Source organism: Mirounga angustirostris, unplaced genomic scaffold, assembly GCF_029215605.1.
Source record: "Mirounga angustirostris isolate CCGP_5_RB_7025 unplaced genomic scaffold, mMirAng1.0.hap1 SCAF_5, whole genome shotgun sequence".
Lineage (NCBI taxonomy): Eukaryota > Metazoa > Chordata > Mammalia > Carnivora > Phocidae > Mirounga > Mirounga angustirostris.
The window spans coordinates 100,450,371-100,567,743 of NW_026991713.1; the positions used below are offsets into that span (position 1 = coordinate 100,450,371).

General features: G+C 38.5%; 1 protein-coding gene and 1 non-coding gene across 2 annotated transcripts; both read right to left on the minus strand.

The window, feature by feature from the left end:
* Nucleotides 1-20,606: 20,606 nt before the first annotated feature.
* On the minus strand, nt 20,607-116,600 carry KDM5A (lysine demethylase 5A). Its single transcript, XM_045874081.3, has 28 exons — nt 115,999-116,600; nt 113,407-113,484; nt 111,939-112,061; nt 103,195-103,365; nt 101,058-101,192; nt 95,578-95,683; nt 94,318-94,409; nt 93,559-93,717; nt 91,806-91,925; nt 90,952-91,110; nt 83,073-83,254; nt 81,439-81,601; nt 79,665-79,784; nt 75,925-76,119; nt 59,794-59,975; nt 59,309-59,433; nt 58,672-58,822; nt 57,281-57,395; nt 54,391-54,746; nt 49,601-49,739; nt 46,326-46,505; nt 45,580-45,741; nt 43,081-43,632; nt 42,569-42,712; nt 35,680-35,839; nt 34,353-34,573; nt 31,384-31,794; nt 20,607-25,138 (listed from the first exon to the last, which is right to left on the minus strand). Exons 1-28 carry the CDS (start codon nt 116,161-116,163, stop codon nt 24,932-24,934), a joined length of 5,073 nt encoding a protein of 1,690 aa, XP_045730037.1. The 5' UTR covers nt 116,164-116,600; the 3' UTR covers nt 20,607-24,931.
* Nucleotides 69,882-70,013, minus strand: LOC123845124 (small nucleolar RNA SNORA72). The gene has a single exon (XR_006790960.1). It is a non-coding gene; the product is annotated as a small nucleolar RNA SNORA72 (small nucleolar RNA).
* Nucleotides 116,601-117,373: the final 773 nt, after the last annotated feature.

Sequence of the window (117,373 nt, forward strand, 5' to 3'; positions counted from 1 at the left end):
ATTTATATACATACAGAAGGGGGCCGGGGGTGGGGCGGAATATATATATACATACAGAAAAGTCTGAAAACGTATTCACTAAACAATTAATACTAGTCCTATCTGGAAGGTAGGGTTGGGGCCCGGAAATGAAACATGAAGTAAGGGACATTTTTCACTTCTGCTTTTGAAGCTTCAGGATTTTTTGGATTGTTAAACAATGTGCTAGTTTGATTTTTTTTTTTTTTAATTTTTAAACCAATAAGGGGAAAAAATTGCCAAGCTTTAAAATAAAGCAAAGCCCTAAACTCATCCTAAGCAGAAGAGCTGGGTGGGAAGCGGAGGCGGCCGCCGGCCAGTCCTGGACATTGGGCACTTCGTGTGGGGGCAAGAGCAGAGCGGGGTGGCAGAGCCCCCAGGCCATGAGCTGGGGCAAACGCTGGGCCCGGACGTGCCCTGGGCGCCCAGGCCAGATGCTCCAGGGTGGAGTCCCGCCTCCATCACTTTCCCCTTTGTGGCCTTGTTGCTCCAAAACCTTGTTTTCGAGAAATCTATAAAAAGGGGTGCCGACTCCTTACCTTGCAGGGTTGAGTGAGGTTTCGGGAGATAATGAGCATTTGATAATTAGCAAGCCTTCGAATGGTAGCTGGTATTGGTCCTTAGGAAATCATTCACAGTGAGCAGGGAAGATTTCCTGAAGGGGATGAGATCGGGAGACCCCTGAGCAAAGATGGGCTCGGGCCAGACAGTAAGAAGCAGTCAGGGGGTGGGGGCAGGGGTGGGGGTGGATGACGGAATAGGATAAAACAAATGTGCCTGGGGGCGCCTGTGTGGCTCAGTCGGTTAAGCGTCTGCCTTCTGCTCAGGTCATGATCCCAGGGTCCTGGGATCGAGTCCCCTATCAGGTGTGTGTGGGGGGGGGGGGGGGTCTCTGCTCAGCGGGGAGTCTGCTTCCCCCTCTCCTCCCTTCTCCTGCCCTCTGTCTCTCTCTCTCAAATAAATAAAATCTTTAGGAAAAAAACTATGCCTGAACATACACAGAGGAGAAGCACATCATGATATTACGCAGGGAGGGGCGCCTGGGTGGCTCAGTTGGTTAAGGAGCCGACTCTGGATTTCTTTCAGCTCAGGTCAAGATCTCAGAGTCCCGCATCTGGCTGCCGGCTCAGCTCTCTCTCTCTCTCTCTCTCAAATAAATAAATCTTTAAAATAAAAAATGCACAGGGAGCCTCGCAGAGACTATTATTCCTGTGTTTCAGCTGCCCCTTCTAACCATCCCTCCATCTTATTTAACTGTTAAACAAGAGACCAAAAGTGTTTTCCGAGAGAGGTTGCAAACTCATACAAAAAAGTCCATCTTCAAAGGCAATGCTATTAACTTCTATTCTTACTTACCATCAAGTGGTACTTACTAATGACCTATTAAATGAGCTGCTAAGCATTAGAAACCTAGTATTTGTGCTCTAAAATGACCAGGTAACTGGAGTGTACTGAGGCCTCAGATGGGGATATATATATAGTATTCTAAGTTAGGACACCATACAACTTTTAGCAATGTTGCACAGCCCTCCTATGTCCTCTATGTGCAAAAATTGGGGTTCCCTGTTTCCAGGAAAGATTCTCGGTGACCAGGACATCATCAGGATCAGGCTGAGTTGCTTTAGACTTGTATTAGAGTTGTTTAGAGTTGCTGGTCTTGTACTAAGGAATGTTTGGCTTTGCTTGTTGAGCCTATTGTTTTTACATAACCACTTACATATTACCTTTTTTTAAAGATTTTATTTTTAAGTAATCTGTACATCCAACATGGGACTCGAACGTACAACCCCGAGATCAAGAGCCACACTCCGTTGACTGAGCCAGCCTGGTGCCCCTTACATATTATCTATGATTGCTATTTAATTCCTCTCCAAATCTTTGTTATCCCCAGTTTCTTTTTCTCCATAAAGTAGGAATTGATGCTATAAGTCTTTTGTCCTGTTTAGGTTGACCAAAGTTTTAAAACATTTGAGAACTACTGGTAAATGAGTGTTCCTGACAGTTCTTCACAACTCCCTGTCTGGGGTTTAGCACAAATCAGGCAGGACTAGCTTTGCTTCTACTTCACATCGCCATCATCCTTTGCCCTCTTGGGTCAAGAAACCTGGAAATAGGGAACACTAGAATCAGTCTTCAAGAGTTCTCACTCAAAAGGCTGCATTCGTTTTAAGCCTCACTGGAGACTGTTAGGATAACAGAAGGATGTGCTTCCCAAACAGGATGTATGATATAAAGTGAACCATGGAGAAAGTGGGCCTGGCAGGTCTTGGCTTCTATCCTGTAGACCCTGGGCATATTTCAATGCCAATATGCCATGATATACTCCCCCACGCAATTTTTTCTCTCTGCTAGGAGTGACACAAGGGCAAATAAATTTTCGAAGGAGCATGATTCATTTCGGAAAGAATATTTCTGAGCAACACCAGTTTCAACATTGGAATGGGTTGGTGAAGGAAGTGGTGGGATATCTTTAAATTAATAGGCATTGGGGCGCCTGCGTGGCTCAGTCGATTAAGCATCTGCCTTTGGCTCAGGTCATGAATCGAGCCCCGCATTGGGCTCCCTGCTCAATGGGGAGCCTGCTTCTCCCTCTTCCTCTTCCTGCCGCTTCCCCTGCTTGTGCTCTCTCCCTCTCTCTCTCTCTGACAAATAAAAATATAAAATCTTAAAAAAAAATAAATTAAATTAAATAAAAAATAAAAGTAGAAGGAAAGCAAGAAATAGAAACTCACCATTAGACAAACACCTCTGTAATAATTGTTGGAGACAAGATCCACCGATGACTGCTAAAATTAGTGGGTGAGAAGTTTACATAGTCTCAAAGCATCTCCCCCAAGATGTTTATTAACTACAAAGAGAGAGTCACTTCATGGCGGAGACGTCAGACAGAAACCACCAGAATCAAGTGGCCCAGGCCAACATCTCCAGCAAAAAGACATATCACTATCCATACCACGAACCGCAGGAGATGATGTACTAAGACAAGCACAACCACACTCTGCCAAAAACACAGCTCAGTCATGAGGAAACATAAGACAAAGCCAGAGTGGGGGACACTGGACAAAATAACTGACCAGTGCTCTTTAGAAGTGGCACAGTCATGAAAGACAAGGAGACAGGGACTATCTTAGGCCGCAGGAGACTGAGGGGAAGTAACACTCACATGTCCCCTGGGATAACTACCTCGGGTCCTAGACAGGATGCTAGAACAGAAAAGGGCCATTCGTATCAAAACTGGTGCCATTCAAAGAAGGCCTTTAGGTTGATGGTGGTCCGCACACGTCATGTTCCTGTTCCAACAACCATGCTACGGTCGGCTAAGATGTTAACTTTCGGGGTGTACGGAAACTGTACTATTTTTACAACATTTCCTTAAGTCTAAAATTAATTTAAAATAAAAAGGGTTTTTTCCAAAGATCCTGGTTTGCTCCCTGACTATTGCTGTCGAAGCACTAGACCCTGTTGGGAAAAGCGCTGGGACCGCAGGCGTACCAAAACGCTGGTGACTCTTCTCTTGTGCTCTGTTTGATTCCAGGTAGGATAGCCTAAACTCTATAAGCCCAAGGTCTCAAAGAAATAAAACTTATGACGAAGAATATTAATATCAGTCATCACCATTACTCTTTTTATTGGGTGCTTCCAATGTATCAGGCACTGTGCTGAGTGCTGGACTCGCACCATCTCATTTTACCCTCAGAATAAGCCTATAAAACAGATGTAGAGGTCGCTTTTGGGCAAGAGGCTTGAACGATGGAAGCCTGAGTGAGGTAGAAGGGCCCACGGTGCCCCCAACCCCCTGGCTGAATACAGACAGGCCCATCAGACGACCCAGCTCAAAGTATCTATAAGCTCTAGCTGACCGATAGGTTACTTACACCTGGACGCGGGTACCAAAAAAGGAGAATCCCATACGTTCCCATACCTCCTCACCCTCTCTGCTTGGTACAGCCTTCACCCACTGCCTCGTGCCACAGACTCTGCTCTGCGGTTCTGCTTTGCAGTCCTGCCCACAGCACCCTTCCCTGTCTTCAGTAAACCTCCATCTCCTTTGTTCTGCCTCCAGTGAATGCTTTTACCTCCTGCGCTTCTGGCTTCCACCCAAGTGGGTCCCCCCACATTTGGGGGCCCCCATCTGATCAGGAAAGACAAGAGAGATTGCTAGTATGACCTCTTAAAAAAGAGAAACCACCAGCGCCTGGGTGGCTCAGTCGTTAAGCGTCTGCCTTCGGCTCAGGTCATGATCCCAGGGTCCTGGGATCGAGCCCCTCATTGGGCTCCCTGCTCCGCGGGAAGCCTGCTTCTCCCTCTCCCACTCCCCCTTGCTTGTGTTCCCTCTCTCGCTGTGTCTCTCTCTGTCAAATAAATAAATAAAATCTTTAAAAAAGAGAGAGAGAGAAACCAGTAAATAAATAAATAAATAAATAAAATATAAAAATAAATAAAAACCCAGAAAGTAAATGACTTTCTTAAGGTCACGTAACTAGAAAATGGTTAGAGGCAGAATTTGAACTCAGGCTTGTAAGATTTCAAAGTCCACTAACTTACAGCTACCAGGCTACACTTTAACTCTGGCAGGAAAAAAAAGACAAGGGCTACCGAGCACAGCTCTGGCACTGTTTTTATTTGGGCTATTGCTGACCCATGGGCTTTCTTAGGAAAGAGGTCAGTAATGAAATGACAAGGAAAAAAATATTGCTTTCACTGAAAACTTCATCAGACTTGAAGAATATTTTAACAATCTAATTAGAGGCGTTCTCCTATCCAGATGTATGTACAATCCGCGCCCCTACTCTGCCTTCCCGAGCAAGGCAGGAAAAATCATAACTTTTCTCTTTAACTCCACAAAATTGTTATTTTCCAATTGTATCCAGTTTCTTCTGATCCCTGTTTCCCTGGTTTCTCATCTGATCCTCAGAATACAGAGAGAGGAGAGTTTGCAACATTGATGTAACTAGTCTCAGCAGGAAACTCTTGGCTGATTAACAGTTAGCGATAAGGAGCTCTGACTGGAGAAATTCTCAACATAGCTTTGACACCCGGACACCATAGCCCAGAGCCACGGTGAGAGGTTAGGGCAGAGGGACCACGCGTAAAAAGAACAATTTCAACCTTTGGACAGTCTTTTATGCTAAACATTTTTAAACAGCACCGCAGGAGTTTATTTGTGATAGGCAAGAACATACATCCATGCACTATCACTTCGCTGATGGATACGGAATTGGAGGTATGCCCATAATCTCATCTCTCACTGCTGATGACTCTTTTCTTCATCCAGAGCAGGAGAGGGAACCCAGAAGGGAGCACGACGATATAGCTCTCCTCTGTCTCTGTTCCGCCAAACTAGAAAAGAACAGGGCCCACTCACACTGTTGGGTCAATGTCCACCTGCCAAAGGCCCCAGGGACACCCCCAGAGTTAAATAGGTTAACTACTCACTGCAACGAGGGAGAAGCAGAGCACAGGAAGTGTGGGGCGTCTCAGCAAGAGGGGGTTAGGAAGGATTTGTCATAAAATGAATTTGTGTTAGGTGATTTTGTGAGGGTTCAGGAAGCAGCGCTTTGCTCCGGATTGGATGCTGTTAGGAAGCAGAGATCATTTTACGATCGGATCTCTTAATCAATTTTATCTGGAGAGCAGGATGAATGAAGTGAAGCTAGCCGTGGGGACTAGTGGGGAAGCAGCAGTCCTCCGTGTCAGCCAGCACAGGGAGATGTTCGGTCGTTTCTTGTGATCTGGACGCTGTTCATGTCTTTGTCTCTCGTTGGACGTGATCACAGAGCCGTCTTATTTCTGTCTTTACCCGTCATGATCACAACGTGGACTTGTCTGATGCTGATGTGTGAGCAGCTTTATGTTCCCCGGGAGAACACCGGGCCCAACCGTGACTGTCAAGGTCCAGCAACAGCAAGGTTTTGGCAGGTGCCGCTGCAAGTTTTAGCTGCCATGGGCCTCTTTTCTCCATCATAGCCACATGCTTTCATGGAACTGAGTGGGGGGAACTGACTGCAGACAGGAGGAAACCTAAGGTTCGCTCTCAGAGGCCTTGGCCCCAGCTTCTCACGTGCCCTTTCCCCTGTTCTCAAGCCTCTGAACAAAGCCCTACCCCGACCTTCTTCACTCTTGTTACATCTCACTCCAGGGAGCTCCACTAAGAAAAAAGAAAAGAGGGCGCCTGGGTGGCTCAGATGGTTGGGCGTCTGCCTTCGGCTCAGGTCATGATCCCAGGGTCCTGGGATCGAGTCCCGCACCGGGCTCCCTGCTCCTTGGGAGCCTGCTTCTCCCTCTGCCTCTCTCTCTGTGTCTCTCATGAATAAATAAATAAAATCTTTAAAAAAAAAAAAAAAAGGAAAAGATTTTCTAGAGTAGACTAACATCATTTGGCCATTTTCCTCTCGATTCTTCTAAGATTAATATGCAAAATCTTCTGAATCAGAAATCACAAAGCATTACCAGGGAGTCTGGAGGAAACCTTGCTTCCATGGGCTTTGTGTCAGCTAGGAAAGAAAGGATTAGGAGAGGATGACCTCCCTAAGGGGTTGCAAACCCTTCTTTGACATTAAGAACTCAACTGCTCCAGGAGGTTGCCAGCTTTGTTAGAAAGTTTACCACTGTGGCTGATGGCCTTGCACACGACAATTTGGCCCACGCACTCATGCCAACTTTGCTTCCCTCTCCTTTTTTTTTTTTTTTAAAGATTTTATTTATTTATTTGTCAGAGAGAGAGAGCACAAGCAGGGGGAGCAGCCGGCAGAGGGAGAAGCAGGCTACCCCACCGAGCAAGGAGCCCAATGCGAGGCTTGATTCCAGGACCCTGGGACCATGATCTGAGCCGAAGGCAGATGCCCAGCTGACTGAGCCACCCAGGCATCCTTCCCTCTCCTTTCAAACGTGGTCCTCCCCTCCTGTCAAATGCTTTTTCTCAAAGTCCCCAAAGATGTCCTACTCAGGCCCATCTCGCCTGGTCTACTCTCCCTCATTCACTCTTTCCAGATCCTACCTGCTCTTCAAGACCGGCTCAAATATCACACTTTTCATGAAGTGTTCTTCAGAACTGGACTTCTGTCGCAGTCTGTACCATTTAAAGATTTATTTATTTGAGAGCGAGGGAGTGCGGGAAATAGCGAGAAAGAGCACGAGTGAGAGGGGCAGAGGGAGAGAGAGGGCATCTCAAGCAGACTCCCCACTGAGCACAGAGCCTGATGTGGGGCTCGATCTCAGGATCCTGAGCTGAAACCAAGAGTCAGGCAGTTAACCGACTGCGCCGCCTAGGCACCCCCAGCAGTCTGTACTATTTAATTCAATAGTCTCTCATGTGTGTTTCCTAATCGGTTTCAATGCAAGAGTTTGTGAACTTCTTAAGAGGGAAGAAAAAACTTAGTTTTCTCTATTCTCAAAGAATACATAGTGTTAGACACACAGGAGGTTCTCGATGATATCTGCTGACTGATGGCTGCCAGGCTTCCACTTCAGGTAAGCATCTGTGGAAACTGGGAAAGGAGGCGGTGAACATAGATTTCTTCCCAGGTACACAGCCCAGGGTGTTTTTCAAGGCAAAGTTAATGCCGTCAAAATCTGCAATATCTTTCCCAGAGCAGGTGTTAGTGAGAGGTGCTGCTAAACTAGGAAATCAGGAGTATGTGATCCTTTCCTAGAAAGTGAATCCCAACACTGACTGTACATCAGAATCACCCATAGAGCTATATAAATGTTAAGATAGCTATATTTAACTACATAGATAGATAGATAGATATCAATCTAGCTAGCTATATATACATATTATATATAACATATATAAATTTATAGTCTGGGTCCCATCTAAGAGATTTTGATTCAGTCTTCTGGGGTGGGGTCCAGATAGCTCTCTATTTTTAAAGCTCTACAATGTGATCCTGATGCACACTGACCCTGATTCTAACAAAGATAAACTTGATGCACAACCAGGGTTGAGAACTCCTGCAACTGTAGAAGGCTACCACATCAAAACTTATCTCTAAGGGATATAGAGACAGACAGATAAACAGATAGATGTAGATATAGACAGATACCTGTATAGACGTATCTATCTATACCTATCTATCTACACCCCAAGAAGCTAAGGGTCTAAACCATTTCCAAATAGGAAGACGACACACTCCATTCAGAGTCCCCTCCCAAATCGCATCACTCTTAGCAGGTAAGGAGCTTTTATCTTCACTCTTAACCTTGTTTGCCCATTGGAATCACCTGGAAAACATTTTAAAAATTACTGACGCTTGGCTTCCAACCCTAAAGATTCTGATTTCATTGTTCTGAAGTGCAGCTTGGCCATTGACTATTTTTTTTTTAGATTTTATTTATTTGAAAGAGAGAGGGAGAACTCGAGTGCACACAAGCCGGGGCGGGGGGGGGCACAGAGGGAGAAGGAGAAGCAGGCAGATTCCCTGCTGAGCAGGAAGGCCAACACAGGGCTCAGTCTCAGGACCCCGAGATCACGACCTGAGCCAAAGTCAGAAGCTTAACCGACTGAGCCACCCAGGGGGCCCTGGGTCATTGACTTTTTTAAAAAAGCTCCCCGGATGATTCTAATGGGCAGCACAAGTTGAAAACCTCTGTAGCCAAAATCCTCCTGCTACAGTTACCTTATTTCTCGTTCCATCTTCAAGGAAGATGTGCTACAGCTGGCCTTATATGTGAAACTCTTTTTGAAAGCCTTTTCTTTTCCAAGATAAATAATCACAGATCCTTTTATCTTTTCTAAGAGTTCTCCTTCCTTACCCCACCCACTGCTTTCATTGCTGTCCTCTGGATGCTCTCCAGGCTCTTAATATCTCTGTCGAGCTGGAGTGCCCAAAACTGCCCCCTGACTCCCCCATGCCCTGTTGCTACTGACTGGTTTGGATTGCTGAAACAGTGGCTCTGCGCTGCTGACTTAATTCTTGGTTTCCACCAATCAAGAAATCCAGCAATCAAGGAATTCCACTTAGGCACTAGCAAACTAAGAAGCAGAAGCCTAAAGAAGTGACTGTTGGAATCAGGTGGTAAATCCTACCAGGGACCAATGGCAGGTGCACAGAGGAGGCAAAAAGAAAGGGCTTAAATGCAGAATGAGGGAAGAGCAAATCTCAGTGCGATGGGAAAAATGGGTAACCTGAAAGGCAGAAGTCCAAGATCTCTGCAAAGCAGAGAGGGTGCAGATATGACTCTGGAAAAACACAGCTTAACAGAGAAACCCCTTCAAACCTGGCAATTTCATGTGAACTCAGCACAGTATCTCCTTCTCCCTCCACCTGTCCAGTCATCATCTCCCATAGCCTCCACGCATCCCACAAACCAGACAAAGCTTTGCTTGGTAAACAAATAATTATTGTACAATGGTAGCTTAATTAGTAATATTAGAAAAAACAAGGTGGAACTAGGCTATTTATACATAATATTTCCCAGACATGTTTTTCATGCAAGCATTAGCCATGTTTTAGAAATGAGTTAGATGCTATTGTACTGGCAGCAGAAGCATGAAAAAGTTGACATTTGGATGCCTGGAAATGTTAGGGCTGTGTCATTCTAAGACATGATTTAGGACATATGTATATATATGCATATATACATAGAACTTAAAGCAGAATATTAAATATATCCCAGAAAAGACCTGCAAAACAAGACACAAAGCCGGCACTCACTCATGCCCTTGCTGAGGTATAAAAAGGTCTGTAGACAAGTAGATATATAGGAATCACCCATCAGTAGCAGAGATGGACATCTTACTACCTTCAGAAGAAATTACTATTAGTTTACAAACTTGGGATGAGAACCTTTAAAACTCCGAATTCTTCATCTAGTCCCTTGTCTCCTATCTTTTATTACCACATTTCAAGAAATCAGCTTACGAAACTCCCAACTAAACCATCCCTAGGAACAAAATAGAAACTCTCAAGATACACAGGAAAGATAAGAGTAATTTCAATGATGAGGGAATCCTCACATTTCCATATTTGTGAATGAAACTTAGGAATGGAAAGTACAACAATATTTGCTCACAGCATCCAAAAGCATGAGGCTACAGAAGACAAGAAAATGTATGGAGAGGAGGCAAATTTGCAAAGACTCTTAGCTATGCATACTGTGAATCTTATGAATTAAGAAATCCAAGGGGTGCCTGGGTGGCTCAGGCGTTAAGCGTCTGCCTTCGGCTCAGGTCATGATCCCAGGGTCCTGGGATCGAGCCCCATATTGGGCTCCCTGCTCAGCAGGAAGCCTGCTTCTCCCTCTCCCACTACCCCTGCTTGTGTTCCCTCTCTCGCTGTCTCTCTCTCTGTCAAATAAATAAATAAAATCTTTAAAAAAAAAAGAAATCCAAGAAGATTTGATTCCTTCCTCCAGAATTATAGCTTAAAGATTAAAAGAATGCTTTGCGCAGTCATTAAAAAGGATAGGAACCATTTGGAATGTGTTCAGAAGGGAACTACCAGGAGGGTCAAGGAACTCAGAACACATAGGAATAGACGTAATGAGATCTGGAAATTTCTATTTCTCTAAAAAGCAGATAAGATTTGTTCCGCTGAATGCAGGAGGGGATTGGCCAAAGGGCAATTATAATTACTCCAAATTGCAGCAGTCTGATAGAAGTTTAGCCCAAGTGAAAAAAGTTACTGCTTTTCTTTCTCATGAACATTAGAAAAACAAAGCCATTATACTTTTCTTTTTCAATCTAACTTGAATAGGAAAGTATGGGAATTGTCAATGTTGCGAAGCCTAAGGAAGTCACCTTTTTTCCTCAGGCACTTCAGTCTTAAGCTGATGCAACGTATTACTCACACTCACTGTGTGTGTATGGGACAGACAGACGTAAGGTGGCCCCCCGACAATCACTGCCCCTTGGTATCCCTCGGTGATCTTCTCCCCCTGAGCGTGAGCAGGACCTGTTACTTCTAAGAACAGAATACAGCAAAGGTGACAGGATATATGTGATTAGGTGTACATGATTATATAAGACTGTAACATCTGTGGGACGCCTGGGTGGCTCAGTCAGTTAAATGACTTCAGCTCGGGTCATGGTCCCAGGGTCCTGGGATCGAGCCCCGCATCAGGCTCCCTGCTCCGCGGGAGCCTGCTTCTCCCTCTGCCTGCCGCTTCCCTTGCTTGTGCTCTCTCTTCCTCTGATAAACAAACAAATAAATAAAATCTTAAAAAAGACTGTAACATCTGTCTTGCTAGTAAACTCTCTCCCTTGCTGGCTTTAAGGAAACAAGTGGCCAGGCTGGAAAAACTCATGTACCAAGGAACTGAGGATGGCTTCTGGGTAGCAGCCAATAAAAACAGAGGCCTTTAGTCTGACAACCCACATGAACTAAATGCCACAACAACCACATGAGCTTGGGAGGGATTCTTCCCCAGCCAAGCTTCACATGAGACCACAACCTCAAACACCCTTGATGACAGCCTTGTGAGACCCGGAAGCAGAAGAACAGCAACATTGTGCCCTGACTCTTGACGCACAGGAATTGTGAGGTGGTAAATGTGTGTTGTTCTAAACTGCTAAATCTGGGGTATTATCGATACACAGCAGTGGATAATGATTGCAGCCAGTATGTGGGATGTATCCACATGCGTAGTTATGTTTGCATATTAGAGGTTTGGGAATGACTGTGTTTCCATATGCATAGAAATGCAAGGCTCAAATACTTTGAAGAGTGAATGAGTTATGCTATAAGAAACTTAAGAAATGTAGTCAACAGAGGGATAATCTAAAGAAACTTGTCATTCCTCACACCAATTAATTCAGGATGGAACAAAAATTTAGTATAGAGAATACAACTAGAAATGTAGTAAGCAAAATCACAGAGGTATTTTTATTATCTTGTAGAAGTCATTCTAAGCATGTCAAGAAAACCAGGAATTATAAAATTAAAGACATTTACATCATAAAATAATAACTTTTATAAAGTAAAAAATAGAGTAAAAGACTAATAACAAAGTGGTCAAAAATTTGCAACCAAAGACAAAGAAATAATGTCCTCAATATACATAACTCTTAAAAATCATTAAGATTCCATTTAATGTAAAACTATACAGCCATTAAAAAGAATACTAATCTGTACTTTTGTCTTATACAAATGCTCTTATTATTAAATAAAAGAAGCAAGTTACAAAGCAGCAGAGTGTGACCTCATTTATGTAAAGGTGTACATATTTGTATACATGCCTACATAAATATGACAGCTGTCAGAAAGTAAATTTGGTTAAATTTTAACAGTGGTCATTTTTTGGTGGAGGGTCATTTTTCATTTATTCTTAGTATTTTTCTTAAACAAATGTGCATGTACTATTTTTTATTTTTTTTAATTTTTGTGAACATTTTATCTATCTATCTGTCTATCTATCTATCTATCTATCTATCTATCTATCTATCTATCTATCTATCTATCTATCTTTGGAGAGAGAGGAGTGGGGGAGGAGCAAAGGGAAAGGTACAAGGAGACTCCATGCTGAGCACAGAGCCTGATGCAGGGCTCGATCTCACAACCCTGAGATCATGACCTGAGCTGAAATCAAGAGTCAGACACTTTACAGACTGAGCCATCCAGGTGCCCCTGTACTATTAAAAAAACAACAAAAAAAAAGCGAAATATATTTTCCCCAAAATGTTTTGGAAATATTAGTGCAAAAATCTATATTTGGCAGAGAAGTTAAACAGAAAACATTCAGTGAAAAAATACCAATGTGAAAGATACTGAAAGGAAAACAACTTCATGGATGGGATCAATACCAGTATGTTGCAGTCATTTCTGGAGACTACATTATCTCAGGGAGAACACGCCTGAGATCACTTCTATCACTGGTGATTTACAAGCAAAAGGGATAAAAGCAGACTAGACATATATTTTTTTTTTAAAGATTTTTTTTTTATTTATTTGAGAGAAAGGATGAGAGGAGAGAGAGAGCACATGAGAGGGGGGAGGGTCAGAGGGAGAAGCAGACTCCCTGCCGAGCAGGGAGCCCGATGCGGGACTCGATTCCAGGACTCCAGGATCACGACCTGAGCCAAAGGCAGTCGCTTAACCAACTGAGCCACCCAGGCGCCCAGACTAGACATATTTTAAAATAGCTTGGGGAGAGCATGGGAGGCAATTTTTTTTTTAAGATTATTTATTTATTTATTTGCCAGAGAAAGGGGAGGGAGAGAGCATGCACAGGAGGAGGAAGGGCAGGCAGAGGGAGAGGGAGAAGCAGGCTCCCCACTGAGCAAGGAGCCCGGTGTGGGGCTCCATCCCAGGACCCTGGGATCATGACCTGAGCCGAAGGCAGACACTTAACCAACTGAGCTACCCAGGAGTCCCGGCAATTTTAATTATGACTCTAAGAGGTATAAAAGGAAAATAATAGAATGGTCTATTAAGTTCCATTCAAATTAAAGATCTCGTCATACTAGTGATGGGTGAATACACTGGCATAGGTGGGAGGCACACACGTAAAAATACTTATTATACACAGCTCTTAAAAATCATTAAGACTGGGGCGCCTGGGTGGCTCAGATGGTTAAGCGTCTGCCTTCGGCTCAGGTCATGATCCTGGAGTCCCGGGATCGAGTCCCACATCGGGCTCCCTGCTCCTTGGGAGCCTGCTTCTCCCTCTGCCTCTCTCTCTCTCTCTGTCTCTCATGAATAAATAAATAAAATCTTTAAAAAATAAATAAATAAATAAATAAATAAATAAATAAATAAATAAATAAATAAATAAAATCATTAAGACTGGGCGCCTGGGTGGCTCAGTCGGTTAAGCGACTGCCTTTGGCTCAGGTCATGATCCTGGAGTCCCGGGATCGAGTCCCGCATCGGGCTCCCTGCTCAGCAGGGGCTCTGCTTCTCCCTCTGACCCTCCCCCCCCCTTACTCTATCTCATTCTCTCTCTCTCTCTCAAATAAATAAATAAAATCTTTTAAAAAAATCATTAAGACTCCCTATAATGCATTTAGAACTGTGGTTCTCAACCTTTGGCTGCATTATTAAAATCACCTGGAAACTTTTTTTTTTTTTAATCCTAATGCTTGAGTTTAGAAAAGGCAAAGCTATAGAGACATAAGTAGACTCATGGCTGCCTGGAGTTGGGAGTGGAAATGGGATGACTTTGAAGAGGCATGAAGTCTCTTTTTGGGGTGATGGAAACATTCTAAAGTTAGACTGTGGTGATAGTTGCACAATTCTGTAAATTTATTAAGGAGCTATGACTCATAAAACAAGTGAATTTTATGGTATTATATCTCAAAAAAGCTGTTCAAAAAAATACTGGCACCTGGGCTCTACTCCGAGATACTCTGACTCAACTGGTTTGGGGTGGGAGTGGCAGGGATGGTTTTCTAAAGCTCTCCAGATGATTCCAATGTGCTATCAGGACTGAGAACCACCAATTCAGTTATAGGAGACCACTTTACAGAATTACACTCATGTTACCAAGGCCAGATTCTTTGAGATTGGGAATATAGAGAGCTTCGGACCACCTCTGGTTTCCAGTGTACATATCCAACTGTGCAAATGGAATGTTAGTCATATTCATCACGAACTTCACTGTGTTGGGGTGACACCATACATATAGTTCCACCTTTGGAATCGTAGCTTGAAAGCTGAAAGGATGCTCTGAATATGTATTTAAGATGGATATGAAGTTGGACTTTGTTCAGATAAATCCATTGAGTTTGAGTTTTAAGAGACTCAAAGTCATAGCACATGAGAAAGAATTAATATTAAGCCAGAAGATTGACAAGGGGTCGGGAGGTAGAAATAACAGTCATTGTCAAATACTGAAAGGCTGCCAAACAGAGCCAGTTTAACTAGTTTTCATATCCTCAAAAGAATCAGGATTGATGTATGAAGCTACAGGAAGATGGATTTTAGTTCTTTGTAAGGAAGATCTTTACAATAAACTTGTTCTAGGCATTGTGCTAGAAGTTGGAGATATAAATGCAGTGACTATGATACAATCTAGTGGTTCTCACATTTCCGCAAGCATCACAACAACCTGGAGGGCCTGTTAAGATGCAGGTTGTGGGTCCCACCCCTAGAGTTTCTGATTCAAGATGTCTGGGGTAAGGCCCAAGAATTTGCATTTCTAACACATTCCCAGGTGTTGCTGATACTGCTGATCCAGAAACTACACTTTGTGAACCACTGTATAATCTAAAATGCTATCAGTTCCATGAAAGGACATCTAAATCAGATTAGGAGGAAAGGATTAATCTGAAAGACTTCTCAAAAGTTTTGGGGATGAGCTGAATGTCGAAGAATGAGGACTTTTCAAAAGACAACCATAGGCCCAATATGGAGTCACTTATGTCAGGCCAAATCACCAAACTGGGGCATAATACCTAACCTAATTGCAGTTTCAGCCTCCCCCAGAAATGTAGTCATAATCAGTCAGTTGGGAATTTTCTGGTGAGCACCAATGAAGTAATCTGTTGCTTGGGCCCTATCTATCCCCCTCCCAAAAAAAGATATGGTAGTCAGCTTGAGATCTTCCCCCTAAGGGAAAGTGACTTAGTTTGAAACAATCCTTTCTTTTCTTTTGCTAATAACTTCATTGCCCCACCCTCCTTCCTATAAAAATTTTCCATTTTGTACAGGTCCTCAGAGCTCCCCTTTAACTTGCTAGATAGGATGCTGTCCTCATGAATCATTTAATAAAGCCAATTAGATCTTCAAATTTAATCAGTTAAATTTTTGTTCTTTAACAGGAGGCAATGTGGATGAGGGCATGGCAGCCCAAACATAGAGTACGATAAACTGAGAGATAATATATAGGGAGGAACAAAGGCACGAAACAACATTCATTCAAATCATTTATTGAATGCTTACCATATGCAGGGGATTCTTTTTTTTTTTTTTTTTTTTTTTAAGATTTTGTTTATTTGACAGCGAGATATAGTGAGAGAGGGAACACAAGCAGGGGGAGTGGGAGAGGGAGAAGCAGGCTTCCCGCGGAGCGGGGAGTCCAATGCAGGGCTCGATCCCAGGACTCTGGGATCATGACCTGAGCCGAAGGCAGATGCTTAACAACTGAGCCACCCAGGTGCCCCTGCAGAGGATTCTTCTAGTTGCTGGGTATAAAGAGATGAAGGAAACAAAGCTCCTGCCCTCATAGAACTCATAAACAAATACCTCACATGTTGCCAAGTCCCATAAGGGAGTAGAACAAGCTGTTGTGAGAGAACAAGGGGACTCTGAAGAGCTGGCATTTAAACTGGCATTTTGAGAATGAGAGAGCTAGAAGAGCATTCCAGAAAAAGCCTAGGAAACCATCATCCATGTCTGAAGCAGTGACTGAGGGTGTGTGTGGAAATAGGAGCTTAGAAAGGTAAATGGGGCAGACTCCCTAGGCCAATGTGGGTTGTTTTTTTGGTTTTGTTTTTTTTTTCATAGGATAATGTGTTGAACAGACTGGCTCTTCAGATAATTCATTGTAGTAACTTGCAAGATAAACTAGCTTGACCGGACTAAAGACTAGTGCAGAAATCCAGGTGAAAACTGAGGAGGGCGTGAGTTAATGCATCACAATGGGAACAGAGGATATAATTGCATACAGGAAGGGAGGGGTCAGAAAGAATATAGGAGGGTTCCTAGAATTTTGGCTTGGGCACCTAGCTATTCTTTTGGAGGTAATAAAGAAAGAGGAACTGGTTTGGGGTTGGGAAGAAAAGTTCGGTTTTTGACACAAATAGTTTAGAGTGAATAGAAACACTTAGCAGGCAGTTGATTAAGGAGCAAAGAAAGCAAGCACAGGCAGGTCATACTGATTTGCGAAACATCTGTATAAAAGTGGTAAGTGGTAACTGGAAGTGAACTCGGGAATCCAAAGAGGGTATATCAAGAAGAGTCTCTGATGAAACCACTTTAAGATGTTGATGGTATAGTTGACTAGGGAAACTCAGAGCTCTCCTGTTGGCTTCAATTTGCTCAAGTCGGTGTTAGGAGGGTAGGCCTCTGCTGAGGGAAGAGGTGGCAGGTGGGGATTTGACAACAGTGAAAGCTGGAAGTAGGCTTTACAAATGGAAGAGGTTGCTGGACCACTGGGGCTTTGAGAGCCCACCTACTTGTGGTGCTACCAATCAGGGATGTGTACTCAGTAGTATTCAGCAGCCCATGAGAGCAAACAAGTCAGATGGCTAAAACCCAGAAATCGGTTCTGCAGGGCCAGAGTGATGGGGAAACACCATGAGTGATAGGCCATGCAGTCTATGCTAAATGGAGAAGAAAGAGGGTGGAATATTCAATGTAGTCTATATTCCCTCATCAGAGTGAACTGAAGGTTGAAAGAAAACAGCGACTGGATGTTTCTCAAGGTCACAGAGTAAACATACCGAGAGGACGAGATCAAAGGACAAGATATTAAAAATCAGACTAGTATGAATAGGATTCTAGACATTAACATTTCAGAAATAAGGTTTTTTTTGTTTCTTTATTGGTTTTTTTTTTTCTTTTTTTTAGAGAGGGGGAGAGAGAAAGAGGGAAGGGGGTGGAGGGGAAGGAGGGGGAGAGGGAGACGAGAATCTTAAGCAGGGTCCACACCCAGCATGAGCCCAATGTAGGGCTCAGTCTCACAACCCTGAGATCATGACCTGAAGGGAAATCCGGAGTCAGATGCTTAACTGACTGAGCCACCCAGGCACCCCCCCAAAATAAGTTTTTGAGAGTCCAAGCTATGACCTTGGAACTGGTTTGCTAAATGGAGTGAAAATAATTATTGGAGGTGTAAGTCCAGAAACGGTAAAGTTATCCATGATCAATGATATTGCCCAAATAATGGTAGGGCTGGAGGCAGAGATGCCCTTGAACCATCAAAGTCCTCAATGAATGTAAAAGAATAACTAGAGATGACAGTAATGAGGATAGATGGTGGTACAGCTGAATATCAGAGGCCTCAATGTGTGGTGGTGGAAACCAGTAATAACATAAGCACAGCACCCTTATAATCTATCGGTTCACACCTGTAGTAGTGAGAAAATGAGCACCCTCAACTTGAAATAGCCCTAAGGTAAGTGTGGCTGAGAGCCAGGTTCCACTTAAATGAAAAAGTAGGGAAGTTCACAAAGGAATAGGGAAGCCAGAGTCTCTATAATGCATATTTACTTATTTAGATAATAATCTTTCCACCCATCCTGGGGTTTGAACTCACAACCCCAAGAGAACCACATACTCTACCAACTGAGCCAGCCAGGTGCCCCTCTATAATGCAAGAAATTGGAAGAAAGGGCAGCAATGAGACCATGAATTGGGGATAGTAGGTAACAGCAATGGAATACAAGAAGAGAGGATGGATGACTGGGTGGGCTATCATTTATTTTCTTTCTTCCTTTCTTTGCTTTTTCTTTTCTTTACTATAAGTAGGCTCCACACCCAACATGGGGCTTGAATTTACAACCCTGAGATCAATACTTGAGCTGAGATCAAGAGTCGGACACTTAACCGACTGAGCCACCCAGGCACCCCCCTGGACATCTATTTTAGATGGCAGCAATGAATTACCCGGATGGGAAGCCAAGTGTATTAAACCGGCCTTAATGTTCCAACTGGAACTCTGAAGTAATGTGTCTATGACAAAATAAATAGAAGCACTGAGCACTGACCAAGACTAGGTGTGCTTGAACTGTTGTTCTGGTTCCAAAGAGTATTAGTGATTATTCATTTTGTGTCTCAACAAAGCTTAGCCCCCAGCTCGAGAGGATGGCAAGGTTAGGCCAGAAAGAAGACTAAAGTAGCCTACTAAGACTAAAGATCAGTGAGTGACCTACTGGTTTCAGCACAGTGCAGCCTAGTGTGGAGAGGGAAGGAGCCTTTGCTTTGAATGGTGGGAAAATATTACTAAGGCCAAATACCAATTCAGGAGGAGGGAGTGGTACAGTTAGGTCCATCAAAATGTGTCTGATACTATCTACCTTACCTCCACAGAGTTGGGCACTGGATAGAATGGTGAGATGTCAGTCTTGGGGCATACATAAAAGCGCTTGATGAACTCTGCAAAATTCAGACCCAAGTGAAGACTATGGGTAAGCTCTAATATATGTGATTAATATTTAAATTTTCTAAAAATAGAATATTCACTATAGTCTGTATATTCCCTCATCAGAAGTACTGAATAGATCATTAAATAGTGATTTGGACTACCTGTCCAAAATCCCTCTATCTTCCTCTCGAAATTCTATAAAACTTTTAGTAGGAAACATCCTTAAAAATCATCATCTGTCTCACCTTCTCTCAAGAGGAGGGGCTATGACTTAATGTCTTTCTATCCACCTGAACTAACCCACACATGGTAGGAACTTGGTCTCAAAACTAATATAAGGTTATATGCAGAGCTAAAACCCATTATTTGATTCCTAAATCTATGTTCTTTACTTTATGTAATCCTAAAGTCCTCATCTTTTTGAAGTTTTTGTTCGTTTTTGTAAACTACAAACAATTCTGACTTCATCCCAATATTCCGGGGGAACTCATCAGGGTTCCTTAATACAAGGTTTACCAGCTGGATCCATTAAGCCATTTACTAGACTGTGTGGCGCCTTCTTTCCCATTAATAAGATACTCAACCTAGCTCCAAAGACAAGGTTAGGGAAAATCTTTGGTAAAGAAATTTCATGGAACTTTACTAGACGGAAATGTGAAGTAAATCTTTCTTCCTACTAAGAGTAGTGTAGAAATATACTTTAAAGAACAAGTAGATAAGAAGAATCAAGAAATTCCTAAATTATTCTGTTTATTCATATAATATAGTATTTTTTTGTGTTCGTTTTCTCTACTTGTATCACGTGTTGACTTCCCAATTAATGGCTAATGGCCAAGATTCTGGATCTTCAGTTTATTCATATCAACCACAATGGCAAGGCCCCATGAAATATTTGCTAAACTGGGAGGATCTCACGTAATTTTTAAACAAAATCTGTCACTGTATGGAATTTCAGGGGTCCTTTTTTGCTGCTAAGAAAAATATTTTCCAATTTAAGAAATAACTAGATTTTTTTTTCCCTCCTTCTTCCCACCAATTTTTCTCACCAGCACACATATATACGCAGTCACATACTTCATATTTGAGGCCAATTTCACTGAAAGCAGAAACTTAACATTTTCATAAATGACTGCAAGACCTGGTAATTTTGGCAATAAAAAATGCTATCTTTGAAGTAAGCTGCAGTTTGAATTAATTTAAGCATTAGGAGGCCAAAATTAAAGTTTTTTCTCGTTTTCCCTGCTATTACTGGTTTGCTGCAAGGAACAAATTGCTCAAGAATCAAAGGTGGGGAAATGTCTGCTGGTCATTGCTGGATTCTTGCTGAAAATAGAGGACAGGTGAAATCTTCGGGAATCACTTCTTCCACGTCACACTTTCTGAAAACACTATGCTCAGGAATAGGCTAAACACACCACTGAAAGAATTATTTGAGGCCAGTATTTTATTTTATAGAGAGCAATTGCAATATTAGAAACTGCTTTGGCACAGGTTAAAAGTGGCTCTCATATCACTTGCCAGTTTTCCCCAGGATCATCAATACTCATTACCAAAATTGACCTTTACGTGGTTACCATTTAGAGTTGCCACCAATGTAATGACAGAGTAGGGGGGAACCTGAGCACACACACAAAACTTTTATTTTTCAGATGTAATGCAAATAACCATATCTAATATTCTTTCAGAAAACAAATGAAAAACATGCTCAAAAAAAAAAAAACCAAGAAATCAAGTTATACTTTTCATAAGGCACCACAAAAACCCTGGTAAATTAGAGTCCATATTATATTTAAGTGTCTCACTAACAGGTAAATAAATATGTAAGAGAATAATCAATAGAGGGTCTTGAGGTTTACAAAAGACATTCCTGTTCAGACATCTTGGAGTATTGCAAAAATAAGAATAAGCAGGCTACATCTGAACCCGGCATCTCCTTTCCCAGTGCACATCATTCGTTGCATAGTGGTGACTGGATATGATCCAGGCCAAGAGAAGACTGCAATTCCAAAATATATTCACATTCCATTCTTTCCTTCTCATGTTGTGAATATCACTTGGCACCTCCATATCCAAAGAAGTAATGATATGCTTTAACTTTAAAAGGGGAGGGATTCAAAAGGTAAAAGACTAATCAGTTGCCTGCTTTTTAAAATTTATACTTAACAGACCTACTGCAAAAGCAACTTTCTACACACATATGAAGCTAGTTCCATATGTAAACCTTTATTGAACCTGGTTATATGTGGGACTTTAACAGCTTAAATTCTTCCACAATTTACAATTCTTAAATCCCACTCCAAATTGTCACTTTCTCCTTTAAAAAGTAGATAGTCCCACCATTTGAAAGAAGAGGTTTCTCAATTTCTCCTTTCATCCTCCTATTTTAAGTACTGGCTGATATTCACACAAATGTACTACAGAATTAAAATATTGACAAGCAGGGAGTTTCTTTTTCGTGCACTGAACTGCATCCAGAATCTTAAAATTAAGAAAAACAAATAAACTGACATTTTTTGGACACCAAAGACAAAAGCAGAGAAGAACAGAAGTGAAGCACAGGTAAAATTATTCTACTCTTATAGGTCTGCTAGCCTTTGCTAAGATTTTGATTATTAAGTAAGTACATGGTGGGCAATCACAGATTTAATGCTTATCTTTTCAATTATTCAAAGTATGACATATAGTAATTTGTAATTTTACTGAGGCACAAATTTGAATCATGCAGTGCAAAGGTGGTTTGCAGCAACTCAGGAAGGGAGTCTTAGCATCTAAATCTCAACATGGCTTTGTTGCAATAATTATCTGTACGTAAAATAAACATTTGTGGGAAGAAAATGTCCCCTCTTCTGCCAACAAGAAAGCAAACTACTAGTGCTATAGTTGTAAACTTGGGGATTTGCATAGTTCCAATGACCTACCCACTTTGAGAATATTAAAGACCTACATAGCATTTTTTCATTTTTCTTTCTATAACCTTCCCCAACATAGTTATAATGAAGGTAGTAAGAAATACCTTTGATAGAATTCACATAGAAATTAAAATACCAATGGTGAAAATTTGCAACTTTGGAGAGAAGTGTAAAGGAACATTTTAAATCAGGTTGTAATATGAAATGTAACAATGTTGAAGAACGGAATAAGTTGTAAGTAAGTAATTTCCTCTAACGGAAAACAATGTTTTATATTATATTAGGACACAGGCATGTCTTTAAATAGATCTTAGTTCATTATTTCCACAATTACAGACTTGTATATGTTCATTTTTCTCCCCCCCCTTTTTAAATTTTTTTAAACTAATTTCTCTTATCTGTTCTTCTCAGCCTTGGTCTAAATCTACACTCAAGAGTCAGACCAAATCCTCTGTGACTTTCAAATAAATACAGAAAAGCTCATAGTATCAACTAAATCATATATTTAAGTTTCAAAATACCAGAAGGTAAACAGAGAACTACTCATGGTTGGAGACTGCCTTGCATCTCTCTCTCATGTCTCCAGCAGGTAAATACCATATTAAGGACATAAATTATTCCCTAAACAGCCACCTATATCCATCCACCATATTCCAGGAAGCAGAGCACCTTAGTCATCTTTCTCAGCATCTTCATGCCCCTCCACTGATGGCTGAATAAGGTTAATAGGTGACTAGGAAGAAAAATGAAATATTTTTAAATGTATTCCACCCAGGCAGCCATCACTTAAAACTGCATTCAATTTTTTACTCACAAGTATTTGAAGATCTTTACAGAGAAGATGAAAAGGCAAAAAAATATTGTGCTTTCTTTTATAACATCAACCAGATGAAATTTTTTAACTAAGTAATATCTTTATATAGATTGGCAAAATGAAAACTTATGAAATTGGTTAATAGTTACCTTGCAATATCCACTGAAATCTTAAATCATATACACACTTAAGATCATGCACAGTGACACCTATGAACCTCTTAACAGGTCAAAACACTAAAAATATTATATAATATATTAAGGGAAGAATGACCAAAAATTAGGTAGTATGAACCACAGAGAATGCATTTACAGAAACTGGGTTTTACAGGAAAGCTTTTGCTTTTTTGGAGTAAGATGCCTTTTGAGTTAAATCTCATACCCACTCAAACTGTAACTGGACAGTACATTTCACTTCTAGTTACTAGAAGACATTTCTTTAAAAGAGATTGAGGCCAAAAGGGAAAAGCTGTTCTCTAGGCCCACCCTGCTCCTCCCTTTTAAAAAGAAAACTGATGAATTAAGTCAAACCACAGATTTTTAACCAAAATAAAGGGACACAGGATAGTGAAGACCAAACACTACTTTTAGGTTTTTTTGGTTGGTTGGTTGTTTTTTTTTTTTTTGTCCTTTAAAAAAAAAAAAAGAGTCCCCTTCTAATAAACGTTTCCATATAGCTTACCTAACACCTTAACAAGAATAGAGAACACAACAGGAGGAAAGAGGACACAGCACCACAGTTTCAAACATTCACATACAAAAACAAAACAGCCACCACAGATAGAAAGACCAAGTTTCCCAACAGACAGGGACAAGTTCCAACACACAAAGGAAATGTAATTATCTATTTGAACAAAAACAACATGGAAAATCTGGTCAGGCTAGGACGGAGAAGGAAGTGCTAACTCCTTGTACTACAAGGAAGGAATGGGGTTGATTAAAAAGCAAAAAAAAGAAAGCAAGCCCCCAAATGGATTTTTGATGCTGTAACTCTGTCATATGCTGCTGGTAACAGTAAATATATATATTTATATATTCATATATGTATATTAAAAAAGGAAAAATAATCTATTTATAGAACAGTCAGTAGTCAGAGACATTTAGAAAAAAGTAAAAACAAGTCCTTTTTTTCTTTTTTTAAAAATGGATTTACTAAAACAACTTTATCACCCAGAGGTGCTACAACCCCACATTCTCTGATGAAGCCATGGTGTTATTCAACAGCATCTGCTGTGGGCCACAATCAGAAATTGCCAGTGTTGGAAACAGCAGACATTGGGGTCAGGGCTGCAAGGCAAAAAGCTGTTATTTGCTGGTCTTGCTCATGGCCATGCCTGAAGCCTGGTGGTATCTGGTATACTTGTGAATGAAGGTTTCCCCGAAAAGCATGCATCACTGTGTCTCAGTAAAACATTCTGACTTGTCTTCTCTTCTTTTGCAGGAGGCTGGATCCATGTACCTGCTTGTCTCTAAAATGCAGACCCAAGACAGCAAGACTTCTCAAAGCCAAAAAAAGGCTCCTTGACTTGAAATAAGAAAAGCTCTTCTTCCCAGAATCCAATCTAGTCAGACTTCTGAACTAGAGGACATACTCCTCTCCTTAGGAAGATAAGGTGATCTGCCTCTCACTTGGGGCTTTCTTCTTGGTACAAACACACACAAGTAGCTGGGATCTAGACTCTGGCTACTATCCCATGACTAACAGGAGTAACTTTGGCCCTGTTGCTCCCATAGTTCTATCTGCAGGGCATTATATGCCAGGTAACAGCAGAAGGAGAGTGGTACTCTCACTCCTCTCCAACTGTCCTAAGGAGTGCCAAGTCATCAGCACCTCAAGATGGTGCTGCCCCTGGGCTGTACACCACTAACTAATATCAACTGGCCATAAGCCACAGCCTATATGCCCTGCTAGCATACCAATGTATTAATGCCAACCAGCATTCTAGAGCTCAATCACATGTCTGGCTGTAAAGTAACAAACCATACTCAGAGGAGACATAAATTGAAATACTGGCTGCTGTACCAAAGACACCCTCTGCATAGATGTGTTGAAGAGAATGTAGGTCACACAGTCCATGCAAAGAGGAAGTCAGCTAAGAGGACTTTCTCTGAAGGCCATTCGTCTTTGGAAGCAACATTCTGAGTGGATCTACACCACTCTACTTGATGACTAAGGTCTCAACGTGGTCCATTTCTCCCCATGTCCCAAACTAACCCAGCAACTGCTAACTGGTCTCCTTAAGATCCTCCATTGGTAGTTTGTAGCTCATTATGAAGGAAGGAGGTGGTGCTTGACCTGGGCTATCTGGCCCTTGCTTCTTTGCACAGTTTATACAGATGTAATCTTCATTTTCAGCCATTTCTGGAGATACACCCACACAAACTTGATGAAACCACTCATCACAGCCACCATCACATTGTACCCAGTCTACCTGTAGGAGACAAGATTGGGGAATGTTTAGGTTACATAAACATTAAGCCTAGAAAAAACAAAAAAAACAAACCAAAGAGCTTTCTTGGCTTAAATGATAGCAATAACTGGGATGTCCAGAGACAATGACTTCTTATGGGGCTACTTTTTAAAGACAGAAATTGGGAAGTTAATACCCCCAAATTCTATTTTACCATAATATGTCCACAAAATTGGGCCTCTTAGGTACTCCATTACCTCATAATTACCTGGGGCTCCTTTTGAGGCAGAAACATGTTTGAGAAAAACTTGACAAAAAAGGAACGTCTAATAGAGCAGCCAAGTAGTTTTAGCTAATATTAACAATTTCTAGGCTCTAAGACAATGCAATTATCTTAGATCAAGAAAGGAAGAGTACAACAATGTGAAGGCAATCCTGTGTATTAGCTTTATTTCAAAGAGATAAGCCAAAGTACTAAGAGCATTAAATACCTTTTTAGAAAAGCAGTCACATAGGCCACTTTTAAAACTAATATTTTTTATTCTTCTCTTCTTCCGTTACAAATACAACTCCCTATAAAAAGTTAGCAAATATCAGAGGTCAAATCTTACAAATTAACCAATTAAAACAGTCAAAGTCATAGGTCAATAGATCACCCTGGGGTTTCAAATTAAAGTCATTTGTAAAATAGGTCAGTGGCAGATACTAGGCAAACTTTGACCCTCCAGAGAATATTGTGATTATAGGAGGCTAGAAAGCGACTGTAGTTTGGTGACTTTAAGCCTTGGGCCTAGGGTTAACAATAAGGTGATCTGGGGCTTTGTATTTGGAGGGTGACTGTTGTAGTTTTTATTAGCTGACGTTACGGCAGATGAGAACCTTTAAGATTACAAGAGCTACTCTTCCTCTCCCCAGCACAAAGCGGATCTGGATCATCTCACTGGCAACTTACAAAGCCACTTATAACACTGAGCTCTGCCAGATTTCAGAGCCAAGAGGCATGAAAGGATCAAACAGGTACCTCAGTGCAGCTTAGGAGAAAGAACAGAGGAAGGAGGTTTTGGCTAGGCAAATGAGTTTCAGAGAAAGGGAGTAGTTTCCAAAATCAGTTTCCAAGTACTATAAGAATCATCAAAATGATGATACTCATGTTAGTGGTTTTATGGTTGTGATACAGTGTGGGAAAAATCATTTGTCAAAATCATCTTTCTATTCCAGAGTTCTAGATCTTAAGAGATGGTGCTGTGCAAAATGAAGATTACTGAATTCAGTCACAAGTTCTGAGTTCTGATACATATAATTTGAGGCCAATACTTAATCTCATTAAGGCTCAATTTCTTCATCTGTAAAATGGAGATAACATCTTGTTTACAGATTATTTAGAGGAACAAATGAAATAATGTATGGCAAAACAGTTAGTTCACTGCCTAGGATACTAGACGTGTTTTTTAAGATCACAGATTCATGGCTCTACTCATTATTCTATCTTACACGAAAATCATTTTGCACCTTGTAATAGCTGCTGCAGCACTGTTTCTCAAAATGTGTAGACCACTTACATAGAATTACCTATTGTGTTTGTTAAAAATGTAGCTGAGACCCATCCCAGACCTACAGCCTCAGAATATCTTGGGGATACAAACCAGAAGCCTGTATTTTCAGTCAGAGTCTAGGTAATTCTTATATATTCTAAATTTGATCATCCCTGGCACTCTGTGATACTGCTTGCTAGTAAATTCAGAGCCATTTTACAATTCATTCCTAAAACAAATTCTGTTTTTGTTCTGTAATTGTTTATGTAATATTTAGCTTCTGAAGTCTGTGTAGTGAAGAAAATTGATCAAAATGTTCCTACTGCAGCAAACTAGTACATGAAAGAAAGGGGCAGATAAATGACTTCTAGGCAACAAACTGAAAATATAGGTACCGCAGCTATGAAAATTTACTAAGTGCCAATCTGATGGTAAGTGCTTTGGCTATCTGGAGCTCGTTAAGAGAATTGGGAAGATGATCTGTTTCTTTGAGCTGCCCAAATCTGAGATATTATATTACCCTCTTTATGATGCCACCCTGAACCAAGAGACAACTCTACTCCTACCTCCAACCCTCTTAATCCAGTCCAGTCCTCAGTCATGCTAATCCACAGGATAAAAAGTTCCTAATTTATCAGTATTTGCTGCCAAGAAAAGTGGTTCCATGTTTCTTAAAATCTAATTCTGCACTATACTCACTGGCTTCCAGGTTTCCTCAAATTAAATCTATCAGTCTCTCTCAAGTAAGGAAGAAATGTTCTCTTCTGTGATTTTGGCTACAGGTCCATTCCTAAGCCTAGCTCTCCCCCACCATTCCAAAAAAGTATAAACTTTTCTTGAGATATTCATCAGTACACAGATTCTATCCCAGCCTACAGATTATAAAAAATTCACCCCAATCATCTAGCAGGGAAAAAAACAGTCCTTCCCTTACTACTATCTTTTTATCACATTCACGTACTAACAATCCAACTCCAGTGCTACTTTTGTTTGAAAAGGCCCACCGGATCATAAAGCAAACTAACGTTTGGAATGTCAACTCAATCCACTGATGATTTTGACACAGGGCAACAGACTATGTAGTGGCCTGAAGACTCAAGAAGACAGAATGTGGTTAACTGCATATTAAGTTCTAATAGTCACTTCCCCTTTCACTATCTTCGAGAGATCTACTTACCAAATCACAAAAATAATTATTAAAAAACTTCACAGCTATGAGCTGTTCAAATATTAATGGATAAGAGATTTAGAAGTATAGTACAAATAGGTTACCAGTTGGATTTGGGGAAATTTTAAGAGAAATATGTTAAATACAATATTAATTTGGTATTTCATGTTTTGCTATATGGTTTCATATTTACACTTAAAAATATTTGGCATATTTCATCTTGTTCACTTCACAGAGCGTATTACTGCAATGGGGGAAAAAGAAGGCCTGGAGATTTAGTGATATTCTTAGCTTAGTTCCCCCACGGAGCTTTTGTTATTTTGGCATTCAACCTCTACTGCACCAAGTTTCCTTGCAAAAACCAGATATAAAAAATTAAAACAATCTACTCAATGAAGTACAATTTAACAATGTTCAGAATCCTTGTGTGTATTTTTTGGTGCTCTCAACATTAAGTGACCAACCTTCCTAGCCAGCCCAAGATCGGTATTTCCCAAGACACAGGAATTTCAGTGCTAAAATTAGGAAAGTCCAGGCAAATTGGAAGAGTTGGTTAACCTATCTCCACATGGCTGAGACATCACCATGACAACCTTTTAAAATCAGAATAACTAACAAATAATAAATGTGAGAGACATAGGTTTATAAACTTAATCTCTACCATCCCAAACTTCTTATGGAAATAGTAATGGATAAGGAAAAGGCCCACAGGAAGAGGGGGAAAAAAAGTCTATTTTCCTAAATAAGATGATTATTTATTCTAATACAGGGGAAAGAAAATGTTACTTAAATGTTAGCTTGAAAGAATTTGCTCCTTCAAGTTAACTTGTTTTACTCTTGGTAACAGTATGATTGAATGAAAGGGACAGACCTCAGGGAGAAAAAGGTTCTGAACCTTAAAACTAGTTTTTTGAAAACAGTTCTTAATATTTTATCTTTTCTTCATTATTTTTTAAATTAATTTCACCTTGAAGTTAATTTGATAATGATGGAAGAGACAGTTTTTTTTTTTTAAGCCCCTTACAACATTATTCTGATAATATTTTTCTTTTCTCTTTCTAAAACATCCTGAAATTGAGCCTAGGTATGTTTAGGTAGCCCTTCAAAGTTTTCTCAATCTGCACGTTTTGGGGGAAAAGTAATAGTAAGTTAGAAAAATGGTAAATGTACATTTACCTAAATATGAATGAACCCTAGAAGTTATTTTTTGCTGCATGATATTTAAAGAACATAGACTTCTCTAAAAACATGCTTTTCTTATCATTATTTTGTTCTGAAGATGTGTGTCATGCATCAACTGGTTTTCTTAGAGAAACACTATACTTCAAATTGAGAAAGTTGTAAAATTCTTTTACAAAGCAGTTAAAGAAATATACCTTTTATTTAGTAAAACTAGTGCTGAGAACAAACTTGGAGAACCATAAATATTGCAAAACAGCAACGATGGGCAAAATGTTTACAATCTGAAATAATTTGTTTAAAATTAAACACATTATAGAAATACATTTACTAAGTTTCTTTTATGTAGGATGATGACAGGTTAAGGCATACCTTCCTCACTTTTGTATATGTTTTAACAGTTTGAAACAGACATTTTCTCTGAATGTTCAGCTAAGTCTCCCTTTGTTCTATTAAGACAATTTTGAAGGTTTTAAAAAAATACCTTTAATGTTAGGAGCAAATCTTAGGGCTCACTTAAAAATAACCATCACATTTTAACAATGCATTTTGTTATTAGCAAGTGCTTTCATATAGATTATCTCCTCTTATTCTCATAACCCCGAGAGTATGCAGGGTTATGTGTTAATTTAACAATTTTACAGCAGATGAGGGAAAAAAAAACTGCCTATAGTGTTTATATGCTACAGGAAGGTAATAGATGACCTGAGCGATATTTAAAAATGCTGAGCAGAGGAGAGGGGAAAGATTATTAAGTGAAAAGGTGAAAAAAGAGAAAGCAAAAGGTTCATGATGGATATAAACACTGTAGAGGAAGGATGATAGGAAAGCTTGAAAAAGAACCACTACTTCTTGCTGCCACTCTGAAACTACCATAAAATCAGTTAAAAGAGAAACAAAGGGAGAAGGTTCTGCCAACACTAAGCTGCCAATACTTCAGTACCCAAAGAGAAACAGTTAACCTTTCATCAACCTCTTTAATGAACAAATTTAGATGAGAATAAATTCAAAATGAAAAAATACATACACATATTTATAAGGTAGCTACTAAAATACTTTAAAATGTTTATAAAATAGAAACATATTTAATCAGTAAAGATACAAAAGTGAGTAGATAGTATGACATGATATAAAATTATATGGAAAAAGGACTAGAAGGAAACACACTAAAATATGTATAGGTATTGTCCTTGGAAGGTTAGACTATGGGGATATGTGTCTTACCAAAAAATATTCATTTTCCAAAAATGAGTGGAAAACATTCAATAAGTATAATTTAAATATAAGTGTCATTTAGTTTTGGAATGTGTTTTTGTACTTACATCTTAATTATAGGTGGGGTGGGGATATTAGTGGTGAAAACCTGGTCCGGGAGCCAGGAAACCATGGTTCTACTTTTGGCTTTGCACTACTTAGCACTGTGACTTTGGTCACATCATTTATCTTCACTGAGTCCTGGTTTCATCATTTGTAAAATGAAGAGCCTGGCCAAGGTGACCTCTTCAAGCTCTAACAAGTATCTGACTAAGGAGGAAGTAAGGGAATAATGATGCAGTATATTTATTCTGTTCATATATTCAAATTGAGGAGGTATTAAAATTTTAAATATCAAGTGGTATAATGAGCATAATAAAATTAAAACTATGAATTTACTAATAATCTTGATGGGAACCATAACAGACATCTCCAATCACTGAATGAATTGGGATTTTTCATAAAGTCTTTCCATCTTTCTCAGAAGTTCATACTACCTAAAGAATGGCCACTATATAATTACTATACTTAAAATTTAGGGCTGAAACTTTTAAAATAATATCTTTAAAGGTCCTAATTATTTTTTGCAAGGTATTTGAAAAAAATCTTACTCCATTTAGAAGAGTGCACACAGGCCTGAGTGTGGGTACAGCACAGACCAAAAGGGAAGATTTTTTAGGTCTTTAGAACAAAAATTGTAATGCAATTTGCCACAGCTCTTAAAATACTGGCTCAGAACATTCTGAGGCCACTGTGACTAACTAACTGACAAGGTATTTAGTTCTCTGAGTCACCGTACAGGGAAGGCAAAAGGACTAAAGGACTACACTGCACCCGGCTAGGCCAACCACACACGAAATGCACTGCTACCCAGGGTTATCACACAGCTTCTCTCTGCTCTGGTCTCGTTACGTTCACCAAGTCCATGATTTTGAAAGCACAACATTTCTTCCATTAAGCACACTGACCTAAGAGCCTCATAATTCAAAACAGTTTATAGAAACTGTAGAAAACATATTCTGCTGGAAGCCCAAATCCTGGAATCAAAACCAGATTCTCATGACATCAGGCCTCTGTCTCGCGCCCGCCGCTGCTTGGCCGCTCTCCCGGGGGTGTACACGGTTAGAGCTCACCTTGTCCTTGCAGGGCCGCTGGCAGTTCTGTGCGGCGCACACAGCGTTTTCGTCATCGGACTCCTCTGCTCCGGACCAGTCGTACTTTGAGGGGATGTCCAGCACCTTTTTCTCTCTCTTCTTCTCAGTAGTCTCTTTCACAAGGTCAGCTTTGGCTGCAGCAGCCTTCTCCTTCTTTTTCTTTCTCTCTTCTTCTTTTGCCAGTTTCTTAGCCAGTTTATTCAGCTCCTTTGATTTTTCTGCACTTAGTTTTAATTTCTTCTTTTTAGGTTTATCCATTTTCTTTAACTCCTTGGACTTCTGTTTTCCTTCTCCAAAAAGCTGTTCTACTTTTTCTAGCTTCCGTTTCCGTTTCTTCTCTGAAGAGTCTTTTCCTTTTATTTTTAATGGTTTCTCTTCCATGCTGTCATCCTTCAACAATATAAAAGTAGAAAGAATTTTAAAGCCAGACATTTAAAAAAAGTTTTATTCTCTTGCAGGAGGTACCTTGAATAGACAACTTCATAGAGACAGAAAGCAGAATAGTGGTTACTGGGGGCTGAGGGAAGGCGAAAATGGGACTTACTGTTTAATGAGTACAGAGGTTCTGTTTGGGATGATTGAAAAGTTCTGGAAATGGACAGTGGCAATACTTGTGTAACACTGTAAATGCCATTAATACAAGTGAACTGTATACTTAAAATGGATTAAGATGGTAAATTTTATGTTGGGTACATTATACCACAATAAATGTTCTAAAGATATTTTAAAGACATTTTAAGAAAGCAAATATAATATTCAATGAAAACAGAAAATAATGGCAAGCCTGTAGAAAACATCTGACTTGAGCTTACCGGGGAAAAAAGATCATTGTCAGCCTGTATTAGTATAGTGCTGTAGCACATCTAATTGAGATAAAACATACATATAAAGCTAAAGTACTAAACGTACACTGAATTATGTAATAACTTTCTTGGTCTTCATTTACCACGACTACAGTTCTTTATTAACTCACAATAAATTCCCGATGGCTAAGAAGTGATTAAAATTGTTGGTAAAACAAAAAAATTGTATCCATGATCTCATTACAAAAGACATGTAGTGACTTTGGCAAGGGCTAGAGAATAGCTGATGTGACAAAGCAAAAAAAAACCCTTATTTTTCAATTTTCTAATATTGTTCCAATTTCTACTATATGCCAATGTAATAAACATTAAAAAAATTTAATTTTTTGAAAGATTTTATTTATTTATTTGAGAGGGAGAGAGAGACAGAGGGAGCACATACGAATGGGGGAGGGGTAGAGAGACAGAATCCCAAGCAGACTCCCTGCTGAGCACGGAGCCCAGTGCAGTGCTGGATCCCACAACCCTGAGATCACAACCTGAGCTGAAAATAAGAGTCAGGATGCTTAACCTACTGAGACACCCAGGTGCCCCAGCATTAAAAATTTTTAATAGTGAAAGTATGTCTAGCAACAGGAAGAACAAGGAGGTAGAAAAAGAAATACTGAAAAACATAAGCTTGATAATTACTTAAGAAATACCACCTGAGAATTCATTTTGCGACATATTTGAGACTCAAAAATCTTTGACAGGAACCTAAGAAACTGCAGAATGCAGCAGAACACTGCATTATAAATGTCCTAAGTCTATCATATCTCAAACTATATATCTACCTTCTCAATAGTTTGTGTTTGCTTATGTGTAAAATAAAGAGGATCAGATGAGATAATGGATGTGAAGAAAACCCTTTGTATTTTGGAAAACACCATCTAAATCAGGCTACCTTTGATCTGAATTCCAAACCAAAAGCTAACTATCATCTGCCCAGTGTATCTGTATCAACTGTCAGTGACACTGTATCATTCCACTGCATGAAAATAAGTAATGCAAAAGAATAATGTAAAGAGGGGCGCCTGGGTGGCTCAGTTGGTTAAGCGACTGCCTTCGGCTCAGGTCATGATCCTGGAGTCCCGGGATCGAGCCCCGCATCGGGCTCCCTGCTCGGCGGGGAGTCTGCTTCTCCCTCTGACCCTCCCCCCTCTCATGCTCTCTCTCTCTCTCAAATAAATAAATAAATAAATAAAAAGAAGAATAATGTAAAGAATACTAGGAGTCAAAAGCCAGAGTTGGAATCCAGGTCTCTCTGTTTTTACCAAATGTCTGACCTAGGGAAGTTTCCACCTCTCTGACCCTTAATTTTTTCATATGTAGAAACAGGTCTATCCTTTCCTCTCTCCCATCCAGGATTATTTATGCTGAGCATTGAATGAGATCACAGATATAAAAACACTGTATAAACTGCAAACTGCTATTTAAGTATTAATATATGAACATAGTAGACTCTCCCACCCCAATCTGCTTTCTATTTAACGCTTCCCTCTTGTTGCCCCCCTCCTCCCCTACTTAACCCTTCCCTTACGGCTTTTTTTTTTAACCACTGTATTTTCTTGTGCCTTCTTTTTTTGGGCCTTTCAACGGTGGGAATATGGGCTAAGGAAGCTGTTCCTTCCTTAAGAGAAAAACTGGGAGTTTTCAGTACCCTCCTTTCTTTTTAGTGGAAATGGTGTTTGGTTTTTTTTCCCCAAAATATTACATAAAATCGCAGTAAGACCAGGGCGCCTGGGTGGCTCAGTTGGTTAAGCAACTGCCTTCGGCTCAGGTCATGATCTTGGAGTCCTGGGATTGAGTCCCGCATCGGGCTATTGGGCTCCCTGCTCAGCAGGGAGTCTGCTTCTCCTTCTGACCCTAACCCCTCTCATGTGCTCTCTCTCTCTCTCTCAAATAAATAAGTAAATAAAAAATCTTAAAAAAAAAAAAAAATCGCAATAAGACCATAAAGCAGAACTACATTTGGCTTAATGGAAAAGAAGGACAGCCACAGTACTACCCACTCAGCCATTCCCATCCTGGCATTTGTGGCACCTCCAAAGAACCAAGGCATTCTAAAATGTTAAAACCACTGTTTAAGTAAGCTTTTTATCTTGCCTCCATGATATGCAGAAATCTGTCTTCAGAGGGTAGATGTGTGGCCTGCAAAATCCGCCATATGTGTTGAGTCTCATCCAGAGATACTTCTAGGAGATCTCCAACCATCATAAGTTCTTCCAGCTGGGCTTTAGCTCCAGGTGACAACTCTAACACTGGAGGTTCCAAACTTCGGGGCACCAAAGGACTCTTCCGAGGTTGTTTCCTTGGGGTGCTAGAACCTTTCCAATAAAATATAAGACAAAAACAAAAAAATGAAAACTATGGAAAAAACATAATGTTTCCAAAGTAAATATTTAAGGGAATGGTCCCTCCTCCTCCAATACCTACTTTAGATACCTGAATTCACTATATCCATATGAAAGTGAAAAGGAAATCTTCAAAAAATACAGAACAAAAAGATCTAGAATTCTAATGCCCACTCTAAAAAATTGGTTAAGAGTAAAAACCTGGTTTCTTATTGATTCTTTATTCTGTGACTGAATAGTGGAAGGAGAATGGGAAAGAATCTCTTAATCTATTCTCTCTCCATTTTAGAGGGGACCAAAAGATTAAGCACATGAGCTGCCCATAATAAACCAACAGTAATTTGCTAGTCCATAAGATCGTGAATTTTACTATGAAAAGAGAAACACGCCTTACTTCCCAGACGTGTGATCTACCGCAGTGTGATGTATTTTCACTGGGGAAAAGCAAAGTAGACGTATGAGGGCAATTATCTACCAAGGGAAGAACTTCTAACACTTAAAACTTTCTAAAACAAGAATGAATATTCTCAAAAAGCAGCAAGTTCCTCGACAACTGGTAATGAACAAACAGAGGCTTATCAGATTTTATATAAAGAGAGATGGGACTAGAGGGCCTCTAAAGTTCTTACTAGGATTCAATAATTCCATGTAAGTTTTTTTTAGGTTACCACCTAGTAACATAAAATGCATATAGAGACTTAGCTTTTGTTAATCAAAATTGCATTTTTAGGTTTTACTATTATTTCATGGCCAGGATGTACATTTAAAGAGGGATTCATAGTCTGGGGCGCCTGGGTGGCACAGCTGGTTAAGCATCCGACTCTTGGTTTTGGCTCTGGTCATGATCTCAGGATCATGAGATCGAGCCCCGTGTCAGGCTCTGCCCTTGGCATGAGGTCTGCTTGAGATTCTCTCTCCCTCTCCCTCTGGCCCCTCCCGGTCTCTCTCTCTAAAATAAATAATCTTTAATAATAATAATAATAAATTTTAAAAAGAAGGATTCATAGCCTTGATTAATACAATGTTTTTCATCACTGGTTTCAGGTATATCTTCTTCACACTGTTTTAAAGGGTAATACCTTGAGTACAACTCTTAGAAGCAGAAGAATAAGCATGTTCTGCACAGAATGAAGGTGCTGTCCACATGTGAGTGACCACCTCTTCAGACTTGATGGGAATTTCTTCGTCACAAAAAAGATTGGGTTCCAAACTACTGGAGGACTTCACACTGGCTGTGTCCTGAGGAAGAAACCAAGAGGGGTATTCAGAATTAGAACCACTTCATTTACCCTATGACAAGGATCTAAATGCACGCTTTCAGGTTAAAGCCTGCAATATACTAAAAATATGACCTTAATGGAATACTATTCAGCCATCAAAAAAATTGAAATTTTGGGGGCGCCTGGGTGGCTCAGTCGGTTTAAGCGGCTGCCTTCGGGTCAGGTCATGATCCTGGGGTCCTGGGATCGAGTCCCGCATCGGGCTCCCTGCTTGGCGGGAAGCCTGCTTCTCCCTCTCCCTCTGCCTGCCACTCTGCCTACTTGTGCTATCTCTCTGTCAAATAAATAAATAAAATCTTAAAAAAAAAAACTGAAATTTTGCCATTTGCAACCACATGGATGGAACCAGAGGGTATTATGCTAAGCGAAATAAGTCAATCAGAGAAAGGCAATTATCATATGATATCACTCATATGTGGAATTTAAGAAACAAAACAGAGGATCATAGGGGAAGAGAAGAAAAAAATAAAACATGACAAAATCAGAAAGGGAGACAAACCATAAGAGACTCTTATTATAAGAAACAAACAGGGTAGCTGGAGGAGAGGAGGGTGGGGGGATGGGGTATGTGGGTGATGGGCATTGAGGGCATGTGATGTAATGAGCACTGGGTATTATGTAAGACTGATGAATCACTGAACTCCACCTCTGAAACCAGTAATATATTATATGTTAAGTAATTGAATTTAAATTAAAAAATAAAATTAAAAAATAAAAATATGACCTTAAAATTAAATGCACAGTATTAAATAAGACAGAAAATGCCCACAGTGGGGGGCGGGGGGGGTGGGGGGACAGGAATGACTACAGTTTTAAGCCAAAAGGGAAAGAGTAAATCTCAAAAACAATCCACAGAGATAACAAACCTAAAAGAAAATTACTATTAAATAATCTACCTTCTTCAGTCTACAGCTCATAAAAACTCCTATACCCAACAAGTTAGAGAACCTTGACACTTAAAATGGACTTAGGAAGGGAAGAAAGGTTTAGATATGACATCAAAAGGACACAAATCATTTAGTCCTCTCTAAAGGTTTTCAAACCTAGAAGCTTATCAATTGCTCTTACTTACCGATTGTTCTTACTTAATACAATGAAGAGCCTGACAATATTCAAATTATATACTTCTGACAGCTCTAATTAGTTCTAAGATGATTCTCCCCTGCAGCTAGTTTCCAGAGGCTCACATGTACAGCTTTAATGGTAGAATGCAATCAGGAAGGCAGAAATCACAGGCATTTCAACAAGGATAATTTAATGAAGTGAACTGGTTAGATGTATATTAAAGGCTTGAAAAGACAAAACAGAAACACCGAGCTAACACCAAGAAAGAGTTGTCAACCCTAGAGTTTAAGGTAACAAAGGAAAGAAGTGGGGTTATTAGAACCTACAAGCTCAGGGAAGGGGCCCTGCAGAGGTGGGAGCCAGACCTCTGAGAAAGAAGTGCTGGCCAGTTAGTTCTGCTCTCTCTAATGGAACGTGATGTGGTTGGTTTCGGGAATGTGAAAAAACAGCTACAAATTAGACCCAGTTCCCACTGCCCGAGTTAAAAAAAGCAAAAGGAAAAAAAAAAAAAAAACAAAGCATGCAGTTCAGATGATACACACAGAAAACAAAACAAGGAAAAGATCATGTCCCTTCTCACTGTTCAGGCCTTTTGATATTTCCTAATGTCCTCTATTGGCAGAAGGAAGGCAGCAGGCGGGAAACAAATGTGTAGAGCAGGAGTTTGTTGGCATACTGTGACCCAGTTGGCAGCTCGTTTTTTGTATGGAGTATGAGGTAAGAATAGTCTGTTTTTAAGGAGTTGTGGGGGAAAAAAGAATATGCACTAGGGACCATATGTGGCTTACAAAACCTAAAATATTTACTAAGCTTTATTGTGTGTGTGTGTGTGTCTGTGTGTGAATACACATGCACATACGTATACCCTATTAATATATATTATTGCATATTAATGTGTTCTGACATATATACATTACTTTACAGAAAAAGTTTACCAGCCCCTGGTGTAGAGCCCCAGTCCCAGTATCACAAAGCAGAGTACAGAAGTGTGAGTTAGGAGAGGAGCCAACAGCTTCATGACTAATGTGACACCTGATTCTCTCAGTGGGGTGCACGAGAAGATCTACTATTATCATGAGATAATCCTTAATTAAATAGGATACTTAAAAGGTTTTATTAAGAGGATTCTGGAAGACAATGCCACTCACTGAGAATTTAGGAATAGCAGTTCATAGTCTTCTTCCCTATTCAAGAATTTAAGTCCTAAAAAGCAGGAGATGGAAGAGTACTTTAGTTCTCTCCTACTTTCGTTCCCATGTGCTTTTTCTCATGGACTAGAATTGTCTTTTCTGACTTTGACTCTACTCATTTCATTGTTACTCACACAGGGAACTTTCTGTTAAACTTCCAAAACAGAAAGGACAGTGATCAAAAAATAATGACGGAAAATAATGATAGCTAAAAAGAGATTTGTTAAAAAAAAAAAAAAAAAATTACTTCCCCCAAGGTGAAGCATGAAAAGTGAACATGTACAATACTGACTTTGGTAAGTTAAAGACACATTGTTAATCCTGGAACAATCACTGAAAATACATAAACAAACAAAAAGAGGTATAAGGTAAGAAGTCAATAAAGGCAATAAAATCAAACATTAAAATTTTTTTTCAATTAACCCAAAGAAGGCAGGAAAAGAGCAACAAAGGAAACACAAGAGATTAAAAAATTAATAGCAAGATGATCAACTTAAACACAACCATGTCAACAACTACATTAAATGAAAATGGACTAAACACCCACAATTGAAAGACAGAGATCATAATACTACTTAAAAAATAAAACACAAAAAACAAAAGACTCAACAGCATTTTACAAATACATACAGACGCAGAATTACAGTCCAGAAAGGACCCTACTATATATGCTATCCTCAAGAGACACATTTTAAAGAAATAGATAGGCTGAAAGTAAAAGAATTGACAACAAGCTTAAACAAACTACTCTCCCTAAGGAGGAAAATTACAGTTCAGTCCCATTAATGGCAAATATACAGGAAAGGTAGAATGTCCTCTCTGTGAGAAATGTGTTTTATATACAGATCTGTCGCTCTACCTTATCTGGTATCATGCTGGACTAAACTCCCAGACAAAACTGACTCAATTTCCACCAAAGCTCAAGCCGTCCAAGCATTAAAAAGGGTGGAGAGGAAAACCTAAAAGAATCTAAGTGTTTTACTTGCCTTTCTCATTTTTAAAATAAGCAATTACTGGGCTGCAAAAAAGAACTTCCCGGAAGATAACAGCTACTACTGTTGTATATCCTCCTTTCTGATGTGCAATTCTGCACATACATGCATTTGCAAAATACAAACTGTGATATGGATAGACAGTTTCAGTAAAGGGAAACAATATGCCTTAAAAGGAAATGATCATGTGAGTATATGAAAGGTTATGCCAGGCACACAGGCAAAAGATCCATGACAGACTCTGCTTCATTAAGTAATGATTTTCCTGAATTGCTGCTCAGTGATTCAGTGCTGATTACAAGATATTACATGCAAATGAAGTAATCCAACAATGCACAGCACAAATTAAATGCTATGATAACTAAGATCAAATGACTGATTTTATTTTTCTATGTAATTACCTACTCTTCTTCCTAAACCGGTAAGGGGCTATCTCTCAAGCGAAGATACTAAATTCAAACTATTTTAAAGATGAATTCATGGTCACAATCAGGGAACATCATACAAAGGGAAAAATCACCAAACTAACTATAACTAAATCAACAAATAAAATTTTAATTATGCAGTTAAGTGCTTGCTCTATGGGAAAATACTCGATTAATTTTTTTAAATATTTTTAACCTACATCAAAGGTAAATGTGACCTTGAATTACCCTTTTTAAAAAAATTTAAATTCAATTAGCCAATATATAGTACATCATCAGTTCCAGATGCAGAGTTCAATAATTCATCAGCTGCCTATAACACCGAGTGCTCATCACATCATGGGCCCTCCTTAATTTAGCCCACCACTCAATTACCCCATTTCCCCACCCTCTTCCCCTCCAGCAACCCTCAGTTTGTTTCCTATAGTTAAGAGTCTCTCATGGTTTTTCTTCCTCTCTGATGACTTCTCATTCAGTTTTCTCTCCCTTCCCTATGATCCTCTGCGCTGTTTCTTATATTCTACTTATGAGTGAAACCATATGATAATTGTCTTTCTCTGACTGACTTATTTCACTCAGCTTAATACCCTCCAGTTCCATCCACACAGATGTAAATGCTAGTATTCATTCTTTCTGATGACCGAGTAATATTCCATTGTGTGTGTGTATATATATATATATCCATTTCTTTATCTTCTTTATCCATTCATCTGTCAATGGACATCTCAGCTCTTTCCACAGTTTGGCTATTGTGGACATTGCTGTTATAAACACTTTGGGTGGGGCGCCTGGGTGGCTCAGTTGGTTTAGCAACTACCTTCAGCTCAGGTCATGATCCTGGACTCCCCGGATCGAGTCCTGCATCGGGCTCCCTGCTCGGCAGGGAGTCTGCTTCTCCCTCTGACCCTCCCCCCTCTCATGTGCTCTCTCTCATTTTCTCTCTCTCAAATAAATAAATAAAATTTAAAAAAAAAACAAAAAACACTTTGGGTCACTACACTTATATCTTTGGGGTAAATACCTAGTATTGCAATTGCTGGGTTGTAGGGTAGCTCTATTTTTAACTTCTTGAGGAATGTCCATACAGTTTTCCAGAGTGGCTATACTAGCTTGCATTCCCACCAACAGTGTAAGAGGGTCCCCCTTTCTTCGCATCCTCACCAACATTTGTTGTTTCCTGACTTGTCAAGAATTACCCTAAGTCTTGCACCTATTCTTCTAAGCTGTCAAATATATTGCTAACACTATAAATTCCTAGTTTATATTATAAAGTCCCCCCTACCAAAGGAAAGCCCATAAGCTAACACCGCTATATAAATTTTATTAAAAAAAGACTACTCTATACAACCATATCAAACCAGCTTTGGTCCCTAGCCCTAAAATCATGTAATACTTGTGATATTTTGTTTTCATAGGTTTCCAAAATGCTTCCAAACAAAGTCCATCCCATTTACCAATTCTAGAGTACTGGCTGACACTTAATGTGCTAGAAAGAGAACAACCCAGGCAACCCAGGTATCAAAAGCCTCTAAACATAGTAAACCAGCAATTCTAGTATTAGCTAATTAACTTATATGTGGCATGGGCTGCATTCCCGTTCAGCTGCTCCTTCAGAACTTTACCTTGGTTTCAACTTTGCTCAAGTCTTTAATTCATAAAACTAAAAATTCCCTCATTAAAACATTCCCAAGATCAATTTTATCTTGAGAAAAATATTTTACAGCAGATAATTTATAAGCATCTATGATGGATGGTTTTAATTTTATATTTGTTGAGTTTTTTTTTTCTTCAAGATTTTATTTACTTATTTGACAGAGACACAGCGAGAGAAGGAACACAAGCAGGGGGAGTGGGAGATGGAGAAACGGGCTTCCCTGCGGAGCAGGGAGCCGGATGCGGGACTCGATCCCAGGACCCTGGGATCATGACCTGAGCCGAAGGCAGATGCTTAACCAACTGAGCCACCCAGGTGCCCCTAACCATTTTTTAATGCTGATGATATTCATGCTCTAAGAATGAGCTTACCTACCTGATTTGCACACTGAAAGGACAAAGGAAAGGTAGCTGAAGAGTAGGGGGAAAAAATGCACCCTCACTTTTTCACATATCAGAGTATAAACTCTCTGGTTACAGACACAAATTCTAAACAGTTCAACAAAGACTGATATAAAACAGATCAATGGAATAACTGTAACCTGGCAGAATTTCTGCCTAGATCACGTTATTACTAGGTAAAAGACAAAGGGCTTGGGCCTGACACAAAATAATAAAAGGCCAACAGGATCCAACACAAAACAAACTTGCCAAAACCAGTGCCGTGTCATTATCAAAAGAGCACATGGGGGGGGGGCATGCCTGGGTGGCTCAGTCGTTAAGTGTCTGCCCTCAGCTCAGGTCATGACCCCAGGGTCCTGGGATCAAGCCCCACATCGGGGCCTGCTTCTCCCTCTCCCACTCCCCCTGCTGGTGTTCCCTCTCTTACTGTGTCTCTCTCTGTCAAATAAATAAAATCTTAAAAAAAAAAAAAAAATCACATTGAGGGTAATTTGTTCTAGCTGCAGCTGTAACTCTGCAAATTCAAACCATGGGCCCAAGTATAACTCATCTCTGAATAGGACATTCTATCTAGCACCATCCAGATGAGAGATCAGAGCAAAAGAATCGAAACACAGCTAGAATGGGTTCTTAAAACATAACTATACAGATTTTAACAACTCAAAGGAAACAAAATACTGAAATAAGCCACGAAAGCTTTCAGTAATCTAAATGCCTTATTTTTCCAGTCCCTTTAGGTCATAAGGAGTTACAAGGTGAAGAAAATAAACACAGATTTTTTTAAAATTCCATCCTTTAAAAAAAATTGTTTTATCTATATTTTGGGGGGCTTAGAAAAAAATGTTATCACCATAAACCCAGGATAAATAGATTAGCTTTCTCTTCTACTTTCAGGCTTCAAACATCAGTGTTCAATAGTTTTAACAAGCCCAGTGATCAGGTATGCCTGTCCATTAATTACCTTCATGTCATAGCCATATGTCTCCCGGATATCCTCATCAGAATCTGTTTCTTCATCATCATAGTCCATCGTTTGTCGAGGGGAAGAAGATACACTGCTCACCACCCGGTTAAAAGCAGATTGCTGGAAACTAGGTAAGTGTCCCTAAACAACAAACAATTCCAAGATGAACAGAGGGACATACTAAATAAACAAGGGTAATGAATGTGCACTTCAGACCACCTAAATGTAATGAACTTGCAAAGTGGCCAACAGAATTCAATAGTTAGTACCGATCAAATTATTTGGTTATGATGCCAAGGTCCATCTCAATGATATTTCCAGGTAATGGTTCACTAAAATGACCTAGGTATATACCCAAAAAAATCCTATAGGTGTATCCAGAAAGATGTTATGGATAACATAGCTGCTGGCAACTTGCTGTTGTTTTCCTAATCACCTGGTAAGATATATTTGATTTACTATTTATACACATAATCCCATGAAATAAAAAAAGAAAACCCTAAACTTGCCTGTAAGTCTGGATTAGCAGCTGCTTTCTGGAGTTCTGCACTGATGATCTTCTCAGTCTTTTCTCGAGCTGCCTGCTCCACCATGCGCTGGCTCAACACAGACAGTTTGGCTAGGGCAGAGGACAGTTCATCTGTGGCTAGGGCCTGCCGTGCTCTATCTTGCCAACTCATAGCTCGTTCTGTCAAACACTGCAGGGCCTCTCCTTCAGGCAAACGTACAGGCAACTTCTGAAGGGATACCAGGAGTGAGAGAATAGTCTCTAACCTTGGCCTTCGAGACCGCATACAAAGAGGGCAAAGGAATTTTACTTCTTTAGCCTGCCAGCTAGACCCTTTTTTTTGGGAACCTGATTTAGGAAGGGGAACACAGCTGTTATGGAACCAGTCTTTGCAGAGCTCACACTGTAGCATAAACCCACTGGCTGTCTTGCGGCAAATGCAAAATTTTACTTCTTCTATGCGGTCCACCATTGTCATCTTGGCTAGGTTGGCTGCTCTGAGGGAATGCATGGCTTCAATCTCTTTTTGCTCCCGTTCTTTGAAAACCGCCACCTGTATACAACAAACATTTAATTAAAAAGAGTCACTGCAAAATATTCCAAAATGCCAAATCCTCAGAGCTGAGGGATCATCTCCACATTGTGCCCTCATTGTAACAAAGTATTTCCTTAAAAACAAACATTTATCAATCATTTCCTATAATTTGGGTGCAAACATTCCTCATCTGTGAAATGCGCAAAGTGCTACCATATTTGGACAATTTATATCAGTAGGGTACTTTGAACTCTTCTGTAGGGAGCAGTAGAAAGATAATATGCCTTGGAGTCAAGCAACCTGAGCAAAAAGCCTGGCACTTGTACTTATAAACGGTTGATCTGGCGCACAAGTTTTCTGAATCTGTTTTCTGAAAAATGAGGATACCAACCGACCTCGTTTTGTTGTTTTGAGGATTAAATAAGATAACACATGAAAGTGCCTAACTTGGTGCCTCACACAAGGTAAACACCCAATAAATATTACTTCCCTATCCCCTTATAATTCCTTCCCTGGGGGTGACTTCTATACAAATCAATTCTTATTTCTTTAAACAGCCTCTCCAACTCATGTAGAAGTAGAATAACAAAGTCTGATGGCCAATTATAACAAGGTTTTATGTAACTCATTTCAAAAAAAATAAAAGTAAACAATTTAATTATCAGGAACACTGTCAGTGTATTTTCTTTTTCAAACTGTGGTAACTCTGAAACAATTTTGAAATAATTTCCAGTTCTATTCATCTGGCAAGACTGACTTGTTAGGCTGGCTCGCTAATAAATCATTTCCACTGGCCTCAAAACAGGATCATTTGGGGGCGCCTGGGTGGCTAAGTCAGTTTAGCATCTGGCTCTTGGCTTCAGCTAAGGTTGTGGTCTTGGGGTCAGGGGATCAAACCCCGCATCAGGCTCCCCCCTATGTAGGGAGTCTGCTTCCCTCCACTCTCTCCCTCTATCCCTCCCCGCCCTGCTCATGCATTCGCATGCTGTCTCTCAAATAAATACATCTTAAAACAAAACAAAACAAAACAAAAAACCCCAGGATCATTTGTAGGCAAAAACATCTGTTATCAAGTGACTTAATGTATGTAATTCACTACTGTTACATATAGCCTAAACTCATTTTTTATTTCTCTTTACATCCTCAGGCTCCTAGTCATCTTCACACATTCCTCCTCCTCTCCAAAAATACCCATCATTCTAATAAGTTACAAGTATTTTCTTGGGCACTCACTATATTATGAATGAGACTAAGAGAAAGGAGATATTTTAAATAGCAGCTGGTATCATTAAACAGATATAATTCCTTTTAAAAGCACAGGATTAAATATCACAAAATGCTATTAAATTCTAACCCAGTAATCACATTCCTAAGAGCTAAGTATAGGAAAATAATTTGAAAAAAGGAAGACTTTATAAAGAAGTTCACTTTATATTATCCATAATAGCAAACATTAGTAATAATCCAAATATTTGATGTATCAGAAAAGTATTAAACTACGGACAAGGGCGCCTGGGTGGCTCAGATGGTTAAGCGACTGCCTTCGGCTCAGGTCATGATCCTGAAGTCCCAGGATCGAGTCCCATGTCGGGCTCCCTGCTCGGTGGGGAGTCTGCTTCTCCCTCTGACCCTTTCCCCTCTCATGTTCTCTCTCTCTCTCTCTCTCCAATAAATAAATAAAATCTTTAAAAAAAAAACAAAAACTACGGACAATTTGATGGAATATTAGACAACTATTAAAACAATAATAAAGAACAGAGATATGGAAAAGACAATTTTAGGGAGAGAGCAGACTAATAAACTTCTATTACAAATATAAAAAAATGAAATATTTTACTATAAAGCCAAAGATAAAGTATACACAAATAAAAATAGTTAAGAACATAAAACCAATGAATCTGCTAATATCTTCATAGAATTTTATATTCATGAAGCAGACTCAAAATGCATTACATAATTTCTTACCACCATAGCTGTATCTCTGGTTTCCTCTAATCCTTCCTCCAGATCACTCAGAGGCTCAAGGTCCAGATCCTTTTCTTTTTCTTTTTCTATTAGTTCTTTTACTTTTTTCCTTCTGTTCTTACCACTCCCGTATATACCAATGTCAGTCCGGGGACTTAGCACCTACAAAAATAAAACCAAACACTGAGTTCTAGTTTAAAAAAAAAAAATCTTAAAACTGAAAACAATAAAAAGGAACCATTTACTGACCACTCATCTTGTCCTAGGCACTTTCTTATGTACCTTCTACAACACACCTAACTCAATCCTTACAACAACCCTCTGTATAGTAGGTGTATCATCTGTATTTCACAAATCGGGGAAACTAAGGCTCAGAAAGAAAACAACTTACCCAAGCACACAGGCTTAGCAATTAGAGAGCCAGTGCTCAACATGAAAGTACCTTACTCCAAAGCCTATGCCCTTTAACTATTAGGATGTTCAACTGCTCAAGATGAAAAGGGTAACAAGTATAAAATATTTCAAGGACAGAATCCATTAGTAACAGAGATAAGATCCAGGCTGATTGCTTTATCTGGACACAGTACAAGATGAACCGGAGATAAGTCTGCCTAAGGATCCAGATTTCCAGTCAACATTTGATATCACTTAATAGGAATCACTTATATAACCATGACCAGATAAACTGAAAACCCTCACCAATAAAACCCCTACCTACAGGTATTAAATTACCAACTGTTCTTTACCTGCAACAAGGTATGGCTAGAATTCTTCTTAAGAAAGGTCCGCCCGGTCCGTTCTCTCCATGCCCGTGCAGCTGCTACTTGTGATTCTACCTGGGGCAACGCATCCAGGCGCACAGGGATAGGTCGCCCTTTAGCAGATAAGCTCTCCAGCTGCTCCAAGTAAGCATAGTTGCTGCCACTCTGAAAAACGAAAGTGCATTCTCACACAACTTGCACTTTCTTATGGAGTCTATCTAGTGATACTGGTCGGAAGATCTTACAAAGAGTTTAGTGTTAAGTTTTTTATTAAATGTTATTCTTTAAACCTAGAGCTTCCAATGTCCTTTTTAAAAATTCTGTAAATTCATACTGTCAGAGATTTTTATTAATTAATGAGGGAACCAGTTAAGATGTAAAAATCAGTTCAAAAGAATCTAAAGAACAGACATATAAGGGGCACCTGGTTGGCTCGGTCAGTTGAGCATCCGACTCTTGGTTTCAGCTCAGGTCATGATCTCCTGGTTAGGACATCAAGCCCAGCGTCCAGCTCCCTGCTCAGCGGGGAGCCTGCTTCCCTTCTCCTTCTCCCCTGCCCCTCCCCTGTTCACACACACACTCTCTCTAAAATGAATAAATAAATCTTTAAAAAAAAAAAAAAGGACAGACATATATAAATACAATCAGGAATGAGACAAGAAATTTGCTAATAGATGGAAACAGATATTTAATATCATATGGGACAATTCAATCATCTTTTCTACCATGGGGAAATAAATTGTTCTGTTATAGATAAATTTAATTTTCTATGGACATAATTCATTTGTATTACTATCATTTTTTAATAATTGACAGAGCTGTAAAATAGCCTGGTCAAAGAAAATCTACAGCACACACTCCTAGAATGAGATAATCCTGGAGAGTTGACTAGACAATATCCAGTACTCCACAAAAAGGACATCCGGTAATTTCTTTTGCCTATTTCAAAGTCTTTCAAACTCTTCCAACAACAATACTGAACCATTGTGACTTAGGCAAATATCCATTCTCATCTGTAGCAGTATTTTATTTCTGATAACCACCTCCATTTTATGCTTTATAAATACAGATGAGAACGGATATTTGCCTAAGTCACAATGGTTCAGTATTTCCATGTAATGAAGTCTTTAGAACTATTACTGCTGTAAATTTACTAAATAAATCATTATATGAGATGAGAGGGTTAGTAAGTAATCCATTCCAGGGATTTGGCAAGAACACCCGAAGTGGGTTGACAGCCAACAGGCAGTAATTCAGATACCTTAGATTGGATGAATCTCCAGGCGGACAGAACACATAACCATTCCTGTAAGAAACTGTATATATGTCCTTAACATTCACTGTTACTCAGAAGCCCTGAATGAGGGAAAGGCATAGTTACATGCTATACATAGACATTCCAATAAAAGGTTATTTCCTATGTTAACTGACTCATTTGCCTATAAATTCATTTTGAAAGTTACACTGAAACATGTGGAAAAATAAAGGCAAAAAACTTAAGTGATTTTTTTTTTAAAGTAGGCTCCACACCCAATGTGAGGCTTGAACTCACAACCCCGAGATCAAGGGTCACACACTCCACTAACTGAACCAACCAGGCACCCCAACTTAAGTGAATTTTTAATAATAATAATAATAATAATAATAATAATGATGGGAAGGTTCTAGCCCTAAGAGATATTATAATGGTATCATTAAATCACTGTGGTACTAGGATTAAAGAATAGTGAAATGGAAGAGAAAAGAAAACTCAAATAGATACAGCTGAGAAATACCAGGTTTACTGCTACTCCTTGTACCCAACTATAGCTGTTTGACTAGGAAAGACCTCCTGGCTAAGACTTGACTTAGCCTGCTCCCAAGCGCTGTATCTTAAAGAAGAGTCTGCCTGTCAACAGAAGTTGTCCACTTACTTAGAACTACGAGTCAGTCTCCCCATTGAAGGAAGGGCCTGGCAGAGGGCAAGTCCTTCAAAATTATAGAGGAAACACAAGACAGCCATCTCTACTTGTAGACTTGGTCTTGTGGTCATAAATTAACAGCCAACCAAGGGTTATCAAACATTTGAGGACAACCAACCTGCTGAAATAGGTTAAAGATGAAACAGAGGAGCTGTCCTGATGAAAACAGAGATTAATTTTTTTCTTCCAATATTTTATTTAAATTCAAGTTAGTTAACATATAGTGTAGTATTGGTTTCAGGAACACAATTTAGTGATTCATCACTTACAGAGAACACCCAGTGTTCATCACAACCCATGCCCTCCTTAATGCCCATCATCCATTTAGCCTATCCCCCCACCCACCCACCCCCCCTCCAGCAATCCTCAGTTTGGAAAATAGAGATAATTTTTATTTTTTTATTTTTTTATTTTTTTTTTAAAGATTTTATTTATTTGAGAGAGAGAATGAGATAGAGAGCATGAGAGGGGGGAGGGTCAGAGAGAGAAGCAGACTCCCTGCTGAGCAGGGAGCCCGACGTGGGACTCGATCCCGGGACTCCAGGATCATGACCTGAGCCGAAGGCAGTCGCTCAACCAACTGAGCCATCCAGGCGCCCGAGATAATTTTTAAAATAGCACAGAAAAATGCAGCTAAGAAGCTCCCAGAAAAAGTTAACTGGAAACAAACTAAAACAGAAGTCATTAGAACTTGACACCTAGAATATGTTCTTTCTTGGGACAGCAGAGAGTTGGTTTCATTTTCTTTGGATATAGGTTTACAATAAAGAGTATGTACATCCTCAATACTGAAAATGCTGCAAGGTTTTTATAATTCAGGAGGAATATTATATATTGTTTTAAATTAAAATATATAATACATGTCTTTCTGAGGGCCAAGGTACTGTCTTTATACCCTTCCCTCACATTTCTACTCCCAAATAACTAGAATAATACCTACCATGAGTGTTACGGTGTTCGGTAAATATTAATTTCATTTTCTTTTTTCTGCCTCTTATTTTAAAATTTATTTGCACACATGGCAAAGATTCAAAGAATACAGCAGGGAATAAACTCCCTATTGCTAAGAGTTAAATAAATAGCTAATTCTGTCATCTTTCATAGCAGGGAGTCAACAGAAACAAGTAACATTTAAATAGGTAATATTTATTTTGAATGACAAAATCAGATGGAAGAACAACTGAATTTTAAGTACTATTATTTTATTGTGGTTTTTCTATTCTAAAAATTAAAGGCTTACAGGATTCATCTGTAAGACAACATTACCCAAATGGTGGGATAATTCAAGAGGCTCCTTACCTGAATAGCTTCCACTTTAGCTGTCCATTCTCGAGCCTTTTGTAACGCTTCTTTCAGGGACAACACATTGGGTAGAAAGGCTGGAATGTTCTTGGCTTCATTCACTATGCTTTCTAAACTTGCCACACTGTGCCGTGGTCTTAAAAAAAGAAAAAACACAAAGATAGGGTAGATGCATGAGGAAAAGTCGAACTGCTACCAACATTTAAATAACATTTTAGAATGTGCAGAGAAATTTCATATACATGATTTCATTTAGTTCTTACCACATCCTATAAGGGAGGCAAAGCAGCTATTACCTTTATTCCCAATATACAAATAAGAAAACCTTAAAAATCAATTATTTTCCCCAAGTCATTTAATACAGTGAATGGCACAGCTGAAATACTGATTCAGAATGAGTCTCAGATCCCTTGCTCTTTTCACTACTAAACTGGATCTATTTTAGTTCTCCACAATATCTGAAACTGTCAGAGATGCTTATCAGCAGTGTGGAAAGCAACAGTCTAGAAGTCCAGTAATGTTGACCATGTACATTTAATTCAACTACATTCAATACCACCCAGTTAAAAGATGAATAAAATAGACCTATCCTCAACAAATCAGAATACAAGATAAGAATTAAACTTGTACTGGGGACGAAGAGCAAATCGCTACAGGCTTACCACTATGGGAAGTTGTGATTAATTCTGCTTAGAGGAGCTGAGATGGGCTTTGAGCTGAGGCTTAAAGAAGTGTGACTTTCTCAAGTGAAAGGTTAAGGAAAAAAACCCAGGAATATAATGAACAAAGACATGAAGAAACATTTAAAAATAAGTTAGAGGTCCCAGAGTACCCGGCTGGCTCAGTGGGTAGAGCATGTAGCTCTTGATTTCAAGGTCAAGAGTTCGAGCCCCATTTGGGGGTAGAGATTATATATATTCTTTTAATTTAAAAACTAAAATCTTAAAAAAAAATAAGTTAGTAGTCCAGTTTAAGATGGGAGCTGGTGTGAGGACGGGGGTGAGGCAGGAGTTAAGAGCAAGAAGTAGGGGAATTTGACAGGAAAGAAAGATGCAAAAAGATATAAGAGGGCTCAAGAGCCATGAATTTTGCCATGGAAGCAATAGGAAGCTAATAAGGGTGAGAACAGTTTCATTATCCATGAATCCTACTATGTGCTAGGCATTGTGCTAGGTCCTGGAGATTATTAACACACAGGAGTGATAGAGACCTTGCCTCATGAAACGTTTTAATCTTATGGTAGTAGAGGGGGATTATTCATAGCACGTAAGATGCTATCAAAATATACAGCAGGAGGACCATAAACTAACTCGGCAGGTGACGGAAGGATTCCCAGAAGTGACTTCTAAGCTTTCTTATCCTTTTTGAATAGGAGTGAGTCAGGAAAGCTGGGACCAGAGGCCGGGTAGTGGTACACCACAGGGGATGGGCAGAAGGGAAGACTGTTCCAGAGGAGAATAAAATGAGCACATGCGAAGGTCCAGAGACAAGAAAGAACACGGCATATCTGAGGAAAGCAGGGGGATCACTACGCTTGGAACATATAATGCAAAGAAGAATGGCAAGGGATGAGGCTAGATCCTTAAGCAAGGGGCTAGATTACAGATGCTCTTATGAATCAGATGAAGGACTCTAAATGTCATCCCCAGGGAAATGGGAAACAGTGAAGGGCTCTAACCAAGGGAATGAAAAAGCCACACCTGTATTTTAGGAAAATACTAGTTGCAGTGTAGAGAATGGGTGAGAACAGGGTGAGGTCACAGAGCCTATGATTTAGGCCAACTATGACAGCACCCCCAAAGAAGAATGAAAGTGATAAACATTGAGGAAATATAATCAACATGACCTGGTAGTTAACTGAAGTTGAAGGTATGTAAATGGAAAGGAAAAGTCAAAGTTAATTTCCAAAGCTTGTTTAAAGGAGGAAAAAAAAAAGGTGTAATTCAAAGAAAAAAGGAGGAAAGGAAGAGATGATGGGAAAGAGTTAATGAATCCAATTCTGGATATGGGGAATTTGAGGTACCAACAGGACATCCAATGGAACTACCTAACAGGCAGATGGTATCTATGAAAAATATCTATGTTATAGATGAGAATTTGGAGTTAATCAGTATAAAGATGGCCAATGGAGCCACAAAATGTATTAGATGAAATTTCCAGGGAGATGTACAGAGTGAAAAAAGAAGTGGTCTAGGCCAGAATCTTGAGGAAAGGCATTATTTGAGAGGCAGGGAGAGAAGGCCAAAAGCAAAGAAGGAGGATATTGAGAATATAGTGGTCAGGTGTTAACCAATGCTAAGAGGCCAAGAACATTGTAGATGTGTTTCAGAAAGCTAACTTTGACAGAAGTTAGAAAACAAAAGGTTCTACTTTCCACTATCCCCACCAAACCCTATCACCCCCTATATCTTTACTAATTATATTTTCTTCATGACAATTATCTGAAATTCATTCATCCATTCGTTCACTCACTTATTCACCTGTCTCTCCCCACTAGAATGTTGGCTCTATTTTACACCAGGAACATTGTGGGTCTTTTCCCCTACTATCTTTATTGCACTTAGAAATAGTGCCTGGCGGGCGCCTGGGTGGCTCAGTTGGTTAAGCGACTGCCTTTGGCTCAGGTCATGATCCTGGAGTCCCAGGATCGAGTCCCGCATCGGGCTCCCTGCTCTGCAGGGAGTCTGCTCCTCCCTCTGACCCTTCCCCCTCTCATGTGCTCTCTCTCTCATTCTCTCTCTCTCAAATAAATAAATAAAAAAAATCTTTAAAAAAAAAAAAAGAGATAGTGCCTGGCATGTAGTAGGTACTCCATAAATACTGAATTGCAAAGATTAAGTAAAATACAAGAGCACCATAACTAGGTCAGTGACAATGAAATCGAAAAAGACAGATACGAAAGACATTTTGGAGGCAAACTCATTAAAACTTAGTGATTGATTAAATGTGGAAAAATGAGAGAAAGTGAGTTTTCAAATATTACTACCAACAAAATCTCATTCTGTAGACTACAATAAGTTGCATCAGGTATATCAAATCATGGTTTTGCATTCCAAAGTTATTTATCCTTTCCCATTTAATATGCTCCTGGAACTGTCATGAATCTGAAGACACAGAGTAATTTGAAGGTTTCAAACAAAAAGCTATGGATACATTTTAGTACGTATTCTCCATGATAACTAGAGAGCAAAATATCCAGCAAAAATATATGCAGCCTTTTCTTGGTTAAACAGAACTGTGTTCACTGAATTATCTAAGGCTTCTCCTATCAACTGCAACCAAAATAAGTGGCTGGCAATTAAGTACATGAAGACTTTGGAATGAAGTGGTAAAGGCTTTAAATTTGAGCTGTGTTGGGGCACCTGGGTGGCTCAGTTGGTTAAGCATCTGCCTTCGGCTCAGGTCATGATCCCAGGGTTCTGGGATCGAGCCCCACATCGGGCTCCCTGCTCAGTGGGAAGCCAGCTTCTCCCTCTCCCACTCCCCCTGCTTGTGTTCCCTCTCTCGCTGTGTCTCTCTCTGTCAAATAAATAAAGTCTTAAAAAAAAGTTAGTTGTAAGACATCCAGAGACACTTATAAATAAATAAATAAATTGATCGATCAATCTGAGCTGTGTATTTAATAACTATGGACTCTAAGTATGCCAGGTTCCTCATCCTCACAAGAGAAATTATAGATCTTAATTTTAGCTAAAGAAATACTTTCATAAAGAACATTACAGTCTAATTAGTTGATATACAGTCAAGTATGGTGAATGCTTTACTGAAATCTCAAAAATCCAATGGGGGTGCCAATGCTAATGCAACTGCGTAATGTTCTCCTTTCTTGCTTCTTTCCCACTACTTTCCTACATAAATCCTCCACTCCAAGAAAGCCCATTTAACTTGTCACCTAACCCTATATATATATTCCTTAAACTCAGCTTGATCTTTCTCTCACGCCCCTTCCACTTCAATTTCACTCATGCTTCAAAGCTCTACCTAAAGTTCTTTTCTCTCAAGCTTCTCTTCTGACCACCACAGGTAACAATGACCTCCCCTCCTCTGAATTCCTATAGCATTTTTCTGTACCTATTAGTTAATAATAACATATTGCAGTGAGCTTTACATTTCTTAGCTCTGAACTATAGTATAGGTAATGGGAAGGTTCTTTTTTTTTTTATTTTTTTAAAGATTTTATTTATTCATTTGAGACACAGAGATAGAGAGAGAGAGAGAGAGAGAGCATGAGCAGGGAGAGAGGCAGAGGGAGAGGGAGAAGCAGGCTCCCCGCAGAGCAGGGAGCCCGATGCGGGACTCGATCCCAGGACGCTGGGATCATGACCTAAGCTGAAGGCAGACACTTAACCATCTGAGCCACCCAGGCGCCCCTTCTTTCTTTTTTTTTTAAAGATTGGTAATGGGAAGGTTCTAAACAAAATACTACTTTGTTTCACTTAAAGTACCTAGCAAAGTACTCTGCACTAGCATGCACACAGTATCTGAAACTATTTGCAGACCTATTTGATAATTTAGTGGCTGGTCAGGGAAGGCATAAAACATCTAATTAAATATTTAATGAAACATGGTAGGTATTGAGCAGGGCACATTCTGCATGGAGCACTGGGTGTTATGCACAAACAATGAATCATGGAACACTACATCTAAAACTAATGATGTAATGTATGGGGATTAACATAAGAATAAAAAATTTAAAAAAATATTTAATGAAACAGAGCCTTATGTTCCTCCTTCGGTTCTACCCTTAGTTATTAAAAGAGGCAACAGTCACCAATGTATGTGTTCACCTTGCCTGTAGGCAGACCTTAGCCTTTTCTTCCCATCGCTCAGAGACTGTAAGGAGCTCCTGTAGTTCAGCCATTGCCTTCTCCACAGCATGGTGGGGTGCCAAACCCACCCCAGAGTCTATCAGTTTCTTCATGACATCCAAAGTGACCTGTTGTGGATCTGACAGGGTCAGTCTTACTTCATCCAACCATCGAGCCTGCTGTAGCTCTTGCTTTAGTCGGGCCAGTTCAGGTAGCTCCACATAGAGACTAGAGCCCATGTCTATCAACATTTGGAGTTTGGAAGAATCTGGGGTTTCATCCATCATGGCCTCTTGAGCACGTTCATGAAACTCTTCCACATCATCCAGCAGATTCTGAAAAAGTCAAAAGAATAAAAATAAAAAACTAATTTAAAAGATACAGAATGAGTTTGGAATAGACACAGTTCAGGAAAACTATCAAATTCTAGACTATCTAATCATCTCACCATTATAGCACCAGATATGATAGTTAAGAACATAATTATGCTTCTCTGTAATACTTACACAAACTTACTTTTAAAACATGATTAATTCATTCAAACAATATTTAATGACTACAGACTTAGATGCAGCCACTGTTATAAGCACTAAAACATACAAAGTCCTTATCTTTAAGGAACGTATTTTATTTTTTTTAAGTTTTTTGTTTTGTTTTTTTGACAGAGACACAGCGAGAGAGGGAACACAAGCAGGGGGAGAGGGAGAGGGAGAAGCAGGCTTCCAGCCGAAGTAGGCTTCCTGCCGAGCAGGGAGCTCGATGTGAGACTCGATCCCAGGACCCTGAGATCATGACCTGAGCCAAAGGCAGACACTTAATGACTGAGCCACCCAGGCGCCCAAGGAATGTATTTTAATATAAATAGACACTGAATATATGAATAAAATGTTCCAGTTAGTTTTAAGTGCTGTGAAAATAAAACAGGGCAACACAATAGAGAATGACCAGAGGGGGTGGGCATATTACTTTGCAATGGTGGTCACAGAAAGCAGATGAACTGAAACTAAAACGAGGAGTTAGAGGTGGGAACTATATGAAGATCTGGAGGAAGAGCAGTTCAGGCAGAGCGGATAATAACTGCAAAAGCTTTTACAGAGAAATGTCTTGCTCTAAAGTGGATGATGGGGAGCGAAGTGGAGAAATGCAGTTAAAAAATAAGCAGAGGTCAGATTACGTAGTGCCACACAGATTAGAAGTTTAGATTTCATTCTAATGGCTTTGGGGAAGCACTGGAGAGTTTTAACCACAGAGAAGTGATATAATTTGATTTATAATTTACATGGTCACACTGGCTACCGAATAAAAATAAACTGTCAGGGACAAGAGAAGAAGAAGGGAGACGAGGTAAGAGGCTAGTACAGTGATCTCAGGGGCAGAATCTAGAGGCTCGGAGCCCAGTGTAAGCAATGCAGATGATGGCAAATGGTTCACTTTGGGAAACATTCTGAAGATAACGGTAGCACTTGTTTAGAGACTGGATATGGGGTATAAGGGAAATAAAGGAATCAAGGATTTTTGATTCATTAAAAGGCTTTTAAGATGCCTTTTAGTCTGCCACGGGATACACAGAGTATGCAATGGATGTAGAAGCTTGTAGGAGAGAGCAAAGGCATTGAGAGCTGATGATCTGGGGATCAACAGGATACAGGTGATACTTACTGTCACTAAACCAATAAGATGTCAGGACCTAAAGAAAGAGCTGAGACTCTTAATACACTCCAACACTTAGAAGTCAAGCCAAGGAGAAAACAAACAGCCAAGAACACCGAAGAAAAGGAACTGTGAATGAATGAAGAAAACTAGAGCATGTGATGTCACAGATGTTCAGAGAATAAAGTCTCTCAGGAAGAAAGAGCAGTCAACCACCAAAATGCTTCTACGACATGGGGTAACAGCAGAAACACAACCGACACTAGATTTCACAAGCTGATAACCTTTTTTTTTTTTCTTTAAGATTTATTTCTTTTGACAGAGAGAGTGAACGTACAAGCAGGGGGAGTGGCAGGCAGAAAGAAAGGGAGAAACAGGTTTCCCACTGAGTAGGGAGGCCGGGTGATGTGGGACTCAATCCCAGGATCCTGGGATCATGACCTGTGCCAAAGGCAGATGCTTAACCGACTGAGCCACCCAGCCACCTCAAGCTGATAACCTTGATAAAAACCATTTTAGATACCCTGCCCATGGCCAAATCACAAAACATACCACAAACTATGAGAGGATTAGAACTATGCTGATTAATACATTTGATAGACACTTTTTGAGACTGTGTATGAATTCAAGAAACCATCAGGGATCTAGTAATTTCAGAGCTCACATTTTTAAAAGCTCATGAACTAATAACTTCCTGATACATTCAGGTTCTTTTAACTATTTTCTTGCATTTCAATTACATCTATGCTAAATGGGGATTCTGATCTAAGATTAATGCAGAAAAAAATTCTTTTTTTTTTTTTTTAAGATTTTATTTATTTATTTGAGAGAGAGAGAATGAGAGAGAGCACATGAGAGGGGGTAGGGTCAGAGGGAGAAGCAGGTTCCCCGCCGAGCAGGGAGCCCGATGCGGGACTCGATCCAGGGACTCCGGGATCATGACCTGAGCCGAAGGCAGTCGCTTAACCAACTGAGCCACCCAGGCGCCCAATGCAGAAAAAAATTCTAAACTAACTACTCTTGGTTCCAGAATTTTAAAAGGAGAATTAAAGGCTAAGAATGAAACCAGGGGATTCTTACTGCTTACTGAAAAACTTCAAACAGCAGCACTTATGTGACAAACAAACAGAACAAAAAGCTAGTCTAGACACACTGTTTACCCAAAACAGAAACCCATACTACAAAGGATATTACCCAAGAAAAGAATGTAATACTCCACCTTTACTTGTCGAGCTTGGCTGATGACACATGGAAGACTAAAAAGTTGTTGGACAAAGGCCTTCAATTCTTCCACTGTCAGTTTGGTCCGAGTCCTCCCACTATCTGGGCTCTGCCTGATGTGAAATAATATTGAGATATAAGTAAGAAAAATCCATAGTCATCTGATATCAAAGGGGCTTCTAGTCTCTCTAGAATTCTAACCCAAGCAATCCCAGAATATGAGTGTTTGAGAGGTTCCACTGTAATGGTGATCACTTTCAAATTAGGTTTTTACCTCATTAGTTAATGACTCAAAGATTCAACTCTCCAAGTTATAGTTCCTCTAATCTTATAAGTATTGAGCATTTTAAACAGTCAATAAATTCCTCAGAGTAAAATAGTATGGTTGTTAATAAAACTAAATCTTCTACCTCAAAAAGCTTAAAATGTGGAACAAGGGCCTTTAACTTGGCTGGGGGCTAATAAACCCCTCTGAAACGGATTCAGAATTGTATATGTATGTGCATTTTTCTAAAAGTGTCCCTACGCTTTTGCCAGATTCTTCAAGGGGGTTAGTGACCCAATGACAGGTGAAAATTCCCTGATCAATGCTTCAAAGAAAGGTTCTCCAATCAAATGTACAAATAAAAAACGCACAAAGTAATTTAAAACCCAATGTGAAGGGCCATAGCAAAAGCCGTTCAGATACCAGGAAAGTGTTGGCATGAATACAAAACAATACCACAGAAAATTTAACACATGTGAATTCCATGAAATCAAGGGCACATACTTCTACACGTAATAACACAGCCTCTCCAGCATCCCTCAAGATTACTCTCTGCTGCCACCTGCCTTCAGCGTGTAGTATCATTTATTTATTTACAAGAAATAGAGCAACGAAAAAAGGATAAAAAATCTCCAACATTCTAGTCTAGCAGGTGTCTAGTGGGACTGGGAAAGAAAGGAGGAGATAATAAATAAATTAGTATGTCAGGAAGTGACAGGACTAGGAGAAAAACAAAGCAGGAAAGAAGAATAAAAAGGCTGCAATTTTATAAAGGGTTGTCAGAGAAGGCCTCTTCAAGAATGTGTCAGCTATCTGAAAAGACCTGAAAGAAGTGAGGGAACAAGCCATCTGGATATCAGGGAAGAGCGCTCAAAGAGCGAAGAAGTGAGAAGGCCCTAAGCAGAACCGTGCCTGCCGTGTACAAAAAGCACAAAGGGGAAGAGGACTGCAGAGTGGAGCAAGAAAGAAGGGACAGTAGTAGGAGAGAAGATCGGGACATGATTGGAGGGAGGGTGGGAGGGAAATGGCCAAGACAAGAGGTCAAAGATAATATAGGGAGGGGCCAGCAAATAAACAAAACCAAAAAACACAGGAAACCACTGGAGAACTCTTCTTAGTCTTACCTGTGCTTCTGCTTTTTGCTCAGAAGCAGCTGAGCGACAGAAGCGCAAGTCTCAGCTTCTTTCACAGCATCTCTGAGTTTTCTAAAGAGATCATTCTCTGGGTATTTCCTATCCTCAGCATCTTCCAGCATTACTCGTAATTCAATCAAATCTGTAAAAACAAAGCTATATACTATGACCACAGACATACAAAGTCATTTAAAAATACTCACCAACCTCTCTCAAGTTAGTCATCAATCTATTAGTGGAAACACTGCAGCTGTAAAAATCTCACCACTGCAATAAAAGCTTAAGAGCAGGTGCTCATTCCTAATCCTTATGGACAATTTCTCTCCAGGAAGGTAATTCCTCTTTCTTAATTAACCTTTAGTGGCAGTCCACTGGTAATAATGACTCCCCAAAATACGTATCTACTGCCAAGTTAGCTATCTGTCCCATTTTATATTAACTTTTTATGTAAAAGAGAATTCTCAAATAGAAAACTAAATCTATAGTCAGTCAACCAACCCATTAGTCGCAAATCGCATATGAAGCCTATAATTTTTCCTTAATGGAGGAAAAGCACATAAAACAAAACAAAGCCTCTTTCAATGTAACAATAATTTCAGTGTATGCATACAAAAGGAGGAAACTTAACCTTTCTTGTGGTTGAAGTTGGCAGATAATGCTTCTGTAACACGGCTGACCCACGTGTCATAGGATTGTGCCCTGACCTTCACACCATACAGCAGAGAAGGGAGGTCCTCTAACGGGTAACGGTATCTAAAAACAAACAAAAACAAACAAAAAACACAGAAATTTAAAACTTTGCAAAAAACCAACTTGAAAATAAATTTTAAGTACAATCAGCTTAATACAATGACCAAGAAAATGGGTGTCTTAAATCAAACCACCCACAGAGTTTTAATGCAGGGAGAGACAGGGAACATGTGAAATCAATTGATAAAAAAAAAAACTAACATTAGTTGTCAAGTTTAGGACCAACTTTAAAGGACTGGTCCTCAGCAGGGAGGCAGAGAGACAAGGAAAAGTTACCAGTGCACACATGGGGAAGAGGAATTACAAAGAACAGTGCATTTGGTTTTAAAAGAAGTAACAAGTTTACAAGAAACGTAAGGATACCTAAGACATTTCTTCTGCATGGGGCAGGGGCACAGATCAGTTGGATGGTAGAGACACACGAGGCGCTCAGGATTACAGGAACATGTGAGAGCAGAGAGAAAACACGTGGTTCTGCACGCTGAACACTGTCGCTCATCATCAGGAACAAGTTCAAATACTTCTTCTTCTGACATTAGAACACCCTGAAATACAATTCACATCACTACATCAACTCTTTCAAGGCTCTGAAGCATCAAAGAACTTAAAGTTACTAAATTTTTTTCTACAGGTAAATCTGACTTAAGATATATACATGGGAGGTAAAATAACACATCAAAACATTTTCTAAAATTAATCATTCTTAATTTTTTTAAAGTGGGAAAGACTAAACCTTGGTGTGGAAGAATACACATTTGACTGATACAACTATTTTTTAAATGTAAGGAACTGGGGCGCCTGGGTGGCTCAGTCGTTAAGCGTCTGCCTTTGGCTCAGGTCATGATCCCAGGGTCCTGGGATCGAGCCCCGCATCGGGCTCCCTGCTTGGCGGGAAGCCTGCTTCTCCCTCTCCCGCTCCCCCTGCTTGTGTTCCCTCTCTCGCTGTGTCTCTCTCTGTCAAATAAATAGAAAAATCTTAAAAAAAAAAAAGATTTAAACATTTAAAAATAAATAAATAAATAAATAAATAAATAAATAAATAAATAAATGTAAGGAACTTACTACTACAAATGTCAAAGCAGTCATTTTTGAGGGGGGAGGGAAATTGTAATTGGGAGGTACTTTTGGGGTGGCTAACAAAGTTCTATTTCTTGACCAGAATTGTGATGACAACAAAGGTTACTATATAACAATTCATGAAGCTATATATTTTGTCTTCTCCTTAAAATAAGAAAAAAATTGAATTTTTTTTTGTCCCAGGGATAATACATCCTTAAATCCTGAATACAGATATATTAGTTATCAATGATCCAAAAATAACACTAATAAATACAGATGCAAAGATAAAGTAGTAAAAATCAAACTATGCAAATCAAAATATAATCTACTTCAGCAAGACATCAAAAAGAAGCTTAATTAAATTCGATCTGCCAGCTTAGTAAGAGCATTTGAGTGCATTTTATAAAGACTTCCATTTAATACACAAGAAAGCAAACTCTTTACACTTACCCAAGGTAAACCCCGATAATTTATTCACTGGCAGACACAATTCAATTCTTGCAACACAGATTTTGTTTTTGATACTGGTTTTAATCTACATGTCTCTTAACTACTCTCATATCTTCCCATTTCTCATATTAGCATTTAATATTAGCTTTAAAAATTATTTCATGTAAAAATGGTTCCAAAATGCACTGCAGATATTTCTTAGCTTACAAGAATTTACACAGCGTCACAACAGTTGGCAAACAGGACATTAATACATCAAGAGAAGTGGAGCACCTGGATGGCTCAGCTGGTTAAATCGGCATGGGATTCTCCCTCTCTGCCCCTCCCCCCCCACACTCGCTTTCTCTTTCTTTCTCTCTCTCTCGGTCTCAAATAAATTTTACACCAAATCCTAAAGTATGCTCCAGGAACCCCTAGCCCTAGAAGATACTCTGCAAAAAACTTAGTCTATGGGGAAATGCTATGTATTACTATATCCCTCCCAATTTAAGAGATTATCAATGAACACCAGCATATCATAGAAGTTTTACAGTAAAGAATTACAGTAAAGTTTCACAGTTTTACAGTAAAGAATCATTTATTATTTCTTTATCCCCAATTGATTTTTTCTTAATCTACCATTTCCTAAGCTTTGCCATCACAGAACAATTTTTCCTTGTAATGCTTTCTAACATTACACAGCTCAGAAAATTATAAATTATTAGGAGAAAGTGGAGAGAAGAAAAAAGAGATACAAATTAAAAGGCTATTTGAAATAATCAAGGTGAGAAAATTAAGGAATGGAACCGAATGGTAGCAGTAAAGAAAAAAAAAGGGGAGGAGTAGAAGTGATGAGAGACATTGCAAAATAAAACTTCAAACCAGATAGCAGATGACTATCGAAGAGACAGATGAGTCAAGGATCACATTAAGTTTTTAAATAATGATCCTGATACTTACCAGCAATTAATAAAGTGGTTTGTGAAAGGGAAGATGGAGAGGAGATGATATTCTATCTCAGATGCTGAAAGTGAGATTATAAAAAGCTAAATAGAAATGTACAGTAATCCCAAGGAGACCCGGATTACATATGGGTGACGGGACATGACACGTCTTTCAGAGTGACAATAATTTGTGTTTGCACAAACTAGGAGGAAACATCAAGACCTGAGAAATGAAACCACAAGGTAATAGCTGAAAGAGAGGTAAAATCCTAAGAAAGGCTAAGAACTCCTTGAAAAGTAGCAAAAAAGAAAAACAATAAAACGTCAAAGGCTGCACCCTGCAAACACTGGCAATTGAGGAAGATGAGGAAAATGATTAAAAGTGACTGGCAAGGGGCACCTTGGTGGCTCACTTGGTTGAGAGGCCAACTCTTGGTTTCAACTCAGGTCATGATCTCAGGATCCTGGGATGGAGCCCCAAGTCAGGCTCCACGCTCAGCAGGGAGTCCACTTGTGGATTCCCTCTCTCCCTCTCCCTGTCCCTCCCCCAGCTCATTCGTTCTCTCTCTCTCTCTCTCTAAAATAAATAAATAAATATTTTATTAAAAAGTGACTGGCAAGTATTATCAGATGCTAAAGAAACAGCAGAGCAAGTGTTAGCAAAAGGAACAAGGAAGCAAAATATAGTGCAACAAAGAGGTCATGGGGATAAAAGACAAAGAACAACGAGACTTGGCAATAAAGTCACTAGCAAATTCTCAGTTTCAGAATGACAGTGACAATAAAGGGATAAAAAGGAAATAAGGGCAGTGACCACAGAAAAACCACTCAAGAAGTTTTTTGGAAGAAAAAATAAAAACTTTTTCAAGATAGGAAAGACAATATGCAAAGAAAGGGTAGAGATTAGTGTCTCAAGGGCACAAGAAGAAGATAAGTTTATAGGAAAAGAGTCCCTAGAGAAATGTGATCAAAGGATAAATAAAATGATCAAGAGATGTGATATTCAAATTATTGTACAAAAAGGAAAAACAATGCTCCATTAATAACACAAGTTAAACCTGAAATGAGACTATGCCACAAAAACTCACTTCATGAGTCTCTACCAATGTACAAGCAGACCTGGAGATATTGCAGGTTTGGTTCCACACCACAACAATAAAACGAGTACCATAATAAAACAAGTCCAATGAACTTTCTGGTTTCTCAGCACATATAAAAGTTCTATTTAGGGGCGCCTGGGTGGCTCAGTTGGTTAAGCGACTGCCTTCGGCTCAGGTCATGATCCCAGAGTCCTGGGATCGAGTCCCACATCGGGCTCCCGGCTCGGCGGGGAGCCTGCTTCTCCCTCTGACCCTATCCCCTCTCATGCTGTTTCTCTCTCTCTCTCTAATAAATAAATAAAATCTTTTAAAAAAAATAAAATAAATAAAAAGTTCTATTTACCCTATACTGTAGCCTATTAAATGTGCAATAGTATTATGTCTAAAAAAGCAATATATATACCTTAATTAAAAAATATTGCTAAAAAATGCTCAACATCATCTGACATTTTCACTGGTGGAGGGTCTTGTCTCCATGTTTATCATGCTGCTGACTGATCAGGGTGAAGGTTGCTGAAGGCTGGGGTGGCTGTGGCAATTTCTTACAATAAAACAATGGAGTCTGGGGCACCTGGGTGGCTCTGTTGGTAGAGCACACGACTCTTGATCTCAAGGTCATGAGTTCAAGCTCCACAGGGGGTGTGGAGCCTACTTAAAACAACAACAACAACAATAACAATAAGAACGGAGTCTGCCACATCAATTGTCTCTTTCTCTCACATGTGACTTCTCAAGCATGCAATGCCGTTTGATAGCATTTTACCCACAATTAGAACTTCTTTCAAAACTGGAGTCAATCCTCTCAAACCCTGCCACTGCTTTAGCCACTAAGTTTATGTAATATTCTAAATTCTTTGTCGTCGTTTAAATAATCTTCACAGCATCTTCACCAGCAGATTTCATCTCAAGAAACCACTTTCTTGGGGCACCTGGGTGGCTCAGTTGGTTAAGCATCTGCCTTCGGCTCAGGTCATGATCCCAGGGTCCTGGGATCTAGCCCCACATCAGGCTCACTGCTTGGCGGGAAGCCTGCTTCTCCCTCTCCCACTCCCCCTTGCTTGTGTTCCTGCTCTATCTCTGTCAAATAAATTTTAAAATCTTAAAAAAAAAAAGAAACCACTTTCTTTGCTTATCCATAAGAAGCAACTTTTCATCTGCTCAAATTTTATCATGAGATTGTAGCAATTCAGTCCCATCTTCAGGCTCCACTTCTAATTCTAGTTCTATTTCCACCCCATCTGCAGTTACTTCCTCCACTCAAGTCTTGAACACCTCAAAGTCATCCATGCCAAGATTGCAATCAACTTCTTCTAAACTCCCGTTCATGTTGATATTTGGATCTTGTTCCATCTATCACGGATTTTTTTTTTTTAAGATTTTATTTATTTGACAGAGAGAGACAGCGAGAGCAGGAACACAAGCAGGGGGAGTGGGAGAGGGAGAAGCAGGCCTCCCTCGGAGCTGGGAGCCCGATGTGGGGCTCGATCCCAGGACCCTGGGATCACGACTTGAGCCGAAGGCAGACGCCTAACCATCTGAGCCACCCAAGCACCCACCCCTATCACGGATGTTCTTAATGGAATCTAGAATAGTGAACCTTTTTTCCGGAAAGTTTTCAATTTACTCTGCCTAGACCCATCAGAAGAATCACTATCCATGGCAGCTATAGCCTTACAAAATATAGTTCTTAACTAGTAAGACTTGAAAGTCAAAGGACGCCTTGATCCGCGGGCTGTGGAACAAATGTTTTTTTTTTTTTAAAGATTTTATTTATTTACTTGACAGAGACACACAGCGAGAGAGGGAACACAAGCAGGGGGAGTGGGAGAGAAGCAGGCTTCCCGCGGAGCAGAGAGCCCGATGCAGGGGGTCGATCCCAGGACCCTGGGATCATGACCTGAGCCGAAAGCAGACGCTTAACGACTGAACCACCCAGGTGCCCCTGTGGAATAGATGTTGTTTGCCGCATGAAAACAACATTCATTTTGTTGGACATCTCCATCAGAGTTCTGAGGTGACCAGGTGCACTGCTAACAAGCAGTCATATTTTGAAAGGATCTTTTTCTCTGCAGAGTAGGTCCAAACCATTTGTAAACAGATGTGCTGTCAGCCAGGCTTTGTTGTTCCAGTTATAGAATATAGAGTAGATTTAGCGTAATTCTTAAGGACCCTGATTTCCAGAATGGTAAATGAGCATTGGCTTCAACTTAAAGTCATCAGCTGTATTAGCCCCTAACAAGAGAGTCAGCCTCTCCTTTGAAACTTTGAAGCAAGGCATTAACTTCTCTCTAACTACAAAAGTCCTAGATGGCATCTTCCTCCAACAGAAGACAGTTTCGTCTACAATGAAAATCTGTACTTAGTGTAGCTACCTTCACTGATGATTTTAGCTAGATCTTCTGGATAACCTGCTGCAGCTTCTACATCAGCACTTGCTGCTTCACCTTGAATTTTTGTAGTACGGAGATGACTTCTTTCCTTAAACCTCATGAACCAAGATCTGTTAGCTTCAAACCTCTCTCTGCAGCTTCCTTACCACTCTCAGCCTACATAAAACTGAGGAGTTAGGGCCTTGCTATGGATTAGGCCTTGGCATAAGAAAATGTTGTGGCTGGTTCCATCTTATATCACTAAAACTTTCACCATATCAGCAATAAGGCTCTTTTAGTTTCTTATTGTTCGTGCGTTCACTAGAGTAGTATTTTTAATTTCCTTCAAGAACTTTTCCTTTGCATTTGCAACCTGGCTAACTCTTTGGCACAAGAAGCCTAGCTTTTGACCCATCTAGTCTTTCCACATGCCTTCCTCACTAAGCTTAATCATTTCTAGTTTCTGATCTGAAGTAACAGACATGTGACTCTTCCTTCTGCTTGAACTTAAAAGGACATTGTACGGTTATTGATTGGCCTAATTTCAATATTGTTGTGTCTCAAAGAACAAAGAAGACTGACAATCAGACAAAGAGATACAAGGAAACAGCCAGTTGGTAGAACAGGCAGAATATACACAACATTTACCTACTAAGTTCACTGTTACATAAGCACAGGTTGTGGCACCCAAAAAAATGATAACGGTAACATCAAAGATCACTCATCAAAATGATCATAACAAATATAATAGTGAAAAAGTCTGATCCATTAAAAATTGGGCAGGGGTGCCTGGGTGGCTCAGTCGGTTAAGCATCTGACTCTTGATCTCAGCTCAGGTCTTGATCTCAGGGTCGTGAGTTCAAGTGTATTTAAAACAAAACAAAACAAAAACCAAAGGGCAGAAGACATAAACAGACATTTCTCCAAAGACATACAGACGGCAAAGAGACACATGAAAAGATGCTCAACATCATTCATCAGAGAAATGCAAATCAAAACCACAATGAGACATCATCCTACACCTATCAGAATGATTAAAATAACAAATGCAAGAAACAAGCGTTGACAAGGATGTGGAGAAAAAGGAACCCTCATGCACTGTTAGTGGGAAGGAAAACTGGTGCAGCCATTGTGGAAAACATATGGAGGTTCCTCAAAAAATTAAAGATAGAATCACCACATGATCTACTAATTGCACTACTGGGTATTTACCCAAAGAATACGAAAACACTAATTTGAAAAGATATACGCACCCCTATGTTTATTACAGCATTATTTACAACAGCCAAGTTATGGAAGCAACTCAAGTTGAATGGATAAAGATGTGATATATATACAGTGGAATATTACTCATCCATAAAAAAGAATGAAAACTTGCCATCTGCAACAATATGGATGGACCTAGAAGATAGAATGCTAAGTAATATAAATCAGTCAGAGAAAGACAAATACCATCTGATTTCACTCATATGTGGAATTTAAGAAACAAAACAAAGAAAAAACAAACAAACAAAAAAACCCCCAAGACTCTATTAGAGTATTCCACTTTCTTTTTCTAAGTAAGCTTTACACCCAACATGGGGCTCAAACTCATGACCCTGAGATGAAGCGTCACCGACTGAGCCAGCCAGATGCCCCAGATTCTATTAAATACAGAGAATAAACTGGTGGTTACCAGAAGGGAGGTTGGGGGGGGGGGAATGGGTGAAACAGGTGAAGGGGATTAAGAGTACACTTATTGTGATGAGCACTGAGTAATGTACAGAATTGCTGAATCACTATATTGTACACCTAAAACTAATATAACAGTGTGTATATATATATATATATATAATTTTTAAAGATTTTATTTATTTGTCAGAGAGAGAGACAGAGCAAGTACAGGCAGGGGGAGAGGAAGAGGGAGAAGCAGACTCCCCACTGAGCAGGGAGCCCGATGCGGGACTCGATCCCAGGACCCTGGGATCATGACCTGAGCAGAAGGCAGACGCTTAACCAACTGAGCCACCCAGGCATCCCTGTAACACTGTGTATTATATGACAATGAAAAATGAACAAAATAAATAAATGAAATAAAAAGTTTAAAATATTGTGAGAATTACCAAATGTGACACAGAGACACAAAGTGAGCAAATACTGTTGGAAAAATGGGGCTAATAAACCTGCTCAATGCAAGGTTGCCACAAACCTTCAATTTGTAAAAAACACAATATTTACGAAGCACAATAAAGCAAAGGCACATTAAAATGAAGTGTACCTATGCTTACATTACAAGCTTCAAAAGACAGACACCAAGTAATGGGAAAGGAATTCCTTTTTTTTATTTTATTTTATTTTTAAATAATCTCTACACCCAACATGGGGCTCGAATTCACAACCCCAAAATCAAGAGTCACATTCTACTGACTAAGGAATTCCATTTCAAATAAACATATATAAAATGAATAACCTAAGTTTCCACTTTAGGAAACTAGACAAAGAAGGCCAAATTAAATCCAAAGAAAGCAGAAGAGGGGCACAGTGCCTGGTGGCTCAGTTGGTTAAGCATCCAACTCCTGATACTGGCTCAGGTCATGATCTCAGGGTCATGAGATCAAGCCCTGCATTGGGCTCTGTGCTCAATGCATAGTCTGCTTGAGATTCTCTCTCTCCCTCTCCCTCTGCCCCTCCCTCCACTTGCTCACTCGCTCTCTCTAAAATAAATAAATAGGGCACCTGGGTGGCTCAGTCGGTTAAGCGTCTGCCTTTGGCTCAGGTCATGATCCTGGGGTCCTGGGATCAAGTCCCACATCGGGGTCCCTGCTCAGCGGGAAACCTGCTTCTCCCTCTGCCTCTGCCTCTCTCTGTCTCTCATGAATAAATAAATAAAATCTTAAAAAAAATAAATGAAATAAATACATAAAATCTTTTTTAAAAAAAGAGAGGGGCGCCTGGGTGGCTCAGTCGTTAAGCGTCTGCCTTTGGCTTGGGCCATGGTCCCAGGGTCCTGGGATCGAGCCCCCCATTGGGCTCTCTGCTGGGTGGGAAGCCTGCTTTTCCCTCTCCCACTCCCCTTGCTTGTGCTTGCTCTCTGTCAAATAAAAAAATAAAATCTTTTAAAAAATAAAAATTTTTTTAAAAAAAGGAATTAGAGGGGCGCCTGGGTGGCTCAGTTGTTAAGCGTCTGCCTTCGGCTCAGGTCATGATCCCAGGGGCCTGGGATCGAGCCCCGCATCGGGCTCCCTGCTCCGCGGGAAGCCTGTTTCTCCCTCTCCCTCTCCCCCTGCTTGTGATCCTGCTCTCACTGTGTCTCTCTCTTGTCAAATAAATAAATCTTAAAAAAAAAAATTAAAAAAAAAAGGAATTAGAGCAGAAATCAGTAAAATTAAAAAAAGGAAATCAATAGAGAAAAATCAATAAAACCAAAAGCTGGTCCTAAGAAAAGTTCAATGATATTGATAAGCCCCTAGCTGAGCTAACTAAAAAAAAAGAAAAAAAGACACAAATTACTAAAATCAGAAATGAAAAAAGAGGGCGCCTGGGTGGCTCAGTTGTTTAAGCAACTGCCTTTGGCTCAGGTCATGATCCTGGAGTCCCAGGATTGAGTCCCGCATCAGGCTCCCTGCTCAGCAGGGAGTCTGCTTCTCCCTCTGACCCTCCCCCACTTCGTGCTCTCTCTCTCAAATAAATAAATAAAATCTTTAAAAAAAAAAAAAAAGAAATGAAAAAGGAGACATCACTAAAGATCCCATGGATATTGAAAGTATAATGCAAGAATACTATAAACAACTCTATAAACAACTCTATGCCCACAACTTTCATGACCAGGTGAAATGGACCAATTCCTGAAAAGACAACCTGTCAAAATTCACACACACACACACACACACACACACAATCTGAATAGCTCTATACTTCTATTGAGGAAATCAAATCAATAATTAAGAACCTTCCAAAACAAAAAGCACCAGACCCAAATGGGTTCATTGGTGAATTCTACCAAACATTTATGGAAGAAATTATACCAATTCTCTATAATCTCTTTCAGAGGACAGAAGCACAAGAAACACTTAACTCATTCTATGAGGCCAACATTACCCTGCTACCAAAAACCACTACAGGCCAATATCTCTCATGAACATAGGTGCAAAAATCTTCAATAAAATTAGCAAGTTGAATCCAACAATATATAATAAGAATTACATGACAAAGTCAAGTGGAATTTATCCCAAGTATGCAACAATTAGAACTTCTTTCAAAATTGGAGTCAACCTCTCAAACCCTGCCAGATGATTCTATCAATAAATGCAGAAAAAGTATTTGACACCCATTCCTGACAAATTTTTCTACTACGATCAGGTAGGTACAAGACAACAATGTCCCCTCCCACCACTCCTTTTCTTTTTTCTTTTGTTAGTTTTACAATTCATTTAATCGCAACTGGTAATCATCAAATTAGCAATGGCTATCTTCAAAAGTTGTGACACTAGCTTTGCTGTCATTTCTCAAGGATAATCAGATACCAAGTCACAGGCATTTCCCATATATGATACATCATATAATCAGACTTGGTTTATCACCAGCATTGATAAAACCAGACCTAGGGAAAGCACTAGGTCTGGGGACACATGCATGGTCTTAATATAGCGAATGTTTAGCCTGCCCTGATTATTACAAAATCAGAACAGCGAGAATATTTGCGGCCACCACTCCTTTTCAACAGGAAGGCCTAGCTAATACAAGAAGACAAGAACAGGAAATAAAAAGGATACAGATTGGGAAGGAAGAAACCAAACCATCTTTGTTCATGGATCATAAGATCATCCATGAAGAAAATCTGAAAGAACTGACAAAAACACTCCTGGAACTAATAAGCAATAACAGCACAGGATACAAGGTTAGTATACAATTCAATTTCTTTTCTGTATGCCAGTAATAAACAAGTGGATTTTGAAATTAAAAACAAATTACTATTTATATTAGCACCCTCCAAAAATGAAATACTTAGGTTTCTAACAAAACACGTATAAGAAAGAAAACTACAGAACTCCTATGAACAAATTCAAAGAAAAGCTAAATAAATGGAGAGGAGTTCCATGTTCATGGACAGAGGTGTTCCATGTTCAGTGTTGTTGTCAGTTTTTCCCAACTTAATCTATAAATCCAGTACAATCAAAATCAAAATCCCAGCAAGTTATTTTATGGATATCGACAAGGTATTCTAAAGTTTATATGGAAAGGTAAAAGACTCATAATAGCTCAATATTGCAGAAGAACAAAGTCAGAAGACTAACACTACCTGACTTCAAGACTTACTATAAATTGTACACCTGAAACTAAACTGTGTGTCAACTATATCAAATAAAAAAATAAATAAAATTTTTAAAACACTATAAAGCTATAGTAGTAATGAAGACTATGTGGTATTACAAAAGAATAGACAAATCAATCAATGGGACACAAGAGAGAATGTAGAAACAGACTCACATAAATACAGTCAACTGATCTTTCACAAAGAAGGCAACACAATGGAGCAAAGATAGTCTTTTCAATAAATCATGCTGGAACAACTGGACAGTCACATGAAAAAATGAAAGGCAATCTGAAAAGACTACATACTATATGATTTCAACCATATGACATAAAGGCAAAACTACAGAGATAGTAAAAAGATCAGTATTTGCCAGTGGAAGGGGGGGTAGAGATGAATAGGTGAAACACAGTGAAATTTTAGTGAAGTGAAAATACTCTGTATGATACTATAATGATGGATACATGTCATTATATATTCATCCAAACACATAGAATATACACCAAGGGTGAACCATAATATAAACTATGGACTTTGGGTGATTATGATGTGTCAATGCAGTTTATCAACTTTAACAAAGGTACCACTCTGGTAGGAGACGTTGATAATGTAGAAGGCATTGCATGTGTGGGGATGTAAGATATATAGGAAATCTCTGTACCCTACCCTTTCCCTCATTTTGCTGTGAACTTTCAACTACTCAAAAAAGACAGTCTTTTTTTTTTTTTTTAAGATTTTATTTGACAAAGAGAACAAGAGAGCACAAGCAGGGGGAGCAGGAGAAGGAGAGGGAGAAGCAGGCTCCCACTGAGCAGGGAGCCTGATGTGGGGCTCGATTCCAGGACCCTGGGATCATGACCTGAGCCGAAGGCAGACGCTTAACCATCTGAGCCACCCAGGCGCCCCTAAAAAGACAGTTTTATTTAAAAAATAATAATTGGGGTACCTGGGTGGCTCAGTTGTTAAGCATCTGCCTTCGTTGGCTCAAGTCATGATCCCAGTGTCCTGGGATCAAGCCCCGAGTCGGGCTCCCTGCTCAGTGGGAAGCCTGCTTCTCCCTCTCCCACTCCTCCTGCCTGTGTTCCCTCTCTTGCTGTCTCTCTCTTTGTCAAATAAATAAAAAAATATATTTATAAATAATAATAGGGGCGCCTGGGTGGCTCAGTCATTAAGCGTCTGCCTTCGGCTCAGGTCATGGTCCCAAGGTCCTGGGATCGAGCCCTACATGGGGCTCCCTGCTCAGCGGGAAGCCTGCTTCTCCCTCTCCCACTCCCTCTGCTTGTGTTCCCTCTCTCGCTGTGTCTCTGTCAAATAAATAAATAAATAAAATCTTTAAAAAAATAACAATAAGTAAATAAAAATAAAAATAAAATACACAGGCGCCTGGGTGGCTCGGGTGGTTGGGCGTCTGCCTTCGGCTCAGGTCATGATCCCAGGGTCCTGGGATCGAGCCCCACATCGGGCTTCCTGCTCAGCGGGAAGCCTGCTTCTCCCTCTCCCACTCCCCCTGCTTGTGTTCCTGCTCTCGCTGTGTCTCTCTCTGTCAAAAAAATAAAATCTTTAAAAAATAAATAAATAAATAATAAAATAAAATACAAAAGGCTAATAAAAAATAAGCAAACAACCAAGAAAACTTTCAAGAATACAAGTATAACATGAGAATATTAACTATATCAGTCATACACTTACCTCAAAAAAATTTTTTTTAAAAATGAAAATAAGATTCACTTGTATCTTGTTCTTTTTTTTTTTTTTAAGATTTTATTTATTTATTTGAGAGAGAGAGAGCATGAGCGGGGCAGAGGGACAGAGGGAGAGGGAGAAGCAGACTCCCCACTTAGCAGGGAGCCTGCCGCGGGGCTTAATCCCAGAACCCTGAGATCATGACCTGAACTGAAGGCAGACACCTAACTGACAGAACCACCCAGGCGCCCTTCTTGTTTCTTATCACAGGTAATTCAAACTAGAAAAAGAAATCTGACTATTTAGTAAAAATTCTTATTTCCAAGTTAACATAAATTCTTAAAAATAATTAGCTTATAATAATACTTACATCATTTGTAATATGTATAGCTTTATACAGCTTTATATAGCTTTATATATCTATAGATGGTTTTTGTTTAAAGATCTTTTTCCCCATTTATGCCCATAAAAAGAGTGGTGAAATCGATTTCTCTTTTACTTTTCAGATCCAAATCGCTATCCACTACAATAGTTTTCTTCAGCTTAAACCTATATTCATTTTCTTAAAACTCTTCAAATCTAACTTAATATATATAGAGAGAGCCCATTATTTGAAATTCTTTCAAAACAGAAACAAAGGCCTTAATTTTGTGATTATATAAACTTTTCTAACTGAAAATGCTGTTTTCAAGAATTCTGATTTTATTGAGAGGAAACAAGGCTTCTGTTACATTCTACCACCTTGGGATATGTCAAAAAATAAAGTGCCTTCTCAACCTACCAATTGTTCTGGTTATTCTTGGTTACTTGGTTATTAAGCCAAAACAGGAGATCTCAAATTAGTATTCTCATAAGTGGGCGTGAAATCGTAAGTGACATATGCAAGAAAATAAACTTTGATCCATAACTCATTCCACATACAAAAATTAACTTGAAATAGACCATACGCATAAATGTATGAGCTAAAACTAAAAAATTTCTGGAAAACATAGGAGAATATCTTTGTGATCTTGAGTTAAGCAAAGATTTCTTAGATATAGCCTTTTGGCTATGCCAAAAGCCATAAAATCCATAAAAGAAAAAACTGATAAACCAAAGAAACTCCTGCTCTTCAAAACAATACTATTAAGAAAAGGAAAAGACAAGCCACAGACTGGAAGAAAATACTTCCAAATCACCTATCTGGTAAAGAATCTGTATCTAGACTATATATAGAACTTTCAAAATTCAGTAACAACCCAAGTTTTAAAAGTTGGGCAAATGATTTGAACAGAATCTTCCCTCAAAGATATAGACAGCAAATAAGCACCTAGAAGGTACTCAACATCATTAGTCATTAAAATTAAAGCCATGATGAACTACTACAACAAACCTATTAGAATATCTAAAGTTGGGGAAGCCTGAGTGGCTCAGTTGGTTAAATGTCTGCCTTCGGCTCAGGTCATGATCCCAGGGTCCTGGGATCGAGTCCTGCACTGGGCTCCCTGCTCAGCAGGGAGTCTGCTTCTTTCCCTCTGCCTCTCCCCCAGCTTGTGCACTCTCTCTTGCTCACTCACTCTCTCTGTCCAATAAGTGAATAAAATCTTTAAAAAGAAAAAAAAAAGTAAAGTTAAAATTCCAAATGTCAGTGAGATTGCAGGACAAATGGAACTCTCATATTCCTTACAGAACTATAAAAACTGTTTTGGGGCGCCTGGGTGGCTCAGTTGGTTAAGCGACTGCCTTTGGCTCAGGTCATGATCCTGGAGTCCCGGGATCGAGTCCCGCATCGGGCTCCCTGCTCGGCGGGAAGCCTGCTTCTCCCTCTGACCTTCCTCCTTCTCATGCTCTCTGTCTCTCATTCTCTCTCTCTCAAATAAATAAATAAAATCTTTAAAAAAAAAAAAAAACTGTTTTGGAGGGCGCCTGGGTGGCTCAGTTGGTTAAGCGACTGCCTTCGGCTCAGGTCATGATCCTGGAGTCCCAGGATCGAGTCCCGCATTGGGCTCCCTGCTCGGCAGGGAGTCTGCTTCTCCCTCTGACCCTCCCCCCTCTCATGTGCTCTCTCTCAAATAAATAAATAAAATCTTACAAAAAAAAACTGTTTTGGAATACAGTTTGGCAGTTTTCAGAAGAAATTAAACACACACATGTCCTATGACCCAGCCATTCCAGTCCTAGTATTTATCCAAGAGAAATGAAAGTATATGTCAACATAGAAATTTGTTCAGAAATGTTCACAGCAGCTTAATTTGTAACAGGCAAAAGTTAAAAAAAATTAGTATGTCCATTCTTAAATGAAGAGATAAACTGTGGTCCATATAATAAATAATACTTGGCAATTAAAAAGAATAAACAGGGCGCCTGGGTGGCTTAGTTGGTTAAGCGACTGCCTTCGGCTCAGGTCATGATCCTGGAGTCCTGGGATCGAGTCCCGCATTGGGCTCCCTGCTCAGCAGGGAGTCTGCTTCTCCCTCTGACCCTCCTCCCTCTCATGCTCTCTGTCTCTCATTCTCTCTCTCAAAATAAATAAATAAATAAAATCTTTAAAAAATAAAAATAAAAATAAAAAGAATAAACAATTAACACATGGAATAACATAAATGAATCTCAAACACTATTATGTTAAGTGAAAGAAACTAAACAAAAACTATAAACTGTAAGACTCAATTTAAATAATACACTTTTTTAAAAGGCACACTAAAGAAAGCAGATTGGTGTTTTCCTCGAAGGGGGTGGAGTAGGAGTAGTGAAGAGGGGGAATGGGACAAAAGGGAATGATCATAAAGGGGCATAAGAAAAATCTCAAGGTGATATGTTCATTATCTTGATTGTGACAAAGGTTTAGTTTATTCTAAGCATTCAAAATCCCAACACTTGTGGGGAGGGTATGGCCACCCCACTGCCCAACCACCACCATTATCAAGAACTCCACCAGAAATCCAACTGGCTTCCAAACTGGGGGGAAAAAAAGAAAAAAAAAATCCCAACACTTGGTTATTCAGTACTTCCTACTCATTAAATTACTTAGAAAGAGAAAAAAAATAAAACCAAACCACCAGATCAATGCACTCTGACAGCTGGAATCACAGAAACACAACTTTTTTTCAATTTCAAAGCTCAGAGAAAAGGATCTGAACTTTCTCATTTAAAGAAATAATACTGTATGTAGAAGGCTTAAAAAAATATATATGTAAGAAATTCTACATGACAGGATTCCATTTTTTAAAATCTAGAGGTGACCTAAAGATTCCTAAAACTTTTCAATTTGTAGAACCCAAAATAGCAAGTATGAAAATATACCTTCTCCAGGGTGCCTGGGTGGCGTAGTTCCTTAAGTGCCCAACTCCTGATTTCGGCTCAGGACTTGATCTTGTGAGATAAGCCCCATGGTTCAGCAGCAGAGTGTACTTGAGATTCTCTCTCCCTCTCCCTCCGCCCCTCCCCACTGTGCACTTACTCTCTCTCTCTAAAATAAATAAATCTTTAAACACACACACACACACCCCTCCAAACTTTTTTGATTTTTGTATTCAACTTCTAAAGGAATCAAAGATGAAAATGGATTCTTTCTACAAGTTCAATTTTTAGTATATTCCATGAGCAGTATCAAATACAGAAAATGTGCTCCACAAACTCACCATTTGTACAACAGACTCCCTTAATCTTGTCTCTTCTTCAGTCATGAGAGTCAATTCTTTGCACACCATGGCAGCCAGCCCCACGTCTAAGCATTCTGGATCTGCTGCCATCTTGAAAATGAGTTCTTCATGTGAAAAGACACAATGGCGCCTCAGCCGTCGGTAATGATTGACACACTGACGTCCAATGGGCAACTGTAAACAAGATTGTCAAATTAAATTACTTGCTTATAACATCTTCCAGAACAAAACCACTATTTAGCCTACAGATCCTGTTTTATTATAAAAAAGGCAGAATATCAAACTCCATTTGAACATAAGAGGAACTGTAAATATTAAATCTTTATGGCCCAGCAGGAATTTCAAAGGCCTTCCCACAGAAAATTTCCATAATTTTGAGATGCTAAGCTTCTAGCCTAAGCTATTGATTTTCTACTCATTATGTACAACAAGAAGTACAAGTTCCTTGATATTTAAATGAAGCAGCAAACTCTTTTAGACCACTTTAACATAAGCTGCCTTTAAAGAAAGAAGAAAAAACATTTAGGTAATAGAGGGTTAAGTGGACATATTCAGCATGGAGGTTTCCACAGACCAAAAAGCAGAGATGTTATTAAAAGTTAAAAAAAAAAAAAGAAGAAAAAGAAAAGAGGAGGAAAAAAGCACTATTTCAGCAATTCACATTAACTGACTTTTATTGTAAGAACCAAAGCAAAAGATGATTTACATTTTAGCATCTAGAAATTCTTTTAAAAACATCAGTCTGGCCTAAAGAGAATCCAAGTGAAATCACTACTTTATTCTCCCTAAGTGAATAAACAAGTCACTAGATGATCACTTTTCATAAATCAGATACACCCTTTAAGATAAATTCTGAAAATTCTTTACCCATCAAGCTTTAAGCCAAATTATAGTACTAGTTATACTATATAGGCATACCTTAGAGATACTATGGGTTTAGTTCCAGACCACCATAAATAAAGTATCACAATAAAGTGAGGAAAATGAATGATTTGGTTTTCCAGTGCATATAAAAGTTATATTTACATTATACTAGTCTATTTAGTGTGCAATAGCATTATGCCTAAAAAAAACAATGTACACAACTTAATTCAAAAATACTTTCTTGCTAAAAAATGCTAACCATCACGAGAGCTTTCAACAAGTCATAATTACTAATCACAGATCACCATAACAAATAATAATGAAAAAATATGAAATATTGCCAGAATTCACAAAATGTGACACAGAGACATGAAATGAATAAATGCTATTGGAAAAATGGTGCCAACAGACTTGCTGTCTTGACACAGGGTGGCCACAAGCCCTCAATCTGTAAAAAATGCAGTATGTGTGGAGTACAATAAAGCAAAGTACAATAAAACTTTGCCTGTACACAAACACACACACATATATACACACACACTTCTTCCATCCCTCCTCCCTCCTCTCTCTCTCTCTTTCCCCAACTTCTATCCTCCTGTCCAGTGGAAAAACTTGGGTAATTTAAATGCGAGTTTTAGTTTATATTTGAAAACTATGATATAACAGAGAAAAAATAAGAAAATGGACCTTTAAAAACCTTTAAGAATTCACCTCTATTTTGAGAAAGGCAGAAAACAATCACAGGAATCACATTTTGAGAATATAAGACTATCTCTAAATCAAGCAGTATTCCCATATTTTTTTTTTTTTTAAGTAGGCTCCACGCCCAGTGTGGAACCCAATGCGGAGCTTGAACTCATGACCCTGAGGATCATGACCTGAGCCGAGATCAAGAGTCGGATGCTTAACTGACTGAGCCACCCAGGCGCCCCTACATACTCTTTTAAAGAAACAATCTTTCCAAAGAAAATAATGATACTGAACTTATGATCAGGGATTATTTTGTCTATTAACAATATACTCTTCCATTTCCTAATTCATAAATATTTACTTGTTAAACATTTTTCATATAGATTAACAATGGCAAGAAAATATGCAGATCTTAATTATTACAATCTGTAAACAAGCCATATAAAATAGAACTGATTATCCATTGTGGCTTATAAAACTTAGTACCATCACTATATTCTAAATCTAAAGTTGCTATAACTCTTCATTTCTATCACACCCTTCTTCTAAAGAGTTTCAAGGACTTCTACATATATCATCTCACTTGTCTGAGGTTATTAAGCGTATCTTAGTATCTTCATATACAAGGTAAAAAACTTAGGCTCAGTGAAATTAAAAGAGCTGCCCAAGGCCACATATCAATAATAACGAACACATTATAGGCAGAAACCATCTCTAATTCATTTCTGAATTATCTCTATTTCCTACCCTACATCTAGACAGGAAGTAAATCATAAATTCTAATAAATGTTAGTTGAATTTTAAAAAATAGACCTCAAACCCAAGGGAAAGTCCTAAGCTCAGTCTTGCTCATACTGCTTCCTAAGCCTAATAATGTTTTAAATTACTAGATCAAATAAGGTTACTCATCATGTCATTCATATTAACCAAGGAAACAAAAATCGTGAAATCATGAATCATGAAATTTAATATATTAATGTGCCTACAGAAAACGTAAGACCCAGTACTACTAAAAATATCTCCCCCTTGGGGCGTTTGGGTGGCTCAGTCGGTTGGCATCTCTTGATTTTGCTCAGGTTGTGATCTCAGGGTCCTGTCTTCAATGAGATCAAGCCACGTGTCAGGCTCTGTGCTCAGCGTGGAACCTGATAAAATTCTCTCTCCCTCTGGGTGCTCTCTCTATCAATCGATAAATAGATATATAGATAGATAAATAAATATCTCCCCAAATGTTGAGAGGAGACCAAAAACAGAGCATCACTAAAGGAAAAATAAAGTCAAAGAATGTATCATAAATTTGCAGTCTTTTCCCAACATGACATAATCATAACTAGTTACTTTTTGATATCTACCTCATACAAAAAAGCAAAATAGCAATCACTGGCATTATCATTTACTTTATTTTTTAAAAGATTTTATTTATTTGAGAGAGAGCAAGCGAGAGAGCGTGAGCAGGGGGGAGGGGTAAAGGGAGAGGGAGAAGCAGACTCCCTGCTGAGCAGGGAGCCCAATGCAGGACTTGATCCCAGGACTCCGGGATCATGACCTGAGCTGAGTCAGATGCTTAACCAACTGAGCCACCCAAGCACCCCTGGCATTATCATTTAAACAAAAGTATATCCCATAGAGATCTCAATACTATAGTTACTCTTTAAAATAAGTTTCTTAAAAGAAATACAAAAAAACATAAAATGATAGGAAGAATAAAATCATCTAACTGTCTATAAGAAGGAAAGTAATAAAGGGGTATTTTAAAATAAAAATCTGAGCTAGATATTTGAAAATATGGGTAAAATTAATTCTTAAAAAGATTTGGTTGTCAAAAAAAAAAAAAAAAGATCTAGTTGTCATTATAAAATCCTTAAGTTGCTCAGAGAAAGCAAAGACTAGAGGAACGACAGTCTCTCAGAAAAGAAAGATTTAAAAACTATCGAGTGCTCATTTAAAATTCAAACAGAATGAGGAAAAGAATGAATGGATGAGAAGTAAAGAAATAAAAACTGTAATGGAAACTCTAACCGAACTTTCTAAATTACAATAGCCATTCCAGTCTCTACTGAAATATTCATGAATCCTCCCCCCGCCAGCTAAGTAAATATGGCCACTAAGACGCATTTTCCAGGAGTGTTAGTAGACGTACAACAGCCACTTGCTATAGAACAGACCCAGTCAGCAGTACAGAAGTTCACAGCTTCAGCAAAGTTGTAGCCCTGGTTAAATCCAGAATGATAGGCACGAGGAAATGTCACAACAAACTCGCCAGCACACTGATTGGTCCTGTACACCTAAATGCAAAGTGGGAACAGGGATACAAAACAAAACAAAATAAAAACAACAAAAAAGAGGAAGAGATTTTATCAGTCACTTTCAGAAGCATTTTCTAAAATTAAAAACAGTAAAGCATTCACCTACACATACCAGAAAATAGTATCAGGGTTTAAGAAGCAGCCTGAACTCTTTCCTTCTTAAAATAGTCAATGATAACAAAATACAATAATTCACAACAAGAAGTAGCAGACAAATTCTCAAAGAGAAAACGTTACTCTCACCGGGCTACTAGTTTCTGAAACTTGATAAAATTTTTACAATTAAGAGACTTTTTCTTTTATTCCTTTTATCCTCCTGTTGTCAGTAACATTAAAGAATGGAATTTCCTCCTACTCTTACATAATTTTTTGGAAATTAATTAATTAGATCATATGTTATATGGAGATATCCCCAAAATCAGTTTTCCTGGATCCCACTTATTTTTATAATATTACATCTTTACTTATTTTAGATAGAGTGTGTGCATGCCACCCAGCCACCCCAATACTATGTGTCTTTAGAAAAATCCCAGATTCTAGTACGAATTCACTCTGCTTTAAGCTCAGGTCATGTTCCCAGGGTTCTGGGACTGAGCCTTACATTGGGCTCCCTGCTCAGTGGGGAGTCAGCTTCTCACTCTGCCCCTCCGCCTGGCTCGGTGGACATGTGCGTTGGGGCACGCACGCTCTCTCTCTCCCAAATAAATAAATAAAATCTTTAAAGACAAACTAACACTGGGTGCCTGGGTGACTCAGTCAGTTAAGCATCCGACTCTTGATTTCGGCTGAGGTCATGATCTCAGGATCGTGAGATCCAGCCCCACATCAGGTTCCATGCTCAGCGCAGAGTCTGCCTGAGATTCTCTCTCTCCCTCTACCTCTGCCCCTCCCCCCGTTCATGCTTGTGTGCTCTCACTCTCTCTAAAATAAATAAAATCTTCTAAAAAAAAAGTAAAAAAGGTATTCATAGTATTTCATTATCGCATATAAAAAGAAAGCTGTGAAATCTTTAATGAAATATGATCTCCAAAGGATAAGTATTAGTTACTACAACTATCACTTAAAATACTTACACTCTGGTTAAACAAAGATAATACAGATAATAAATAATACGGAGTATTATTATATACACTAGATAATAAAGAATATAAGATTTTTGTCAAAACCAGGATATGGGGCACCTGGGTGGCTCAGTCGTTAAGCGTCTGCCTTCGGCTCAGGTCATGATCCCAGGGTCCTGGGATCGAGCCCCGCATCAGGCTCTCTGCTCGGCCTGGAGCCTGCTTCTCCCTCTCCCACTCCCCCTGCTTGTGTTCCCTCTCTAGCTGTCTCTCTCTGTCAAATAAATAAAATAAAATCTTTAAAAAAAAAAAAAAAACCAGGATATAATGGTTCACTGAAAACAGAAGGCTATTTTAATAGGTAGCTATACATAAAGTATGATTAATACTTTAAAACACCTCTTTCTTACCAAAGAAATGGCTGTTCCCTTCAGAATATAAATTCTAATTTGGCTAGAAGATGAAATAATCTTTTGCTTCCAGTTATAAAACAAAAGATATGTTGTGTTTCTAATGAAAAGCTAACATAACCTTAAAATAAAAATACTAAAAGGAGACACAATAAGACTCACAGGCACACCATGCTCCATCAGTACATTGGGGTTCATGATGGTGACTAACTGATGCAGGAGATCAGGCTGGGATTCAAATAACTCAGGAGCCAGCTCCCTCATCACCTCCTCCAGTTGTTCAGCAGCATGAGATGGCACACCATACCATGTCTTTGGCTCCCCCCTAGCAAAAAGAAGTAACTGTTTAGCTAGGTGAGCATGGTACCAATGAGGCCAGGGTCTCTCATTCGAATCCTCTAAACTATAATTAATTTTATCTTGTTCCATGGTCACAGATTATATACCCTGAATCTTGGCAAACCAACTCATAAATCTGTTCATAATAGGAGGTAAGGCAAAGGATATAAATAGGTAAATACATACTTATCACTACTATTAGAATTAATTCAATTCTAAATCAATTAATTTAATTAATTCAATTAATGCAATTCAAAGCACATGAACTCTTTAAGGTGGATAACTAAATAGTTTCTTCAAGAAGGAAAGACACTATATGAAAAATAAGCATCATTCCAAAGGATACTGACATACTACCTTGTTTCCCAAGTCTACTGGACATTCCAATTATCCCCACAATCCTCAAAGTTGAAGTCAACACTCTGTAGAATACCTTTTCATAACTTCATTAAGTTGGATTTTACTATCCAAAAAACTAAGGCAAGGGTAGAAATTGTTGAAACCTTGAAGAATTCTATCTACAAATCTTAAGGACCAAAAACTTGGCATCATTAATGCACTAGACTTTAGTGGACTAGAGTTCATTTATGATACTAAGTTGTACTCCTAGGAAACGGATTTAGTGAGTCATGCTATTTATAAAATAGCTGAATTTCCTAATCCAAATACAATCCACTGCTATCTCCAACAGAACTTACTGCAACAATGAGAATGTTCTATGTCTGTGCTGGCCAAGACATAGGGCCCTAGTCACCAGTGACCATAAAGCACTTGAAATGTTTCCTGTAACTGGGGAAGTACATTTTTAATTTTACTTAATCTTAACTAATTTAAATAACCACATGTAGCTAGTATTACACAGCACAGTGATGAAGCAGAGAAATAAAATCACTATAGTTTTCCAGTACTACATAGTGTGATTTGAGTAGTATCATCCAAATGGAGAAAAATATCATTTAATTGATGATATAATAATGGACAAGGAACTGGGCAAGTAAATAAAAGCTGTGGGGGAGACATAAAAAAATTCAGCCAAAGAATTTAATGAATATGCATGTAACAGGCATTTTTAGGGAAAATGTTATTAAAAAGAAAAAAATCATTTAATAATTTCCAATCCTAAAGGTTTAGTCAGATCTTAATTATATATACTTTTTAAAATTATACATCCTTTAAAATCATACCTTGCATATCAAAAGATATATCAAAGTAATTTTCATGTATACCAAATTAAGTATCATTTGGTCTAAAACTCTAGGCTCCACTGCATGTTGCATGCACATACTTTAAAAGGGAAGATGTCTGAGATGTATATACCCTTAGGACCTTCTATACTTCTCAATATATTATCCTACTTTGGGTAGGAAATACTTTTAAATTCAGTTCTTGCTAATTTATCACCTAGTATCATTATACCTTTAAAAGGTTCCTAAGCACGTAACAAAGATCATACATACCAGTGTAAGTAGTTGATGGAATAACTCCAGTGATCTTCAATGTGCCAGCAGAAAGAAGAGAAACACATTCCTACATAGAGCCATGGCACTTTCATACCAGAGATGTCTACATTAATATGTGCAAGAACAGACTGCTCTAGGACAGGCATATTATTCAAATTCCAACCAGAAAGCGCATATTCCTATCAAGAAAAAAAAAGATGTAAATGCAAGATCAGAAATGACAAGTGCCCAATAGAAATTTCAAGGGAGTCTTAAAAAAACAAGTAAAAATTGTATATAATATTTAAAATAATCTAGTCCATCTGTGCTCTTTGCAACACATAACTCATATACCTATTTAATCTTATCTCCTGTCTAAGTGGTATTCAGATTTCCCTTTTAATTATTTCAGATACCTCTGGTTTATTCTGAAGCATATAAGCATTTTTACACTACCCCTCCCTAGCTTACTAGTAAAATAATGTGAGACTCATTTTAATAGGTCAGTATTATATTTCTATTTTACCCTCAGTAGTGTAACTTCCCAAAATGTTTACCACTGTATTTATAGAACGGTGTCAGATACTATGATAACAAAAAATAATAAGACACATAATCCTGCATTTATGTCAACACCAAAGACTAAGATGATGCAGAGAGTCACCACTACCACCCTCACTACAAACACATCTAGAAATATTAGATAAATTATAATAATAAAAACATCTGTTTCATAGATGAACTCAAAAGAAAAAACAATTTCCAATTTCCAGAAACAAAGAAAGGAAGGAAAGGCAGAATGAAAAAGGAAAGCTATTGCTGAGTTTTCAGTGAGGTTTCTTACTGGTTATAAAGACCAGACACCAAGTTTCAAAAACCTACCCCTGAAGCCATATGAAGAAAAGCCTTAAAGTGCTTATCATCCTTCTGAAGAGCAGTTCTCAAAGTGGGGTCTAGGGAACCTAAGACTATTTCAGGGAATCTGCAAAGTCAAACTATTTTCATAATAACTGTAAGATGTTATTTGCCTTTTTTACTCTCGTTCTTGCAGGAACATAGTGTGAGTTTTCCAGAGGATACAGGATATTTGACATCACAACAGACTGACAACAGACTGAATGCAGAAACAGATAAAAGAATCCAACTGCCTTCTATTAGGAGGTTGGTAACTGCTGAACCTGGATGCCAGGTACTGAGGGAAGGAGGGAAATTCCTTATTATGTATACTTTTACACATTTGAAACTTTCTGTAATACAGAGTTTAAAAAATAAAACCTGCAAAGTAAGGGGTTTAACAGCCAATGACAAAGCTGAAGAGAGAATATGTCAACTAGAACTCAGATTTGAAAGTATCGTCCATAATGTAGCACAAAAAAATGAAAACTCTATGTGTGATTAAGAGTCGCAGAGGATAGAATAGGAAAGTCCAGCACAGGTTTAAGTTAAGAATTCCATTAAGAAATAAAGACGTATGATTCATACCCTCAATAGGCTTTTTAAAAATAAGGCTTTCAGGGGTGCCTGGGTGGCTCAGTCAGTTAAGCGTCTGCCTTCAGCTTAGGTCATGATCTTGGGGTCCTGGGACTGAGCCCCACATCGGGCTCCCTGCTCAGTGGGGAGTCTGTGTCTCCTTCTCCCTCTGCCTCTCCCCCTGGCTTGTGCTCTTTCACTTTCTCTCTCTCAAATACATAAAATCTTTAAAAAAAAAATAAAAATAAAAAATAAAAAACACTTTCAGTTGTTTTATATTTTAAGATTTTATTATTTGAGAGAAAGCAAGCGAGCGAGAGTGCTCATGAGCAGGGGAAGGAGCAGAAGGAGAAGCAGACTCCCAGCGGAACACAGAGCCTGACTCAGGGCTCAATCCCAGGACCCTGAGATCATGACCTGATCCGAAGTCAGACACTTAATCAACTGAGCCGCCCAGGTGCCCCAAAAGGCTTTCAAAAATTACTACTCAATATGTTTTTTAGTTGGTCAGCTGGTTGTCTGAAAACATAATGAACCAGCTGAAGAGATAAGACCTACATACAAAAAGTTTCAAGACAAGGCCTGAATGGTTCAGTTGGTTAAGCGTCTGCCTTCAGCTCAGGTCATGATCTCAGGGTCCTGGGCCCCTGCTCAGCTGGGGGTCTACTTCTTCCTCTCCCTCTGCCCCTTGCCCTGCCTGTGCTCTGTCTCCTGCTTTCTCTCTCTCTCAAATGAATAAATAAAATCTTAAAAAAAAAAAGGGCGGGGGGCGCCTGGGTGGCTCAGTCGTTAAGCGTCTGCCTGCGGCTCAGGTCATGATCCCAGGGACCTGGGATCGAGCCCCGCATCAGGCTCCCTGCTCAGCGGGGAGTCTGCTTCTCCCTCTCCCACTCCCCCTGCTTGGGTTCCCTCTCTCGCTGTCTCTGTCAAATAAATAAATAAAATCTTTAAAAAAAAAAAAAAAAGACAAAGCTGTATATATTAACCTCCAAATACAGATAAAAGAGCAATTTCTTTAGTTTTTCAGGATGGGTTTGCATCATTAACAAAACTTCATAGAAAAGGAAGAACCCCAGTACAGCTTGGAAAAAAGAGAGAACCTTTGACAGTAAATAACAGAGAAACCAAAAATATACTGTTCTGTCTGGTGAAGGTGAAGAGTAGAACAGTCACACTCAGAAATACAAGAAATAAGATTAGAAAAGAAGAATCTTGTACCTTTAATCTTACATTTCAAACTAAGAAGCTTGGATTTGATCCTACACTCAGAAGGAATATAAAACAGAATTTGAAAATTGAAATAATATAAACATAGTATCTTAAGTATTTTTAAACTTTTGATTATGAAAAATTTCAAACATAAACAAAAATACAGAATTGCATACTGAACCCCCAAAGACCTTTCAACCTTAAAGTTTTAAATAAAGCAATATATAAAAAAGACTACAGAGAAAAGCAATAAGAAAATGGTTAACATAACAGGCCTAGGATTGCAAAAAGTCTGCTTAGAGTTCTGTCAGCTGGTATATGCAAACTTAACATGATCAACAGTTCCCTACACTAATACAGAGTGATTCACAATGCCTAGGATGTACAATGTGATTTATATACACTTGCTTTCCTTCTGGGAGTCTGGGATTTTAGTATGTGTTAAGTAGAGGATGCCTATGTCACCAGCCTCCAATAAAAACCCTGAGCACTAAGTCTCTAATGAGCTTCCCTGGTAGGCAATACTTTGTACATATTGTCCATTTGATACTAATGCATCCTGTGTACCTCCACTGGGAGAGGACTCTTGGAAGCTTCTACTTGGTTTTCTCTGGACTTGGACCATGGATCTTTTCCCTTTGCTGATTTTGCTTTGCATTCTTTCACTATAATAAATCATAGCCATGAGTCCTCCCAGAAAAATCACTGAACCTGGAGATGGTCTTAGGGACTCCCACCACAAGTGGTCATTATGTAAGAGCATGGCAAGCATCCCAACATGATGTGATAGGACCTAGACAAGGATGGTAGCAGTGGGTATGAAAAATAAGGCAATCCTATAGAAAAATAATGAAAAGTGAATTAGCAGGATTTAGCCAAAGATTTAATATGGAGCAAAGGACAAGAAGAAAAAAAAATGTTCCCAAGGTTTCAAGTCCTATGCCTCTTTTTATTTCTCAGAAGCCCTGTTGGTAGAGTACACTGTATTCGTAAGACAAATACATTAACTTCGGAAGGACTTTTCCAGTTAACTACGATACCAGAGAAATATGCTATCAGATATCAAGAGCTAACCCATACAGAAGTTCAACATAAATGTATGACTCCTGGTGAAAAGCTAGCAGTTATCTGCTATTCTAATACAGTAACTTTCAGAGAGGAGTAATGAACTGATATAAATATATTAAAAAGTCTGAAGGCTTTTTTTTTTTTAAAGATTTATTTGAGAGAGAAAGAGAGTATGTGGCGGGGGGCAGAAAGAGAGAGAATCCTGAAGCCGAATCCCCCACTGGGCGCAGAGCCCAACTCGCGACTTGATCTCACCACCCAGAGATCATGACCCAAGCTGAAACCAAGATTTAGCTGCTCAACTGAATGAGTCACCCAGGCACCCCTAAAAAGTCTGAAAGTTTTATACACATTGTCTAATTAGTCCTTAAAATCCCTTTGTAATAAACAGATTCTCTCATTCCATCTTACAACACAAAAACAGTATCCTGAGAAAAACATTATTGCTTAGAAAATGAAGAACAAGTCCATGACCCAGTCTAGAAAAAAAGGCTGTATCACCTGTCTCTGCATACTATGGTTTGTTACAACCCAGCATTTCTCCACATCCTTACAAGAACGTGAACTGAGCAAAAGCAGAAGTAGGTAAATGAATATTCATTCAAAACTCAAACATGGAGGATTATTTATATTATTAATATTAATCACTTAGGTTTGACACTGAAAATAATCTTTAAAAACTCTATGACCTTGTCTCTAAGATTAGAAGATATAAATACCCATTCAAGAACAACTTAAAAATTCAAAACAGAGGGGCGCCTGGGTGGCTCAGTCGTTAAGCATCTGCCTTCGGCTCAGGTCATGATCCCAGGGTCCTGGGATCAAGCCCCATGTCCGGCTTCCTGCTCTGCAGGAGGCATGCTTCCCCCTGCCACTCCCCCTGCTTGTGTTCCCTCTCTCACTGTGTCTCTCTCTGTCAAATAAATAAAATCTTAAAAAAAAAAATTCAAAACAGAAATAAAATTCAGAAAAAGGCAAGAGCTATATAATGAAATCTCTTCCCAATAATTCAATAATTGCCTACCATTTGGCAATGGAAGGGTATAAAGAAACTCAGATTGATGCATCTCTTTATACTTATACAAACCAGATTTAATTTAGTGATACTGAACAAACCATCCCTATATAATTTATGTTCACCATCTACTGTAATCATTCTTTCTCCCTTAGTAAAACCCAATACGTATTCTCTAATCTATATTATCCTAACCTGATTATCGTAACCTGTACTCCATCTTCACAGAAAGAAAAAAGTCAATTAACAAGGCTAAAATAATAAAAAACCCAAAAGACACTCACAACTTTTGATCATAAAAACAAAACAAAATCAAAATTTCACTCCGCACATATTAAGTGCTCAGATATTGGTTGGAATAATACACAGTGAGATGGTACTGTGAATAAACTGGGTAGGTAATGCTATAAGGAATTAGGATGGACTGGATAGGGCCTGAAGGGATTCAAAAACAAAGAACAAAAAAGGTAAGTCAGGTACAGACCATGTAAGTAGTATATTCCATTTCTGTTTAAAAGGAATATGTAAGGGACACCTGGGTGCCACAGTTAAGTGTCCAACTCTTGATTTCAGCTCAGGTCATGATCTCAGAGTTGTGAGATGGAGCCCCCCCATCAGGCTCCACGCACAGCAGGCAGTCTGCTTGAGATTCTCTCCCTCTGTCCCTTCCCTCTCCGTGTGCTCTCTAAATAAGTAAGTCTTTAAAAAATAAAAAAAACAAGTAAATAAAAAAGAGTATGTAATTCTGTATGTGTGATGTATAAATGTTTGTATAGATATACTGTATCTGGAAGGATGCACTAGAAAATAAAATAGGGTCCTCCCCTGTCACACTAGAGATTTGGGTAGGAGGGAGACTTTTTTTTTTTTAAGATTTTTTAATTAATTATTTGAGAGAGAGAGAGAGAGTGCAAGCAGTGGGGTGGGTGAAGGGCAGAGGGAGAGGGAGCTGAGCACGGAGCCCGACGCAAGGCTGAATCCCAGGACCCCAAGATCATGACCCGAACCAAAGGCAGACGCTTAACTTTACCGAATGAGCCACCCAGATGCCAGATGCCCCAGAAGGGAGACTTTTAGTCGTAAAGAATTTCCAGCAGTGGTAATACGAAGAGGTTGGGCAATTCCTCCATAGAAAACAAAGATAAATCTGGACAAAATTACCAAAACAACCATTTCGAGGCACTAGAAATCAACAAAAGGAAAAAAAAAATTGAGCAGCATTTACTGTTGAAAGACTAAACGAAGGCTGAATAAAAAACATTCCCAAATAATCAAAGACTGAAAGAATTCATTGCTTAGGAGATCCACACTACAGATAAAAGCAGTCCTCCAGGGTGAAAGAAACGAACCCAAAAGGTAACTCGGATTCCACAGGAATAAATGAAGAGCATCAGAAATGATAAATTTGTGAGTAAATGTGTAACAGGGTATATGTGTATTTTTTCTTTTAATGTTTTTTAAAAGTAAAATGGTTTAAAGTAATAATTATATTGCTGTGTTGTAATTATACAACATGTAAATACAATATATAACAATAGACAAAAAAGACAGCAGGAAATAAAGAGACACTGTTTCAAAGTTGTTACAGTCACCCAGAATTAAGTCAATATTAACATGAAGTAGGCTGCACAGAGATGTACACTGTCAATAAACCCATTTAAAAAAAAGATGCATATTATAATTCTTAGAACCACTAAGTAACTAAAAAGTATACAGCCAAACAAAAAAATCTGGAAAAATTAAAATGGTATTACGAAAAATATCTGTTTAACACCAAAAAAAGGCCACAAAGGAGAGCTGGAGGAACAAAACATACGAGACATACAAAATCACAAAATGGCAGACATAAATCAACAATATCAATAATATTAAATGTAAATGGACTAAATAACTCCAATCAAAAGGCAACCCTCAGACTAGATTTTAAAAAAGCAAATCCAATCATATGCTGCCTACAAAAGACATACTTTACATCCTAAGATATAAACAACTTCACATTAAAAGAATGGAAAAAGATATACCTTACAGTTACCTTAAGAGAACTGGAGTGGCTGGCTATACTTTTAACTGTATATCCTATCACACTATGTAACCCTTTTCTCTGTTTTTAACCATGTGTAACTTTTTTTTTTTTTTTTTAAGATTTTATTTATTTATTTGAGAGAAAGAGAGTGTGAGAGAGAGCATAAGAGAGAGAGATCACGAGCATGGTAGAGAGGCCCGATGCAGGACTTGATCCCAGGACCCTGGCAGATGCTTAACCAACTGAGCCACCCAGGCTCCCTCATGTGTAACTCTTTTAATAGGAAATAAAACCCTTAATCATTGCCAATTATAGAGGAAAAGAAAAAGTAAAAAGGACCAAAATAATGAGAAAAATGAATCATCATCTTAATTCAGCTTTGTAAATAGAGGCCATCTCCAATGTGACAGGACTTCATTGTATACAGTTTAAACATATTTGAAAACCTACCTGCTCAGTTACTGAAAGAAACTTAATTTTGGACCTATCAACGAAATGTAATTTTTTAAAAAAATTCATAAATCACCTTCTAGATTCTCAAACAGAAAGAGCTAGGCAAAATTCTTTTAACTGGAATAATAGTTTTAAACTAATTAAATTGGTTTTAAAATGCAAAGTTAAATTTTTTTAAAATTTTTTTTAAAAGCAAAGTTTGAGTGATAGTACAAAGCTCCCAAAGAAGGAGGTGACCCAAAAGGGTTGTCCTAAAGTTAAATTTTTTTTTTTTTTTAAGATTTTATTTATTTATTTGACAGAGAGAGAGATAGCGAGAGAGGGAACACAAGCAGGGGGGAGTGGGAGAGGGAGAAGCAGGCTTCCCGCCGAGCAGGGAGCCCGATGTGGGACTCGATCCCAGGACCCTGGGATCATGACCTGAGCCGAAGGCAGACGCTTAACGACTGAGCCACCCAGGCGCCCCTAAAGTTAAATTTTTTAAAGATACTTTGAATATATTGTTTTTAAAACTGAAAATTATAACATACAAATCCTATATATTTAATATTTTAAATGAAAGTAAACCCTTAAGATTAGATTAGAGAAAGGTAGCTTTCTACTAAGCAAAGGCTAAATCAACTTGGAGTAAGTTTCAAGTACTACTATCTGCTCTGCACCTCTTCTTCTGGCAGCATCTTTCTCCGACCATCCTTTACAGGAAATCCACTTCCAAAGTCTTTTGAGGAGATATCAGCTCCATACTCTACAATAACATCTTCTTCAATGCTGCTCACCAGCCGCCAGAATTCCTTTTCTACTAGTTCTGTAGGAACCATCTATACAGGGAAAACAAAGATTACAGATTACTAACTCACTATAACCATAAACTTCTAAAACATAATATGCAGATCAAGTGAACACAAACCCATGATAAAATGAAAAAATCTTATTTCCAGAGCTGAGAAGACCAGGATCCACTAAGCTTTTCCCACTAAGGCTAGGGAAAAGCTAAAGACAAACTAGATGTTTAGAAAAACATAATATAAACTTGCACTGCCTTTTTGTGTAAGCTATTTCCCAGCTAAGAAATGTATAGATGACCTGGCAAGCACACCAAGGAGGAAAAAGGAAATGCAAAAATTCAAGGCTGCATTTTAACAGGTCTGGCAAATTTTTTGGATAGGGACTTTAAAAGCCCAAGATCCCCTAGGAAAAGAAGCAAACTTCATATTACAAATAACTAAACAAAAAGAGCAAATGCCACATACTTCATGCTTTTCTATAAAAGATTACTCGCGCAAGGCTAATAAACAATTCAAAGATCAAAGCAGATTTCTCAACAGAAGAGTACAGACTGCCACATTAGCGAGTGAAAGATATAGAAACAGATACCAGGCCCCTCAATCTTTAATATTCTATCATCTTTTTCATGTGTCCCTGTTTTCCACAAAATGATGAAAGCAAACCAAAAGCTTTAGACTCAGATAAATCTTCATACCTCCCCAAACTGACCTAAATGACAGATACTCACATGAACTGGCATATTGAAGTAATCAGACTTAAAATTATCTGCCATCTCTCCAAAGCTCTGAAGTGTATACTCTCGTACAGCTTGTTCAAATCCAAAGGCCTCTCGAGGTTTATTACATTCCTAAGAAGAAGAAATACCCAAGATTAATTCACTGAAAATGTACCAACAAAATATTAAAGCTCTTGGTATTACCTTCTTTGATCATGTCCCTAGGTGAAGCAAATCCAATCAATCTTAGACAGCAAAACAAGTATTAATTACTTGCAATATAGAATCAGGAAATAATGTTCTAGAACCTCAACTACATTTTCACAGCCTTCCGTAAGGAAGGTGGTAATGAGAGAGCTTCAGACTCTGGAGTTGACATTAAGCTCTGGCACCAAGACAAACACCAGGAGAACTACTGACATGCAATCAAGCCTAGGGATGCCTATCATTCTGTTTCTCTCAGTGGATTTAGCTACAGAGAAAATAAATGTTCATGGATGAAGGAAAGATAATGGATAAAGGAATATCCACTGGATTTCAAGAATATCTAGCTATAGGAATGGTTGTTTCACACCATCAATCATCCTGACCAGTATTTTAACACAAATTCTCAGAGCAGAACTGCTTCTGAATCATCTCACCTTGAGAATAACTCAAAGCTCTGAATACACCTATATACAGCCCAGCCAAGTCCTTCCCTTCCATGTCCTATCACAATATTTTGTTAAAATAAGTAAACAGGAGCGCCTGGGTGGCTCAGTCGTTAAGCGTCTGCCTTCGGCTCAGGTCATGATCCCAGCGTCCTGGGATCGAGTCCCACACTGGGCTCCGTGCTCAGTGGGAAGCCTGCTTCTCCCTTGCCCATGCCCCCTGCTTGTGTTCCTGCTCTCACTGTCTCTGTCTCTGTCAAATAAATAAGTAAAATCTTTAAAAAATAAGAAAATTTAAAAAAAATAAAAAAGTAAACAGATTAGGTATTTCAGGACAATAATGTCTTTATAATCTTTCCATAAGAATAATCCAGTATAATCAAGTAAAAATTAAACAAGCTAATAGATACCATTAGTTTATCTGGTAACATGAAAACTGGATGTCTTTGTAATCTTTCAATAAGAATAATCCAGTATAATCAAGTAAAAATTAAACAAGCTAATAGATACCATCAGTTTATCTGGTAACATGAAAACTGGATGCATAAATCCCAAGTTCTAGAGCTTCACGTCTTTTACATTTTTTTTTAATTTTAAAAAGACAAATAACCCACAGTTTTCCTTCATTTTTATTATTTTCCAAGAATACTAACGTTCTGAATAAAAGTATCATTCATCTTCAGCAATAAACAGAATTATCTAACCAATAGTCAAAAAAAGAACTTTTGAAAGGTAAGCTGCCGCAATACAATTATTATATTTTCATTCAATATTGCTCTTAAGAAAATCCCAGAGATTTTTTTTTTTAAAGATTTTATTTATTTTTTGATGGAGAGAGACACAGCGAGAGAGGGAACACAAGCAGGGGGAGTGGGAGAGGGAGAAGCAGGCTTCCCGCCAAGCAGGGAGCCCGATGCGGGGCTCGATTCCAGGACACTGGGATCATGACCTGAGCTGAAGGCAGATGCTTAACAGCTGAACCACCCAGGTGCCCCAATCCCAGAGATTTTAAACATTGAAGAACAAAGCAAGAGCTTTTGAGAATGGGTTTACTGTATGTGTGTATGTGAACATCACTGCTATTAAAAAAGGATCTGTAAAGGTCAGGCTTGTACCTCAGCAACACATTTAGGACACCTCCAGTCTCCTTTGGGCACATCAGGTAGTGGGGGAATTAAACAGAATGTATGATAGCTGTCATCACATCCATCACACAAAAGCAACTTATCTTCATTATTTCCCCGACCACAAAACATACAAACATAGAGATCAACCTGTTAGAGAACAAACAAGATAAAATAAAAGTCTATTTTCTATAATAATAATATTAAATTTTTACCAGGAACTCCTTAATTGAAACAAAATAATGTACACTAAAAGTACACATAACTTAAATCCTGAATATTTTTTAAATGATTGTATTTAGACAAGTTTTCATAAAACTTCCTCAATTTCCTCAGTGCTTCTACAGGCAAGTTAATAAAAGCATATCAAGTTATCGGAATAAAGAAAGACCACAAATCCAGGTTACTTGAAAGTCAATTATATAAATAAAATACACCATGTCATCCTTCCTACATACACTCTTTGACAGAGAATGAATACTGAGCACTGTCCACATTACAGCTCAAGAATTTACAGATTCATATTCATTCTCTCACTCACAAGGTACATGTGAGGATAACTCAGGGAAAGAGTCAATGTAAACAGACAAAGCAAGGTTCACATTACATAAATGAAAGCTGGACTTTAGATTTACCATCTAGTCTTCTAACCAAATGAACTAACTAAACGGCATACCAATATATAACGAGATAAAAAGTGCAAAACTAAAAATAAATCCTTTCCCTCCTGACACATCTCAGAACACTTACAAAGTTAACAGAGAGAGTTCCTTTCCGTTGTCTCATTTGCATGTTAAATGCGTCTGACCTGTTGGTAACTTTTCGTCTTCGGGAGACCTCATCTTGAAATAAAAATAGTTATATAATAATAGTAAAAACTAATGTTGAGAGCTTACTATGGACCAGACACTATTTAAAATAATTTAAATTAAATCTCAAAACACTATGAGGTAGATATGCTATTATCCCCATTGAAGATAAAGAATCTAAGGTATAGAGAAGTTAGATAACTTGCCCAAAATCACACAGCCAGTCAGTGGCAGATTTGGAAATCTAATCCAGGCAATCAAGCTCCAGAGAGCTTAACTACTAATTCTATACTGCCTGTATGTAGTGCTTATCAGGGACTAATTGAGACGAGTTTTAAGATCACTGCCAGCCAATGCAGTAAGTACAAGAATGAAAAAGATAAACTGCTTAATTCTTAGAAGGGTGATAATAAACATCATGATGCATTTAGTAGGTCCTATCACACTGAATGTTTTTAGAGTGATGGGACAATATCATCTGACCCTCCAGAGTTCTCGTCCACAATCTGAATTGTGACTTAATTTCTCATATCATGAAAAGGGTAATAATACGACTTGTGATTACAGCATTGCATTAAATTCATATACATTAAAAACAAATCCAACACAATCTTTGTAGAGTTTTAAAACTGACATGTACATAGAGAGAATAGTGAAACTTGATCTTTGCATTAGCAATTTTACTCAGAAAGTTTCAAACCTACTAAGCTGAGAGTACAAGGCTTTCTTCAAACACAGTTTATTTAAATGAAGTGTCATATCAAGGCAATTATGGAAAAATAACAAAATCAGAATTAGAATTTTAGTCATAAGCTCTCCACAGTACATTTTGTTACTAAAGGTCAGAGAATCCTGTCTTTGAATTTAAAAGTTATAAGCTATGGATCACCAGGTAAGAACCATTCATTTCACCATTCTCTCCTAAACTAGCCTTTAGAAACTATAAATTTCTGCGTAACATATTAGACATGGAAAGGGAAAATTTCTCTCTTCCAAATATTACAAAAATTCAATAAAATACGGTTCCTCAAGTCTTAAATTTAAGATTATATGCCATAAAAGGTGATCCGTCTAGGAACCACGTTCCAATGTTTACACTCATAAGAAAATCCCAAGGCAAAATGCAATTCAAATATTTGAATCTTATTAGAACCATATGGCTATACCTTATTTCTTTTCATGACCGAATAAGATATTTTACCTTCTTTATCTTTTTCTCCCATTGCTAGGCCCACGACCTTAGGCCCAGCCCCAAAAATTCGAAGTTTCTTCAGTTCCGTGTTTCTGTTCACTTCTCCAGATTCTGACTAAAAAAATAATAAACAAAACTCACATTAATCATTCTGATTCATACATTTATTTTCTTACGCAAGGAAAGTTTCAAGATCCTCTCCAATATGAAGAAAAAAATATATTTCTTCTCTCTAAATCCACTCACTGCCTCATTACAACAGCTGAATAGTCATCCAAGCACTATGCAACACCCAGTTTCCTTTCCACAAAAGAAAATCTCTTTATTAAAACCACAGCTGTCAATTAGGTTCTGTCCAGAGACAAATGCCACTGGTTATAACCAGTATAATACTGGTAATAATAGAAATCCTCACTTCTACTTTGCTAATGGACACCCATCTTTGATCAGAAGGCAATATGCCCATCCTATTAGATGAATAATGATTATCCTAAGCCAACCATGCCATTTCCCTTTGTTAGTGATGACCTAACTAGGAGAGGAAATGTTATCCTGGTCTAGACCAACGAGACATAGAGAACATCTACTAGAAGCCTCGGGAAAGATTTTCATCTTCTAATAAAAGAGAAAGCTTCTTATAAAGAGTAATAAGCCTTTTACCCCAACTTCCTTCCCTACTGTTAGGAGATTCAGCCTGGTGAAAGCATTGCGCTGGACTCTTAACAACCACATTGTAATTAGGAAGAGATATACTACCCACACACTGAAGAAAGCAAGGTAGAAAGATGGAAAGAGCCTGGCCCTTCATGGCAATGTGCAGTTGCTGCATCAGTCCTAGAACTACCTATTTCTGGAAATCTTATGTGAAAACTGTGTCCTTATGTGAAAATTGTGTTGTTAATGTTTAAGCTGATGTCATTTGGCACTCAAGTACTTGAAGATGAGAGCATCCTGATAGATGCAAATGTTACACCATGAATTCAGATGGACCATACACACTGAATGTACACTAAGTAAATAACTAAAACTTATTAAAAATACAGTCAATAAGAATAAAAATAAATCAGGATAAAATACAGACTTTATAAGTCTATGATCATATAAGAACCAAACCAACCAAAATGGCATTTTAATATATATATTTAAACTTTAGTAGATTGATTTAATTATACTAATCAACCTCTACAGTCAGTCCAGTGATAAACACGACACTATACATTCTTCATCACTATTAATGCACAGTACATAATAAGAAAACCTAACATAGGGGCGCCTGGGTGGCTCAGTTGGTTAAGCAACTGCCTTCGGCTCAGGTCATGATCCCGCAGTCCCGGGATCGAGTCCCGCATCAGGCTCCCTGCTCAGCGAAGAGCCTGCTTCTCCCTCTGACCCTCCCCCCTCTCATGTACTCTCTCTCAAATAAATAAATCTTAAAAAAAAAAAAAGAAAACCTAACATACACTAAGTAGATACTATGTACCATATAGAAGTATTTTAATCAATTAATCCTCACAATAACCGTTTCAGACAGACGACAAAGTTCCAAAAAGTACAAATAATAAAACATTATTTGATCTTAATAGAATAAAAACTAGAAGTAACAAAATAAAAAATAAAAAGACCTGTTAGAAATCTTTAACTTCCTATTAAAAATGATAACAAAAAAAGACTATACATCAGAATCTTCAGAATAAATTAAAGTAGTGATCACAGGAAGTTTTATAGTCTTAACATCTCAGTCAAAACAGAAGAATGGAAATAAATTAAGTTTCCAACTCAAAAAGCTAGGAAAAGAGCTACAACATAAACCAAAAGAACTCTGTAATGCTAGATTAGAACTGGAATTATCAGTCCATTTCTGAAAATATAAACTCATAATGTTTTAAATTTTATTTCCCAGCCCTAACCACTAAAAGGGCCTACCAAAAGCAATGGCATCCCAGGAGGAACAAGCACACCTTGTGCTCAGATCTCAGTTTCTAAATATCATTTCACACTAAAATGAACCAGAATTCTGTGGAGAAATGGCTGATTCCAGGTCTAAAGCAAGGCAAGAAGACAATGAGCCTTTTTGTGCTAAATAAGTGCTCAAAAAGGATGGAGACATGTCAAAAGAGTATCATGAACCAGCTTGAAGGGGTTCCCATTAGCCAAATTTGGAACAACAGGATTATCAAAAAGGAGTAAGAGATTGTAATAAATTACAAGACATTGTATTTTTAAAAAATCATGATCTATAGTGATACTAAAAAGGAGCAGGGATCAGTCATGGTCCCACTGGTACACACATTCATCAAAATTCACCAAACTGTACACTTAAGATATAAAACATTTTACTGTATGAAAAAAATACCTCAAGAAAGTGTGGGAGAAGAGTTCTCCTTTAAAGAAAAATGTTAACAAATGTAAAAAATGACAGAGCTAGAAAATCACCCAGCCTGCAACCACCAACATAACAACTAACTCAGGTAAGATCATCAATGAATGTGAAAACTACTGGGTAAAACTTAACTGGAAGACAGGTTATTTACCCTATCTTATAGTTTACCCTGATTACTTTTATTACCAAGAGAATAAGTATAATGGAGAAACCTGGCTCAAACTTAGTGTCACCAATAATGAGATACACTGGCATTATGGGCTTCACTCTAATGTATAAATGTGTTAAGGGTCTAATAACCCTTCATACAGACAAACTATGAATCCAACTTTCAAAAAGCTCACAAGTGAGGTCACGGATGAAAAAACAATCATCACAGGGGTGCCTGGGTGGATCAGTCGGTTAAGTATCTGACTCTTGACCTTGGCTCAGGTCATGATCTCAGGGTTGTGAGATACAGACCTGCATCAGGCTCTGTGCTCAACAGAGAGTCTGCTTGAGATTTCCTCTCTCTCTGCCCCTTCCCCCACTTGCATGTGCTTTCATTCTCTCTCTCTTTCTCTAAAATAAATATTATTTATCTATTCTTAAAAAAAAAAAAAGAATAAAAACAATCATAGAGGAGTAAGGCAAGTGATGTGATAGAAGAAAGGGGAGTAGGATAACTTTCATAACTTCTGTTTCTTGTTTAAGATACTATTGGATGGCTGTGCTTGTCATGGACACTAAGCTAAAAAATAACAAAGGAAAAACAGATTTAGAGAAGGTGATAATGTTTGAGATACGCTGAATTCAGCATACCTGTTGTGGCCACCAATATGCATTCAGGGATATACATATAACATATGCACACACACATCCCTGGTAAACAGAAAAGAAACATGGGTGTCAAGACATATTTAGGAGTCCTGAGTGTACAGGTAGTAATCGAAATCATAGGGTAGGTAAGATAGCTAGGGAGAACAAAGACAGGAAAAGACTTAAAATACCACGTAAAGGGCAATGGTAAGAGAGAACAAAGATGACTGAGGAGAGGTCAGAGAGTGAAGAGGATAACCGAGAGAGGCATCACGGAAGCCAAAGAAAAATTAAGTTAACTGAATTTCAAGGAGAGGAGTCAACAACTGTATTAAATGTATATTTGACCAGAGATGAAGAAGAAATAAAAAAAGGTCCTCAGCTTTTGACAATTATTAACTCGGTGGTAACTGGGGTGGTGCAGTTTCAATAAAATGATTTAGCTCAATGTCAGATTACATAGCACAAAAGCTAAACAGATACTAAGGAAACTGAGACAACATCAACTGTTTTTCAAGAAACTTCATGAAAAGAGGCAAAATCTCCCTTCCTAGGGAGATTTTCTTTTAAGATGACAGAGACTTTAAACACATTTACATTGGGGGTAGGAGGAGATCCAGCAGACAGAGGTAAGAGAGAGAGAGATTTCACAAGTGATCTATTAAAATCCCTAAAGAAGCCAGAAAGGACAGATGTGGGAAGATTATCGTTAGAGACAAAGGTACCCTTTGCTCACAGAGATTGGCAGAAATTAAGAATGAATACCAACAATTCTGTGTATGGGGCAAGAAGTCGAAGGAATTCTACCAGAAAGCCTTTCTCTTCTTTCTGAAATTGAAGACTAAGAATGAGGCAGACTAGGCAATACAGTAATTAAGGACAAATTGTGAGTTGAACAAATTCTTCATTGAAAAGCCGACAATGGTTCTAGTTTCTACCTGGTACCAACCAATCTGACCACAATGACAATTATTACAATGAGTAAAAACATTCTATGTAGTCCTTTCATATATATAGGCAATGAGCAACAGCGCTTTTTCATGGTTTCAAAAGGAACATTCAAAGAAATTTCATCACAAGCTGTCAACTCATTAGAGGAGCAGGGCCAACTGGGGCAACTCTTCAAAACTGAGTCACCAAGTCAGAGACTAGTCTTCAAGTGTTTCAGGTGTTGAAATAGAATCATCACTATACACCCAAAGATGATTAGAACTTTTGAGATCAACCACAGTAATAAAAATCACTTAATGACTAAACCAGAGTTTACTAATTTGTAATGGTTTATAACTAAGAATTCTCATTATGCTAAATATAAATTATAATTATACTATAATGCAATAAAATTATTTAATTATGAATTACTAAACAATTTATATTACATATTGGTAATTTACTAATAAATGAACATAAATTTATAATTCACTTTCCAGTGAATTTCCACTGAATTCACATTCGCAATCCAAGACACCTACCTTTCTCTTATCAAAGTACCTAAGAAGCTAAATTATTATTCAGGAGATTATTTAAGGAGCATAAATTCAGAGCAAGGAAAGCAGCATCTTACTGTCCCAACCTATGGACCTGTCAACTTTAAAAACACACTTTTGAGGGGGCACCTAGGTGGCTCAGTTGGTTAAGCATCTGCCTTCGGCACAGGTCATGATCCCAGGGTCCTGGGATCAAGCCCCACATCAGGCTCCCTGCTCAGCGGGGAGTCTGCTTCTCCATCTCCCTCTGCCCTCTCACCCTTGCTTGTGCTCTCAAATAAATAAATAAAATATTGAAAAAAAAAAACACCAAAAACACACTCTGAGGACCACAAATGAGAATGGGGAAAGGAGGACAGATGCAGACAAGAAGAAATTAGGGCATTTTTCTTCTGATGAAATTATTTTAGGCTACAAGAACACTACAGAAGTTAACATTGGAATGGTTCAAACACCAAAACTTATACCCTAGCTTTTAAAGGAATGAATGAAAAATAAAACCACCCTTTCCTACTCCTCTCATTTTTGCTAACCACGAAAATAAAATATACTACAGTTCATCAGCATGTCTATAACACTGACCCTACAGTACCCAGAGTCACTCTCTGATTTGTCCTCCTCGTCAAAACTGTTCAAATTTAACAAAAAACTTTCTAAATCAGACTGAATTTTACAATTTCTTCCTGTTCATCTTAAAGGTAAATGAAAGACAGGTCTCTTCACGTTCTAAAAAATAGTACATGAATGACTCCAATAACCACAAAATTGTTCTGCAGTCAATACACTTAAAACTCCTGTTAAAAATGATCCATGGAAGTTGATACCTGAGACTTGACACGCCTTGTTCTCTTCGGCAGAATGTTCATTCTTGTGCCTGGCTCTGGGGAAGTTTGGACATCAGTGCCAAGAACCTCAGGCTCTACTTTTTCCTTAAGATCTAAATTAGGCATCTGTACACCCTAAAGAATCAGAGCACAGAAAGAGAACAGGTTCACTGATAAGAAATCAGACTGGAGAATCAGGGGAAAAGTATTAAATTTCCAATAAATCCCCAAAACTACATGAAACCAGATGACAATTCTACCCACCAAATTGATCTATAGATTCAAGACAATCCCTATCAAAATCCTAGCAGGCTTTTGTTGTAGAAATTGAGAAGTAAATTTCTAAAATTTATGTGGAAATGCAAAATCTTTGGATATTCTGAAAAAAGAAGAACCAAGTTGGAAGACTAACACTATTGGATATCAAAACTTACTATAAGGCTACAGTACTCGAGACCAGTATAGTATTGGTGTTAGGGTAAGTATACGGACCAAAAAACAAAACAAAGACCAGAAATAAACCCACATTTGTAGTCAACTGATTTTCAACAAAGGTGCCCAGGTAAATCAACAGGAAAAGGGTAGTAGTCTTTTAAACATGACACTGGTACAACTGAATATTCATATACATATACATTTCCCCTCCCTTCCCCAAAATGAAATACTTCTACCTCCTACTATACACATACAAAAAAAAAAAACCTCAAAATGATCTCAGGCCTAAATATAAAAGCTAAAACTATAAAACTTCTAGATGACAACAAAAAAGAGTATCTTTGGGGCCTTGGGTTAGGAAAAGATTTCTTAGATATGACAACAGAAGCACAATCCATAAAAGGGGGGGAAGGAAATTAATAAACTACTCTTCAAACAGACACCATTATAAAAATGAAAAGATAAACCACAGACTAGCAGAAAGTATTTGTAAAATCATATACCTGATAAAAGACTTGTATCCAGATTATATAGCAAACTCTTAAAACAAGTGTAAGATGACAAACAATCCAATAAAAAAAAAGATCAGAACAGACACTTCATCAAGGAAGATATACAAATGGCTAATATGCACATGAAAAGATGCACACCACCATTGGTCATTAGGGAAATGAAAATTAAAACCACAATGAGATACCACTACACACCCACTAGAATGGCTATAAGCAAAAAAACTGACAATACCAAGTGTTGGCAAAGACGTGAAGAAACTGGAAGCCTCTACATTACTGGTGGGAATGTAAAATGGTTCAGCCCACTTTGGAAAACAGTTTGGCAGTTTCTTAAAAAGTTAAACTTACCATATAACCCAGCAATTCCACTCCTAGGTATCTACCCAAGAGAAATGAAAACATGTCCACACAAAGACTTATTCATGAATATTCATAGCATTTATTCATAATAGCCATAAACTGGAAACAATCCAACTGTCCACCGACTGGTAAATGGATAAACAAATACGGTATATCCATACAATGGACTATTATTCAGCCATAAAAGGAATGAAGTACTAATACAGGCTAAAACACAGATGAACCTTGAAAACATTAGGCTAAGTGAAAGAAGCCAGACACAAAATTATATTGTATAATTCCATCTATGTGAAATTTCTACAAAGGCAAAAAACTACAGAGCCAGAAAGCAAATCAGGTGTTTATCTGGGTTTGGGGGTACGAACAGGAACCAACTACAACCAAACACAAAGGAACTTTGTAGGCTGATGGAAATATTCTAAAACTGAGCTGAGGTGATCACTGCATAAATGTGTAATTTATTAAAGCTTACTGACTGTGTATCTACAATGACTGAATTCTACAGTATGCAAATTATAACCTCAAAAAGCTGTTAAAAAAATACATGAAACCAAAGGAGGAATTTTTCAAAAAGCTTAATAAGAATTTATTTTAAATAAATAAGAAAACATCCTTCATTCCCATTGGCCTTCATCTTGTAAACCACCAAAACTAGCTGCAATTTGTAAATCACACCTTGCTACCCCAAATATTGGTACCTGGAGAAATCTTTTTAACTTGCTATGCTTAGCGAACTGCTAACTTGTTACGGTGAACACAGTCTAACATTCATATTTGGCAGACTGGATTTATCTACTCCTATAAAAAAAAAAAAAAATGATGCATCTCACCATAAGGCTGACACCAGATTGGAAAAGTTCATATGGGTAGAGAATTCTTTCATAATGTGACTTCAAAAGAGACCCAGTTCCTTTTCCTGGCAGATATCCCAAGCGACTACCCACTTTAGACCATTTCTTCTCTTTTGTGACCATTTCAAAACCTCCTTTGCTGGCAACAATCTGAAAAGAAAGTAAAACCTATTTAGAGAAAGAAGGCAGATTCATGTATTCTGAATCTGTATCTTGCCTGCTAAATAGAAAAATTATTCTGAGCTTAGATTTCTAATTTCCACAAATATCTGACAAAATTGAAACCTGTCAACATTTAAAGTATGAAATGAATGATTTTCGGAAGGTTTGAACTCTACTATTTAATGATAATGTGCCCATTTTTGCATTCAAATACATTTAATGAATTTACACTTTGTACGTTATACACCTTGAGAAAACTAAACAGATTTATGTACTCGATATCCACAAGAAACTCAAAATATAAAATAAGAATTAAAACAAAAACAAACATAAGCATAAATGTAAGTTATATAGTATGAAATGAACATAAATCCTGAAATTGGGAAATGTACCAAATAACTTACAGAATTTTAACAAAAATGTCAAGGAAAAAGTGGATTCAAAGGCTATTTTAGAAAAGGCTGTAATTTTTCAAAAGGAGTTTTACATGGAAGATTATGAAGGAACGATGGGGAAAGATCAGATTACAGTGGTAGACTTACTAGAAAATATAGTACAGGATGTATTAATGTAGGAAAAGTTAAGATAAATTGGATAATTTGGCTGAATGCTCACATCAAACCAGGCACTATATTGATACTCTACATCTCTCACACTCTAAAATATAGGCAGTCTTCAGTTGACTGATGATAAAATAAAAAGGACTATGACATGGTTATTTGAACTCAAAAAAATTTCCTAGAGTGTACACTACTGTTATTTCTCTGTATCAAAAAAAGTTAAGGGCGCCTGGGTGGCTGAGTTGGTTAAGCAACTGCCTTCAGCTCAGGTCATGATCCTGGAACCCTGGATCGAGTCCCGCATCGGGCTCCCTGCTCGGCAGGGAGTCTGCTTCTCCCTCTGACCCTCCCCCTCTCATGTGCTCTCTCTCTCTCTCTCAAATAAATAAATAAAATCTTTAAAAAAAAAAAAAGTTAAGAGAGGAGTGCCTGGCTGGCTCAGTCAGTGGAACATGTAACTTGATGTCAGGGTTGTGAGTTCAAGCCCCACACTGGGCATAAAGCTTACTTAAAAAAAAAAAAGTTGGGATGCGTGGGCGGCTCAGCCGTTAAGCGTCTGCCTTTGGCTCAGGTCATGATCCCAGAATCCTGGGATCGAGTCCCAAATCAGGCTCCTTGCTCAGCGGGGAGCCTGCTTCTCTCTCTGCCTGCCATTGCTTGTGCTCTCTCCCTCTCTCTCTCTCTGACAAATAAAATCTTTTAAAATTTTTTTTAAAAAGTTAAAAGAAAAATTAAACATAGAATTACATGATTCAACAATTCCACCCAAAAAAAAGTGAAAACAGGGTTAAACAAATGCAAACCAATGTTCACGGCAGCATTACTCACAAGAGTCAAATGGTGGAAACAACCCAAAGGTCCATCAAGAGATGAATGAATAAACAAAATCTGATATATACATATAATGGAATATTATTCACCCTTAAAAAGGAATGAAACTGATGCATGTGACAACATGGATCCTTGAAAACATTATGCTCAAATACAAAAAGATGAATATTATATGATTCCACTTACATGAAATACCTAGAAATAAACAAGTTTATATAGAAAGGAAGTAGAAGAGAGGTTTTACACCAGGGGCCCGAAGGGAGAGGGGAAGTTTTGGAGTGATGGTTGTACAACATTTTGAATGTACTTAATGCCATTAAATTATACACTTAAAAAAATGGTAACTGTTATCCTATGCATATTTTACCACAATTTTGTATAAAAGGGTTAAGAACATGGCCTGTGGAGCCAGATTGCCAGAGTTCAAATCTCAACTCCACTACTTAGTAACTGCGTGACCTTGGGCTAGTTATGTCATAATTTGCACTTCGGGGTCCTCACTATTATTAAAATATTAATAATTTAACAGCACTTACACTTTATTTTATGAGGCAGTTGTGAAGACAAATGAAATAAAACATGAAAAGCACCAGGACAAAATAAGCACTGTGTCAACGTTAGCAGTATTATAATGACTGTGTGTGTGGGCAAGTGGGGGGTGTGAATGCTATAAATAAATGAACATTTTGAGCTCTTAGACTCTACAATGCTCTTATAGACAAAGATGAACCTATACCAAAGCAAAATTTCCCTCTACTGAAATATGTGAAAGCTTGGTGGCAACACATAAGTTCACGTGCACAAGAGTTGAACACATCTCTAATTCTTTAGCTTCTTTTAGCACATCCTCAGAAAAGCCACCTCTCTTTAAAAAGGCTAGCCAGGGGAAAATTATAATGAGAAAAAAGTTTATTTTTCCAATGTTGTAGTGTAGAGGAAAACACAATGAGGGCGTTTTAGAAGGCTGTCTGGAAGCAACTGCATGAATCAGGATGCCTTTCATTCACATCTTTCCAGTGCTTCTGTACTGTCAAGTACTGTCAAGTACTGTTCTGGGTGCTTGAGATCCATCTGTGAATAAAACAAAGATCTTTGCCCTCATGGTGCTCACGTTCTAGCAGGAAAAACAGGCCATAAACACCGTATGTATATTTTAAAGTGATAAATCCCATAGAAGAAACTTTAAAAAGCAGTTAAAAGACCTCAGAAGTAGCAAAGTGAGGGTTTAACTAAAGTATTAAACAGTCACCAAAAACTTCATTATAAAGGTGAAATTTGAGCAAAGACTCCTTCTAGGTGAAACAGTTACCCAAGCAGACATACAGGGAATAGTCAGAGCAGGAGCCCCATGTTAGAAGCACACCTCAAATGTCTGAGGAACAATAAGGAAGCCAATGTGGTTGAAGCAAGTGGGGAGGAGTTCGAAAGGAAACAGAAACTCTCTTAGTAATCTTCATTATACAATACATTTATCACCATTACATACTACTCTAGTTTATATGCAAAGCACTTTAAGTTAAATTTCCATTAGTAATGATATATCTGCACGGATCCAGTCAGGCTGTCCCATCCAGTTAAGATGCTTACTGGCATGCAGTTGTGAAAATGACAGCCAGCACAGAGTATGGCTAAGAAATAAGATAAAACTATCTCACAAAGAAATCAACACTATGACTTTGGCTTCGTGCACACAAACACTCTAACAATCTAACAGGGCCTGATACAATAAAAACACACAAAACTTAGCACGTTTTTCTTCAGCTGACAGAGTCAAGAATTATCATGTATAATTTCAAAATATAATGCAGCCATCAAAAAAAAAAAAAAAAAATGAAATCAGGGTGCCTGGGTGGCTCAGCCGTTAAGCATCTGCCTTCGGCTCAGGTCATGACCCCAGGGTCCTGGGATCGAGCCCCACATCGGGCTCCCTGCTTGGAGGGAAGCCTGCTTCTCCTTCTCCCACTCCCCCTGCTTCTCCCTCTCCCACTCCCCCTGCTTGTGTACCTGCTCTCACTAACTCTCTCTGTCAAATAAATAAATAAAATCTTTAAAAAAAAAAAAAAAATGAAATCTTGCCATTTGCAATGACGGGGATGGAACTAGAAGGTATTATGCTAAGCAAAATAAGTCAATCAGAGAAAGATAATTATCATATCTTACTGATAGGTGGAATTAGAGAAACAAGGCAGAGGATCATAGGGGAAGAGAGGAAAAAAATGAAACAAGACAAAACCTGAGAGGGAGAAAAACCGTAAGAGACTCTTAATCTCAGGAAACAAACTGAAGGTTGCTGGAGTAGAGTGGGGTGGGAGGGATGGGGTGGCTGGTGATGGACACTGGGGAGGGTATGTGCTATGGTGAGCGCTGTGAATTGTGTTAAGACTGACGAATCACAGACTGTACCCCTGAAACAAATAATACATTATGTGTTAACAATAAAAAATAACAAAAAATAAAATAAAAATAAATTTAAAAAATTTCAAAATAGGGGCGCCTGGGTGGCTCAGTCGTGAAGCGTCTGCCTTCTGCTCAGGGTCCTGGGATCGAGCCCCACATCAGGCTTCCTGCTCAGTGGGAAGCCTGCTTCCCCCTCCTTACTCTCCCTGCTGTGTTCCCTCTCTCGCTGTGTCTCTCTCTGTCAAATAAATAAATAAAATCTTTAAAAAAAAAATTTTTTTTCGGGTTCCTGGGTAGCTCAGTTGGTTAAGCGACTGCCTTTGGCTCAGGTCATGATCCTGGAGTCCCGGGATCGAGTCCCGCATCAGGCTCCCTGCTCAGCGGGGGGTCTGCTTCTCCCTCTGACCCTCCTCCCTCTCGTGCTCTCTGTCTCTCATTCTCTCTCGCAAATAAATAAAATCTTTAAAAAAAAAAAATTTTTTTTTTTCAAAATATAAAACCATTTACTCCATTTTGTCATGAACTGTATCACACCATTATTACTAGAAAAATATCACTTACAAGCCATACCCTATAAAAAGGTACATGACATGCAAAGATAAACTGAACAAAATGGAAACAAGCCCTTAATCAATACTTGACCAAAGAATAATGTCAACTGAGGCCAAAATTTCCATCCAATGTAAAAAAAACTAAGTCTGGCCAGTAGAAGACAATCTTAACAGACATAAAGTAGCAATAGTTTTCTACTTAGAAGTTCCCTCTCAAGCCTCCACTGAAAAGACAGTAAAGGAACAAAAAGGCACAGAACCAAGAGAAAGCAGATACACAAGTGATAATCTAGCAGGCAATATCAAAAACCCACCAAGCACCTTCAACAGAAGAAAGCCAAGGAGAAGCTTTTCCAATACAGAGCCTGGAAAGGCCTAAGAAATGGAAGCAACAATCCCTTTAAAATTAGAGATGGCGGGGCACCTGGGTGGCTCAGTGGGTTAAGCATCTGCCTTCGGCTCAGGTCATGATCCCAGGGTCCTGGGATAGAGCCCAGAGTTGGGCTCCTTGCTCAGTGGGGATCCTGTTTCTCCCTCTTCCTCTGCCTGCCACTCCCCCTTGCTTGGGCTCTCACTTTCGCTATCCCTCTGCCAAGTAAATAAATAAAATCTTAAAAAAATAAAATAAAATAAAGTCAGAGGTGGCAATAAATAGAGAACAGGACTGGCTGAAAACCTGTATAAAAGCAATCAGACCTCCTCCAGTCAGCACAGCCAGGCAACTACTGCTCTCCAATCCCAGGACAAGACTAGAGATTTACTCTCAGGAGAGTCTGAAAAGAAGGAACCTAAGAGAAATAGGTAAGCAAACTATAGGATCAGTCTAATACTCTAATAGTCTAACATCAAGTTATTAGTCTAACATCCAACTAATAAAAGTTCAGAAAGAGAGAAAAGATAAGCGGAAGAAATTATCAAAGACTACAAAAAATACAAGAAAAGTTTTAAGACCTCAAAGACATGAGTTCAGATAAGAAAAGTTATCAAGTGGGGAGGGGGTGGGAGGATGGGGTGGCTGGGTGATGGACACTGTGGAGGGTATGTGTTGTGGTGAGCGCTGGGTGTTGTGTAAGAGTGATGAATCACAGACCTGTACCCCTGAAACAGGTAATACATTATATGTTACTTAAAAAAAAAAAAAAAAAGAATTAAACATACATGCCCCAGTGCCTATACCCAAGTTTAAAAAAAAAAAAAGTTATCAAGTGCAATAAAAGTATTAAATGAGATAGTGGAATTCTCTCCTCAGAAGTGGTTTCACAGAGAATGGTATCAGGAAGGCTATGAAGAAGGCAGTAGTTTGGGTATAAATGGAGGAAGACAATATGGCATATCACATGGAGCTAAAACTGGATCCGAGATCAAGGGCTACTAAAATTTTGCTTTTGCTTGGAGAGGTCTCCTGCATAGCTGTGCCACTGAGAAAGACAGCAAAAAGATGAAAGTCTTAGAATCATTGACTGGAATGATTCACAAATTCCCTTATGATGACCCTACTTAGAATAAACTTCATGAAGACTTAGACAAAAACAAAAGGTAAATTTAAAAGCTTTGTTTATTATTAAATGTTCAGGTGGACTTAAAATTAGTGCTGAAGATTCCAGACTTTCATTTTAAGGATGACAGATGAACAAAGATGAAACATCAAGGAACAGATGTCCATCTATTAAGTGTTTAAAAATGTGATAAAAAGCAAAACAATAAATAAGTAAATAAACATATATGTATACAATGAAAATAAACACATACCAATGCATTTACCACTGTGAAATCTCAAGGCACTTGGAATAAAGATCAGATTCTACATCTTCAAGAAAAAGAAAGCCACACAGGAAGGAAAAATAATTAATATAGCATCAGTCTCTCAACAGTAACAGTGAAAGCTGAAAAGATTATGGAGTAAGGCTTTCAAAATACTAAAGGAAAACAATTTACAACTTAGACTTCTAAACCTCACCAAACTACCACTAAAGTGTAGAACACTTTTAAATAAGCAAAAAATTTACATTCCATTTATCTTCTTGTTCAAGAAACTAACAGAAGAAATGCTTCACCAAAATAGGAGGAAATCAAATAATATGAAGACTTGAAATAAAGGGAAAGGCAAAGGGAATTCCCAGAATGATAAAAGCAAAAGGAGGTTCCAAGCTGACAGCTGACCTTAAAAGAACAAGGAATCTGGATTGGAGCAGAAAAAAGAACTCCAGAGAAATGGCTCCAAGAAAAAATGGAACTGACAGATTACCTGACAGGTAAAGATTTATACTGCTGCTGGAAAATCTGAAAATAAATTTTTGATGGTTACAAAGAAAACTTAAAAAATAAAAACAGGGAGGGGGATTATTAACTCCAAGGAAAATAAAAATTGTAAGGAAAACAATCATAGCACACTATAAGGCTCAGGTACAAACAATATTTGTATTTATAGTCACAGTAATAACTTCTGATTAATAAAAAATTGATCTAGGACACTCAGCTGGCTCAGTTCATGGAGCATGCAACTTTTGATTTGGGGGTTGTAAGTTGGAGCCCCATGATGGGGGTAGAGATTACTTAAAAATAAAATCTTCAAAAAAAAAATTTGATCTAACTACACTAGAATGGAAGACGGGAAGTATGTAAGGATTTACACTCTCCATCTCTAATAGTAGAAAATCAGTGTATAATATTTAAAACTGAAAAGTGAAGAACTAGCATGAGCATATTATTTGGAAATACAAAGATCTAAATCAGAAACAGCTAAAAGAATTGAAAGTAATTAGTTCTGAGGAGTGGGAATGGGAGTGGAGAGGTGGAGAGGAAGAATGCTGCTTTTCATTTTATATTTTAAAAAGTATTACACTGACTGGGCGCCTGGGTGGCTCAGTCGGTTAAGCGACTGCCTTTGGCTCAGGTCATGATCCCAGGGTCCTGGGATCGAGGCCCACATCAGGCTCCCTGCTCTGCGGGGAGCCTGCTTCTCCCTCTCCCACTCCCCTTGCTTGTGTTCCCTCTCTCGCTGTGTCTCTCCATCAAATAAATAAATAAAATCTTTAAAAAAAAAAAAAAAGTATTACACTGACCAAAAAAAAAAGTTTTTAAGGGCTAGAATGAATGTTCCTTGCTGCACTGATTATAAACAGTAATTGTTAATGTAAAACTCCATTATAGACATTCTGAGTAACACTTTTTATTATTAAAAATAATAAAACAAAGTGATAATTTAATCAACACAGGAAACCATCAAAATGAGAAATTAATGACTGAGACCGGATAACTGAAAATTCGCTTCCCATTATAAACTAGTGGAAAGTGTTTCAAAATCATGTCTACAATAACACAAACTCCAGAGATGCTCACCAGCTGTCAGCCAAATATAATATTTTTTTTAGTTTTAGTATAAAATTTAATATAAAATTTTTAGAGCATTGTGACCTGACACTAAATTTAAATTGTATTACAAAAAATAACTTAAATATGTTTGTCTTGTTTTTTCTTGAAAGTGAAATCTCCAAAATTAACTCTATAATTTGAGTAACATTTTATTTCAAAACAGTTTATCAATCAGAGGATATCAAAGGCCACACAGAAAAAGATACTTTGCAAAGTTCCTCAGATAATCAAGCTATCTTCACTCACAAGTCAGAAGGAACATAAATTTTTATTATTGTATTAACAAAACATGTTTTGAAGGTAATTTAAATGCTGCTGCAGGTCAGTTAGTTCTTTTCACATTAGGAACAAAGTTAACAAGTTTAGGCAAAAATTAGTCTAAACTCTTCACCCTTAAGTTTTCAAACTCTTATTCATTCTGGATAATGCTGGCTTCAGTTAACCATTAGCACTACTTACAGATATTGATAGATATCACACATGAGAATGGTGAGTAACATGAATCTCTTTTAATATAACAAGTTTTCAATTAAGAAGTAGAAAAAAGATGACAAGGTCAACATAAAACATTATACACTCAACACCAAGATAATATTAATAGATTGGTGTCATTTCTTTTGCATATTGTTTATCATAGAGCCCACTAATCTGTCATTAAATAAGTCTTATAATATAAAATAATTTTAAAGATAACTTCAAAATCTGTCATTTACATTTACTCATGCTTGTATTTCATTGTCAAACAAATCCTGCACAGGAAACGATGTTTTCCATCAAGTTTATTGGAAATTCCTCATTTCATAGATTCACTAGCCTCTGCTCCAATTTCTAAACCAAGTACAAGCCTCACCTTGCTCAAAGCATACAGATCCAGGATTTTTCTCTCCACCACTGGAATCTTCAAAGTAGATCCTTGGAGTTCCCAAAATTTTGCTAATTGATCCAAGAAGTCCAGTCTCACTCTGGTCATTGCCTAAGATTATTAAAAAACAGAAATCAGAAATAGGAAATAAGTTATGATTGAAAATAAATGAGTTTTACTTAACAAAGGTACTCATTTCTCTAAAGAAATCCAAAAACTTCATTACTGCTTAGTCCAATCCTGTAAAATAAGGCAATAAAAAACAAAATACTTCTAATAAACTTTATTCACTAAGGCAAAAAAGTCACTCCCTAATATATTAGAAATGTTCTTATATTTAATCAACCAAAGCAATTTTTTTGTAAAAGTTGGCTTAACTTTAAGCTAACCAGAAAATTTAGTAAATTGGATTATTCTGTTTCTAAGCATTCTATCATTTCATCCGTAGAAAATATGCCTACCTCAGGTACACCAATTCTCCACCCCACTGATACTAAGATCCTTCATGTATCTAATTACAAGAGACTAAAGGGAAGAAATAAAATCTCAGAAAATAAATGTTTCAGAAGCATCAAGGGGGGGAAAAAAACTTCACTATGACATATTAAGCCTCAGCTAGCTAAGATTTCTCTTTTGTGCTCTGAAACACTTTTCTACCACACTGAAGTATCTTCCGATAACCCGGCAGAGAGGAAAAACAGCAATATTTAAATAGACTTCAATCTAGAAAATTTAAGAGACTAGTAATATTTAAAGAGAGAGTTACTAAATCAGATTAACAGTCCTGGGAAAGTTCTGTTAAAGTTAAAAATAACCTTTGAAAAGCTTTGATAAAATATTAAAGCCTACTTTTCAAAGACGCCCAAGAGACAGAATCTCCCAACATTAACATAAAATTTTAGTAGAATAGTAAGTGCTGAAGAAGTAGAACTTAGAATTTCAGGTCTCAAAATGAAAAAAAAAAAAAGAATTTCAGGTCTCTGCAGGTAAGCAATGGATATTTCCACTATGAAAAACATAGCTAGAGATAGTTTCCCATAGTCCCAGTTAAGCAGAAAAACTGTTAACAACTACTTTTTACAATTTTTTTTTTTTAATCAGAAACTTCCATTCAGGCGCACCAGGGTGGCTCATTTAGTTAAGCAGCCAACTCTTGATCTCAGCCTAGGTCTTGATCTCAAAGTCGTGGGTTCAAGCCCTGTGTAGGGTTCACCCCCAAAGTGGATCCTACTTAATAAAAAAGAAAAAGAGAAAGAAAGAAAGAAAGAGAAAGAAAGAGAAAAGAAACAAAAGGGAAAAGAAAAAAGAAAAGAAAAGAAAGGAAAAAAAAACTTCCTTCCATTCAATCCCAACTAACGTTAATTCTAAGCCCTGGTACATGAGTTGCTCAAAGTTCTCTACTAGAACCCTGACATTAAAATGAATCAGGAGGCAGAAATCCTGATATAACACTCACCTCAAGTTCATTCAGGCGCTGGACTCTGGGAGTGAAACGAAAACTTTTTACTTCACATGCAAATGGAGGTTGCCAATCCTAAATAGAAATATATATATATATATATCTTTAAACACACTGATGTATAAGCAAAGAATGCATTATTCATTCCCTTAATTTAAGGGATGAACAGCCATAAATCATAATGAAAACAAGTCAACTTTAAGTCTTTTTCATTGTAGAAACAGAAAAAGTAATATTTTTAGATGAGATATTTTTAATATTACTTATCTCCAATCATTCCTCATATTCTATTATTAAAATTATTTTATCTATAAATCCTCCTCAAACTTCACCAGTCCCATTATTTATAAGCCACAATTATGCTTTCCCCAATTACTCAAGTGGAATGCAGTGAACTCATGTATCATAAAACAGTGTCTAATAAACACCTAAGTTTACCAAATTATAAACAGAATTTGAAAAAAACTAAAAAGGGTAAAATTGAAGATTAAAAAGTGATTTTTTTAAAGTACTTATATAATTGGTTAATATCTTTTTTTATTCATGTCTAATGTGACACAGCACTTTACAGTCCATGTTACATAAATGTTTTGTTCAAAGCCTGGTATTTCAGCGCCCAAATATTAAAAAAAAAAAAAAAAAAAAAAGTAAGCAAATCCACAGAACAAGGGCAATTTCCAGATTGGAGTTGTGGTATAACTGAAATGAGATAGCACAATTCAAGCAGGGTTCTAGAAAACATATTTTGATTTGGCCTAAATAACAGTAAATCTACTCAAACATGTGAAAAGTAGTCAAAAAAATTTTTTTTATCTTGGAAACTAAAGAACTTCACCAATATTGAAATTAAATTCTGCTTATAAACAAGATTTATTTTTAATAATAATATAACATACAAAGAGAAGCTACATTATTTCTATCTTTTTTTAGTAATAAAAGGCATACATATACACTTTTTTTACCTAAAGGAAACCTGAATACAATTTCTAACTTCATAAAGACAACAGAGTAGATGAATATATGGTTTAAGAAAAACTTCAGGGCTTAAAGTTTTGCCAGTATTAGAGGTAATTTTGATGGCTAAACAGTTAAATGAAGCTTTAGGAGGATGGCAATGCATATACCATCACTCATCATAGCAATCAGCTTTTAATCTTTTGCCTGTGATTAATAGTTTATAAATCTTAATCAAATTCATTAAGCACCAACAGGTTTAGCAGCATGTCTGGGTTTTAGAATCAAATAGATTGATCTAGGTTCAAAATACACTTTGCCACACACCCAAGATCATACATTTGATAAGTTATATAACTTATTCAAACTTGTCTCATCTGTAAAATGAGATGTTATTTAACCCACTAGGGCTTCAAAGAATATTAAGTGAAATAATCTGTAGGTGCTAAATTAGCTCCTCCTCCTCCCTCCTATCTTAAGCTCTTTTTATTCTCTATGGTGCACACCACTGTGGTAGTGTGGTGAGAGCAGACGCTTTTTTAAAATGCAGTATGGAGAACAGTACTTCACCATTTATTCTTATAACTAGTAAACAAAACACAAAGCAAGGTGTCCGTTTAATAAGCACTGAAGGCAACAGTTCACAAACGTTAATGTGCATTAAACTTCATCTGAGAGTACGTGCTAGCAAAGCACATTCTAGAACTTCCACATCTAGAAATTTATCCTAGTCTGAAAAGGGGCCTAGAGATCTGCATTTTAGCCAGCATCTGGTTGAGCCTTATGCAAGTGGACAAAGAACAGCATTTGGAAATGTAGGTCTTATGGGTAAAGAAAAAAAAACCTTTTGACCTTGAGCAAATCACTCAACCTCTTGGGGCACTAATTCCCCCAAAGGAGTAGTTTCTGCTTTCCTTGCCTTAACGATTGAGGATTATAAAAAACCTACAGGCAAATAGTTATTTGCAATAATTGCAATTCATAAATCTTTGAACCCTGGTTCCTTATGTCAAAAGAGTAAACGTTTTCTTCCACCTCTATTGTTGACTAATTCCTCTTAAATCACCAAATTCTAAAATAAATGCTGCTCCTTCTCTTCCCCTGGGAAGACTTTTTCATTGCAGCAACAAAGTCTAGGGTTATTTTGTAATAACATTCTACGGGACAACTAGATCTCAGACTACCGTTTAAGAAACCTTACCCTTGAGATGAGGCCCGCAAATATTTAATAAATTAAGCATTAACAGAACTTGGATAAAAAAAATAGTCAATGCAAGGGCAGTTTTTACTATAGCACCATAATGAGAGAGCACCATACATGAGATAAGATATGTCCTGTCCTAACACTTCAAACACCTTCTCGGCCAACGAAAGGCCTTAGGTCTTTTGTTACCCTTGCCTACAATCAAAGGAGAAGAAAAGTACCAGCTCCCAAGTTCTAGGCAGAAAGGCTCCTGGGACACCACTCTCGCGTTCAAACGTGCCTACCGCATAAGGCTGCGAAAGAAACCAAGGCAAGAACATCCAGAAACTTAGCTTCTAGTTGTTGAGAAGCGAGAGAGTAAATATGAAAGGGCAGAAGGACCGGAAAAGTAAAGCTAAAGCACTCTCCCCTCTCTCCTCGGACTCCGGTACCTTGGGCGGTCGGATTTTGCAGATGCCGGTTTTCTCCGCGAGAGGCCGGATGCGGCCGATAAAGCTGAGAGGGTCCGTGAACTCCTCCCAGCTGGGCTCAAAGACTGGACACTCAGGAGGTGGCACGAACTCCGCCGCGTAGCCCCCCGGCCCCACGCCTGCCATAGCAATACCCGGGGGGCCCCCGGGGGAGGGGGAGGGGGAGGGAACAGGTGGAGAAAGGCTGGCTGAAGCCCACCGAACCCGCTCACGTCTCCTGACAGGGGCCGAAACTCATCTTCTCGGACAAGAACCGCTCAACACAGGAACCCCACAATCGCTTCCTCTTCTCGTTTGTTATTGTTTCCTTCGGGGTTTTTCCTCTCTGGGTCAGGACTTTTCCGGAAGTTAACGTACTGTCAAATCCCTCCGCCACCACAGAAACAGAATCCCTCCGCAGCAACGCGACGCCTCATCGTAGGGCCTTCCTTCTTCCTCCCTTTGCCCTTAGCCGCGTGTGCTTCCTAGTCTCCTTGTCTGCGAAAGTTCTGCGCTGTCCGAAGACTACAAGCGGCACACCGTGGAGGGCCCACGAGCTCTCCTTTAGGAAAGAGCTCTGAGAGGAGAGCAGCCGGGACTCAGGGGGAACGCACTCTTCCGGCGCGGAGGAATGTGTAATGCCCCAGAGGGCAGAGGTTCTGCTTCCGGCGAGGAGGGTTCTGTACCTCTTTGTGTATAAATGACACGAAAACAAACTCGGCCGGCCCGAGGTGGTACTATCTCGCTTAGCGGGTACGCTTGTTTTAACTTGCCATTTTCCACGTAACTAACTTTTTCGGCCTCTGACTTTTTCTTTAGTCTTTTGACCGTTAGTATCCCTTCTGAATACTCTCACTCGGCCACTTTATAGCCGCCTCATCTCCATGACGACAGGTTCGGGTCCGATGTAACCCCCAAATCCTGCCAGCCGGCCTTAGCCACCATCTAGGAATTGCTTTTCGTGCACATGGAAGCAACCGCTCTTGACCTTGCTTTTCCAGCAATTGACCCCAAGTCATCTCAACAGCAAGCACTTTAGTCTGCTACCACACGCTCCATAAACCTTTCTCAGTATGCTGTAAAAGCTATTACAACCTTCTGATCCTGCTTGTCAAAAATTTCTATGCCAGTGTACATCTCCACTTACTCCAAATTGTGGCAAATAACGTAGAAAGAACTAAAGAAGAAACCATGAAAATGTAGTTCCAGTATTAAATATTTATTGGAAGGAAGACTTCCTTTCCAAGGACTCCCTGTGCAACCTCAGCTACCCCAGGACCTAAATGGCCAACTATGGATGATGATTCCCAAAAACTGCATTTCCAGCCAAGATTTTTCTTTCAAGTTACCAGTACAT

Bases quoted from the DNA above. Each gene is read 5' to 3' on its own strand.
- KDM5A (XM_045874081.3), bottom strand. From the start codon at position 116,163: ATGGCAGGCGTGGGGCCGGGGGGCTACGCGGCGGAGTTCGTGCCACCT. The intron at 76,120-79,664 runs GTCTGTTCTATA...TCTTGTTTACAG, and splicing joins ACTTCTGTACTGCTGACTGG to TTGCCCATTGGACGTCAGTG. The intron at 59,434-59,793 runs GTATCCTTACGT...GTTTGTTTTTAG, and splicing joins ATGCAGAAGAAATGTCTTAG to ATACCGTTACCCGTTAGAGG.